A 120270-nucleotide genomic window follows, 5' to 3' on the forward strand; every position below is an offset into this window, starting at 1 on the left:
CATTGGTACGTTGCCCATGAGTGAACGTGTCAAATTCAAAATCCTTTTACTGGTATATCACTCAGTCCATGGCTATGCTCCACAGTACAACAGTGGGGAGCGTTTCATGAAAGGATTTTATACGACAAATCGTGTTTTATCGACAACTACCGTAACAGTATACCTCTCAGCCAGGGGCGGATCCAGGATTCCCCCCCCCCCTCCAAAAAAAGGGGGCGCATTTTGGGCAGGGAAAATTTGACAAGTAAAGAAAAAAATGGAAAAGAAAAGGTTTTTAACCCCCCCCCCAAAAAAAAAGGGATATTTCGTACCGAAAAAATTTGCCCCCCCCAAAATAGTCTTCACTTTCAAAAGAGGGGGCTTCTCAAGGGGGGCACAGGCCAGTTGTGCCCCCCCCCTTAGGCAAGATGCAATTAAAAAAAATAATGAGGGAAATCTTAAAATTTGTGTACAAAACATAGTGATTACCTTCTTTCTAATGATAAAAATACGCCCTCTTGGAAGGGGAAAAAATAATCATGAAATGTAAAAAGAGGATGATAAAACAAATCAAGACATTACACAGCAGTTTTTTTTAATCTTGCATATAACATATCACCTTTAATTGTTCAGCTACACAATATTCATTAAATATATGTATTTACATTTCATTGTGGCACACATTCTGTCTATACACAATTTGAAAAAATGACAACTTCAATAAAACTATACAACTATAAAGTATTACATGTACATAAACCATATATAGTACAGGCAGTGTAATATGAATTGACATAATTTCTTTGCAAAAAATGTACATGCACACTGAACAATTATGAAATTTGTATTAAAAATTTCTACATTCAAGAAAAAAAAACGCAGCTATGTTTGCAGCTTTAGAGATAGTGCAAAGTGACCTCCAGGGGCCCGTAACACAAAGCTTTCAATGATCGTAGAACGTTTTTTCTACGACTGATTCCATTGACTACAATGTACAATCAATCGTAAAAATCAAGCTTATGATTAATCGCTAACCTTAGTGTTACGGGACCCACATGTACTATTGAAAAAAAATAAAGGCATGTTCAATACCTGAGTATTGCGGGGGAGATGGAAACATCTAGTGCAAAACTTTTTAATTTGTACTTTTTTTTTAAATGCACATGCATCCTATTCCATGCTCTTATGCAGTGGACCTCCAAATAATATTAAATAACAAATCTGTCCCTTCAGAGAATTCTAAAAGGAATAAGTACTCATCCTTGCAAAGATATGCATAACTTACAAAAATTTTATTTGGTGGCAACATTAAATGAATTGTTTAACCCTAAAAAGATTGGGGGGGGGGGGCCTTTTAGGCCCCCCTGTACATAAATCGCGATAACTTTTTTGCGCATGAAGCGTTCGCGCCGCCATTTCATGACTTTTTTCTCTCGAGTTTTGCGCAACTTTTGATACCAAATTTGTATACCCCCATGCCGCGGTTACGGAGTTACGTAACATTTTCGTATCACATGTCACGTAAGAAATTGAAATTTGTATTCGTTTGTGTGTAAAGTGTATGGTATTTGAATGAATGTTATACACATTGTTTTCTAACTACATTTTTATTTGTTTCTTTCTATATTATGTCACTTGTGAATTCAAGTAGCAGTTCTAGGATATGAAAATAATGAAAAACATTGCATAAAAAAATAAAGAAATACATAAGAAATGCAAAATAAAGAAATACATAAGAAATTAAAATCAAAGAAAAACATAAGAAAAGTAGTGCAAAATACCAGAATCGCTTGCACAACTATATTTTTGGGTGCAGGAAACACTGAATAGACAAGTAATGTCACACTTTAGTTGATTATGCTATAATTGATATTGAATAAGTTATATATTACACAAACCCAAAATATATCTAGAATACTCAAGAATTTGCAAACAGGAATTTATGGACCGCAATAGGTACCAAAATATGAAAAATTCAATTTTTTGTTAAAAATTTGCATATTCGCATAATTAATTATGAATATAATTTGCATAAATTATGTGATATCTCCTATGCTTTGTTTTCACCAGCTAGTGTACATGTAACACATCACTTGTGTATCTTCCAAGATTGCTTTGTCTCATTGCAAGAGAGTGTAATGCAATGAAACATGCCAATTATTGTATTTCTCTACATAACGCATGCGGAGTACTTATTTGCATATTTAGTAATTACTAATTTGCATAAGCATATCTAATAATTCAAGCATGAAACAACACAATTCCATGATAAACAACCTCTTCTTACAGCTGAAAACCTTGAAACGGGAATTTATGGACCGCAATAGGTACCAAAGTATGAAAAATTCAATTTTTTGATAAAAATTTGCACATTCGCATAATTAATTATGCATATATTAAAAAATACAATGAATATCAGTATTTTGACTATGTTTTCTTTTAGAGGACATGACAAAGGATGTGTGTGCCAAATTTGGTTGCGATCGGACGACCAACGGCCGAGATCTTAGGGGGGGCCCAAAAGGCCCCCCAGTTTTTCTAGCCTCCAAAATAGTCTTTTTAGGGTTAAACCCACATTGATACTTTGAAATGGATACTTTGAAAACTTTTTCATTTAAACTTTTGAAAATGCACGTGTCTTATTACAATGTCTTATACAGTAGCCCTCAAAATAATAATAAACCTGTACATGTAGTTGTAAAAAATGTTAAAGAAAATATGCCATCATATAAGGGTTGCAAGTTATCATTATCCCAGTAAGACCTCAAAATAATGATAAATAATAAATCTGTACCTTTCAATAATTGTAAAATGAATAAGTCGTCACATAAATGCTGCAAATCATCATCTTTTTTATATCATCATCTTAGTAAACATAATTATGCAGAACTTACAAAAAGCTTTTTGAAACATCCATGGATTAACCTAGTTCTTTCTTTTTATGACTAGAACCTGGAGATAGATGTCAGAGAAATTCTTGAGAAATGAGATCCTCAATGGAAGTACATAATATTCAAGGTGTAAAGATCATTAACTTATCAAGGTGATTCATAATTAGCAATAGAGATCAAACCGGGGGATTTTTCACAAATAGTTAAAATGATATCACAAAAACGTCAAAATTATTATGTTTCTAATACATTTTTTAAAAAGTTTTAGAGAACATAAAAAAACATTTTTCAAAAACGTATTATGCAACATTATAAAAATGTCAGAAACTCATTATTTCGTTTTCTTAATGTTTTTTTTTCATGTCATTTTAACATCATGATTGGACATTGCCTTCATTTAATATGTAATTCTGATGTATAAACTTAAATTGTGAGCGTTTTAGGCTATGCGGGAAAAGCGCGTTATAAATGTTGAGTATTATTATTATCATTATTTTGATAACATTAAAAAAAAATGTCTTTTATTTTTTTCTTGTCTGGCCATCAAAACATATGCTTGATATAATAATAACGTTAATGTTTCATTAATGTTATGGACATATTCTTAAGAAATGTTTTTTGAAAGCATTTCCAAGAACTTTAACAATATTTAATGTCAATATGTCGTTCTGACACGATTCCTTTGAATTTTTTTTTTTGCATGTCAAATTTTCTTTGGGGAATATGTGCCACCCTTTTCGCCCCTCCTGACGTCAATACATATGTCCTCATGCCCCCAACGAGTAGCGTACCTAGGATTTTCCGCCAAAATAAATGACAAGCAAACAAAAAAAAAGTTTTCAAGCACGTCAGGAGGGGGGGGGGGGCAGGGATACGTCCTTTGCATGGGTTGTGACTCGTCGGGGGGGGGGGCAGACTGCTAGTGCCCCCAACAGACAAAAAGGTGTCTTTATTCAGTTTTAGCTTTGCTACCGATAAACATTCGCTTGCATCCCTTAAAAGCAAGTTTACATGAATACATCACAAAAACAATTGAAGTGATGAAGACGAGAAGGAAGACGGCGACGACATCGAGAAGGTAATATTGATACCAGGTTAGGTCATGAATCGGTGATCGCATGTAGCCGCCCCCGTGCTTGAGGACGTGTTCAATCCAGTGGACTGCCGTTTCAAGAGGTGTCATCGGTCGGTCATGGAATATCGCCGACAGGTTTGTAACCGTTTCTTTGTATCTGAAATTGTTCAAATGATTGAAGTTTACAATTAGTTAGTTATTATATTTGGTTAATTGACCAATTTTGCTAATATCTAGAAAAAAAACCCCTCAAACTAGACATGCCAGCAAACCAGAATTGGAACCATGATTATGAAATTTCATTTCCCCCTTAAAGAATTTACATGAAATTATTTTGTGATAAGAATGAATGAACTTATGTTTTATTTTTGGTGTTTAAAGGCTTAATCTGAAAATTTGAAATATCTGAAGATTTTTGCAACCGATAACGTGTAGGTCGGTAAACTGCCGGATCCAGGGTGGCACAGCCGGCACGTCCCCCCCCCCTTGAGAAGCAAAATTAAAATTTTAAATGTGAAAATCCTGGCTCCGCCCTTGCGTCGGCACTACCTGTTGCATGGGGGCTTAGGAGTGGCTGGAATTGTTTGAGAATACCCCTCGAAAGTTTTGAACATGACAAAAAGCTTCGGGACGGCCAAAAGAAAATGACAAAAACATTTCGAATGCACTCAGAATGCAGTCAGAATAGTTAGAATGCGCCTAAAATGTCCAAGAATGTAGCAGGAATTATCAATCTGACTCCATTGTGGTTCATTTTGACTATTCACCTGGTCAATTTACTTCAACTCTAGTTTGGTGAATTCATAAGTTCCTACAAAAATTTCCAAGATTTTTTGAATATTTTTTTCGTTCCAGCTTCTGCTTGATTCCTGCTGATTCCAAATAGTCCTTTCATTCAGGCCAATTCTGCTTGATTCGGAATAAGTGTGATGGGGGTATTAACAAGCATGACAAGGCTCATCAATTCACAATCTTGCATGTCCAGAAAGGTAGCAACAGACAATTCATTCGAGTTTGTTAATGGTAGATGCAAATGATAAAAACAACAGGTCATGTTTGTCTAATTCCAACAACATTGCATTCTAGTTTTCATTCCTTTGTTTTTATGAAGTTTACCATGAGCTCACGTTGATTCACTGTACATTGTTAATGAAAAAAAAGTAACGAGTGATGTTGGCTTTCGAGAAGTGTGATACACTTGTGGTTTGCGCTTCATTTATACTTTCTTTAAAGTTGGTGCACTAACCCCCCATCAAAAAAAACTTCATTTCGGGTGATCTTTGCCCTTCTGCAAATGCTCGCGTTTGTGACTGGATGATAGATCAGGGGCCCGTTGCAGAAAGAGTTGCAATCAATCGCAACTCTGAAAATCATACGCAACTTGATTTTCAACCAATCAACAGCGCGCATTTGGGACTTGCGATTGATTTTTTGGCTTGCGTTTAAACGCAACTCTTTCTGCAACGGCCCCCAGGGATGGTAAATGTGGGCTAACATGCTACGGCCAATGCAGAATACAGCGGAGCTGAAAACTTGAAATGGGCTGGCATGTACCACTGTTACGTAACAAGGCGCGTATTCAAAGACGCTGAAGCGAGACCAATGAAATTTTCATAGAAATTGAAAAGCATTGAAATAAGCTTTCTACTCTGTTACATTTGATTGAGGATCGATACTACCAAATCTTGTAGTTAATTCCGCCTTATGTCAGACATTTTTTTTGGGGGGGGGGGCTTGTAAAGTGAGGCATCGGAAGCATGTAATAAAACTCATTGATGGTAAAAAAAAGATCGCACTTCAAACTCTCCAAAAGAAAACTAGGAAAATGAGTGATGTCTCAAAAGATGAAAATGTAACTTGCACTAGGGATATATTAAAGAAGGCTTCAACTCAATAGCACGCAAGGTCTACTCGAAATAATAATAAAATAATCGTGAAACTGCGAAAAGGGCACATGATGAAGCCTATACAATGGCCCTTGAAAACAAAATTAAAGACAAAACTGAAAAAGTTTGAAAGTCTTTAGGTTGATAAGAAATACGCAGCAGCTTGGCGTCTCCTAGAAGATATAACAAATTTGGTCCAGTTACTATGACAAAAGGTGACACTTCTGAAAAAAAAAGAAGAGGTTATTGACTAAAGCATTGCAGAGACCTTCTCGGCTCATCAGTTCAGGCCAGTGATACAGAAGATTCTCTTTTCAACTACAACGTTTGTGATCTCCTCTAAATCAAAACAGGGCAATTTTCTAAGCCAGACATTCCTTTTGCTCTGAAAAGGGTCAAAGTGTCAAAGTCATTTGGCCCAGATAACATTCCTGCTATGATATTGAAGAGTCATTTTTTAAAGAAATTCTGTAATGCTGCTCTAATTGGTAATAAACCCAAAGCTTTCTCTTTGTCATCCATTATACTTATTCCAAAGATGGGGATTTTCATCACCATCAAACTAAAGAGGTAAAACATTGTCACCTATTGCAGCTAAGATGCATGATTCAATGCTTATTATTCGTTTGTTGAACCAATATTAAGGAGCAACCAAAATCGTTTTAGAAAGGGAAGACCCACATCAAAATTTACTTTTATTCAAATAGCCACCCCTAGAAGAATTGCGACCTCATGCTCGTAGACACATATCTGATATTATCCAAGGATTATATTTACCAATTATAAACATGATTTATACAGAAATGAATAAATGAGAGCAAGTTGAACAAAAACCAGCAAAAAAAGTCTGGTGATCAATATTTTCTAATTTTCTGCCATTTGGCGCATGAATGAAATGTATTTTTAATCGCATTTGAAAGATACGACATCAGATGATCTATTAACATCCAAATATAAACATCAAGATTTGAAACAAAATTTTGATAGACTTTTCAAAACTTTCTCATTTTTTATACGCACTGTATAGATACCGGGGCCGTTTCATAAAGCTGTTCGTATTAAGAGCGACTCTAAGAACGACTGGTGAACCTTTCTTACGCGCTAAACCATCGCCAATAATGGTGCATACCATTTACCGAAAGAAAGGATCACCAGTCGTTCTTAAAGTCGCTCTTATCTTACGAACAGCTTTATGAAACACCCATCTGGTTGTGGTAAATTAACATCGGTGTTTTTGCCTTTTGGAAATTGTCGGGAAACACAAGGTAGGTTTCGCCTCGATTATACTTACTTCTTATCATGGATAACGGCATTGAGGGCGTCGACGATCTTCTCCGATGTTATGGTCACTATATCGAGTGAGAGGCCCATGCCTCTAGTCGTCACCCTAGCTGCGATGTCGGACTGGTCAGCGAACAAGGGTATGACGACGACAGGAACGGCATGATAAAGCGCTTCGTAGAGACCGTTGTTTCCTCCTTGGTACATGAGGACACGTGTTTTATTGTGACCTGCGGTAACAATATGAAAAGGGCTATAGGCCTAATTGGAAAATTTGATATGATGCAATCATAACACAATTATAATGTTACCAAGTAAGAAACGAAGTAATTTTCCACTTTTTCTAGGTCCCCCAGCCTAAAACACTAATATGAAGTTAAACTAATTTCTACGTACTGGTAGTCAATGTTGAACTAAAGAAAAGTGGGTTTCTTTCTTAATACATGCCATCGACGAAAGACAGTTTTGGTCATTTCACCGACATTTTAGAAGCTGGCATAGAAACCGCAAGGCACGCGAACAGTCTTACCAAGCAGGTCATTCTGAGGAAGCCATTCCATGGTCTTTATGTTGGGTATCTTGTCAACTAGAGGTGGCGCTGTTCCACGGAACTGCCAGAGGACCTTCTGCGGAAGTCTGGCGAAGGCATTTGCAAATTTGACAACGAACTCTTCTTCCATGCGCATCACGTAGGTCCCGAGAGAGAAAATGATGATTCCGTCATCCCCTGAACTCTGGACGAATTCTTCCAGGTCCTAAGAGTAAAATAGATCATCAGAGCGGCTTGTGTGAGGGATCGTGACAAAGAAAGAAAAGGGAGATATTTACACAGGGGCGTTGCCCACGGGGGAGAGGGTAGCCGTCAAAATGTATTGCTGTACACATGCGTGACCAAATTATGTCCAAACACGCCCTAAACGAGTTTTTCTCTATGTGCAAAATAACCCCCTAAATAAGTTTTCGTGGGCTTAATTTACACATTTTGGCCCCTTAACAAGTTGTCGCCAGGATATGACCCCAGGGAAAAAGCTTGGGGAAAAACATACACTAAACACGTTAGACCCTGCGATTGACCATTGACCAGTCTTTCAAAACTACCCTTTTTTTAAATCGGTGTTTTTGATACCCTCAACGAGTGCACGCGCAGCCCGCGTCCCAAGCTGAAAAAACACCCCTTAACGCATTTTTTTTTGGTCACGCGTGTGTAAAGCAATAGATTTGACCCCCCCTCCCCGGGGTGAAATAAGATATATTCTGAATATCGAAATCTACCACAAATTAAATTTTCATATAACAAAGTCGACAGATTTTTTCTTTGCTAGCAACTTTTTATAAAAGTATATGATACTTTTCTATGCATCTCATCTGCTTCGTCAGAATTTGAATATATATAATCAATCATTTAAGTTAAGCTGAGAATACATTAAAGAAGTAAAGTGATCATTGATAATGTGGTAATTTTATTACAAAGAGGGCGTTACGGTTACTCCGAGTTAATATGGAAGGAGTGACTTTAGTTACCCCTCCTCTAACACCGACTAAGATACTCCTTGAGTTTTCTCAGAAGTATATCGTGGGATGCAGTTGGCTTATAGAGGGGGAGGAGGTTGGGGATCGACCTTACCGTCAAATGTCATCTTGCAGTCATGGCAACGCGCGCCTTTACTGAGATGCGTGATTTTCCTCCATATTCGTTTCCGGACTAACGAGTGAGCCTTCGATTAACGAACCCTTTTTCGTTTTCGGATTAACGGACATCGAGGTATAGGTAATTTACGTGTTTCGGAGTTACGAACCTTCGGAATTACGAAAGTGTGACCGCCCTTCCTATAATCAGCACGATCAGTGTTTTGGTTAATCATATTCATATACTTTTGTCAATCACCAATATGAAGAATAAAAATGAGATGGGCTGGGTCGAATGAATATATTTTGCCATCCCGTTTTATTATTAGGTTCGTGGCCCCCACCCTGTTAGTTTTATGGACATAGGCGTAATGCAGGGGCCGGTCCAGGATTTTCCAAGAAAGGGAGGGGGAACATTTTCCCGAGGAAATATTTGAAAAGCCAAAAAAGGGTTTTTAATAACAAAGGATAAGGGTATTTCGTCCACAAAAAAATGACAGGCAAAAGAAGGGGGGTTCAATTTCAAAAGGGGGCAAACTTCTGTTTCATTGGCAGTTTTTTATTGAAATTTTTAGTTGTGCCTCTCGGGGGGGGGGGGGGGGTGGCAAGGACCGGCCTTGCCCTCTCCCCTCTGGATCAGCCAGTGGCCTAATGTAGGCTTCCCCAGTTGGTCCATGCTGGCCTATCAAACCTGTGTATTGCTAGACTCAAAGTCTATATACACTCCTCAAAGAAAATTCCATCTCAAACAATGACTTTAGATCATATGATCTTAATTATTAAACAGATGCGGAAAAGACACAAAAAAATGTTCTCTTCAACCTCTCCATACGAAAAATCATAAGGGTTGTCACGTACCCCACCCCCCTACCCAGGGTCTCACCTGTGCAAAATGGCGCTGCTCTGCTTATAGAATACTAACCTGAGTTAGATTGCCTGCTGGTCTCGTACTAATGCCACCAATTGGTATCAGGTTCGGCATCACTGGAACCGGAAACTCGAAGGCGAAATCAACATTGGCAAGGAGCAGTTGCGACCTTTGATAGAGGTCACGGGGACGAAGCCCCGGGCAGATTCCATTGGCATCCTGGATGGCTGAAAAGACATCGGTCATTCCTTTCATCCATTCATTGATTAAAACCATTATACAGTTGATAGCCCTTTGGATCAAGGTCATCTGATTTGTGAAACCAAGGCTCATCTCTGGCATGTAGGCAGCATTTGCAGGGTTCCCATTGTATCTAGCAAGGTGTGACCACGAGGTAGCCATGATCGACACATGTCTTTTGGCAGCATACTCAGCTACAAGCAACGTGCACGGAAAATAAGGATCAACCAATGCAACGTCAAACTGAGCTTGACGAAGTCTTTGCAGAAGTTCCTTGTCGTTGAACAAAGCCTCACAATCACCAATATACTCGTTGATAGCTTCAGTCAACCTATACCAGCTCTCTTGACGCCAAGTTCCTTTGAAGACCCCTTTTGTAATAAGTTCATGCCTCCTCCACACTTCTTCAACCGGCACACTGTGCTTGAAGATCTCAAATTGCAAGTCTTTGTACTGTTCTTCCTTTGACCTATTCTCATAGGCATTGCTAATTATGACAGTGACGTTGTGGCCACGCCGCTTTAGCTCGTTTCCAATATGAGCTGCACACATAAAATGACTTCCTGCGCCATATGAAGTGTATATCAGAATATTACTCCCTCTCCCTTGTGCGATTTGTAAAAACCAAAGCAAAACGCCGAGTATTGTTCTGAAAGAACCCATCGTCAAGTACCAAACTTTACCTAACTGCGTGAATCATTTTGATGCAGAACGTAGGCGCGAAATTTCTTCATGACTAGGCAACTGTAATGAATAGAATTATAGAAAAGGCTCATTGAAGAGAGTGGGGTGTGGGCATGGCGTTTCAACTTGAGTGAGCTTCTGTTGTCAGCTTATTAAAGAGCTTCACATTAGCACTTTGCGATAGGTTTTCCAGGTCAAATGCCCACTGATTGGAACCAATCGTCCTTATAGGGAGTTCGAATCTTTGTATAGGCATACATGAGCCAATATCCGCATAAGAATAGCCTTCTGTTTAGTTTTCACCCAAAGCACATATTATTGGTTACAAACTGCCCAGAATTGGATGTAAGTTTTAAGCAATTGTTTTATGGAGAAGCTGCACATTTCCAAATTCATGCGGTACCCGTACCATAGAAACTTGTTTTGGAACCTGACATTCACTTGGACTAGCTGCAATGAGTTACTTAGAACACTGAACAATAATTGCTATAATTGCATCATTTTCATTAAATCATGTGGTATATATATATCTATTCGGATCCATTATGATGTGGAAGTAACGAATATTACTTTTATTACAGAATATTTGTTATTTTTCTCTTATCCAATCGATGCAAATGGTTCTATGTAATCTCAAACTTGTATATTTCCGTGGGTTAATGGCAGCGCATATTGGCGTTTACATTAAAAGTCGTTGGGTTTGCGTATGTGATATAAAAAAATCCCTCATATACACAAAACGTTCACTTTCGCTCATCATATTCGTCACATTCTTATAAATTTTTATACGTCGAAAGGATATCAAGATATCATGATAAATATGGGCTTGAAGGTGATAAGTTGAGAGCTCGCTTCGTTACTGATATTATGGCTAGCATTTCCCTCATCTTGACGTCGAAGACATTTCTGACGAAGAAGCTGATTCTATTTCAATTGATAACAATACGAGCTCCAAGAACTCGGAATGTCTAACAATTAACCAGCAATGCAGAAAGTGCACTGAAATGGTTGATAAACTTCTATACAACTGCATTGCAATCACTTTCTGAATCTGTAGCTGCTATTGTGTGCACAAAGATTCCCTTGATCCGCATTTATCAGATGATTGTCCAACTCTCCCACAGCCTTGTGACAACACCACTAGCCCAAAGAAGTCTGTCTATTCAAGATAAAATCAAAGCTTATAGGGATAAGCACAATAGGCTTCACGCATGTTGAATCTGCAATCTCTTCCGTCTAATAATACCGATTCAATGACAAAGGATCACGCTTCACGTAAGTCGTAATGATGTCTCCGAGACATCTTGGGCCAAGAGAGCCATAATAGCCGATGTCTTGATTATAGATTCATGTGGATCCCCGGGGGGGGGGGGGCACTTACATTGACGATTGGTTACCATGCGCGACCAAAAAAACACGTAAAAAGGATGTCTTTTTCACGATAGGACACGTTATGTACGTAACGTGATAAGGGTGTCAAAAACATAAAAATAATGAAAAAAGGGTATCTATTTCGCTGGGAAAATTACGTGTTTAGGGTCGAATTTGCGGGGATAATAAAACAAAATTTAAATGTTTTATAAAGGATGCCCTTTTTGCCTCAACAATTCGTGTTTAGAGTCCGATTTGCGCGAGGAGTAGAAGGTGGGGTCGTACTAAAACAAATAAGGTAAAGCCGACGACCGAAGGACCCGTAACAATAAACATTCCTGTACTTGTTTAGGGGTTAATTTCAGGGAATATTTGCCAAGAGTATCGTTTTGTTCTCAATACTTGTTAAGGGTAGGGTTTCACACGCCAATACTTGTTAAGGGTGCATTTTCAGAATATGGAAATTACGTGTTTAGGGTGCTTTTCGAGACCCCATGGTCGCGCATGGTATCCACTCGTGAATGGAAGTGGCCCCCCGGGATGTGGATCGAATTACCAAACTCCAAAAAAAAGAGCAGCCCGTTTGATCCTTAGATGTCACATAATTATATACCCCATCTAAAAAAATGTTTTAAAATTTAAATCGGACGGCTTTCAAGTACAGAATCATTTTTTTTCGATATATATAGTTGTTTATACTGTGTTCATGGACTCGCACCAGAATACTTCTCAAATTATTTTCAGGATCTAAACAAAACCCATTCGAAAATGCGAGGCAGTCCGTCAGACACGATCTTGTTATTCTAAGTTGTCGTTCTGATTATTGCAAACATTGCTTAGTCTTTAATACGCATGTCTAAAACTCTGAAATATCTTGCAGGTCATCATACGGGAATCGTCATCTTTAAATTCGTTTATATAATATGTATAAAAAAAACATCTCAGGTCGATTGACAATTAAGGTTTACGCAGGCTTTTACAACTTTTAAAAATTTATGTATTTGAATGTAATACCATTGAAATAATCTCTAAGTTTGCCATGTTTATTATAGATATATTTGCAATTCATCTTTTATTGCATTTCTTTGCATATTTTATGCTATTTCGAATGTTTTTATCTGTAAATATTTTCTGTTATTGCATTCCTGTGTATTGGGGCCCCATATGGGAGATCAACTGATGTTGAATGGGCTACCTCGTTCCTTATTGAATTAACAATACACAATAAAAAAAACATTGAAGCACTGTTCTACTTACGAACAGGCCAAGGTAAATTCTTTCATTACTCACTAATTGAAATAATGTTGGCAATATATTTGTTAATCATATCAACGATAAATTATAAACCTATATATAATTATGTAAAACAAGACAAATGATATGTTATTAGATAATATAGCTCATTTCATCGACAAGAGTCCGTTCAAGGTCAAAGGGCTCTCTCTCTCTCTTGTTGCTGTAGCATGTCATCTTAACCTTTGTCATGTTTAACTCCGCCATTTTTGCCCCTGCCATTTTTACCTCTGCCATTTTTACCTGGTACCGATAGTATGACTTCCCCAACATTCACGCCAGTGAAATCTAAGGATGTTTTGATTGGTTTATGATCAGTTATAACCATATTTAAAAATCATTTGTATCAAACGATTCATAGATGGATGTACGAATACTCTCGTGATGCAACGTAGCCCTTTGTCATATGGCCAAAATCTTGTAAGATTAGAATGAGCGCGCGGTGCCGAGCGGTGCCAAAGCGCGAGAAATTATGCATTTCAGGAACTGGGCAAATTTTAAGGACAAGTCCAACCCAACAAAAACTTGATTTGAATGAAAAGAGAAAAATTCAACAAGCACAACACTGAAAATTTCATCAAAATCGGATGTAAAATAAGAAAGTTATGACATTTTAAAGTTTCGCTTCATTTCACAAAACAGTTCTATGCACATCTCGGTCAGTATGCAAATGAGGGAACTGATGACATTACTCACTCACTATTTCTTTTGTATTTTATTATATGAAATATGAAATATATTTTGATTTTCTCGTCATTGTCATGTGTAATGAAGTTTCATTCCTCGGCCTGAACATGTGAAATTTCATTATTTTAAAATTTTGTGCTTCAGGCAAGGAGGTCCTAATCATCAAATTCGTAAAAATTGAAATATTGTATAATTCAAACAATAAAAAAAGAAAGAAATAGTGAATGAGTGACATCATCGACTCTCTCATTTGGATGTAACTGGCTCGTTAATATAACTATTTTGTTAAAAATAAGCGAAACTTTGAAATGTCATAACTTTATCTTATTTTACATCCGATTTTGATGAGATTTGCAGCATTGTGCTTGTCTGATTTTTCTCTATGGATTCAAATCAACATTTTTCTGAGGTGCACTTGACCTTTAAGCACTTAATTTGATTCCATTTAAAGATGAATCCACACATTAACAGTGTAGTATTTCAGGATTAAAAAATATTGTTTATGTGGCTTGAAAAGTGAAGGGGGGGGGGGTGATCGTACACCCCCCCCCCTCCGAAAAGATTGCTCCGCTGCAAATTCCTCACAAAAATGGAATGACCAACTTCTACCCTATTCTAAACCTAATGCGAAACCCAATCGCAGCATAGACCCAGACCGTACCCACGTATTGCACGACAAATCAAAGATCAGTCGGAAGCTTATAAGCTACTTAACACAGAAATGCAAGCTTTGTGCCTTTTCACTACTAACCAGCTTAGTATTTTACTTAAGAATATTATCGGGCGAAAATAAGAGTAAAGCGTCGAGCTCTAATGGCCGCCCGCGAAAAGTTATGTCCCCTCCAGAGTAAGAGCTGTCGTTGGTGCTAGAATGCTTCTGAAAGGGAAGAAAATGAGTATCCAAGAAGACTTGACACAAGTTCGCCAAATCCTCCATCAGAGGTTGAAATCGATAGAAACTTCCAAGATCCTATTTATTGGAGCACTGATGACAGAGTATTTGTGTCACTGCAAGGGGCGGAAATCTCTCCCAAAAGGTAGGGGGGACAAGGGGCTGGAAAATTTGACGAGCAAAAAAAAAAGATATCACCCCAAACTTAAGCCCATTAAGACGAAAATAAATTTGACAAGCAAAAAAAAAACAAGGAAAAGTAAAAGGTAATCACCCCAAATTTAAGCTCATTTCGACTAGAATAGATTTGACAAGCCAAAAAAGAAAAAGAAAAGGTTATCATTCCAAATTTAAGCTCATTTCGACGAAAATAAATTTGACAAGCAAAGAAAAAGTTTACCATCCCAAAAGTAAAGTCATCTCGTCCTAAAATACATGTTTTATTCCGATTTTGAAAGATGTATTTCTTACCTTTATAAAAGACAACAAAAAAATAGTAGGGGCAATTGATATTGTGCCCCCTACTACTTTGGGTAGGGGGTACACGTCCCCCCCCCCCCTGTTCCCCTGGGATTTCCGCCCATTGTCACTGCCCTCCACCGTCGGAAAGACGGGTGAAGAAACTCGTCACATGTGAACAATATCTCTGGAATATCTAGGACTGGAATGAACATGATGAACGCATTGATCTTCCATTTTGTTTAATGTCCTGAGAGTATTTCGGATATGTTTATTTTACCTACCTGTAGTGATAATCTGTCTCTTTACTGAGTAATAAATTTTCGCGATTTTTAACAGTATTTTGTGTTGCCCATGTTATACACCTACTTTATTGCAAAAATAATGTGTATGGCATAACTGATATACATGTATATATGAGCCCATCGCACACATCACTTGTCTAGATAAAGTAAGATCCAGTATCACTACATATCCACCATGTCCATCTTGCCTTGCCTCGATCTATCTTACCTTTCTACATGTTCTATGGCATTGAAAATGAACAAAAATTTGTATGAGCAGTCTCATGTTCCTCATGCTTACCAGTACAAACTCTACATTTTGAGGATCTTGAGATATTTTCTTCTCCTCTACTTGACCATGTTGACAACTCGAATTCTAATGAAGTTTTCGCGGATGACCATAGTGGTAAATACTACTCGATTGAATCTTTTAATAATAGTACATCTAACTAGAACTCTTCATCCTTTTCTATGTTCTATTGTGAATACCAAAGCTTAACCAAGGATTTCCCTATTGCATGAATTTAATACATATTTTATAACACATTTTTCAATATGGACTCACAAAAATCTGGTTCAAGAACTCTGTATCCACTTTGTATAATATTCCCCGTTACTCTTTTTTTTACACGAAGGAGAGGTGGAGGGGTTTAATATGTATCTGATCACCTTGTGTATAATACACGTGACGATCTGAATTTTATTTCTGAAAAAATAATACTTGACTTGAGTTATATAAATTTTATCATCAGGTATTACCTTGGAGCTCATTTTATTCTTTTCTCTCCTATCTTTCACTTTCCCTTTTATTTGTTTTACATCTACCTCTTCCGACTTTTCTCTCGTCTCTTTACTTTACCCCTTTTTTCAGCCTCTTGTCTTATATCTATAGCTATTTATTTTTTCCTATTCAGGCTACCTTGCCTGCTGGCCTCTACTGGCATTTTTAGGTGTGCATCACAAGCCTTTCATAATTTTAGAATACATTCTCTCCCCCCTCCCCTTTCACTGTGATGATCACTCAAAAGAGCCGGCCCAAGGAACAAAATGATACCATTCGCGGATGATCTGGGGAGGGGTGCATGGGGACATCATTGGTACGTTGCCCATGAGTGAACGTGTCAAATTCAAAATCCTTTTACTGGTATATCACTCAGTCCATGGCTATGCTCCACAGTACAACAGTGGGGAGCGTTTCATGAAAGGATTTTATACGACAAATCGTGTTTTATCGACAACTACCGTAACAGTATACCTCTCAGCCAGGGGCGGATCCAGGATTCCCCCCCCCCCCTCCAAAAAAAGGGGGCGCATTTTGGGCAGGGAAAATTTGACAAGTAAAGAAAAAAATTGAAAAGAAAAAGGTTTTTAACCCCCCCCCCAAAAGGGATATTTCGTACCGAAAAAATTTGCCCCCCCCAAAATAGTCTTCACTTTCAAAAGAGGGGGCTTCTCAAGGGGGGCACAGGCCAGTTGTGCCCCCCCCCCCTTAGGCAAGATGCAATTAAAAAAATAATGAGGGAAATCTTAAAATTTGTGTACAAAACATAGTGATTACCTTCTTTCTAATGATAAAAATACGCCCTCTTGGAAGGGGAAAAAATAATCATGAAATGTAAAAAGAGGATGATAAAACGAATCAAGACATTACACAGCAGTTTTTGCATCTTGCATATAACATATCACCTTTAATTGTTCAGCTACACAATATTCATTAAATATATGTATTTACATTTCATTGTGGCACACATTCTGTCTATACACAATTTGAAAAAATGACAACTTCAATAAAACTATACAACTATAAAGTATTACATGTACATAAACCATATATAGTACAGGCAGTGTAATATGAATTGACATAATTTCTTTGCAAAAAATGTACATGCACACTGAACAATTATGAAATTTGTATTAAAAATTTCTACATTCAAGAAAAAAAAACGCAGCTATGTTTGCAGCTTTAGAGATAGTGCAAAGTGACCTCCAGGGGCCCGTAACACAAAGCTTTCAATGATCGTAGAACGTTTTTTCTACGACTGATTCCAGTGACTACAATGTACAATCAATCGTAAAAATCAAGCTTATGATTAATCACTAACCTTTGTGTTATGGGACCTACGTGTACTATTGAAAAAAAGTAAAGGCATGTTTGATATCTGAGTATTGCAGGGGAGATGGAAACATCTAGTGCAAAACTTTTTAATTTATACTTTTTTTTTAAATGCACATGCATCCTATTCCATGCTCTTATGCAGTGGACCTCCAAATAATATTAAATAACAAATCTGTCCCTTCAGAGAATTTTAAAAGGAATAAGTACTCATCCTTGCAAAGATATGCATAACTTACAAAAATTTAATTTGGTGGCAACATTAAGTGGGTTGTTTAAACCCACACTGATACTTTGAAATGGATACTTTGAAAACTTTTCCATTTAAACTTTTGAAAATGCACATGTGTCCTATTACAATGTCTTATACAGTAGCCCTCAAAATAATAATAAACCTGTATATGTAGTTGTAAAAAATGTTAAAGAAAATATGCCATCATATAAGGGTTGCAAGTTATCATCATCCCAGTAAGACCTGAAAATAATGATAAATAATAAATCTGTACCTTTCAATAATTGTAAAATGAATAAGTCGTCACATAAATGCTGCAAATCATCATCATCTTAGGAAAGACATGCAGAACTTACAAAAAGCATTATGAAACACCCATGGATTAACCTAGTTCTTTCTTTTTAAGATTAAGACCAGGGGGTGTTTCACAAAGATTTAAGTATGACTTAAAGTCACACTTAAATGCCGACGCGTACATGATATGCAATGCACAATCTGATTGATGGATACGCGGTAGTGCGTGTCCCGTTCGCATGATCTGACCAATGTGGTGATGTCTCCTATACCGTATGCAACTGAGAGTTGAAGTGCGACTCTAATGGAGTGTTGCAACAAACTTGCGATCAATTGCAAGTCTATTTTTGGTCCCTAAATCAATCATATGTCTTGTAGTTAATTGCAAATTAGTGATTGTTAATCTGCTCCTTGAAACAAGAAGTTTAATCTGATTTGCTACAGCTAACGTTGATCTATCAATTGTAAAATTGCAACAGGATATTGCAATTGATCGCAAATATTTTCTTGCAACACCCCCTAAGTCACACTATAATCTTTGTGAAACACCCTCCTGGATATGGACACAAGAGAAATACTGAAGCAATGAGATCATCAGTGGAAGTACAAAATATTCAAGGTGTATAAGATCATCATTTTATCAAGGTGATCCATAATCAGTAATATAAAATGTTTAGAGACCAAACGGGGGGACGTTTCACAAAGAGCCGAGACTGATCATGCCTAAGTGCTAATGTGTGACCTACTACCCCAAAACCACCAATAAGTCGCCAGGAAAGGTTCTCTGTAAATAGCCATAATAGTAATTTAGTCTCCTAAAACCCAAATTATTAAAACAAAATAGCTGATCTGAAAGAGTAATTTTCTTCAAACTGTGAAAATTTGAAGGTTGGAAGTTGAATAAAAGAAAAGATACGCGAGTTTCTTGGACACTACTTTTTCAGACGGCTTGGAAGTTTCACTGAGATTACACAGTATGCACATCTCATGCTTGAGTTAACCCCCAAAACTTTAAACCTTGTTTTTCTCCTTTATTATTTAAGTTCTTGCAGAATTTCCTCTGCATTGAATCAAGTACTTGTACTGGTCAATTTTAACATATCATTTATCATTCTAAAGCTTAGGAAGTGAATTTTCAAGGTCAATTAAAATCTCAATATTCATTTTGGTCGACTTATTCTTGGTATTGGGGTGGCATGTCACATATTAACATAGTAATGTGCAATCTCAATGATTGATACACAGTAGAACGGAAAAATGCCGGTAAACAGAGTTTGAACAAATTACAATCTCTAGATCTCTGTCGAAGAAAAACACATTAATATTTCTTTGTTGAAAGTGACGAAAAACAGCTGCTTTTAAATCCTACATATACATACCCCTAACATGCCTAAAAACAACTGTCATATTTCCAATGGCACGATCACACAGACAGCAATTCAATTGGGACTCTACATAAGCTAACAATGAATTCTTGAACACAACATTGACAATATTTCAGACCAAATTAAGACACTTTAGACCTATAAATAAGGCAAGTACAACGCACGGACGGTTCATGAATTGGGTGATACACATACAGTACAACACAGAAAACCTTGCAAGACTGAAACGCCATGAGGTCAAACCGCTGCATCAATATGAAGGTTCTCAGAAGACAGTAATATCAATTAAACCAAAGGAATTCATTTCCTTTACTTAGAACTTCTTCATGAAATAAAACTGCTTCTGACAAATTCCTTTTTTTCCGTCTTCTCAGTAACTCCTTCACAAAATAGACCTACATACTTATGCAAGAAACTTGCGATCAATTGCAAGTCTATTTTCAGTCCCTAGATCAAGCATATGTCTTGCAATGGATTGAAATATGCGATTGATTGCTAATCTCTTCCTTGAAACAAGGAGTGTCATCTGCTTTGCTACAGTTAAAAGTGATCAATCAATTGTAAAATTGCAATTGACCACAAATATTTTCTTGCAACAACCCCTAAGACTTAAAGAGGAACTATTAAAGGCTGCTATCAACAGCCAAAAGGCAAACCAGACATGGCAACAAGCAGTATTCGGTTTGGCGAAACCACCATGCGATGTAAAAGGTTCAATTCACCCCAAAATATTTAGTTTTTTTGAGTATTTGCTCAAAGTATTTGCTAGTCAGATAATTCAGGTTCTCTTGTTACCTTTGCTTTCATACATTTGGAGTTTCTGTCAAATTGGACCACTTGCATCTTTTTTATTAACCAAGCATACTGCTTTTAGACCTACATGTACATAGTTAATTCTAAAACAACTAAAAATAGGTCTACATGTGTCTTTATCTAATGACCCCTGAAACATTTGACTAATGCAAGGTGAACTATCAGAACATCTTACGAAAACAATGACCAAAATTTCTTGCCAGTCACACACAGGCACAAATGATGAGGGTTTCTGTTTTGCATATAAAGATTTTTCTTCTGCCCAATACAAAAAATCCCTTGACATAAACTTAATACATATTTACAACACAATATCTATTTGTTCGAAAAATGAGAAAGAACATATTGTTGCAGATTAAATAAATAAAGCTTAGTCTGCATTTTTAAGTATTTTATATAATCGCCAAAGTCAAAGCATTTTTCCAACTGTGATATGGAAAATGTGTGTTATTTCTGTATTTTAAACTTGGTTTGTTAAAAAAAGAAAGATTTCTCTGTTCCCTAGAGATATGATGCTTCATTAGGGGTAAATTGACAATTCATCTATTGCCAACTCGTCCATTCATCACATGGTCTTCTTTCATTTTAATAGTCTAATGCCATTCTGTTCATCAACATTTCGTCTAACAACCATCTGGGGAGCATTTCATGAAAGGACTTGTCAGACATTTTATCTGACAGTTACCATAGCAACAGTGCCTCTCAGCCAATCAGAATCAAGGAAAGTTGTCATATCTGACAACTTGTCTGACAAAAATGATGATGAAACACTCCCCTAGTCCAATTATTATTTGGTCTAATTATCATTTCATCTAGTCACCAGTTCGTCTATGACCAATTTCGCTTCATAACCAGTTGGTCTAATATACATTTCATTTTCATTCATTTTGCCAAATTAATACTTAGTCCAATCTGACTAAATGGTATGTGGACTAAATGGCTATTGGACCAACTGGCTGTTAGACAAAATGGTGAGTGGACGAAATGGCAATTAGATCATGTGAATAGTGGAAGAACTGATGGTAGACTAAATGATAGACCAGTTGGTAATTGGACGAATCGGCAATAAACCAATCGCTAACACCGTATTAGGCAACTGATTAAAGAGACCTTGTGAATGAATGCAAAGAATCTCCTTACAACAACAATAATAATAGCTGGATTTATAAAGGACTTTTGACCCAAGGATACAAAGCGCTGCTATTATTACCCCTGCTTTAGTTTAAGCTGCCATCATCGGCGCTCAGTGCATTCAAGGAATTAATCCTGCCGGGTACCCATTCATCTCACCTGGGAAGAGTGCAGCCTTATGTGGATAAATTTCTTGCTGAAGGAAAACATGCCATGGCTAGGATTCGAACCCATGACCCTCTCTTTAAAAGGCGATAGTCAGAACCACTGGACCACGACGCACCCAGACAGACACTTTGAATCCTTCAGATCCCACTCGCTAGATAGAAAACAGGGCAACGTCTCACAAGAGTTACGATTTATCCGATCAACCACAACTATGGAGAGCCAGCCACATCAACATTACTCAAATTATTTTCTAGATAGGAAGTATATTCATACATTCATCGTTTTCTTTAAAACTCAGTTTGCTCCTCTTTGTTTACAAGAGGAAAATGTGCAAATTTCCAATAGGAAAAGTTATGGCATTGATGGATTTGGTTGCGCACTTGCGAGTTGCGACCCAATCAGAGAGTGAACAAGAACTTTGGTATAAATGACTATGAAAGGCTTTTCAGTTTACAAACCTGGTGGCAGTTTCATAAAGCTGTTCGTACGATAAGAGCGACTTTACGAACGACTGGTGAACCTTTCTTATGCGCTAAACCATCGCCAATGAATATACCATTTACCACGAGAAAGGAACACCAGTCGTTCTTTAAGTCGCTCTTAACTTACGAACAGCTTTGTGAATCACCCACTCGTACTATCTTTCCCCATCTTGACTGACAGTGTTCGGACTTGATCCACTATACAGGTAAACATACCTACATATGTAAATACAATAATGAAATATATACATTAAGGGCTATGAATTTCACAACTTGATCATAAGCTTGTTCAGAGTGACTACTGACCTATTGGCCCACTGACTATAGAATTCTGGGGGTCCTATAGACTGCACTCATTTGTTCCCTTTAGGGCCATTCTTGGTCGCGCATGTGACTAATATTATGACCAATCTTGACTTTGATTAGTTATAAATCTAAACATTTTAGAGATTTATAACTAATCCTTATGATTTTGAAAGTTTAATTTCATTTTGAAATTCACAGGAATTTCAAAATGAAATATAGCTGTCAAAATCATGCTGTGTGAAGTCACACACTTGACCCACTTCTTTTGACCTCTGACCTTGGACCTGCATATATATAGCAGACCTGCATATAAAGGAGCTGACTAAACATGTTTATCTTCATAACCTTTGAATTCCTAGATCTCTAAAAATTTTCGACTTATAACTAATTAAAGTCAAGATTTTTCATGACTATGGGCACACACATGACCAAAAGTGGCCATTTACCGGACTCCCTATAAATCTATCCTACGTTCTAACATATTCTCCATTAAAGTGGACTGAAACACAATTATTTCCAATAAGGAATACGAATGGATTGCCTGAATTTCCTTCAATTCTTGTTCTCGGAGCATTGATCGTCGGTTGGCAAGTCGATTTGTAAAATACAGTTCTTTCAAAAAACAAATCTAAAATGAAGCTATGTAAAAGAGAATTGTCAAAGTGAATAGGTATAATGGAATGAGGTATCAAGGTGGTGAAAAGATGATTTAAATAAAATCAATTTTAAGAAAATGGATGCGGGCACCATGTCTTAGAAAGAGTAGCGACTAATCCAATCAAAACAACTAAGAAAAGCAAGCAACGCCACTTCTAAAATGCACATCGTGGCCGGGCTTATGAAACTTTGTATCTCAAAATTTAAATACTCTGATGACGGCTCAGAACGAGCAAAATTTTAGAGCTGAAACATGGGTAGCAAGCTTATTTTGCCTCGAAAGAGTTCTAAACAGGTATCAGGAGACGTTTTCAGACAATATGATATCACCCACTGTGTACAGTTCCCGATGAATTATGACATTGATGTCAATCACAACTCTTTGTAAGACAGGGCCCAGGAAAAGCCAGAAGATTCATCTTTTGATATCTAAACTGCATATTAGAATACATACTGGAACTTAGGACTGGAACTTAGGACTGAAAACCTAAAGTAAAATGGAACTGCAGATGCATTCTTAAGTCTCTAAAATTCTAAAATTGTGACCAATCGGGATATAGAAATATTGAAGATTTGAGTTTCTGCCTGCATTAACCTCCAGGGGCCTTTATCACATTGACATATTCGGAATTCATGACAAAATGACTGGCGATCGGATCCTTTTTTTTCCTATTATGCTAAATGAAAATCCCAATTATCCCTGTTTAACAAAATGTAAGTGCATTTCTAGCCCTAATCAAATTAGGAAAGATAATGGTTTTTCCATGCAGATGCTCAATTAAACATGAGGATTTTCTTCTACAAAGATCTGATTTCAACTGGAGCTGAAGGGAAGTCAAAAATGATTTAGAATCTGATTTAGAACCCCAAAAAGGGTAAACAGTGACGCATTAAGTATTGTGTAACCCGAATACAGCTTTGTGAAAAACTCACCACACCAGATCTACATTTAGTTCTAGATTTGGTCTAATTCTTTCTCAGATAAAGTCTAAATCTATTGCTAAAAAAAAGGAATCTAGGGCAAGTGGTGCACAGGTGTGTCTGTAGGTAATTACATATAACCTCAGATTTTTGCACTGTGGTCTTGTCTCCCTAGCTGTTTGAGGGGGCCCCAAGGCCTGGTTTATTACAGGTTTTCAACATGAACAAAGGTGTTTGCACTAAGGTCCTGTTAATCCTGTTGTGTGTAGGTCTAGGACCTGCATGGAGACCATCTGTGAGTTTCACATGTTAGGACCTACCTAATGCTTTTGCACTCTTGATCCTGTCATCCTACATGTAGGTGTCTCAAGCTCAAAGAAGTGGTCTAAGCCTATCTGTTGATAGGCCCTTATTATCTACATATCCGTGACCTGGAATATCTGTAGTTTAACACATTTCCTTAATCTTTAAGATGTACATGTAAGTTCCAGTCAACCCTGTCGTCTGCAGGGCAATAACTAAATTAAGACCATCTGTAGGCTTCACATGTTACCTATGGTTCTTACGCTGTCCATCTGGTGGAAAACCTGGTCTAAGACTTCCTATAGATTTTACATATTACCTCGATGTCAGGCTAGTATACAGTATGTAGGCCCAAGACCTGGACAGGGGACATCTGTGGGTTTCGCACATTTCCTGACTCTTCCCACTCAAACCCATGTCACGTTGAGAGGCCTTTCCTTAATCTATCAAGTTCATTCTTCTCTTGTTGGTGCCTCTCTGTGAGTTCCTGAAGCCGTGCCATCTCTAAGGCAGTGTTCTCCTCGTGGCTGCTGAAGGTCTCTTCCCTCACGCTAGAGGACCTGGACCCACTCCCGCTGTTCCTGGAGTTGGCCCCGCTGCCATAGAGTCTGTCATGGAGCACCTCGGGCGGTGTTGGTGCAGGAGGCTTCGGGATATGTTTTGCGTATTCCAGGGCCTACAAAAACGATAGTGAAAAAGCAAAAGACTTGTAGCTAGTATTATCGGTGGATTGGCCTTCGCTAAATGGTTTATCTCATTCTCAATAGGCTGATAAAACCTTGTCTCTCAAAATGTTAAAATTTTTAGGACAGAGAAGAAAAAGCTATAGTTTTAAGACATTAGTTTCCCATTCCTTCCTTTAAAATGGAAAGGCTTCTTCCAGCAAGGAATCTGTAACACCTCATACAATGTAGTTGATATATATTCTTTTTGTGTTTACTTGTTTGAAAAGATTGTTGGAAACTGTATACAAATCACAGCTAAAAATAGATGATTATAATATGAAGGGGAAATCCAACATTGGACAATATGGCCATAATAAATTCAAGAATAACTATGAAAAAATATATGAATATATACGTATTAAGATAAAAATAATTTTCTAAAAGTGCATTTATTAGAAGGTCAGATTTCGCCATTAGAAAGGAAAATAGAAACTGCAAAACACAAAAGATAAATGCAAAAAAGACTCCCATTCGTGCAGTTAGTTTCCCCCAAAACACTCATACTGTATATGAAAGTGAAAATATAAAATTCAACCGTCATCCAAACCTGAAACAATTTTAATGGTACCCCCCCAAAAAAAAAACAATCCATCTCACCACTGTCCAACTTTCATTGCAAGATCTGCTCAATATGACATCACATGCCAGCATTATGCAAGTAGTTCTCCCCCCCCAAAAAAAAGTATAAGTCTGACCAAGTACACAATAATGTTACATGTACCTTTATAATTTTTTCTCTCTTTTTAAAAGTTTTAGGAGTAGTTAACCTTCCACTTTCAGGTGTTAATAAGGGTGCTTGATGTTGTAATGGTAGAATTTGGTAGAAATCTCTTCCATGGAAGGTATTGTTTCAATACATGTTATGTATATTGTACATGTAGCAACTGTACTGTATTAAATCCCTTAAATTTGTTTGGGTAGAAATCAGACTGTTCTTCAACACAAGAATTGAAATGTATTAGGTTACAATGTTGACCATCTAGTGGAAATGAAATTTAACACTTTGTTCAACCGCAATTTGGAGTACTGTATGGGCATCATCTTCCTCACAATATATTGACAGAGATTATTAACCTGTTGGAGACTGTAGAATGATTTTGGAATTACATTACACACAATTTGAATATAACACTTCCTCTCCCTTCAGGACAGAGTTATATTTTTCGCAAGGGATTATTCTTTGCCCGAAGCACGCAGCGCTGAGGGGAAAATAAAGCTTCCGAAGGGAGTTGAAATATTATTTGTTAAAAAAGATAGACCAGGCAATAGAGTCTATGTGGATCCGCCATCAGAGATTGTATTCATCATCATTGGCTCTCTGATTAACCCGAAATTCTCGCTGCAGCTCTGATTCATCTCCGCCATAATAGAAAAACTTTGGAAAATACATCAAACGCGTTCTTCATGCAAGCGACGCGTTAACGCTAGCACGTACATCGAATAAACTACCTGATTACGCAACTTGTAAGCAGCAAGTGATGTCACCTTAATGGTGAATATAACACCAACACCGCAATTGACATTACAACGCGCTTAAATTCATTGAGGTGACATCAAAACCTAGAATGATCCTCGCAGCTACATGTATGTTCACGTGATGGCGTATTGACCGATCACTGATTCAAATACACATAGCCTACATGTACATGTATGTTCCCTGTATTAAATATGTAGCTAGTCCTAAAATATACCTCTTTGAGATAATTATAATACAGAAAATTATTATTTGTGTAGACTGTTTAAAGCTAAAACATTATTGAGAGGAAGAGTCCCAGAAGCTGTTTTGCCCCTTTAATTGGTAACATAATTACTGTGGTAGTAGAGTGGTAGGAATGTATTGGGTCATGAATTAGTCAAGTGGGCCTGCAGTGTATATAACAATACTACACTGCTCAAAATGTTGCATTATGGGTAATTAACCTGGCCAGATATGAGTAATTGAGGAATGGAGGTGGTGCTATTAAAGCCTGTTGGTTTTTATAATCTTTAAAGTGAAACAGTAGAGGTTCATATCTAGGAATACGATTTGTCATTTTAAGAAGAGGATTAATTTTGATTAAACAGCAAACACACTCTGTGCATGTTAAAAGCCAGTGCATGTGCCATCCTATTAAAAAAAAATTCAACTGACCACAGATCTGGTGTCCCTGGGCGACTGATCCGGGGGGCTATTATTATTCCTTATTCTGGGAAGGGGGACCGAATCGGCATAGGCTAGCATCTGGAATGGTAGGAACAGGACCACCAATTTCAGTGAGGATTTGAAGATGATTTTGAAAGAGAATAAGGGGGGGGGGGGGAGGGTAAGAAGAGAGGGAAGATAATGCGAATAAGATGTCACAAGATACAAGATGTTTTTATGTTGCTTGCGGCCTACACTGTATAGAGAAAAATGGTCCTCCCAAAAATTGCCTGGTCAAATTTTCTTCATTAAAAAAAACAATTTTGGGTGTGTCCTCTGAGGTGGCTGAATTAAAAAAATAAATAAATAAAAATTGGTAGAGACCTATATACTCTTTCCAATGTATAGTATTATTTAAAGAATATTCTATTCTAAAATGAATCTTTTTGGGGGATCATAATTATCGCAACACAAATTTCTTGGCAAAGCGTTGGTGAGGGTTAGATGTGCAAACATGACCACGTGAGTCCAACACTTTGATATATTCTATGAAAGAATTAATCTCAAAACAAGAAGAAGAAAATGGAAAATGTTGCATGTTCTGCACTCTCACCAGTACACGTCTAAAAACTTGTCAAAATCTTGCGGCTTTGTCACCTAAATGACCCATATGGAAATGAGTTGTTCTGTACGATTACAGTTGGGGTGGGGGTAATACGGTAGGAACAAAGTCAATAGTGGTTAATGCATGCAAAACAGAAACTATAACTACAGTGTATATCATAAACAACGTGGAGAAGGTTTACAGTTCACCATGTGTAATACGAAGAAGGGAAGGAAATACGGGCAGGAAAATTAAAATGGAAAGGCGAGAAAGGATGAAAAGAGGAAATTAGAAGTATTATTTTCTTGAAAATGAGTGAAGTCCTGAAAAGGACTGTAAACCAGATGAGATGAGCTGAATATGGCTTGCATAGCGAAGGTATGAGTAGTAGCAGGATGAAGTGAAGAGAAGATACTTGACATTTTGGGAAGAATGACTGTACGTCTTCTAATTTCCTCTTTTCATCCTTTCTCGCCTTTCCATTTTAATTTCCTTCCCTTCTTCATATAACACATGGTGAATAGTAAACCTCCACATTATAAACTCCTCCATGCAAACCTACAAAGATCATCTATATCACAAATATTGAACAATTTAAGGTCAAACAATTTCAGAATATAGAAAATTAACTAATCATGACCCTAAATCCTAAACTTGGAAGAGTAAAATAACAAGATATGAATTACAAATAAAATTAGACAACCTCCAATAAAGCCAAGTGAGACAGAATATGTGTGACTGTCAGAAATGTGCAGAACAGAATTGCATTAACCCAATCTACAGTAATTTTCTCGTGTATACACGTTCGTGCATTGGGGATATTACAGGCTCAATAAGACTTTTTATTCACAGATTTCAATGAAGGACAAGGAAGTTGTGTTCAATAAAAGTGAGGAAATTATTCGTAAAATTTACAAATTGGCTTTTAGTTCATATTTTAGATTCAAAGTAGCAAAAATATTTCCTATTAAATGTTCTAACAATTTATGGTCCGATGAATGAGCCTTGCAGATTTGAGCTACGTTTCATGGAGACTTGTTATAATGACAAACGCAAGATTTTTATAACAAATTTACTATCAGCCAATCAGATCGAATGATTTCAGTGGCTTTTAACTGTTATTGTAACAAGTTTTATGAAACATTCCCTTGGTTTGATAGGGATCTTACCAGTTCTCTCTTTGAGGTTTCTGTCTGTGGGCTGCCCTTCCCTGGGGTATGACTGGCCTGGGGGGAGGCCCTTATCATCTTCTTGTTCTGTTCCATCACCTGACGAGCGTAATCCCGCTGCCGGGCCACTTTCTCATTCTGCAGGGATGAAAGACATAGAGACATGAAATAATTCCACCAACGCTTTGACTTAAAAATCACTCACAAAGACCATTGTCCATTCCCAGACATCAAATCACCTCCATAGATTGTCTACTCCTTGACATAAAAATACCCTCTCGTCACCTCAGACATCAAATGGCCAACAGATACATGTATTTTTTTTTCTTTGACTACTGTGGCATCTCTTAGCAAATCATTCAGTTGCGCCTTCGACTCTCTTACGCCAAAGGGCAACAATGGCTCGTTACTGATGCTTTGGCGTTTTACCGATGTCGTAAATTTCATAGCAAGGTCATATTGAGGTATTGTGTAATTAATGCCAGAGTAAATGAACAACCCTTAGTGGAAATTTGAATTAAACGTGTTGCAACTCTGTGGACAAGTCTTGAGTTTAAAATTATAAGATCTGGGGTTCAAATGCCACTGCACTACTCGCATCCTTTGACAAGGCATTTATCTAACTTTACCGCTCTCCATGCAGGCGTAGTAAATTGGTTTAGGAAAAGAATTCCTTGAATATTCAAAAGCCCGATAAAGATGACCATGGTGAAGCTGTGGAAATAATAGGCAGTGCTTACAAACAGAAACATTGTATTAAAAGCTATATTAATGTTGCATATCATCATCACCATCATCATTATCTTACCCTGATATTCATAGTTTCCTTGTCCGGCCCCAGACCACCAAACTTGAAATCCTTCTTTAGATTCTGGAAGTCCTTGAGGGTGTACGGTTTATACTGAGGCCCTTGCTTCTGCTTCTGGAGCTTCAGTAGGTAGCCATCAGGGTCACTGGTCCTCAATTCCTTGTCTTCTCCTGCAGGTTTGAAGAGTATAAAACAATTTATATTTTGTGCACTTTGATTATTCCCAGTTATAATATTGGTCTTGTTAACAGATAGGGTACATTTTTTGTAAATCTAGGATTAATTAATTTTTCAGTACTTACTTGATATCTTATGTTTTCCATGAATATCGAAGTATATTTTGAAGCCAGCCCTCTATAGAAGAGTGGTATGAAACTTTCGTTTACACTAGGGTTAAACCCAAGTTCAATCAGAATACCAGCCGATATGAGTCTTTTCTCAGTTCAGTTCTACTTTATTTCATTACTTCAACCTCAATTTGAATCCAAACACTGACCCTCTCGAACCACTAATTTACATGTAGGTTGAGTTGTCAGTGTATTATTCCCCATCCCACTTGAATGAAAAGTGTGACTTGCAAAGACATGTACGCCCATGACGTACATCTGTAAACTGTACAAGTTGCCAGTATAAAATATAATGCCACTTTGTACCAGAGATCAAAGGGCAACGTCATCCCAACAAATGTTGATTCAAATACAAAATTTAATATGACTAATTCCTTATTTTAGATGTGATTTTCATTTTAAGTTTAAAGTGTTATGCTAGTTTGATTTTTCACTTCCTATTCGATTAACTTGTTTTTTTTTTGTTGGAATGGACTTGCCTTTCATGATGACTTAAAATCAACCGTGAACTCACCACTTGTTCTCCCAGAGTTCTGTATGTCAGGAAGCACTTGGAAAGGACTTGTCCTGGATGGCATAGGATGGGTGTAAGCCATCCTTTGTCTTGGACTTGTCTGGGTGGCTTCATAGCTTCCTCGAGGATCCACAGAAAACGGACCTCCCATTCCAGGTTGATTTGCATTCTGCATGGCATTCATTCTTGCATAGGCGTTTGCACGATCTGCAGACCAGCTGTAGGGTTGACCATTAAGCTGGTTAAGATTGGTGTCAGGAGTGGGATAGCCACCTTGGTATGTGTTTCCACCTCCATAGTTACCAGGTAGGGACCCATTCCGCATGGGTGGTGGAGGCCCTTGTCCTTGGGGATAGATGTTTGGATCTGACATACCTCGAGCTAACATGATCATCTGCTGTTCGCGAATAACTGCCTGTGCCCATTGGTCATTTGATCGGCTGGTTGCACTTCCATGTGGTGTCCACCCAGTTGAGGACTCCTGGCCATCATCCAGAGAGCTTTCCCTGGAGATCTGTGGCAGAGGTTGCCTAGGGTTCATTGGTGACCTTAAACCCTTCTTCTGCTGGAAACCCTCTGTGTACTTTTTATTTGGAGGATCCCGTCTCAATTTGGCTGATGTTTTATTGATGTCAATGAAGTTGTGTTTAGGTTTGGGCTGTTGCCTTCTGGGACCTGGATGTTTCCTTTCTGATTGCCCAGATGTGTCTCGCTCATGTGGGTAAGGGTCTTCCATGTCTTGTACCGGAATTGGCCTACCCGGACTAGCAAATGGACCTTGCGGATTCGGTTGATATTGGTATTGCAGTCCAGAATGCGGGTGCTGAGGCATTTGTTGTTGAAACGGTCCTTGTTGCATGGGATCCTGCATTTGTGGGTGATGTTGTGGGTATTGCTGTTGGCCAGGGTAATTTGGCATCATCTGTTGAGGTATTTGCTGGTTCATTCCAGGACTCATCAATGGATCCACAAACTGTGGCTGAAGAGGGGCCGCAAACTGTTGGCCTTGGTTTGGGTAGCCAGGTTGTCCCATGACAGGTTGCCAATGTGCCTGTGGATTACCCTGGTAGTTTCCTGGGATTGGCTGAGCATATGCACCTGCAGGAAATGGCATTTGACCCTGCTGATTATATCCAGGAGGAGGTTGATGCCCTGGACCCTGCTGTTGAAAAGGAGCAACCCTCACTTGTCCAAATGGTCTTGTTTCTCCTGTATGCCTTGGGGACTGAAGCGGACTTTGGTACGGCAGTGTGTTGTAATTATTCCCTGTGATGTGTTCATCTGACGTCTGAATGGCACTTTCACTGTCCATTGTCTGAATAGAAACTTCTTGAACAGGACTCTTTAACTCAGATTCTTCAACATCTTCAGGTGTTGGTACATGTAGATCATCTAAGCCTGTTTGGAGGCAAGCAGATTTCACAGGCCTTTCTCTTGAAGACTCAACTTGTGCCACAGGTGGGAGTGTGGAATCTAAGTTTCCCTCCTGCTGGGTTTCAACTGGAGAAATTTCAATCTCATCCTCAATGGGAGAAACTTGTCTATCTACCAACTTTCTTCCAGGGATCCTGGATCCTTCTCTACCAGATTTCTGTCCTGATCCATTCCTGGTGCTGTAACCACTACCATACCTTGAAGAGTCAGCTGCAGACACTTCCCTTGTCTGCTGCTTTCCACTTGAAGATTTCTTGTTTGATTTCTGTCGAGGTGGAGAAGGCTTAATTCTATACATTATCCTTAAATCTGGCGTTTCGGGAGTTTGTGGGGCAAAGAGTGGTCTACCAAGTTGATCAATAGGACTTCCTTTCTCATCTACGAAGTGAAGATCTTCATCATCGCTGTCATCTGATATGTATTCCACCCTAACTTTTTCTCCGCTCTTTAATTTCACTTTCTCTACTTGCTCATTCCTTGGTTTGGCGGTAGGGTTAACAGTTGAAGTGTTTGAAATGGATGGATTCACAGGCTGGTTGAAGACACCAGCTTGGTGCATGTCAGACCAGAACTGCTTATTTTCCTCCATCTCTGATCGCTGCCCTGGGGTCATGAAATCTCTTGGGCTAGGTTTTTTCCCAGTAGAATCAACTTGCCCAGCAGCCTTTGCGGCATTTGGCGAAGATGCATTTTGTCGCAGAGGTCCAGGAGGGGGTTTCAAGGAAAGCGTATCATTGCTACCTGCATTGAGAGACTCCACTGTTTGCGCTTTTTCTGAGCCAGACAGTGCTCTTCTGAACTTACTTGATCCATTTCTTGCTCCATGCCCTCTGCTTGGACTGTTCCCGAGTTCTTCCTTCGAACTTTCATCATTTATATCTGAATTATTCATAGCTTTGCGCGAATATCTAGGAATGTTAATATCATTAGATCCTCTGCGACCATTCTCCCTTCTACTCTCATTGTTTCTCGAGGACTGGTCCCTGGGACCTCCTGAACCATCTCTAGACCTCAATGATCCATTCATGTTAGCTGACTGAGCTTGTGGTGAAGCAGGAGACACTCTATCATTAGGTGCCTGTCTTGATCTTCCACTGGAAGTCTGCCGAGATCTGTCATTTGATGACTGTCTTGTCCTGCTACGTTGTGACTCTTTTGACACTGATTCCCTTTCTCTAGAACTATCTCTCGATCTAACAGGAGTACGATTCCTGGAGGTTGTCCGGTGCCCTGGACTTGAAAGAACACCTGTAGGATCACGCTGCCTACTGCTGCTCCGCCTGCTATTCAAATTACCATGACCAGAATGTACTGACCCTCCAGAAGGGGGCCTCTCATGAGGCCCATTAGCATTGTTATTTGAATTGGAAAGTGAAGGCTTTGGAAGGACAGGCGATTGTTCTCTAGACTCCAGATTCCTTATATGACTAAGTACAGGTGGCTTTTCTGAATTCTGTTCATCATCATCAGGATAACTCTCTCCAAATTGATCCCCTCTTAAAGCCACTGGACTTCCTTGTCCTCCATCATCATCATCATAATCATGTTCTAGTGGAGTTGTATCACGGTCACTGACAAATGGCCTTACTCCATTCTGTGATCCACTATTATGGTTTTCACCAATGCCATCATCAGATTCACCATCATTACCATCCAATGTCCTATTTCTATTTAGAGTTTCATACTGTTGCTCTGAAGGTGGCCTTTCTGAAACAGGTCCTGCATCATCCCTAAATGTTTCCTCTTTATTTTGATTATTTAATTTATCACTTCCTTCATGGAATGGATCTGCACTTCTGTCATCAACTTCATCTTCTGGCTGCAATGGTTGTGACAAAGATGGGAACTGTTCAGCAGGTTCTCCAGGATCATTCTCATCAGGAATATTTTGGTTGACAGGTGTCGGGAAGCTATCAGATGCATCTCCATCAAACTGATCTTGATCTACCTCTCCAAGGCTGATAGGGTTGGAGTCATTGAGGTTGTCCAGCTCTGCTTCATCCCGATCTGTTTCCAAGGAATCTCTTACAAAATCATTTTCTTCTTCATCATCCTCAAAGTGAGGGTCATTACTCACTCCCACATCTGGAGCACTGTCATTATTTCCATGCTCAATGTCATCACCTTGATGAACAGGATAGTCTTCATTTTCTGCTCTGTGGTCAGATTGACCTTGATGATTAGGTGCCTCCGCTTCAAGAGAGTCTGCAAGGAAGTTTTCGTCTTCATCATCATCATTTACAGGAACCTCTGCTTCCAAATGATTTTCTTCCTCATTTCCATGATCATCATGACCATCATTAAGTTCTTCGCTAGAATCAATGTCATCCTCATTCACATCATTATCAACACTTTTCTTTTTCCTCCTGGAGTCATATTCGCCTTCCCGAATCTCCCCATATGGAAGGTCCTCCTTGATTTCAATAGAATCCCTTGGAGTGTCATCCAAGCTATCCTTTAACAACACACCCTCAGGTTCAATTCCTAGATCTGCAAAGGACTTCTTCACCCTCTCCTTGAGTTCCTCCTGGTATTTGGCTTCCTCCCTAAGATTTGCCGGTGATGCTCTTTCATCTATCGGGGAGTCATCCAACTGCCGGCTCTCAACGGAAGACGGACTGTCAGCAGTCCTGAGGTTCAAATCGTCGTCAGGCATCATTTCGCCTCTTCCGTCCCCCGAGGCATCAGCAGGATCATCCTCAAGAAGATGAAGATTGTGGGCTGTGATTTTCCCAGACGATGACGCCATCGGCATCCATTCTCATTGCGGTCCTCAGAATGTGTGTGGCACTGTTGGTAGCATACAGTATATCTGCAGGAAGAAAATAGAAGAAAAAAACATATAGCAAAATAATATAAAGCAAAAAAATGACACAAATTTGAGCTTCTTTATTTCCAAATTGACCAGTAACAAAACGCCACATTGCTACATGAATGTTAAACTATCCTAAAAACTAAAGTTTTACTGTTATCCAATTGCTAGATCTTTTAGTAGTCTTTAGTCAGGATTTAATAGCCCATTGTAAAGCAACAAGAACAATCAATGGACAGTTACTACTTTAGTAATTAAACAAATCTAAGTAATAAATATTGCATAATGTTTGACTACATGTTGTCTGAATTTCCAGATGAAAAGCCTCAATTTTTTTCTAATTAAAAAAAAATTCAACCTGTCAACAATATAGTAATAACAAGAATAATTTTAATAACAGTTGTCATATCGTTTAGGCCACTTTCTGGAATTGAAAGAAAATACATGTATCTACATGTAAAGAATTCAAAATTCTTTTCCCTACTGGCTCAGAAGATACTGTACAATAGCCAAGCTTTCTGTCCTCAAGTGTATATACATTGCTGTTATTTTTTGTATTTTGTCTCACATTTGAAATGTTCCAAATAAATAAATGATCATAGTAATAATGATGATAATAATGATGATTATGATAATGATAATAATAATAATGGTGATAATAATGATACTGATAAAATCAACAACAATAATTCAACAATAATAATAATGATAAGTTAAAAAAATAACACAAAAAAAGTAAAATAAACAATTTCGCCTGCAATGCAGCATTATTAATGATTATAAATTCATCAAATGAATTCAATAAAATCTTGAAGGAACAAGGGTACGCATCCACATTCCTGTACACCCCCTCCACGCCCTACAATAAAGCTGAAGTCAAAAAACATCAATAGATTTTCGGACAAGCCCTAAGAGGTCCAGTTTACACAATCGGCTTATAACTAGCGCGCAATCAATAAATCCTTTCATAGAAACCGATCAATATCTCCAAGGATTTCAAGACAAAACCTCTAACAGCAATTTACAAGTGCATGTAGTGCATCCAACGCAGATGTACAATCCTACATACATGTCATGTCACAGCTTTTCTGGAAGCTGCATTATCAAAATGCTGACTGGGCTAAGAACATGTATGTGGTATGTACATGTAGCTTCGTCTACATCCAGAATGTACATGTAAACCATTTTGTCTCATCACCATTTGTCTATTTTTTTAAGGCTCTGCCCATTTCTCTAATAATCAATTGGTCTGACATCCCTTTATAATGATTTACAATGTACATGTATACAGTGTAAATTAGACTCTGGGACTATTCGGCAAAAAAGATTCAATTCATTCATATGGGGGAGAACCATAAAATGCCTGAGAGTAAAAACATATTATGCAGATTTAGATACATGTGGTGACACGACATTTGTTCCTTCGACAATTACTCCGGTCTTAATATCTCAGAGGGCATTGGGTTAGTTTTATAACCCTATCTAGGCCGGGGTATTTTGGGAGTTCCTAAGATCTCGGCCATCGACCGCGCGATCGCGCCGAAAATTGGCACGCGGGTTGCCTGGGACATAATCTACAAGATTGTATAGTAATTTATTTCACGCGAATCACTATTAGGTGATTATGCCAATTTATGCATAATTAGTATGCAAAATCATACTTTTTCCTCTAACTCCCTAAATAAAGCTCCAAATGTACTAATTTTGGTATACAAAGTCTTTGTGGTGTCCTTAGCAAGTGTACATGTACAGTGTACATGAAAAAATTGTGATATCAAATCATTTTCTTATGTATTATATTGTTTTTTGCAATTTCTTATGTATTTCCCTGGTTTTTTTTACCTTTTGTTTTTCATTGTTTTTTCAATGAAATTTGTTGGGGACTCTTCTGTAATTATAAAAAGCATAAAATGAATACATTTAGACTAGCAAAACTAAAAATAATCATACATTTATGAATTTTGGTTGAAAACACAATTTGCATTGACTTTGTACACAAAATCACATTTTTGAGCAATTTTCGGTCTGACATACACTTACACAATGTTGCATAATTTCGGAACCACGTACCCGGGTGACGCAAAATTGGTCTCAAAAGTTGCGCAAGACTTGAAAGTAAAAAGTCAGTGAGCGGCGCGGTCAAAAAATTTCGCACGGCGAAAATATTGCATGATTTGTTGAGGGAGGGGGGGCCTCCCCCCCCCCCCCCCCCCCCCCCCGGCCTAGATAGGAAAGAGTTCCTATTCATTTTTATTTACTTATTCATTTATTTATTTTTATTCTATTTTTTTGCGGGCGGGTATTTGTTTTTATACTTCATTTGGTTTATAAGGAATTTCGCTATATATGCATACAATTGGAATTCGCTTGTTGTTTAGGGCTTACAATAAAACTCCAATTTATGCGATTCAATACATGTATAGCAGCAGTGCTGACTTTGAAAATGATAGAAAATAATTATCCATAAAAAACGCCATTCATGAATTATATAACAATATACTACTAAGTTCATTGACCTTATTTGACCTTGTTCATATGACCTGAAACTCACACAGGATGCTCAGTGATAAATATACTTCATTACTCATTATAAATGTCCAAGTTTTATGGACTAGATCCATAAACTTTCAAAGTTACGATGGTAATTCAACAATAACCCTACATGACCAAAGTCCATTGACCCTAAATGACCTTTGACCTTGGTGATGTGACCTGAAAATTGCACAGGATGTTCAGTGATACTTGATTATAATATTTCTAAGTTTTATGAACTAGCTTCATAAAAAATTCAGTTATGTAGGCCTAATGTACGATGGAAATTCAACAAATACCCCCAACATTCCCAAAAGTTCATTGACCCTAAATGACCTTTTACATGTACCTTTAAATAGTCATGTGACCTGAAACTCAGGCAGGATGTTCAGTAATTACTTAATCATCCTTTATGTGTAAGTTTATGTGTAAGTTCCTTGACCCTAAATGACCTTTGACCTTGGTCATCTGACCTGAAACCGTGGAAGAAGTTCAATAATACTTGATTATCCTTATGTCCGAGTTTCATGAACTACATGTACATGTAGGTCCATATGCTTTCTATGTTATTAAGTCACTTCAAAAACTTACATTTCCGCCGCCGCTGTCAGAAAAGCAGCGCCTACATGTTGTCTCACTCTGCGATGGAGACGAGACAAAAATCTTTGGTTTTTACAAGTATGTATATGGGCTAATACTCAGTTCCAGCACAGCATGGTTTCAACTGTATGGCTAGAAATAAGCACAATAGAATTGCGCCAGCATTTTTCTTGACAAACTTTAAAGCCCAGATAGGAGCATAAGCCATGATAGCCATCTGTAAAAAAAAAGTATAAATGTAGACCTAGTTCGGAAGTTCCTTTAAAAACAATAATAGGCCTAAATAAATCAACTTGGCAGCGTGAAAAATTAAGATTTAGATAATCATTTTTACAAAAATGCAAAATGATTTTAATATTAATAATATTAATTCAATATGCTATTCCCATAACAATATCTTATTTTTTTTTACCATTTCTGCCAGCAGGAAATGATTTTGGGCAAGCCCAAGAACTCGCCTGCTTTCAGCTTTACTTCATACACCCTGTACAGTAATCTTTGGTGGGATTAGAAATGCCCAAATGTTTAATTTTTCAAATTACAATTTAAGAAAACTTTGTCTGCTAAGTTTATAGGAGGTCCTTTTCTTAGACTTGCCCTTTGCCAAACCTTCTTTATGTGAAGTAGTTTTCCTGACAGAAATAGACCTATTTATCGGTCTAAATCTAAACTAGACCCTATATCTTGTTTGTGATTTGATTGGTTAATCAATTTTGTGATAATTTTTGTTTACATTGTGAAAGTGGAAGAGTGGTCTTGATGGGACTTGAAGAGCTGCAAAATGTGGGGGTAGGCCTGGACAGACCAATTCCTCATTTGACTAATCAAACCTAGACTGATTTTTTTCAAACATTTTCTAAATTTATTTTGTCCTCCTCTTACACAGACGGATGACAGCCATTGGGATCGCAATGGTGGAGCAAGCAAAATTTAGGAGTTATCGAGGACGGGTAGAGCCTCCTTCTTAACGAATCGCTTTCAGAGGGTGGTCATCAATGGTATCCCTTCTGAATGGACATCTGTCCTGAGCGGAGCCCCGCAAGGGACCGTTCTCGGCCCCCATCTTTTCTTGATGTTTATCAACGACATCCATGAAAACGTCTCCAGTACAACGCGTCTATTTGCAGATGACTGCCTTGTGTATAACACCATCAAGTCGCCTGGTGATTTTGCAAATGGACTTGAATAAGATGGTTGACTGGTCCCAAGCTTGGGGGATGAGGTTTATTCCATCAAAATGTAATACCATGAGGATCACTCGGAAGAGGAAGCCTGACCCTACAATGATGGGAAATAGACTGGAAGAAAAAGAGAACGTCCAGTACTTGGGAATCCAGCTCCAGCGCGACCTTCGCTGGAACAAACAAACACAACATGCTACGACAAAAGCAACAAGGGTACTGAACTTCATTAATAGAAATTTCTACCATTGTGCCCCCTCCATCAAAGAAAAGTTATACACTTCCCTCGTTAGACCCCACCTTGAGTACGCTGTTGCATCATGGGACCCCTACACAAAGAAGAATATACATGTAGATAGTATAGAGAGAGTCCAAAACAGAGCGGCTAGATTTGTCTCTAACACATACGGACGTGACACTAGCATCAGTGCCATTCTTAAGGACTTAGAGTGGGCCCCACTCCGTGAAAGAAGGAAGTGTCATCGCCTTACTTGCCTGTACAAAATCCTGAATGGCCAACTGGACATAGATTATGAAAACTAAATCAAGCCCCAGCCATCAAGGGGCAGAAGAGGACACACTCAACAATTCTGACAGCAGTACACAAACTCAGACTCATTTGCCAATTCCTTCTTCATCCGAGCTCAGAGATGCTAACTGATAGCTCAAAAAAATCCTGAAAACCCAGGCCGGGGGTCCAGGGGCCCGCCCAGGGCCCCTGGCGGGGTCAAGGGCGAAGCCCCCTGAAGCTGGAACGTTTTCTTATTCTTTAGAGGGCTGAAATCATTAATCTACAGTAGTACATAACAAATAATTAATGACATAATAAACTTCATATCATAGGCAAGAAAGGTGCTCAAAAAAAAAAATCATGTAACCCGTACTCATTACGGTACGGGTTAACCTGCTGCGGGTTAATATGCTGCGGCCAATGGGTGCGACTCGGGACGGGTGTATGTAGCAGCTGGGGTGCCCTTTTTCACTCACTGTACTCATCAACAAGACAATCCTATACTATTGAAAATCCATAAATCACAATTTCTATCAAAATGATGGAATCCCGCGGCAGACAACCAATCACTCACGCAGCAGCAGGCAATTGCAGCCACACCGGGCCGTGCTTCGAGCGGTTCTACCGGGCGATCGCCCGACTGGGATAGCGCTGACACCCGTATCCCTGCAGGGTATAGGGCGGCGTTTGCAACTGCTACAATGTATTGCTCGCGCGTACCGTGCAAGTACAGTACCAGCTAAACTTCATGCTGCGCACAACGCTAATAATTTTCCGTCTGCGCAAATTGGCCATCCAAAATTGAAATTGCGCTCTCCGTAGCGAACTCCGTGACAAGATTTGGAGGGGAAATTTTTACGGATTTCACTTTGACAATCGATTTTTTTTCCGGAATATTTTTCAGCAAAGGAAAAAATCCGGAATTCCGGAAAAATCCGGAAAATTAGCAACTCTGTGAGCTATCAAACAATGGAATGGCCTTCTACCAGAAACTGTTGAACAGCCATCAATAGCAACCTTCAAAAATGCTCTTACTAAAGACCCAATAATTCACAAAATCTAGACCACACTCTCCGGCACACCTCCAGTTAAAACTCTTCTTGGAGTATTTCGGAGGAACGTCATACCAAGTACCAAGTAAAAGCACATGCATAAACAAGTCCCGAATGCGGGTGCTTCTGGCTGAAAATCAAGTTGCATATTAAAGATTTTTCTTGTTTTTTAATTGCGTTTGAATTGCAACTCTTTCTTTAGACCAAAGCTTCGGTCTCTGTTTTGTTGGTTGTTCAGCTGAACTCTGTTGGCTTCACTCACCAAATACAGAGACCGAAGTTCTAGTACGATCTGTACAGGGGACTCAATGGCCATATGAAACTACTTTACATGTATGTACTAAGTTTGGATAAAACAGGGACTGAGGGAGGTGAAGTTGCACAACAGCCGAGGTAAGTCACTGTTTTTGTTCCATTTAACTTGATTTTTCCCTGTTTTTTGGCAATTAATGCCAAGAGGGAATATTAATTTGCATTTCGGTCGCGTTAATCTTCAAAAGTTTGATTCATTAAAGACAAAAATTGAAGAGCCCCGACGGGGGATTTGCATTGTAAGTCAAAAATTCAAATAACTCCTCGAAACAGATGGCTGCCAGCTGTCTACTCAGTTTTCTGAATCGCACTCACACGTATTATATATCGAGAGGATAGTAGTATTACTAATACTAACCTTGCACCATGAACCGCATTTCGCAGTGGATTTCTAACTAGTGGGTCGCACGTGCTGTGACCCCACTTCTGGTGCCCACAACACACAACTTCTTTTAAAGGTCAAGTCCACCTCAGATAAATGTAGATTTGAATCAATAGAGAAAAATTAGACGAGCACAATGCTGAAAATTTCATCAAAATCAGATGTACCCCCCAAAAAAAAAAATTAGAAACTTATGACATTTCAAAATTTCGCTTATTTTCAACAATTTTCAACAGCAATATGAGCGAGCCAGTTACATCCAAATGAGAGAGTTGATGATGTCAGTCAGTCACTCACTCACTATTTCTTTTGCTTTTTATTGTTTGAATTATACAACATTTCAATTTTTACAAATTTGACGATTAGGACCTCCTTGCCTGAAGCACAAAATGTTAAAATAATGGAATTCCACATGTTCAGGGAGGAATGAAACTTCATTTCACATGACAATGACGAGAAAATAAAAATACTTCATATTTCATATAATAAAATACACAAGAAATAGTAAGAGAGTGATGTCACCAGTTCCTCATTTACATACCAACAGAGATGTGCATATAGCCATAGGCCTAGGTGTTTTGTGAAATGAAGCGAAACTTTAAAATACGATAACTTTCTTGTACATCCAATTTTGATGAACTTTTCAGTGTTATGCTTGCTGAATTTTTCTCTTTTTATTCAAATCAAGTTTTCGTTGGGGTGGACTTGTCCTTTAAGTTCTATGGCTTAATTTTTTTTTGCGCAGCAGTATGTAATGTGCGGTGCCTGTGGTAATGAACCCTGGCCTTGAGTCGAGAGCACTCAGTCAATGAACAAGGTTATGATATAACCTTGGTCTCACTTATATCTCCATGTGTGGCAAAATAAGGGTGGCAATGTTTGGCTTATTTTCTCTTTTTCTTTGGGGCAAATGCTTGATTTTTTACACTGAAAGTTTCCAATACACCTAATATTCATACAACTTCACTGACTCTTATTAAAATTTCATTCTTTAAATTATTTTTTTCTTAATTAAAAATAGAGATCAAAAAATGAAAATTTTCTTGCCATATTACTTTGCACCAATAGAGGGCGTACAAAAAAATATGCCCAAAATTCAAGTTTTTGAGCGCTCTGTTGAATACAAAAATTATTCCCAAGTTACTAGTGGTGAACAAGTGCTTGATAGCACCCATGGGTTCAAAGCATCTCGCGTGCGAAGGAATATCAGTCGTATGCCCGCGACACACACGACACTTAAACTTTTCTGGGCTAGGCACATAAAATATTACTTAAAATTTTATATATCACATTCTGCTATGACATTTACCGAATCATTTAGATCCTTCCGTGACTTCTTGAAGTTTCTTTTAAAAAACATGTATATTTTCTTGATCTTTAGTGAAGATTTTACAGAGATGAAAACTGCTCAGCGCTGATATAAATTTTCGCCTAAAGAGGGCGCGCGATTTATATTCATATCAAAGACACGACAGGGAAAGACTAGGCACCTACACTACTTCTACATGCAAATCGACGCAAGGCATTACGCGAAGTCCGTGAAGTGTCCAATCTTTTCATTGTATAGACTTTGGGATACCGTATACGTATTATTGATATTCGTGTGTGTGTGTGTATTTGAGTTTTGACAGACGTGTATCAATCAGATATGATTATTTACGTCTGGGACCGACCTTTAACGTCACCATCCGAAAGACGTGACCAGGGCTCGAACTTCGAACCTCTGCATCAGTTTGTAACTTCCCCACAGCTTGGATTACAGGCGCACGCCACAACGCCCAGTTAAAGCTTGTACCGCTGGTTTCTTTCCAGGCACGTATATTATTTTTTTTTTTTATTAGTTATCTTTTTAAATTCATTGCAAATAAGTGTTATCATCACAAACAATAATCGTTAATTATGTTTTTGAAAGTATTTCATTTATTGGTGCCCATAATTAGTAAATTAATCATAAGGATTGCGCATTCAAAGAATTTAGATACATCATACAGTTATAAAATTACTGAGGAGCTGAATCAAGGTTGTGAAATTATTATATTAGCACCACCAACGGGCTTCCTTGTATTTCTGTGGAAGAGACAAGCGAAGTCACTTTCGAGGCCGAGGTACGGTAAGAGAAATTTGCTTTTTTTAATAATTATTATTTTCATAGGCCTATTTCTTTAATCAATTGCTACATTTGTACTTACCGGCAAGAGCCCCAGTGCATAGCGAGGAGTTTCGGCAAATATTACTTCAGCAATGAAGCGATGTTTGCCGACTACTTCGAAATCCAGGGTCAAGCACGGTCTATCGAGGTTAGTACATATACTAACCTCGTACAATGTGTGAGTGCTTGAGAGATGAGTCTGCATCGCATCGCCATCAGCCTAGCCTAGGCTAATTAAGTATCGGGGCCCGTTCCCCGCCAAATTAAAAAAAACATGGAATGGCCAGTATCTCTCTCCCAAATCAGTCACATGTGCATGTGACTGATTTGGTCTTTCACTTTTTCGTTCTCACAAAATCTTACTGACCTCCGCTCGTGCTCCTCCCTCGCCTTCGCCTTCAGTGGTGGAGCTCCTCGAGTCGAGACACCGCGGCGCGACAGCGGGAGCCCCCGTCCTCGGCGGCGGCTTTGCACTTGCAGCTGCCGCGGCGAAGCCACCGCACAGGCATAGCAGATAGCGCAGTCAACATAACTGACTACCCTCCGATTATACGCTAATTTGTCATGAAAAACAAAGACATGAATTTATATTGAAACCTTACCATCACTGCAATCCAGTACATATCTCCAAAATGCTACATCCTAATCGAAACATGACTCCTTTATGTATTATCATCCATTTTCACATCGACTTTTTCAGAGTGAAACCATTCCCATCATGCCTTACGATGTTGTTGTCACTTCATTAACATATTGTTGTTAGGCAACTTTGACCCCGCCCATTGAAACATGACAGGAAGTTTTAGGACGTAGTCGCCCTGCGATTACTCTACCCAAAAATTTATCGCCCTTGCAAATGACGGTCAAAACACTGGCGTATAGATCTATCAATAGGGTGGATTGGGGAACGCCTCTCCAAAAATAAGTTTCACAACAAACAAAGCAAAGGTAATGGATATTATTTTCCGAATATTGTGTCAAAAACTATTGAAAAAAATAATATTTGAGGTAGTTTGCTCACTCACCTCGTTCTCTCGCATCTTTTAGAACTTTTGTTCCAACTTTTGTTCCATCCGCCATATCTAACCCCTCAAAATTTTCAGCTTATAATTCCCTTAATTTTAACAATATTGTAAAAGTCTCAAAATCATTCATGAAAATCATACACAATGAGTCGCGCCAAGCATATTGCCACTCTTTTACCACTTTAAAAAATACACTCGGCCTAAATATTCTGGCAACTTTTTGCGCGGCAACGTCTTCAAATTCTCTCGGCCTATACTTGACAGCTATCTCCAACATAATTGAGACTTTAAAACGACAGACAGTGACAGTGCGTGTGTAAGCATGCGCGTGTCGCTACAATGTTTCGCCAAAATATCTCTACACTTTTTGTTTGGGTGAGTCAAACGATATTGACGAGGATAATACAAATCTAAATCAGATCATTTTCGGGAGTTCTGAATCTGAAAGGCCATGAAGTAGATATTTCTCTAAATATCTAATTGTCATCATTTTCACAACTTTCACTCCGCTGTTCGTGTTTTGATTCAGTGCCCTTATAATTATCATTCCATTCCATGTTATAGGGATTGTCTATGGCGAAAAACGATAAAAATGCCAAAATCTCTGACATCCGATTTGTTTTCCCTTGTTCCTTATAAATGTAGCCATTAGAATCGAAAGATTAATGAATAGGCCTATAAAGTATCTACATTTAGAGTTTTGCATTAAACCTATTTTGTCAATTATTTATCTATTCAAGGAAATATATACCTTTGCATTTCATTGTGTTTTCATATATTTTGTCTTAATATTATGAAGATCGTTGTTTAAAATTTGTCTTGAAAGAAACTCAGTAGCTCTCAATCAATCAATTATCGATAAATCAGTTAATGAATCACATTTTGAGGACGGGTTATACTGAAAAGGGAGTAAAACCTAAATTCCTCTGCTCACGTACCTTTATTTGGTTGGTGATCGATCGACATGCAGTGGAGTAATTATGAGCCAAAATAAAGTTGCGAGCGAGCAAGCAAAAATTTCGACATATTTTGTACAAAAATCAAAATTCTGTGATATAGATATTGACATAATACTGTTGGGAAAATTATACAACATTCCACCTTTCTCTTTCCTTAGGGTTAGGGGGGTTCTCCATCTGTAGGCCTACGCTACCGGTTGATGATATAAATTTGTACTTAAGTGTTATTCACATTTGGAGTGAGGAGATTAACGGCCTTTTCACACGTGAATCTTGAATCATCATTGTAATAATGATTGCTATTGAATCGTGACTGTGATTAGCTTTCGTGATTCTAATCATGTTCTAGTTTGGGTTCACACTTGCTTAATAGCCTTATTTACAATGGAATCATCATTCAAATTACAATTTTTTTTACCGTGTGAAAGGGAGCTAAGCGATTTTGATCTTGATGCCACGTTTTATCGGTCTTGGCCTTGCATGGCTAAAATCCGAGTCACTACTTATTGGAAAGTTCTCCGATGGCCTCGTAACACCCGGTTTCAACTCCATTCATGTCGACTGCATAAACAGCACCAATTAAATAAACAGGGAACACACATACACATCCACGGACCCCGCATGCTGATACATACCTAGCTAAAACAAAAAAAAACGCACACTAATCACCATCCTTCTATCACCCCAAACCATCATTAAAAGTTCACATCCATCACGAAGACAACCATCACCATCATCATCTTCATCATGATTATCATTATCGCAACAATGCATCATCGACCTCCCTATTATCATCATGATCATCTTTACCACCACCATATCATCATCATCATCAACATCATTATCATGATGGTAATCATCGCCATCATTATCACCATCACACTGTCAGAAAATTTATCCTTAAAATAAAAGAAGTTCCTGCAGCAGAGTCTCGAGTACACCTGTAATCTTACCAGATTGCGTAATCTTACAGAAAATTGGCATTTGGAGCATGGAATATTACACATTTCCTAACATCCTTTCCCCCTTTTAAAACCTGTTCTGTTAAATTGCATTAAAAAATCCTGTTTTATGAATTTATAGAATGATTCTGTTATTGCTTTCTGCAAAATCTTTTTTTTCTGTAAAATCACTTTATTTTTAACAATACACCATCAGAACCACCACCACAACCACCAACATCATTATCATCACTGTCATCATCACCACCATCACCAACATCATCTTCAAAGCCATCACCACAGCCTCTTTTATCTGCATCATCGTCATCTTTAATGATACATGTAATTCTGTCAATCATCTGCATGCTACATCTTGGTACACATCAAGAGATACAGATTTACTACTCCGGAAACGCTGAAAAAGATAGATTTGCTTAATCAAATTTAATAATGTAATCAAAGGAAATACTTCATACCATGACCACCATGATCAGGGTTTAAGCAATGAACAAATAGAAAATACAATAGAATAATAATATGATAATGTGATAATCACCCTTTACACGATTTCTTTTATACTTAGCTTCTTAAACCTTAATTCATCAATTCGAACAGGACAAGATAGAGATTGAAAGAGAATTTAAGGGGACGTTATCAATTGAAGCAACACACCGTCTCGAATCTATTACCAAGAACACAGTGAGTGTCACACAGTGTGTCACGCAATGTGTTTATGATGCGTTCACTGTGTGTGTGTTTTGCTCATGTGTTCAAAATGTGTTCATGGTGTGTTCATATGGTGTTCTTAGTGTGTTCAGAGTGTATCCAGAGTGAGTTCACAGTGTGTTCATAGTGTGTTCAAAGTGTGTTCATAGTGTGCTCACAGTGTGTTCATAGTGTGTTCAAAGTGTGTTCATATGGTGTTCATGGTGTGTTCAAAGTGTTAATAATGTGTTCACATTGTGTTCATATGGTGTTCTTAGTGTGTTCAGAGTGTATCCAGAGTGAGTTCACAGTGTGTTCACAGTGTGTTCATAGTGTGCTCACAGTGTGTTCATAGTGTGTTCATAGTGTGTTCAAAATATGTTCACAGTGTGTTCATATGGTGTTCATGGTGTGTTCAAAGTGTTAATAATGTGTTCACATTGTGTTCATGGCCGTTCATAAAGTGTTCATGGGCCGTTCGTCATGTGTTCATGGACATAGGCTTTCACCATGTGTTCATGGTGTGTTTATAAGTATTCATGATGTGTTCACCATGTCGTCAAGATGTGTTCATAGTGCTTTCATGGTGTGCTCAAAATGTTGTCACAGTGTGTTCATAGTGTGTTCATGGTGTTTTCAAAATGCGTTCGAATAACATTCTTAAACCCAACAGTGAAATGTCAATTTCCTCTGCTGGCTCCCATATATATATTTGTTGTATTCACAATGTCATTTACTGTAAATTTATTGTATTTAAATGTTTTTTTTACAAGAATTGGAAATATACAAATGAAATGAATAAATGAATGAAGATCATTTTATATTGTGTTCCACACTGTGGACTCTCTGTTCATTCCGAAAGGGCTAGGCTACTGATAACAAGGTTTACAATTCAAGTCATAGGGCAGCACTATTGTTTTTGGCAAGCTATTAAAACGGAAATTACAATGAAACTTGGCTTTTATCAGTCTATTAAAGATAAAGATACCAGACTAAATGAAATGATTGTCTTAAAAGCACTGTAATTGTGGTAAGTATCAAATAAAAACTGACTTTGTCCGGTAAAAAACCCCGACAGGCCTTTCATTAACACTCCCCAGTTACTTACACAATGTATATAACGTAATAGCATACGGGATATATACTTTATAAAGGCCCAGGTTGCAAAATTTAGCATTGTCAAAATTTGGATATAGTTGTACTTTGTAAAATCACCAAAGAAAATGAAAGGTATCTCATTTCCAAATACCACACTGTGTTTCGTACGGCGTGCCCACAGTGATTCATTAACTTAAAGATAAAACATACATTAAAGATAACATTCTTAAATGTATCTGATATCAAAATGGTATAAATATCAGTGAGTCTGTTTATAATTTTCAGGTTGAGGATGACGTTTGAGTACCTTGAAACATGTTATCTTCACGAATCTCCGTTTGTGGAAATGTTACGTTCTCTTCGGTATTGATGAATGATACATACTCTTTATTGTAAGCCTATTAATTGTACTTGAGCTCCATTTGAGATAGCATTTCCATTTATAAATCCTATCACTATGTTAAATACAGAAATAAAATATTTAAAGGATAGATAGTAGATTCTAGAATTACTTTTTTTCAGCTCCTTAGAGCTAAAACTGGAATTGAAAATTAAACCATGTTTTCGTGAAGAGTATTCAATCTACGATAACATGTTTATGTTCACTTCCACATCTAAATATTTCAAAAATTTAGATGAGGGGGAAATTTTCAAGCGTAATTACTATCTTAATGTTAATCATTATTCATATTTATTACGTTAATATTTATGTTACTTATATCAATCATTATGCTTTTTTTGCTTATTTCTATGAGTTCTTGAAAATGATTACACTTCTAAATACTTTTGCAATTGGAATGTGGAAATAAAATAAATAAAACCAAATCAAGAGCACTCATAATAATATCAAATGTGATACATCAAGAAATGGTCAAGATTTCTTTCTCTACTAGATGTATGCTGAATAAGAAAATGCAAAAGAATCGTTATACATATAAAGTCCAAAAAGACAAAGTTGATTATAGTAGCTCAATCAACCCACAGGTTTCAACCATTTTAAACCGATCTGAAAGAAAGTAAGTATTATGGAAAAGGGTTTTCTTCGCGAAGAAGCAGCAATCGTTCCTGTGGTCGGAATTCACAGAAGATTACTGTGCGCGCATCCGGGTTCGTTGCCCCCACAGTGATTACATCCAGAGGCGCAGTGGCGACATCAGCGAAAATGACGTCATTCCCCTCTCCCTGCAGAATAGAGAACAGCCAATCATTATCAATTTAAAATAACCAGGAGCCCGTTTCATAAAGGACTTACAACTGTTGTAACTTTGCCATAATGGCAACTACCATGGCAACATGTCTCTGCAGCCAATCAAAATCAAGGTTACCATGGTAGTTGCCAGAAAGGCAAAGTTTCAACAGTTGCAAGTTCTTTATGAAACGGGGCCCAGATCTTTAAAGATGATAGTAACAACAACGACAACAATAATGACAACAATATCAATAATGATAATAACAATAATAACAAAAACAACTGTAATAATAAAGAAGAAGAACGTTAGTAATTTCCTCATTGATCATCAGTCACATTATGAAATTAATGCCACCAAGTTTTTACAGTGTACAACTTTCAATAATCTAAGCTTCTTTTTATACGCTAGATATTGTGATGAGTTTTATCAAGGAGCTCCTTGGTTTTATTTCCATTTTGTTTTGGCTTATCTTATAAAGGGGAACAGGTGAAACAGTATTTTATTACTGGCAGGGCTACCTGTTTGAAAATAAAAAGAAATAAATGAATGAATGAATAATAATAATAATAGGCATTTATATAGCGCCATCTATCTAGAAATATTCTATTCCGAGGCGCGTTGTTATTATTATTATTACCCTGGCTTTAGCTCGAGCTACCTCTCAGCGCTCATGCATTCAAGAAATTAATCCTGCCGGGTACCCATTCACCTTACCTGGGTCGAGTGCACCACAATGTGGATAAATTTTTTGCTGAAGGAAATTACGCCATGGCTGGGATTCGAACCCACGACCCTCTGTTTCAAAGTCAGAAGTATTATCCACTGGGCCACAACGCTCCTCACAAATACAAAATACAAATGAATACCAAAATAAGAAAATAAATCATCTCTCCTTTTTTTTTTACCTCCGTCGCAGCAATATGTGCGTCACAGGACTCAAAGAACTTCTCGAATGTAAACGAGGTTGGCCCATATGTGAACACACCGCATACTGCTCCTCCCACAGGAAAGTCATTGGGTTGAATGTTTTCTCTAAGATCATCTCCGTTCACACCGGCGGACATAACCGCATTGTCGCACACGACCCGGATCTCTGTGAATTGTCAAATCGGCAACAATCAAATATGATAATGCGTTGTGGTTTCATATGAAATAACTTGAAATAAGGTTGAAAATAGGCATACCTTCTTTCAGTAAAACAAGAAGAATAAGATGATGATGATGATGATGAAGAAAAAGAAAAAAAAGAACAAGATGAAGATGATAAAAAGAAGACGAAGAAAGACATTAACACGAGGAGGAAAAAAAATATATACAGGGATAAGAAGAACGGCAACCATAGAGTAACATTTAATCCCACAAGAACAATAGAATACAACAAATCATCATCGGTGGTTGACAAACAAACAAATTAGGAAGAATTACATGACCAAATCAATACCATTTGCAACATTATAGGATTAAAGTAATTCATTCCATATCACCTCACGAGATATATTATGTTCCCCAATCTAGCAAGCACCAATCAAAACTTGGACAGAATAGGAGAAAATTGTCTTGAGATTGCTGGTTACTTACTTGAATCATTGAATAAAATTCAATTCATTTGTAATGTGCTAGCTAAACAACTGATTATAATCAAAGGCCAAAGGTGCATATACTTCGCCCACTTATGCCATAGAATAGAAGCGCTTTTCAGTCCTGGGTCCCGTTGCATAAAAGTTATTATTATGGTAACTCTGCCCTCCAAAGGTAACTACCATGGCAACAATTCTCATCAACCAATCAAAATCAAGGATTCCATTAAAGATGCCAATGGATAACACAATTAACACGATAGTAACTTTTATGCAACGGGGTCCAGAACCCCGTAGCACAAAGCTTAGGGATTACTTCCTGATTGGAAAGAGCAATTCTGATTGGTTCCTCGTCAGTCTACTGAGCAAACTATGCATGCAACGATGATCTTGATAGGCCATGTCATTTCGCGATTTATCGCTGAACATTTGTGTTCCAGGGATTAGGGGAGTGTTTCATGAAATGGCTCCTCAAACGCTTTTTATCCAACAAGTCGATTATATCCGACAGTTCCCATAGTATCAGTGCTTCTCAACCAATCAAATTCAAGGAAGCTTGTCATATATGACAAATTGTCAGATGAAAATGTTGATGAAACGCCCCCTGGCCTACAGAAATGACAATGAAAAGAGAAGGTACCCAGCACAATCCCCTTCCAAATGGAGGAACCATGACGGAAGACATGCACAGGGTAGACCAAGGTAAAACTGAGTGGAAAAGATTCACCTGTTGGAGAGCGAATGGAACACCGTCCTGTGCACCGAAGACATGGCTAATCTGGACTGATTTTTTTGTTGCTTTGAAACTACATTTGCAACGCTTATTAAATTGGTAAGTAACCTGCACTTCTAACTATGAACTAATAATTACTTTGGTCATGACGGAAATCACTTTGGCAAACGATCTACCAGTTACAAATGTTTAATCAAATTACAAGTACAACGCATATCCGTTCATTTTGCAACATTTAAGATGAGCTGGCTATGCAAGAGGAGCTTGAATCTAGTGTAAATAATCTGTTTGAAACCTTTTTACGTTTGCCCATCCTCGGTGGAATGAAATCTCTAAGATCGTTTCTAACAAATGAATAATCTATTTCATCAAGAAGTATATAGATAAACTAATAAATGGATGAAGAGACATATATATTTTTAAATAATCAGTTCATTAATAAACAAATAACACGAATATGTTTAGTTTTTGAAGCTTACCTGCTGCTGGTGGAATCTCTGCCAACGTAAAGTAAAAAAAAAAAGATATTAAGATAGCTTATTATCGCACAAGTAGTTTCATATCATTTCATTTATCTATGTAATGATTTCTACCAACTTTCAGTATTTGATTCATAACACGTTAAGTAATTATTTAAAGATAGAAACTACGCCAAGAAATACAAAAGTACTTTCATATGAAGCTGCCATCTGGCTATAATGTAAGTAAACTTTGTATGAAAAGGACGTGCTCAATTTTGGTTCACATAGTCGACAATGTGAAATTTTGATCCATATTATTGAAATACTCAAATTTACGTGTCAAGGTGATCTCACAGTGTGTTCTACTCTGTAAACACAGTGCTATTTACAGCAGGACAGGTTTACATAATAAAAAGTATATATATTTCAGGGGCAACGGAACAACCCGAAGTCACGGGGGGGCATACATAAAATCACAGTTCGATGGTGGTAATTTTCTAATTTTTGTACACGATCCCTGAAAAAAGTGCATGGGGTTGAAGCTAAAAAGTCGACGAACTGTATCAGTGGCGTTTATTCAAATGACTTTCCCCCACATTGGATCACTGGCATTAATATGGGGGGGGGGGATAAGCGGGCCACTGCCCATGGCGCCAAATGTTACTCGACCAAAAAAAAATGCAAATAGGGCATGAAGTGTGATCGAAGTGTGATATATTTTTTTTGGATGTTATGTCAAAGTCTCTCCTAAAGAAAAAAACAATTTTTGTATTTTAAAGGTCTACATTTTTGTTCCAAACGCCATATGTCTGGCCCTCACATAACAATATGCTGCTTACGCTATACTATAGGCCTATGTGATGCAAAATAAAAGTGTTTGTTTGGATTAAAGGATTAAACATTATTTACCTCCTACGCAAGCACCATCAACGCGGCTAAGTCCCCGACGGCAGTAACACCCAGGTACCCCTTGGGCATCCACAACACACTCCTCGCCGGGATGACAATAGTTATCATTGCACACGACTTCCCTAGATACACAGGAGCACGACGACGAACAGTCTACACTGGTCCAGGTCGCACCATTCTGTTTCGGATATATGAAGAGCAAAATCTTTATGTCAGCATGACGGGGTTCTCTATATTACATTTTTATGAACTGAAATCTCGTATCCGTTGATATAAATCTCATTAGATATCACAAACTTTGGATAATAAAATAAGTGTGTGATATCATAGATATCCAAGATTTTCGTCCAGCCATCGTGTAGTCCCGTTGATAAATACACCATGTATGCGGAAGCGCACATTCAGTTCCTGACCACGAGGTAAGGCTTTTATTGATATCACAAGCAGCTTTATTTTGTCAGACTTAAATCTTCGTGAAACACCCCCCTATAAAGTTATCGATGCATTTATTGCATTTTCCTAACTCTTTTCGAAGTGCCCATTTTACCGGATAGTACGATCCCTCGTAGGTACAGCCACATCGATCTGGTTCGACGCAACTATCTCCATCGAGCAACAACCCATCTGGACAACTGCATGTTTCGATGCATGTTTCCTGACAGTTTTCAGGGGCCGTCGGATTGGCGCAGGTCGCCGGGCACGGTGAGCCACATGGGTTGTACAGCTGGGGTTCCGGGCACGGGAAGGCTGCGTGAGAAAATGCAAAGAGAGACATAGACAAAAAAGACGAGAGCTTGTACTGAGAGAGATCAATGAACCTGGTAGTCACGTCAAATCAAAATAAAATCCTTAAGCCAAGTCGCACGTTAGAACCTACATGACCTATATACATGTAGGCCTATTCTCCTTACCATCATCATGATCATGATATATCACTCGTGTTATAAACACATTGAACAAGGGAATTTTGGACTGTACATTTCTCTCTAGCCAATATTTATTATCATTCCTAAAGGACAAACACATTTGGTACCAATTTGAGGAGGCTATAGCCTTGCAGTGGGCTAAACATGGCCTGATGCATATTTACACGTTGCTAAAGAATGCATGCAGGTATGGATAGAACCCCCACCGACTGAGGGCTACTGTAAACCTTTTGACTATTACCTATTTTCATTTTGAACAGGCCCTATATGTGACTTTAAATATATCTGTGGCTTTTCGTTTGGTTCAATTTTTGTTTAGAATAATGGTATTATAATGCCTTTACGACGCTTTATATATTTTGTTCCAATTCATGAACGGCAGAACGGCACCATACCGCACTGTGCGAGAGAACTCCTCCAGTCGCCGGCTGTTGGCCAAGTGCTTGGCAAGTCCCTGTGTACTGATCGTAATGGTCGCACACGGCGTCATCATCGGCACCAAGCACGCATGCGTCAAAAAGGCAAGACGTGTAAATGTCCGTCGGATCCGCAAAGTCCAAACAGTTCTGGAACGGCCCTGAGGTTTTGGAAAGTGAAAGACGATCAGAATTAGTAAAAGTAAAAAGCCATTGGGATCGGGATGTTCTCGGTCATTCAAATCTTTAGATGGTTCTAGAGGCCTATAAAGTAATGATATACAACTCATTTCTTAAAGTTCAATATAAAGGCTTATGAAATGCGAGAACTGAACAATATCCCCTCATGAATCATATAGTTTTTTTCTTTATCATTTTATTTTTTCGTCATTTGAAATATTTCTTGCCAGTAGTAAAGGTGTACGTATAGTCACATAACTAATCCCTATTGTTCTAAACAATAGAAATATGAATTATAATCCGATTATAAAAAATTAATCCGATTATAAATATGAAATATGAAAATATGGAAATATGAAAATATGAAATATGAAATATGGATTATAAATTATGGAAATATGGATTAAAATTAAAACAATAAGATTATAAATTATGGATTATAAATTATGGAAATATGGATTATAAATTAAAACAATAAAATTAAAAAAAGATGGGCGGTCAAGTGACGTCACGAAGGTGTGACGTCATAGAGTGACGAAACCTGAAAACAAATGACGTCATAGTGGATTGCACAACATCGATGACGTCATGTCCATACTCAAAAACAAGAAGAAAGTAAATGGTGACGTCATAGTGGATTGCACAACATCGATGACGTCATGCGCATACTCAAAAACAAGAAGAAAGTAAAGAAACAATAGACAAGTGTCGGACATGTCCAATCATGACCATACTCAAGAACAAGAAGAAAGTAAAGAAATTAAAAAACATGTCTTGGACATGTCCAAGGGTGACGTCAAGCAATAAAAATGACTTAACCTTGAATAAAAAAGGAAAGTAAAGAAATAAAAAAAACATGTCTTGGACATTCCAAGTGACGTAGCAAGGTTTGGTCAAACACAGAGAGAGTGAGAGAGAGAGAGGGGCTGAGAAAGAAAGAGAGAGTATGGGTTAATGATGAGAGAGGATGGGCAAATGATGACCACAAATACTAACGTTCACTAATTTGTTATGGGTGTGAAACAATAGAATTTTTAAATGGAGGGTAAATGTTTTTCACGATGCTGGGACCGTCAAGTCCAGCCTGACATGTTGACCTTTCCTCTTAGCACGATCCCATGTGGATCTATTCATGGTAGGTTCTTTCTAGTTTACCGATAGAACCGATGGAATCATTCTTTCTTTTGTCATCGGTATGAAACAATAGAATTTAAAATGGAGAGTAAACCATGGCGTCATGCATCTTGCGAAGAACCAGCACGCATATTACGTAATAGCTCTTTATTCCTATTTGAACTGTCATACATGTGAACGTGACTATCAACATATCACTCTGATCAATCAACCAAGTGGGTGGTATATTTCGACTAATCATCACCGTTTATTAATCATGCTCGTTTAACCTCACTTTTTGTTGTATTACGTTGTTCAAAATTCGTAGAATTTATCCCTATTTTTACTTTCCGCTCTTTGATGCCTATTTTGTCACCCCCTAAATTTTATATTCTTCATATTTTTCATCTTAACTTTCTTTAATTACTTTCATTCGTTAAGTTTATTCCATTTCTTCCATTTTTCCCCATTTCTTCAATTTGTACAATTTCTTTCATATCTCCATTTTGTTCATATCTTCCAATATCTTCCTATTCTCCATTTTCTTCATATTCTCCCATTTGATTTGATTTGATTTGATTTGATTTTATTGATTTCCGTTTCACAACATAAGAATGATAAATATAACATGATAAGGTCGAAAATACTGCAAAACATAATAGATATATATAACATAATCTTAGACTTAAGGAACATGATTTAACAAATAAAAAAAAAACAACCTAATATGACATTTGTATTTGAAAGTAAAACGGAGGGTCTTGCCGAAAAAAGCCAAGCTTGTACAAAAGGCAAGACCCTAAATAAACTTAGTTTCATTACACACAAAAAACACTGAGTCGTAATGATATGTAGAGCTTTTGTTTACAAATAAATACAAACAGCATTAAGGTGGAAGGGGGGGGGGGTAGGGGAAGAAGAGGGGAGGGATAGAGAAGTGCAGTGCACATGACGTAGAAAGAAAGCGGGCAGCAGGAGCAGGTACTTTGGCTAATTACGATTAGAAAGAAAAAAGCAATAACAAATTATACATGTATATGTATATAATATGAAAGCATACAATACACATATACATTGACGCCGAGAATATAAAGAAAGAAAAAAAAAACAGTTATTCAGCATGACCTGCTTGCAACGAGTATTGCAAAATTAACATTTTTTTCAGTTTGCGTTTAAAAATATGTATATTAGGGGATTCTTTAAAATCTTGAGGCAGAGAGTTCCAGTATGCAGGCCCGGAGAAGACAAATGAATTCTTTGCAAATAAAGTTCTTGTTAAAGGAAGGTGATAATATTGTCGTTGCCGTGTTGGGTAGCAGTGTACTGATGCATTTTTTTGGAACATATTTGAGAAAATAGTGGGGAGATCCTCCTTGCTTAATTTGAACATAAATTGGCTAAGTTCAAAGAGATATATGTCACTTACTTTGAGAATGTTGTTTTCAAAAAATAAGGTATCAGTATGTGATCTAAAGTGTGTTTGAAAAATTATTCTTAGAGATTTTTTCTGGAGAAGTAGTATTCTATTTAGTTGTGTTTGTATTGCACATCCCCAGGCAATTATTCCGTAATTAATATATGGTAGAATAAGGGTGTAGTATAATGTTAATAAAGTTCGAGAAGGGAGAAAAAATTTTAGTTTATTAATAATTCCAATGTTTCTGGAAATTGTTTTACATATACTATCAATATGAGGCTTCCAAGATAATTTGTTGTCAATAAGGACACCCAAGAATCTGGTAGTGGAAACATTATTAAGAACAAAATTATCGAAGAAAATACTGTCTGGTAGAGTATTAATTTTATTGCTAAAAAGCATGTAGTTTGTCTTCTGGTGATTAAGTGAAAGTTTGTTGGCCTTGATCCAATCTGTAACATTTGTTAGTTCAGAATTTATGATTCTAACGAGTTGATTAATATCATCATGGGAAAAAAAAATATTGGAGTCGTCAGCAAAAAGTATAAATGAAAGCAAATCTGATGTATTTTTAATATCATTGATATAAGTAATAAAAAGAAGTGGGCCTAGTAGGCTACCCTGGGGGACACCGCAAGTAATTGGAAGAGTAGATGAAATGCTATTATTAACTGATACAAATTGGGTCCTGTCAGTGAGGTAGCTCCTGAACCACTCCAAGGCCTTCCCTCTAACTCCATAATGACGTAGTTTATGAAGAAGAATTTCATGGTTTATAGTGTCGAAGGCCTTGGAGAAGTCCAGGAAAATACCAACAGTATGACAACTATTATCGATGGAAGTGGTGACCTTATTAATAAATGACAAAATTGCATGGGAAGTACTATGAATTTCACGGAATCCAAATTGGGAGTTTGAAAAAATGTTGTGTAATTTGAAAAAAGCACTTGTTCTGGTATGGACAAGTTTTTCGAGAATTTTAGATAATGAGGTTAGTAAGGATATCGGACGATAGTTGGAAACGAGTTGGCTATCACCCTTTTTGAACAGTGGGATGACTTTGGAGATTTTCATTTTATTTGGGACCCGTCCAGTGCTAAGAGAGGTGTTAAAGATATGTACCAATGGGTCAACGATGGCTGCAATAATTTTTTTTAGTAGAAAGTTAGGTATGCCATCGTACCCCGGACTTTTCTTATTCTGTAGATTGCGAACTATATTTATTATTTCCATTGGATTAGTAGGATTAAAAAACATAGAATTTGGGTTAGGGTCATCGAGGAAATCGGAAAATGATTTGTTAGCTCGAGGTATATTTTTAGCCAAGTTGTTGCCAACATTTGAAAAATACAAATTGAACTCTCCCGTGATTATGCTACTGTCATCTGTGATAGTATTGTTTGACTTTATTTTTGTGATTGTAGAGCTTTTTTTCTTTTTGTTCAGTACATTATTGATAATCTTCCATGTATTTTTCATATCATTCTTGTAGATGTTTAATTGAGAAGTGTAGTATTCCCTTTTGGCGATACGTAATAATGTGGTAAGGGTGTTTTTATAACAAGTGTACTTAGAACGAGAGTTTTCGCTTGGTTTAGAGATGTATTTATAATAGAGGTTATTTTTACGGTTAATAGATCGTAAGAGAGATTAAGTAATCCACGGATGTAATGGGATTTTTTTTATAATTTGATTTTCGGTTGGTAATAACAGGAACATGGGTATCTAAAGAAGACGTTAATTTGGTTATAAAAGAGTCGTAGGCTACATCAACGTCTGTGGAGTCAAAAATGGTCGACCAGTCTGTATTGTCTAAATCATTAATTAAACGGGAAATGTTATCATCGGTTATTTTACGATAGGAAGTATTATATGATTCATTCTTAAAAAGTTTATTTTTAGACAACTTCGCAAAAATTGAAAAGTGATCAGAAATATCGCTAAGGACTATACCAGCTATGGGGGCAGGGTAAGTTACATTACTAAAAATATTATCTATAATAGTTGCAGAAGTGCTAGTTACTCTCGTTGGTTTAGTAATTAGTGGTAAGAAAGAATTAGTCAAGAACATTTCAAGGAACTCTTGCGAAATATTGTTAGTGTTGCAATTCATTAAATTGATGTTGAAGTCCCCCATAAAAAAGCATTCTTTATTTTTAAGAACTGGATTGAGTAAAAACTCTTTGAGGGTTTCCAGAAAATGTTGAGTATTCGAATTTGGAGGTCGGTATAAAACTCCCAATATCAGATTTTTTCCTTTAGGGTTAATGATTTCAACAAAGAGTGATTCTAAAGCATCATTGGATAAAGTCATATTATTTATAAGATTATATTCGTATTGTTGGGGTATATAAAGTGCAACACCACCACCGGGTCTAAGAGTTCTGTTATTAACAATTAGATTAAAATCAGAGAGTGCATAAAGAGAACAAGGATTTTCCGAGAACCACGTTTCAGTTAATCCAATGACTGAGTGTTTGGGAAACTGATTATTATCAAGAAATAATTTTAACTTATCGAAATTTTTGTTGGCACTACGAATATTAAGATGGAGAAGAAAAATATCCTGTTCAAGACTGCTAGAGTTAATGAAAGATTTAAAATTTTGTTCTGTAAAATACTGTGAAGTATTAAGCTGCCCACATGGGTCGTTTGGGTCAAAGATCGAGTTAAGATCAGCAGTATTATCATTCAGGAAGTTTTTTATATAAGCATCAAAATAGGGGTTTTCTAACGTAGCGCCGTGTTGTGATGAAAGAGACAACAGGTCATCGTTGCATAACGAGCTGAATGGAAAGTCAGACAAATCAGCCGTCGGAGCTGGGAAGAATTACACTAGATACGCTAAAAGAGTAGACACGCCGCCGTGCTCCTGCTCCTGATGCAGTGCAAGAAATGGGAGACTGAGGAAATAAAAATATGCTGTGCAAGAGAAAGGACAATACACGTTTAAAGGAAGAAGAGTAAATAGAGAGAGGAGATAAGAAACCCGAACCAAACCAGATACAAAAACGAACATTACTACTTTGAGGATGTTGTAGAAGAGAGGGAAAACGAGAAACAAATGAAACATGCAAGAGAAAAAATGAATAGAAAAAGAATAAAAAATAAATGTAAAAACGGATGTGATTGAGAACGCTATACAGACAAGGCCACGTGAAGGGGAAATAAGAATACTTTGCATTTCTCCCCTTAGGAAATATAAAATCGTTGATTTTATCTTATGAAAACGAGAACAATTCAGCAGATGTTCCATGAATAGTTGTAAAAGCAGTTACTAACACGCAGGTCTCATCCGCTCCACTGCGGCCGCACGGCGAGTCGGAAACAGCCGTTCTAACATTTTTTGTACCGGGTATATGTAGGTGGTTTGAATGAAAATGAATAAAACGGCCGCCTCCGACCCGCCGCACGGCCACCGCAGAGCAAATGTGACTAAGGTATTAAACAGTGGAAACGTTCCTTACTATTTTTGCACAACGCTGTCCACCACAATAGTCCACGGTATTAACTGTTTTAGTGTATGACATCTTAAAGAACAAATATGTATATTGGTCAGCAGTAAACAACCAATGAAAAGTTCATACATCAAACATCAATCAGAACAGCGCTTTCACCGAGTGGTCATGACATGGATAAAAATAAGCCTATTTCAATGAAACAGTGGTTTATTATAAGTTAACTATGTAATAACAGGAAGTTAGGAACCCCAGTTATTGTAATTTTTGTCGGTATGCAATTAACACACAGTAAAAACGCTGTTCAAGATCCTACACAACGCTGCTCACTATATGAACCCTACTGTAGTTGTTTAACAGTTCAAACAATCATGTTTAATTTACTGAAGATTAGATATTGAAAATTAAACTTTGTTGTTTAAGATTTAAACACTTGTTTAAACCGTTTAAACAACCAATGCAAGGCTCACACAGCAAACAGCGCCGTATAAAAAATTTTAAACAGCGTCTCTACTGTGCAGTAGAGCAAGACCAAAATAAGTCGCTTTGTGGGTAGCGTTGCAAACAGTAGCAGAGGTATTGGAAGTCTGGTTTTAGCCTCCGGACCCACAAACGTACATTCGCACGTTTTGAATAGCGTGTGAATTGACAAGAAATTAAAAATAGAATGTAATATCATATATTGATAAACAATTTTGGATACGATGACTTAACCAGATTCTTCTTATTTTTTTTTTTTTTTTTGGGGGGGGGGTCTCGTCTAGTTACTAAACGCTTTCCAATCGCTTTCGTGATTTGTTATCCAGGATCGAATTCAACCTTTCCGCCGTTATGCAACTGTATCTAGTCAGAAATGAGGCCGTTGAATTCCAAATGCAGTGCATCAACCATAAAGCTGTAGCTCCATGCATCAACAGCGATTGGAAGTTAAACATGTTAAACAAGTATAGGGGCTATTACTGTCATGATAATGCAGTATGGTAATTGGAGAATGCCGCAGCTGACACAATTTATGTCAATTGTGCTTGAGAATTTGGAGCAGGGCAATTAAGGTACCCAAGAAAATTGCTATCACAGAAGAAACATAATGAATGCAATAGTAGATTCAAAAGATAATTTATCGAAGTTGTAGGCATTGTAATAACATGCAAGAAAAGCATGCAACATTGGGAGCTGCTACATTCATCCAAGAAACAATATGCACATCATGATATGCTTTAGCAGCCGTTTGTCTAAAAATAAAAAGAGCATACTGAAAGCATTCAGCTGACTCGACTGATATATAGCGAATAACATGCTCAAGTATTTGGTTTATTGTTCGAGTAATTGCATACATTAGACGGATGGATGCATGTTATCATATTAAACAGAAGGATATAAGGCCTGACAAGTTGACACTCAGAAACGGGCCATTCTTGATTAAAAAAAAAAAGAGAGAAAAAAAAGAGAACAAAATGTTTGCTGGCACCAAGTTCAGATTGTCATTGGTTATGTAATTAGATATACAAAATCTACATCTGACTCAGTGAATGTTGGGTCAATTGATCGCGTGTCGAGAACTGTTCGCTAAACATGTACAATTTGAAATACTCAGGAGATAAATTGTGTACTTCAGGAAATTATGACACGTAATAGGGGGGGGGGTATCCGCAAGAGTGCGATGCATGAGTTTGCATAACCAATATTGTAAATGTATAGATTTGGAGAATATAGAAAAAAAAAAATAGTACTAGTATGTTGTCAGGTGAAGACAAATATCATTTTCTGCTCTAATCATTGGAATTAAACCAAGCAGTTGCTAACAATTACAGCTAAAATGCCTAATAATATTGGAGGAGCATGACAGGTGGTAAAGACCTGGTATCAAATTGATAAAAATGCAAAAAAAAGAAAAAAATACAAAGAGGCAGGAGTAACATGCAGATACAACTTAGGAGTAATTCGTAAGAAGGGTTGCTAAACTTATACCATGGTCACATCTGTTCCACGGCGGCCGCACGGCGAGTCGAAAACAGCCGCTTTATCAACTTTGATTCAAACCACCCACATGTAGTTGGACAAAAAATGTCAAAACGACTGTTCTCGGCCCGCCGCACGGCCACCGTAGAACAAACGCGACCACGGCATTAATCAGCTAATATTCAACCAGTTGACCACAGGGGTATCGTCAGATTACAGTTTACGCAACCTGAGCTGAAGAGATGAATAAACTCTAGGATTTGCAAGCGATGCCCTCTTACATACTAACATTTGGCATGTCCAAAACCACGTATACAATTCTTTGAAATAGAATAGTGAGAGCTTTGGTTTCTAGATAGAATAAAAAAAAAAAAAATCAAGAATTGGAAGATTGTTGCTAATAATAAACCTAGTATATATAAAAAAATCGTATCTGCGAGCAGACTTTGCCTTAGGTTATGGCAGAGATAAAAACAACAATTTACCTCAGTAGGCAGATTACGTTATGTCAAGATTGTCAGATACACGTAATATATAGCTGTGGACATAAATCAGTACCTTCTTATAATAAGATTTTGAAAGTTTGTCAGCTTGTAAGAATCTGTATGCCTATGATATTCAACTGATCATGATTAAGTGCAAAAAGTTGGTATTAAAACGTGGTAGTTGCTACAGCAGAGGAATAGGGAAGGTAACATTTTGTTACATTCTTACCTCCTTGCAACAAGACATTTTTCTCTTTTGCTCATGCAAAACATAATTATTTGTTTGTTTGCTCTAAAAAATCTCGATACAAAAAGTATATTTAGTTCATATATTCAACCAAAAAAATGCATGTGTGAAAGAGATGGTCTGAATCATAAAAAGGTATACTTCGGTATCAAATTAGAATGCATGCTATATCTTCAACGTTTACATTGAAGTTTATATTAAAACTATTCCCAAGCATACAGCTGCAAACTGAAAAATGCTATATCTGAATAATAAAAAGTATAGTTCAGTTTCAAATAAATGCATCAAAGTATTCATGTTGCCAATCAAGCTTACTGTCAAGACTGAATAATGTGATATGTAATATGAAATTAAGCTAAGGAAGATTGAGATTTCGCCACACTGGCTGATTGATAATCCAAGGCCTAGTCAAGACACAAGTCCTTGTCATGAACTAGCGAAGGAGCAAAACTGGACTTGAGATAATCGTTAATTCAGGTACTGCTTAATCTATTTATGAATATCAAATTAAACAATATCATAATTTTGACAGAATGATGTAACGTTATTAGGAAGACTTTCTAATGAATCTAAATTCAGGTCATCTTGAGCTGATTATAAAGTAAATAGAAAGAAAAAAATAGCAACATATTTCAAGATGATTCATTTACGTTTTAGCAGCACTGACCAGGTATAACAGAATCATTTCTAGAGAAGTGAGCATAGAGGAAGCCCTATCTCCTTGATTTTCCTTTTTATAACATGATAGCATCAACTTACTCTCTCCAGACGGTCCATTCGCTATTTGATGCGTTGTTTCTTGAGGCTTTTCTGGTTTGTAGAACAACCTTAGCTCCTATCACTTTGATTCTGGTTTGCATTTGTTGAGATTTTCTCAGGTTATATGCTTGTGATGCTAACTTGCTTCGCTCTCGCTTCATACTCGGAGGGAGATCGCTCCTGATTGAAACTTTGGCGAAAGGTGACTCTACTGGAAGACGCTGACGTCCTGGATTCTCATAGGCACGTAGGATTCTGTCGCGGTCTTTCATCAGGGCGAAGCGGACGATGATTGCTTCAGGTCGCGGGGTCTTGGTCACTGGCGAAATTCTGCTAGGGAGGCGATGTGCGTTGGCGAGTGGTATCTTCGAAGCGTCTGCCGCGGGGATTCCAAGAAAGCTGGAGAAGACCTCACTTGCCTTCTGGTAGACATCTTCGTTGGGTGACTGATGAACACCATACAGGAGAAGGTTTGCCTTTCTGTCGTGGATCTCAAGAAGAAGACACTTTTCCTCCATATCTTCACGCATCTTCTGGATGTCACTCTGTACCTTGGGTAGCTGGTCTTTCTCAATCTGCGATATTCTCGATGAGGAATCTGATACACATGATTCAAGCATTTCAACTTTTTCTTTTGTTTCAGTTAGGCTTGATGTTAATCGAGTCAAATCCGTCAAAATCCGATCAAACTTACTGTTCATTTGGGTTGTCAGCGCACGAATCAAATCTTTGATTTCAGTGATCTCCGCTGCCTTGTCGGGCGCACCCGTAGCTTGCCCGAGGATCGGGGCGCTGGCGTCTAGAGACGATATATCGTTGATTTGCGCTGCGGCTGCCACGCCCAGGCTCTCCCTTGGCTTTAAAACCGAGGAATGTATGTCCTTTTCCCCACTGATTCCCTTCTTTTTCTGGCGTGTGATGACATTCATAGTAAATACTTATCAGGTTTGAACTCCAAATAGAAGATATCGAATGTTAAATCAACGAAAATATGAGTTTTGTCAGTCCAAATTCGGGAGATCTGGCGTGCGTGTGCGTCCTCTAGTACATCCGGGATCGTGAATTCTTTCTTTATTTTCCTCTATCATTTTCTTCATTTCCTCCAGTTTCTTCATTTTCTTTATTTTGTTCATTCCGTCATACCGTCATACCACCATTCCCGTCATATCACCATTCATACCATCATTTCACCTACCCCTCATTCCATAATTTCTCTCATTTTTCATCTTCCTCGATCATTTTGTTCATTTTTTCCAGTTTGTTCATTTTCTTTATTTTGTTCATTCCGTCATACCGTCACACCACCATTCCCGTCATAATACCATTTCGTCATACCAACACATCGACCATAACGTCATACCATCTTTCCGTCATCCCATAATTTATCCTATTTTTTCATTTTCCTCGATCATTTTGTTCATTTCCTCCAGTTTGTTCATTTTCTTTATTTTGTTCATTCCGTCATACCGTCACACCACCATTCCCGTTAAAATCACCACTCCCGTCATACCGCCATGTCACCAACCCGTCATTATCCAGTTTGTTCATTTTCTTTATTTTGTTCATTCCGTCATACCGTCATTTCAACCTTCCATCAACGTATTTTGGGTGAGATTTTTTTTCATTACACAGGGGATCGAGGGGCCGTGGTGTAGTGGTTCTGACTTTCGCCTTGTAAACAGAGAGTCGTGTACCACGATCTGGCGTTAATCCACACTTTGCCACTCTCGACCCAGGTGCTAATTAGGTACTGGTAGGATGTGAAAGTCATTGACGCTTGTACAGTACTGTGTGTATCTCACCAGCAACTTACTGGAATACTCCCAAGGGAGTGGATAATGTGCACACTTTGTGTGCGGGAGTGACAGATTGAATCCGATGACCAGGGTAATAACATATCTGTTAAGCGCTTAAATACGTCGTTTCAATGTATTAAACGCTTTATAATTGTGGATTATTCTTGTTATTATGATAAACGAACTCCCTTCCAGGGATTGTTGTTAGAAATATGATATACACTGGTAGAATACAATAAAACGAATACCATGGTTGATGCATTGTGATTTCAATTTATCAAATATTTTAATAGTCCAAACCAATATGTTGTCTGCGAAATACATATGTAAAGGGTTTTACTTTTTCATTATATTATTCTTTAGCTCATGAGTCGGAAATACTGTAAACTGTTGTGTATTTTGAAATATATAATTATAATTAAAACAAATTGCATTTATCACAAGGATATATGATTTATAAGTAGATCGCATACAGTAACACATTATTCGACTGTCTCTATGTCATGGTCTCAGTTATCGCTTGCTTCAGTCCCTCCCATATCTTCGTCACCATCATCATTCTCTTCAGGTTGATACTGGAACAGTCCATCGAATTTTGTCCCATGTCTGGCGAAGACTCTTTGAATTGCTTTCCGGATATTCATACCTTTCTCTACTCTTTCGTTGACATCGGATATGATTTCCTGATTGGTTTGGTCTTCTTCAAGAAAAAAGTTGTGCCTTAAGAAACTGGAGTAGCGGTCAAAAAAGATGCGTTTAATAGCCCACAGTACTTTCACGTGAGCCTTTTCTTTAGCTTCTTCATCACGCATGCCATTGGATATATATTTATCGTACTTTTCATCCCTCAGTTGTTCGGTAGCTGCCATCGCCTCCTCATACCATTCTTGATACGCCAGGTTGTCTGCTGGTTCGTCTTCGTCAGGAATCTCTGTATTTGTAGATTCCTCTTCTTCCTCTGTATCAGAATCACTTGTGTCAGTGTTTTCATCATAGCTTTCTCCAACAATGCTGGAATCTTCATTGTTATCAGTTTCAGTCACATCTCCATCATCTTCCATTTCAGGGTGTACATCTCTTTGATGCCTCTTCAAGTCGTAGTTTCGTCATACCGTCACACCACCATTCCCGTCATAATACCATTTCGTCATACCAACACATCGACCATAACGTCATACCATCTTTCCGTCATCCCATAATTTATCCTATTTTTTCATTTTCCTCGATCATTTTGTTCATTTCCTCCAGTTTGTTCATTTTCTTTATTTTGTTCATTCCGTCATACCGTCACACCACCATTCCCGTCATACCGCCATGTCACCAACCCGTCATTATCCAGTTTGTTCATTTTCTTTATTTTGTTCATTCCGTCATACCGTCATACCACCATTCCCGTCATACCGTCAAATCACCCTTCCCGTCATACCATCATTCCGTCATCCCATCATTCCCCCATCTCATCATTCCGTCATACCATCATCAAGCCATCTCATCACTCCGCCATCATGTCATACCTTGCGTCATACCATCATTCGTCATTCTGTCATCCCGCCAATCCGCCATGCCATCATTTCGTCATATCACAAATATTTTGCCATCCCGTCATTACGTCATTTCGTCATACCAACATATCGACCATCACGTCATTCCATCATTCTGTCATTTTTTCGATCCTGTCATACCGTTTAACACACTGGTCGGTTCACAATTCTGTATACGGTGTCAGCGGAGGAGTAGATGTCACGTCAACACGCGCCGTTCGATATAAAAATTGACATTTGCAGGTTGAAACGCAATAAAAGGCAAAAGTTCTGTTTCCAGCTCATCATTTGGAAGTTTGAATTCTCTGGGCCAACATGAATACTCGCGATACAGTAAAGCGATACGGTTGTTCAATGTGCGATAGGTCGTATAGTCGAAACTACGACTTGAAGAGGCATCAAAGAGATGTACACCCTGAAAGGGAAGATGATGGAGATGTGACTGAAACTGATAACAATGAAGATTCCAGCATTGTTGGAGAAAGCTATGATGAAAACACTGACACAAGTGATTCTGATACAGAGGAAGAAGAGGAATCTACAAATACAGAGATTCCTGACGAAGACGAACCAGCAGACAACCTGGCGTATCAAGAATGGTATGAGGAGGCGATGGCAGCTACCGAACAACTGAGGGATGAAAAGTACGATAAATATATATCCAATGGCATGCGTGATGAAGAAGCTAAAGAAAAGGCTCACGTGAAAGTACTGTGGGCTATTAAACGCATCTTTTTTGACCGCTACTCCAGTTTCTTAAGGCACAACTTTTTTCTTGAAGAAGACCAAACCAATCAGGAAATCATATCCGATGTCAACGAAAGAGTAGAGAAAGGTATGAATATCCGGAAAGCAATTCAAAGAGTCTTCGCCAGACATGGGACAAAATTCGATGGACTGTTCCAGTATCAACCTGAAGAGAATGATGATGGTGACGAAGATATGGGAGGGACTGAAGCAAGCGATAACTGAGACCATGACACAGAGACAGTCGAATAATGTGTTACTGTATGCGATCTACTTATAAATCATATATCCTTGTGATAAATGCAATTTGTTTTAATTATAATTATATATTTCAAAATACACAACAGTTTACAGTATTTCCGACTCATGAGCTAAAGAATAATATAATGAAAAAGTAAAACCCTTTACATATGTATTTCGCAGACAACATATTGGTTTGGACTATTAAAATATTTGATAAATTGAAATCACAATGCATCAACCATGGTATTCGTTTTATTGTATTCTACCAGTGTATATCATATTTCTAACAACAATCCCTGGAAGGGAGTTCGTTTATCATAATAACAAGAATAATCCACAATTATAAAGCGTTTAATACATTGAAACGACGTATTTAAGCGCTTAACAGATATGTTATTACCCTGGTCATCGGATTCAATCTGTCACTCCCGCACACAAAGTGTGCACATTATCCACTCCCTTGGGAGTATTCCAGTAAGTTGCTGGTGAGATACACACAGTACTGTACAAGCGTCAATGACTTTCACATCCTACCAGTACCTAATTAGCACCTGGGTCGAGAGTGGCAAAGTGTGGATTAACGCCAGATCGTGGTACACGACTCTCTGTTTACAAGGCGAAAGTCAGAACCACTACACCACGGCCCCTCGATCCCCTGTGTAATGAAAAAAAATCTCACCCAAAATACGTTGATGGAAGGTTGAAATGACGGTATGACGGAATGAACAAAATAAAGAAAATGAACAAACTGGATAATGACGGGTTGGTGACATGGCGGTATGACGGGAGTGGTGATTTTAACGGGAATGGTGGTGTGACGGTATGACGGAATGAACAAAATAAAGAAAATGAACAAACTGGAGGAAATGAACAAAATGATCGAGGAAAATGAAAAAATAGGATAAATTATGGGATGACGGAAAGATGGTATGACGTTATGGTCGATGTGTTGGTATGACGAAATGGTATTATGACGGGAATGGTGGTGTGACGGTATGACGGAATGAACAAAATAAAGAAAATGAACAAACTGGAAAAAATGAACAAAATGATCGAGGAAGATGAAAAATGAGAGAAATTATGGAATGAGGGGTAGGTGAAATGATGGTATGAATGGTGATATGACGGGAATGGTGGTATGACGGTATGACGGAATGAACAAAATAAAGAAAATGAAGAAACTGGAGGAAATGAAGAAAATGATAGAGGAAAATAAAGAAATTGGAGAATATGAAGAAAATGGAGAATAGGAAGATATTGGAAGATATGAACAAAATGGAGATATGAAAGAAATTGTACAAATTGAAGAAATGGGGAAAAATGGAAGAAATGGAATAAACTTAACGAATGAAAGTAATTAAAGAAAGTTAAGATGAAAAATATGAAGAATATAAAATTTAGGGGGTGACAAAATAGGCATCAAAGAGCGGAAAGTAAAAATAGGGATAAATTCTACGAATTTTGAACAACGTAATACAACAAAAAGTGAGGTTAAACGAGCATGATTAATAAACGGTGATGATTAGTCGAAATATACCACCCACTTGGTTGATTGATCAGAGTGATATGTTGATAGTCACGTTCACATGTATGACAGTTCAAATAGGAATAAAGAGCTATTACGTAATATGCGTGCTGGTTCTTCGCAAGATGCATGACGCCATGGTTTACTCTCCATTTTAAATTCTATTGTTTCATACCGATGACAAAAGAAAGAATGATTCCATCGGTTCTATCGGTAAACTAGAAAGAACCTACCATGAATAGATCCACATGGGATCGTGCTAAGAGGAAAGGTCAACATGTCAGGCTGGACTTGACGGTCCCAGCATCGTGAAAAACATTTACCCTCCATTTAAAAATTCTATTGTTTCACACCCATAACAAATTAGTGAACGTTAGTATTTGTGGTCATCATTTGCCCATCCTCTCTCATCATTAACCCATACTCTCTCTTTCTTTCTCAGCCCCTCTCTCTCTCTCACTCTCTCTGTGTTTGACCAAACCTTGCTACGTCACTTGGAATGTCCAAGACATGTTTTTTTTATTTCTTTACTTTCCTTTTTTATTCAAGGTTAAGTCATTTTTATTGCTTGACGTCACCCTTGGACATGTCCAAGACATGTTTTTTAATTTCTTTACTTTCTTCTTGTTCTTGAGTATGGTCATTGGACATGTCCGACACTTGTCTATTGTTTCTTTACTTTCTTCTTGTTTTTGAGTATGCGCATGACGTCATCGATGTTGTGCAATCCACTATGACGTCACCATTTACTTTCTTCTTGTTTTTGAGTATGGACATGACGTCATCGATGTTGTGCAATCCACTATGACGTCATTTGTTTTCAGGTTTCGTCACTCTATGACGTCACACCTTCGTGACGTCACTTGACCGCCCATCTTTTTTTAATCCTATTGTTTTAATTTATAATCCATATTTCCATAATTTATAATCCATAATTTATAATCTTATTGTTTTAATTTTAATCCATATTTCCATAATTTATAATCCATATTTCATATTTCATATTTTCATATTTCCATATTTCCATATTTCATATTTATAATCGGATTAATTTTTTATAATCGGATTATAATTCATATTTCTATTGTTTAGAACAATAGGGATTAGTTATGTGACTATACGTACACCTTTACTACTCTTGCCAATTTGTTTAATGTTTCCTGTTAATTTGTTAATAGTTTCCGATTTTATTACAATTGAATACTACAATGGCATACACACTATTCATTTCCTAGACACACAATTCACTTTAAGTTAATATTTTCTTCTACAATTCTACAACACAATTAGTTTCAATATAAAACTTTATCCGTGTCATTTTTTTTTGTATTATTTTTTTTTATCTATGTTACTGTTTGAATATATTTTTTTATCAATATTACCTTGTAATACATCGCAATTCGGCCTTAGCCGCGATGATGTCTTGATTTTTAATAAACCATTTATCTATCTATATTGTATTATTTCCAGACAGTTTGTAATGATTTTAGAGCTAAATCTTATTTTAGATTTAATATCTAGTTAATAGAAGTTTGCTTAACATTTAGCTACCCATACAGACTTTGGTAAGATCTTTTCTTATAATTCCCTGATAAAAGTGTCAATAATTTGTTCACACTGTGTACATACGGCAGTGGTTCCGTATTTCAATATCCAGCCAGCTAAAGGCCTGGTCCCACTGGCCGACGGACACAAAATGTATTCATTCTCTAGACAAAGGACCAAGTCGGCGAACTATGAAATCACAGAAGACGGATGCTCGATGGATAAAGAGCGTATGAAATACATATATGCAAATAGTATACAACGGATAAATAACGTTTCCAACGGATGACAAGATTCTTTTCCGTTTTACATCCTCTCTGCATCCCTAAGTGCTGTGGGACCGAGCATTTAGAGCCGATTTAATGTGATATAGAGTATCGAAATGTGACGTCAGTTGTCATGGAGTCATGGCGGGCTGGTTCTAAACAAAGTCGAAGCTGGCGATCATCTGTACACTTTTTGTATAACTTTAGCTCGTCTAAAAGTGGGTTGCAAACGATCAAAATCCGATAGAAGCCATTTTCTCTTAGGAGAAACACGTGCTTTGATACGACCAGGCCGCCATGACACCATGGCAACTGACGTCATCGCTTCAGTATTCTAGTAGATTGATGGTCTAGTAAAAGTTTGCGTCACATTGAATTTGGCTATCCTTATAGATATAACATTTGGTTAGCTCAGTAAACGAGGTTATGATGCATCACTACCATTTATATTCTGGAGGTTGTTACAAGCTCGGGCAGCTGCTGTTCTCATGTCTTGGTCAACGTCACACGGATTCTGAGGGGTATCTATGCCCTGACATTCCTCGGAACCTGTCTGCCAACTATTACCAAACTCATCAACGTTCCCTGTCTACATCAGAGAGAGAGAGGGAGAAAGAGAGGGCAGACTAAGATACATTTACGGATCTTTTGAATAAATATAGTCATCAAAGTTTTACAGATAAATATGAAAATGTATATCTCGTGTGATAACCTATCCCGGTAACCTAAACATGTTCTGTATGTTAAGAAAGTGAAATCTTCTGCATTCCAACTACATTGATTGCAATAATGGCATGATACGTTTCATAATACTACATAATTACAATAGGGAACGTATTTGGGAACACAGTAAATGTATTGAAAATGCAAGTCAACTCACAATGAACTGCTAAGAGACCTTCGTCGGAAATTGGTGAGCCTGGATAGAAGTTTCGTCTTAAGTTTCGGCGCTGAAGAAAAATTGCATAATTGTCGTATTTCCAGAGTCCAGGGGGGCGTTTCATGAAAGGACTTGTCGGACGTTTTATCCGACAAGTCCCATTTCATCCGACAGTTACCATAGGAACAGTGCCTCTCAGCCAATCAAAATCATGGAAATATGTCAGATCCGACAACTTGTCGGATGAAAATATTGATGAAACGCTCCCCAGGACGAACCTGCAGTTTTGATTCATCAATTTCCACAAAGACCTCTCGGTTGGTCTTTGCCATGAAGGGCATTTGAAAACATACTGGCATTGCGAAAGCTCCCTAATGTCGCTTCTATCAACGTACCTAGAAATGTCAATGTCAATGATATACTTCTTACCAAAGTTCCATCACTGGTTGTGAATTCGTTGGTACTGATACCATCAAAGTTACCACAAAGTCCGCAGGTATTGTTCCAAAAATCATAAGAAACAGATATTTCCGCCAAAGATCCTCCGCTGAATTGAATCCTTACTCCAAATTCCGTCTCCAGGGTCTACAAATGTATTAGTGTTAGGTTGCGAAAAAAAATTATGTTATATCTGTCAGAAAATAAACCATTAACAAACTCACAATAGATTTCACTGTCTTCAGCAGAACAATTATCATTTATCATTATTATCATTATTATTATTATCATTGTAATTATCATTATCAATGAAAAAAACAAAACCTGTTCTGACAATGTTGTAGAGAAAACAACAGGCCTTTAGCGACACGGACAATATTAGGAATAACCTACCAGATACCGAGAATCCGCCCAAGCGTGGACGGATCCATCCCGATAATCGATGTTTGACTGGGCCACGCCGTCCACAAGGAAAGCCATGCCTTGACCAAGTGTGTACGTGGTGCCGTTTAGAAGCAGAAAGACCTTCCGCAACCAGGAGACAGTGGCAGATGGGTGGGTCTTGACCGGGTCACCCCAGATGTGGAAGTCCGGGAAGAGATCAGAGGCTTGACATGGTTTTACCAGGGTATACATACAGTCGCCTTGGAAGTGGTGGTAGAACCGGTCAAAGGTCCGGTAGTGAGGGTCACCGGAGATCGTGCAGACAGCGGGAGCTGATAAGTTAATAAATATTCAAAATTAACTCAACAATGAGGCAATATGAGAAAGAACATCATCTATCACCCTCAAAAATACTTATTCACGACTACCTCCCCGCACGGCTTAAGCACGGGAAAGTACGGTAGTTCGGCGAAAGGAATTCAGTTAAAATCGTAAAGAACTAGTCAGAGTAATACCTCGTACGCATTCCCCACTCGGATTGAGAATGAAGTTATCTTGACAGTAGCATCCTCTGACTCCATTCCTCACGGCACAGACCTCATTATCCCCACAGCCTAGAGGTTCACACGTCAAGATTCCTCCTTGACAGTCGCATCTTTCTTCGCATGTGTCCGGTGTGATCCAGACTTCTCCAGACTTGAAAAGACCAAAATACACGTTCGCAATGCTTAGGTCACACGGCCACTTCCAGTAGCTTCGTACCTAGGTACCTAGTTCCTAATTGTCACGATTTACGCCATGATTGCCTTTCGTAACTGACAAAAAAACTGTTGAAACATTCAAAGATTTTCTACGATAAAAAAAATTAATAAAAAATAAAAAGGGTAGCCACTTCAGCTAGAAAACTGCTCTTCCATCGGGCTCTGCATAACATAATATGTTATTGTTACCCTTCTCCAATATAAATGCTGAGCGCCTTGCAAGAAGGCAGAAGGTCCCATTTTATAAGTCCTTGGTATGACTCGGCCAGGGATCGAACCCACGACCTCCCGTTCATTAGACGGATGCTCTACCAATGAGCCACCATGAATGAATGCGATTGCCACTAATGATCTGATAAGATCACTACGATTACTCTACGTTCAAGACCGTTGCGCAAATCGTGACAGAGGAAACTAGGTATTAGCATCCGCAGCTACTGTAATTGGCCGTACGTGTGACCTAAGCAGAAACGAACAAAATTGGGTTGTTAACAATTAAGTCGGTCGTATTATGATCGTGGAATTCGGTAGAAAATTTCCGAAATGTATGGAGAATTGTGAGCAATCGGTATGTAATAAGGACCGAAAACGGGACCTGGCTTTCAAAGCCTCATTCTTTCTGTGGATGGTAACCATGCCGTGAATGTTAAAACCGATAGAAACGAGATAAGAACTCTGATTGAGGAATAAATCAGAATGGGGTTGGCCATGTGTGGATTTAAATGAGTATAATGCAACTGAAACTCTACTCGCCATCAATTCTTCTTTTCTTTAAAGGACAAGTCCACCTTAACAAAAACTTGATTTGAATAAAAAGAGAAAAATTCAACAAGCATAACACTGAAAATGTCATCAAATTCGGATGTTAAATAAGAAAGTTATGGCATTTTAAAGTTTCGCTTATTTTCAACAAAATAGTTACATGAACGAGCCAGTTACATCCAATTGAGAGAGTTGATGACATCACTCACTCACTATTTCTTTTGTATTTTATTATATGAAATATTGAATATTGTTATTTTCTCGTCATTGTCATGTGAAATGAAGTTTCATTCCTCCCTGAACACGTGGAATTCAATTATTTTAACATTTTGTGCTTCAGGCAAGGAGGTCCTAATCGTCAAATTCGTAAAAATTGAAATATTGTAGAATTCAAACAATAAAAAACAAAAGAAATAGTGAGTGACATCATCGACTCTCTCATTTGGATGTAACTGGCTCGTTCATATGACTATTTTGTTGAAAATAAGCGAAACTTTGAAATGTCATAACTTTTTTATTTTACATCCGTTTTTGATGAAATTTTCAGCATTGTGCTTGTCTGATTTTTCTCTATTGATTCAAATCAACATTTTTCTGAGGTGGACTTGAACTTTAATTTCGATAAAAAAATACGTTTCTACAATGCCCATGTGATAATAACAACTCAGAACTTCGTTCAATATTGCTTCATAGGTAATGTCAATGTCAAGTAATGTCATGAATGTCAGGCCTCAAGGAGATATCTTTCAACTCACTGACCTCCCCCTTATCCACTACATTCCATTTCATATCCAAACCCCGCCACATCCATTAAAACAAGGAAAGTGTGGAAGAGAAAAATCTTACAGAAATGTAGACATTGTTGGGCAAGGTACATCCACAATCAGCAATTTCGACGCATTTTTCTCCATCCAACACGAGGCCATCGGGACAAAGGCAGGTCTCGTGGCAGGGGCGAGGGCAGTTGTCGGCCGCGGTGGGGTCGGCACATGTGTTCGGGCAGGCCGTTCCGCACATCCGATATCCCGTCCCTTCGGGACAATCAAAAGCTGCAAAGAAGTGAAAAGATTTTTATTCTAAAGGAATCCCTTCCCTGCTAGAAAGAACACAGTGTCACACAGTGGCCGTATTCTGAAGTCGGGTTTAACTTAAACCCTGGTTTAAAGTTGTGCTTTAAGTATGGAAAGCCAATTGCCACATAAATCACTAACAATAAAGGTATAATATTTCATCTCATTTGACTCTCAAATCATTTATAATTGTATAGGAAGTATAAATAGATGATTGCCTTCACCATCGATGAATCAGGAAAGAGCACAGTTAACATAAGAAACTTACAACTTAATAAAGATTTGACCCTTTTGTCTTCCTTAACTTAAACCCCAACATTAAACCTGAGTTTAAGTTAAACCTGACTTCAGAATACGGACCAGTGTGTTCAAAGTGGTAGGTCACCGTCACACTGTTGAAATTGAGCATATCTAACAGTGTGCATCACATTTGCGCACAGTCCCAATATGTGGACACACTGTGAACACTCCACTGTAGAGATGTCCACAGTGTGAAATTGTCTTCAATTTGAGCCTTTTTTACCGTGTGGATATCATTGCACTATCAAACTCTGAGAACACACCGTTGACACACCTTTCGACACCCCCCCCCCCCCTTCCTCCCAGCAGGGAAATATGTCAAATAAGAAAATAAAAAATAAGATGTCTTTAAATTAAGAGCTGAAAATGGGTTCAGTACGTGCATCTTAACATTGAAACATTAATTCTTTTGTGTCATATTTGCCCTTACTATCTGCGTAAAGGCCTTTTATTCGTATTCGTCTTCGAGCTGGTACAACAGGAAGCCAATGCCCCCCCCCCCCCTCTCCTTACCTAATAAAATCATACAGATTATAAAGAGTTGCCTGAATATTTTAATGGGGTCATTCAGATGACCCAAAAAAAATCTGACGTCATTTTTCTAAATTAAACAATAAAGGTATTATATATTCAAACGACCCAAATTCCGCATAATTGTTTCTTCTAACCCAACCTCATCAGTTTATTTCCAATTTGTCAAATGCTGATTCGTCCACTCACTATTTCGTTTAATAACCAGTTGGTCTAATAGCCATTTAGTCCATATACCATTTGGTTTAATTGGACTAAATGTTAATTGTGCAAAATGAATGAAAATAAAGTGGATATTAGACCAACTGGTTATGAGACGAAATGGTCACAAACAAACTGGTGATTAGACGAAATGATGATTAACCCAAATGGTTATTGGACCAATTGGCTGGTACACAAAATGATGATATACGGAAAAGTATTTGACCAAATGAAAGTAGACCAGGCGATGAGTGGACGAGTTGGCAGCAAAGGAATTGGCAATATGCCTTCTCACCTATTACTTTTTTTCGTTTTACCACTTCTTTAAATGTAATAGGGACGATTGCCACTGTATGAAACCTGGACTTACTACACTGTGGAATCCAGTTTCTCCATTCGCCAATAACAACACCAGGGTTCCTGGCCTGACAGAGTACTATGTATTCCTGCACGCTGGCACAGACGACCTTGTTCAATTCGTGTGTGTAACAGAGGTCGAATTGACACGAGGTGTAGAAATTGAAGTGATCAACGAAGTTTGAACAGTCTCCGAAAATACCTGTATTCGATAATAATAATAATGATACTAATGATAATTATGATTCTTATTTTTACAGTATAGCCACTTAAGCTCTTATGAACAGATACTGTTCTCCAAGCGGGCCCTGCGTAAGAAAATAATGTTAATTTAACCATGGACCTATTACATGATTCGACCCGTCTCTATTCTGATCATGATTCGAATACACCAAGCGCCTGGCAAGAACGCAGAAGGTCCCATCGACATGTCTGTGGTTGCAGGTAAAAGGTATACCTCGCCCGAGAATCGAACCAACGACCTTCCGTCCATCGGGCGGGCGCTCTACCACTGAGCAGCCATGTCCGATGTCTCAGGAAACCTCCCCTCCCCCTTAAATTCATGTCATTATATTTTTCATTGATTTCGAGTACCTCTGATCATTCTACAGACAGTACCACCTTCTACCATTGGTAATTATAACCATTTTTGTAGGCCCGCGCGGGCCAGAGTAGAATTTTAACTTTTAGCATACTATTTTTGTTTTACCTTCGTAGAGCCATTCTTCGCACTATTCTTTAAAATCTAGCTAGTTTGATTTTCTGGGAATTTAGCATGAATTCGGCATTGGAACAGAAAAAAGCATAAAGAACACACTCGTGGATTACTATCTCACTAGATTTAGCATAATTAGAACTCTTGATAGATATTCTGGTGGATAAGAAATAAAGAGGATATTTTCCCCCTTTCATCCTTGCTCGTTCGAATATATTGACGTGAAAAAGTCCTGCAGCTGCAAACATGACAAATGGAAGCTGAAAATGGATAGAGAATCCATTTGGTGGTTCCTGGTGTAGTACAGACTTTTGTCTTTGGCAACATTTAGGGGCGACAATAGGCTATTTTGATAGTGGCGACTGTAGTAATGTTTACCTGTTAATGCTGTTGTTTCAAATTCCCCGTTTCATATTTTCATATTTTTTCACTATTTGAAAAATCATAGGGTGCGTTCACAGCTGGCCTACCTTCGTTACGATCAGGATCAAAGATTGAACAAGTCCGTTCTATCCGGTTGGCTAGGGCAGTATCTCTCTTACACGGATCATCAGTTGGGTCAGAACTCAAGACACAGAATTCCTCGTTTGTACTCCACTTGAAACCGAACAGGTTGACGTCATCGGTCTATATAAGGGTAACCAAATGAAGTTAAATATCGTTTCACTATATTAACCCCTTATAGCCACTTTGGGACAATTTCTGTTTCTCATGCATTGAAATATCACGGTAGAATGGAAATCCTGCTCACAGTCTTGGCCGGCGACACGACATTTGCTCCTGCGACATTTCCTCCGTCGTTAATATCTTGACTTGTTATGATTGTTTTTATTTGATTTATATTTTGTTGAAAATGAAATAAATGAATGAAATGAATGAAATATCTAAGAGGGTTTGGGGTTAGAGCTAGGATTGTAAATTGGTTGGGAATAATCTAAAGATATTGTTTATTTAGTCTTGGAGGTTAGGTTTTATGTTTCGCTTAATGTGCAGATTTTCTATCGGGGCAATTGTCGCCGGAGCAAATGTCAGGGAACAACACGACGTAGGCCTGCACATTAAGAACACGCACATACGAGCACCCTCACAAACCAACGCACGTCCACACCCACACCACATGGCCCCACAGTGTAGGTCTCATACTTCATAGATATGCATTACATATGGAATGGTGCTCACATCTTCATATTCCTATATACATCACTATCCACACACTCGCTATTCCACCCTCACACACACACACACCAAACACACATTATGCAGTACGCACCAAAGATGGAGAAGGCCGATATTGGATTGTCAAGCCTTACTGTCTCCTTGTGATCGGGTTCCACTTAAAGCTTTCAAGAGGAAATAAGCCATTCATTCGAGTTTATTACGATGTATGTATATATAATTATCCATGTGTTCTTCCGATTTACTATGTACAGTCTAGACAAAGCCAATGATGTTTTCATATCTACCCCTGAAACAAAATAGCCAAGTTGACGAGGTTTATTTCCATTTCGTCTAAAGCCAATTCGTCCAATTGCCAACTCGTCAACTATCATTTCGTCCACTACCCACATGGTCTAACTGCCAATTCGTCCACTCACCATTTGGTATAATAACCAGTTGGCCCAAGAGCCATTTAGTCCATGTACCATTTAGTCTAATTGGACTTAGTGTTATTTGTGCAAAATGAATGAAAAGGGAATGGATATTAGACCAACTGGTTATGAGACGAAATGGTGATTAGGCGAAGTGATGATTGGAACAAATGGTTGTGAGACGAAATGTTGAAGGACGGATTGGCATTAGACTAAATAAAAGTAGACCATGTGGTGAGTGGATTTGTTGGCAGTAGATGAATTGGCATTTTACCGTCGACGATGATCTTCTACTATATACCTAATTATATTGGTTTCCATTGTACATGTTGCATATAGTAGAGATACATATGATATCTATATAGGTTATTTCAACCTTTTTGGACGAGGTATGTTACAACTGCTACAGGTGTGGATAAAGGGGGGGGGGTCGTTCCCCGAGAGCTTCTCCGCTTAAGCCAAGGTGGTAATGCCGCAGCATTGTAGAGCACAGAGAATTCTGATAAAGAACTTTTAAAAATATAATTGATTGATTAGATTGTATTTTCCAAAAGTTTAATCAGGTTGAGGCGCATAATATTTCTTGGCATCGTCCATGTAAACAATTCCGCACCAGAATCTACAGCAGATAAATAACAGGTTATGCATGTACTATATAAAAAAAAAAGTTTAGCAGCTGGAGCTACAGCCGGGGTAATATATAGTGCGCCACTGGCAACTAGATAGATCGGCGCCTCATAAATGCTATGTATTATTATTATTATGATGATAAAAAGAAGAAAAAACACAAAAGAGAGGACAAAGCCCTATATTGTAGACAGTGGCGGATTCAAGAGGGGGCGTATTGATTGCCCCCTCCCCCTTGAGAGCCATAATCAAAAGGTCTTATGTAGAGCAAATTATGACACAAATCACTAGCAGTATGTGATCAATTTATCAGATCATTTGGCACTCAAACCATTCTGTGTTGAAAGTTGATAATAGTTTCTTCATAATTAAAATCAAGAGAAAAGGTGACACGATACAATTTTGCCACTTTTGACTTCCCATCATTTTTGCGAAGTGAGAACCGTCGTATGTTACTCGAGTCCGAATTCCGTTTCGATGATCTGTTTATGAATTAAGATTTTCAAGATGCACATGGCCATTTAGACCATGGCCTAAGTTAAACTGGACTTCATATTGCTGATCCCCGTGAATACACCCGTTACCATGGTAGCTATGATGGCAAAGCTACCATAATAGTAACTTTTTATGCAACGGGGCCCAGGGGCCTGATTCATAAAGGACTTGCAACTGTGGTAACTTTGCCATAATGGCAAGTACCATGGTAACAGGGCTCAGCAGCCAATCAGAATCAAGGTTATCATAGTAGTTGCCATAGTGGCAAGGTTACAACAGTTGCAAGTCCTTTGTGAAACGGGCCCCTGGGCTAGAAGTGGATTGACATCTTCAGAACTCACCACTGTCCCATCTGGCAGGGTGAAGTCATTATCAGGGTTGCCGTCAAAATTTCCGCACAAGCCACACGTCTTACCGTAGAAGGACGGACTGAGGTACACCTTTGCGAAGTGAGAACCGTCGTACGTTACTCTGAGTCCGAATTCTGTTTCGATGATCTGTTTATGAATTAAGATTTTCAAGATGTTTCACATGTGTTTGAAATAAGGATGCAAAATTATAGGACGATTGGGAAAATAGTATTGACACTCTCGTTAAAGGAATGTGAAAGCTATTGGAATAACTAGTTTGATGGTCATGCACACTATTATCAAGTTCCATTTATGGAAAAATTGAACGTGGACAAATTTGTAGTCGTCATAAAAAGGCCTACAAAAATCCATATATAACACATTGGTAGACACATAAATATGATATGTTCGGGGCTTTTAAGATTAGAATCATATTGCCATGTTAATGATGGACAAGGTATGAAATACGAATCATTTATGAATGATGGCACTTGTTTGATGTATAATGTTCATGTTGGTCTTAAAGCACAACACTTCATGAAACTTTACTCTTTATGAAAACACCCAGAATTTTTCATTCTATTTTTGACCACTTACTATAAGTGGAAATGCGTAGGTAATGGACACGCCATTCTGATTTACAGGGGCCGTGACCTGGAGGCCATCAACACGAAGAGTCCGCCCCGAAGGTTGCCCGACGGAGAAGGTCGTGCCGTTGTAAGTCAGGAAAATCTGCCGCAGGATGGAGACCCTTGATGAAGGACTAGATCTCACGTTGTTCCCATAGAGATGGAAGTCAGGTAACTCGTCAGTTTCAGGAGAGCGCGGTTTCAGCAGGGTGTATTCGCAGTCGCCCTGAAAGTCGAATCGCTTCCCGTCAAAGGAAGTGTAGTGGGGGTCTCCCATGATCTCGCAGTACCCAGGTCCTTGAGGAAAAAGTAAGTGTAAATATTACGATGGTCAAACCATGGTGGGTCGAAAGTTCTGGTTTAACTCAGTTGGTTGCCAAATGTGATGCGAGCCTCAATCATCATTTGGCTCTCTGTGATATTCAAAACATCTAGGCCTATAGCAATTTTCGTCAAAATCTGGAAAAACATCTTTCAGCCATACCATGGTTCTGGCGCGATAACAATACAACAACAAAAACATATAGGACCATAAACGCATGTTATGTTTTCTGCTGCTCAACAACTGTACACAGAACACGAAATTATATGTTATGGATTCAGATGTGTATTTCAGTCTATTAAATGTTTTTACCGCTTAGCATGATTGGTGTTCTTACGCAAAGCAGGTGGGGGGGGGTTACGACAGCATATAAAACCTTAATGTTTAGTCATGTGTGTTTAAAGATCCTACCGCTGCAAATTGATAAGTTTTCATGTGAAAACAAGACAGGAGATAACAAAACCCACTGGATGATGTCGTCTTTGCAACGGATACAGATAATTATATTCTTATATGGTTTACAATTTGTTTTTGTGTGACGGAAGTGAAATAAATAAATTTGAATTTATCTACCTGCAATTGAGACATCCAGAGAAAACCCGCGTCCGTTTGGCCCTTCAGGAGAAAGATCTTCAAGAGCAATGGTGACGCCTCCAGCTTGGGAGAACAGTGTTTCCCCTGCAATACCAGCACCCGAGAAAGTACGCTCGAACGAAGGATTGTTCGAAGGCGTCGCCCCATCGGTGATCCTCACTCTCTCGTTCGTGGTCGTCGTAACGTCATTGATGTCGACCTGGACCTGAGAGCCATACGGAGCAGTAATAAACCACCAACACATTATGCTACAGTCTGAAGTTTCCGGACGATTTGGGTCGTAAGGTGAGCGGATGTTCGCTGTTGGTAAAGTTCCTTCGGCAAGAACGAGAGAGCCACCGCAACCAGGATTGGCGTTGTTACCGTCTGAGGAACAGAATATCGTTTGGATAAATGCACTTAAGTTGTTCCTAGTCTAATATCACTTTAAATATCTATCGATCATTTCAATCTACTGACACCTGGATATCATGAGACAGTTGGAGTTTGGTGGCTTTTCTATGATTGTTAGAAAAGCGACTGGCAAAAAGTATTGTTGCACCACCCCCCCCCCCCCCCCGCCTGACAAGGTTTTCATGATCAGTGATAAGTGAATGTGTCCAACTTTTATTATAATATAAGAAACATGTAAAAATAGCAACCTTAAATGATATCCTTTTGATTCCAATATATGGTTTTGCTGTTGCCTGAGGTCAAAATGGTGAAGAGATATGAAAAGGTCATGGTAGTTGGCATGGTGGTTCCTTATTGCAAGTCCATGGAGGATTTTTTTTTAGAGAGAGTGTTCCAGTATTGTTTTTTCTTTCCTTTTCTTCAATTGTGAAAGATGCCGGATCATCACAACTGTTCTAATGGAATTGTGACACCGGTGAAACCTCTTTCAGACCAACCAAATCTAATACGTCATACCATTGGTCCGTGAGTTACACCAAACGAAAGTAATTTCGTTTGACTACAAAAGGTGTATTTTGCTAATTCATTTTGGGGAGTTACGAATTTGTCAAGTAGAAACTGAGTTACCTGTTGGTTCCAGTTGAAGACTAAATCCATTTCCGATGACGAATTGGAAGGCGTCTTGCCTAAGATACACGACGATGACATTACCGATCGATGTGAAGGCAGGCATTCGCCAGTCGATCAGGCCTTGGAGTCGCGTTACCTCGTGGTCCTCAGAGAGCGTTTCATGGTCGAAGATGCCGACTCTTTCATCCAATGTATCTACTCTTGTCCACGTCGCTTCGTGTTTAGTAAGTGGAAAATTGTGATCGGTTTAAACAATATTGCATATTTATCTTTTCGCCGTTTTACATTTATTTAATACATATAATATATTCATTATATACCACGTTACTCTCAAGATACAAAAGAAACTATTCTGTTCCCTAATCACACTCGTCTCGACGTGAGACGATCTCACTCTTTATGAAGTGAAATTTGCTTCTTTTGATGCATATGTCAATGTGTCAAAATGAGCATGCAGTTCACTCCAAAGAGAGGCATAATGCACTCTACAAGGATGTGCAAGTAAATCCAAAGGAATTGATCCATAGTATCACTCCAGAGTGTGATTATAGAGACTAGATTCGCTTTAGCTTTTAAAGGTATGTTGATGGTCCTCTTACATTATCCCACACGTTTCTCTTAAATCATTCCGTTCATTATCACAATCATCACCCAATTGATCAATTCCATTATTCCAAGGATAAAACACAGTCATATCCTTTTAAACCCATGAAAATAATCAAGTGTTCTACTACAATAACGTAATTTTTAAAGAAATGGCTTATTATGCATGAATGAAATAAAATATGGACTTTCTTTTCTTCTTGCCCTATCCTACATGGATCCTACGCCCTCAGCAATAATAGACTCTTAACAAAAAAGTGAAAATTTCCTCCTAGATAATACCTCGGACCCTGCGGTCATCTGGTGCCACTACAGTCCACACGCAAGACATGTATCCTCCTCCTATGAAAGGCCTTATGTGGTTGTTGTAAGGGGCCTCGAGTACAGTGTTTCCGTTCAGTTCGATACGCCCTCCGCAACCAAGTTCGTTTCCCGAGATATCTATATGCAATGAAAGTAAATAAAGGGTTATTCATATAACCAAGGCATGAACCTAAGAAACGGGCTTGTGGCTTCAGTCCCCACCTCTAAACGTTTCTAAAAAAAAAAAAAAAAAAAATTATATAAAAAATGATCATCTGACTGATTGTGATTTTTTATTCATTTCCTCCCCGACAGCAGGGGCGGATCCAGATTTCGCCAATAGGGGGGGGGGGCTGAAAAATATTTTGATCAACATTTTTCTCGATTGGCCGCTACAATCTGGTTTTTTTTTCAGGGGTATAGTCCTAACTAAAGACTGAAGTTTTAAGTATATGTTAGTGTTTATTGCTATAAACAATATAAGGTATCTCATGTGGTCTTAATAAATAATGCGAGCGCGAAGCGCGAGCTAAAAATCTTCGATACTTTATGTCCTTAGAGCTGAAGATTCAGAGCAGTTTTTATAATCATAAACAAAGATAAGTATCCGACTAAACAATGCGAGCGCGAAGCGCGAGCCGAAATTTTATCATATAGTAACGTGAAAAGTGACTCAATTAGGACTGTTTTAGTGATTAATGAAGAGGATACAAGTATCACCAATTAAATAATGAGAGTGCGAAGCGGGAGTTCAAAATCTATGATATTCCGACCTAAAAAAAATGAACAGTCTAAGCGCGTTTCTATTTAAATAAACAAGCTGTGAGTCTCAAACAATTAAATGCGAGCGCGAAGCATGAGCTTAATTTTTTGATATACTGACATGATAAAGGAACATTTTGACAAATTTTGGTAGTAATTTCCACAGCATAGGTTTCTCACAAATCAAGCAATGCGAGCGCGCAGCGCGAGCTGAACATTTTGATACACATTTGTGTAAATCAAACAAAATACTGAAAGCTTGATGTGCGAGCTAAAAAATTGTGTGCAAATTGATATCAGAACTGGATATATTGTATATAAAAATATTGGTTATATATTAGTGTCATTTAACCATCTTGATTGGGATTCATTACACAGGCAATGCGAGCGCGAAGCGCGAGCGAAAAAATATATATAAAGTATGTTTTCCAATTCTTCCCCTCACCTTTTTTTGTATCCTTTCGGGGTCGGGCCGGTCGTTACGAGGCAGTAAATTACACATCATGGGTAAAATACCTCTTTCTTACTTTTCTTTCTGTGTTTCGTAGTTTCTATCAAGGTAAAGAGTACACTTTTTCTGCAGGTTGTCAAAAATAGGGGGGCGGGCCCGGCTCGGCCCCCTCCTGGATCCGCGCCTGCACAGCGCTTTCAGGTCACCTCCCATAGCCCTGGGAAGTGGGTGGGTGCTGGGTTAGGGTTACATCAGGTAACTTCAGAAACCCCACTACGAAATCGTTCCCAGAGCCCTGCACCACCCCCCCCCCCCACATTCTCCTCCGCACAAAAACCCCTGTTCCGCGACCCCGTGCCCTTGCAGGGTCCCCTTGTTACATAGAGGTCCAATCAATATGGACATCTCTAAAATGCACAGGTCCGATCAAAGATAAGTGTTTTTCAATATAAGTTACCATTTCCGAGTGAGTGTCATTATGATTTCTATTTAATATTCGTCATTGTTAGCATTAAGTTTATATATGATATACCATATTATTTAAGATTTAAGAAATGCGATTTTCTTGTTTTCTTTGGATCAATCCCTTTTCTTATCGTCACATGTGTCTCTTGTCGAGACCCTGCATGGCGACTGCTCCTTGTCTGTTGACTATGATCCAGAGTGAATTGAGGGATACCCTAACGAAAATCAGCGTTATGTATGGGACCAATCGTATTTTAGAAGGGGAAGAAAGATGAAGAAAATCTTCAGAAAGTTGTTTCTAGTTAATGTCATGAAGCCTTTTAATCAAAGTTCGAGTAGATATGAATGAAGCAGTAAATTACAGTAGGCGATATAAAGAAAATATTCAGAAGCATGATAGATGTTTTCTAAACGTAGATTTGAATAAAAACTCAATCTAAAATGGTGAGATGTTTATATCAGATTGAGGACAAAGTGCTACAGAATCAATCATGATCACATCGAACTCACATTTTGATGATAATTATCTTCTTGCAAGATGATAATATCGTGATGCTTGTTGACAAGTTCAGATTTGTTTCGGTACGGGCGCTAACGGTGACAAATTTGCGGATCTATTGTCAATATTTTCATGAATACTGAGCTCATCATAAAGGAACTTACGTCGAAGTCTAATTTTAGGTCACTTGCCACGTTGATGATGTAAGATTTTAAGGATATTGACAAGTTTTTGAGATAATGACCGTCCGCGAAGTTTGGACTCACTGACATAAGATCAGCCGCGAATCCTCGACATGAAGCTGCCGCTTCACCAAGGAAACCGCGACTCCAGACCAATCAAATCGTGCTATTATCAGGGGCATGCCATCGGTCGCTTTGGAGTCGTTTTGCTGGTGTGACTAGGAAATGATAAACTGGTATATAAACCTACCTGATACGAACGAGGTATGGGCGAAGAAGCGAATTCCTGGGTTTAGACTTTCTTGGTCGGCAGTGTATCGCACCGTCAACCCGGCTCCCGACGATACAATGTTCCCTGACGAGCTCCTTAAGAGGATCCCTTTGTATGAAATAAATTGCAGATAATTATCTACTTCGTCTGTCAATTCATTATTATTTTTCATTTCCTACCCATTTTATTAAGACCATACATCCCACAACCAACAATTAGTCACCCAAAATAAATTGTGAGATTTTCAATGAGATTGAAATAGCACATGCTAAGCTTTCAAATGAAATATAACTTGTCAAAAGTGATGAACAACAGAAAATAACCCTCGCGAGTTCTTTTTTGAATGCAGAAAAAATAATAATCGACGGCTTCAAAACAATAAGGAGAAAACAAGGTTTGAAGTTTGGGGTCTACTCGGGCACTGAATTTCCACAATGTGCAATCTCGGTGAAACTTCTAAAGCAGTCCGCCAAAAAATGTGTCAAAGAAACTCTTCTCTCATTCGACTTCACAACTTCATATTTGGACAGTATGAAGAAACATTACATGATTACTCTTGAAGATATGACATTTTTCCAATTTTTGCTTTTTGAAGACCAAATTGCTACTTTGGCTAATTAGAGTCTACACTACACATGTTACAGAAAACCTTCCCAGGGCTCCGTAACACAAAGGTTTGCGATGAATCGCAAATATGAAAGAACCGCCCTGATTGGTCCCTGGTCAGTATTTTAAACCTAATGTGCGCGTAACATTAATATTGATTGGTCAGTTCATTTAGCGATTGATCGCTAATCTTTGTGATGTATTTTTGGTTAGGGGATGGCAGGTCAATTATGTAGAAAAATCAATATGACGATCATGGTTTTAAAGCAGATACGAACCTTTAAAGTCCTCAACAACTCAAAACCTGCCAGGATCCTCATCCATAATGCAACATTCTTAGCAATTAAGAGCTTTTTCACACGTGAATCTTGAATCATCATTGTAATGATATTTGCAATTCGCCTTTAGAATCATCGGACCTTTCACACAGAAAATTCGTTCCGCAATTTGAGTTAAACTTAACTGGAATTCACCTCCAAGACTAGAATTTGAATTCGTGACTAGTGTTCGTGATTCTAGTCTGGTTTCACACCTGCTAATAAATCGTGATTAGTCTTATTTTTCACTGGAAATCATCACTCAAATTACGATTTTTTTTACCGTGTGAAAGGGCGGGTAGTCTTGTAATATATGCCCACTTGAATGACAACATGCTAATTCAGTAGGTCCTATACTCAATACATTCATACGGTAGTAATTATTAATCAAGAAGCAAAACAAGTGGGTTCCTTTTTAAAATAATTTACTTTCTGTATCCAAAATTTAAATTACTTTCTGTATCCAAAATTTGATTATGGGCTAATTTCATTTTCTGTATGAGTAGTAATTATCTAAAAGGTTATGGTTTTAAGAATACAACTTTTAATTGCAACAGACGGCTAATGATAAACCACACACAGTCCAAACCCAAAAACTCACCTCGAATACTAGACACAAGGTACTGGTCATCGATCGATGTCCCGTGGTCGTAGACGGCGATCTCTTCGTGTTCATCTGTCTGCATGAAGACGACATTCAGCCTGACGTGTTGCCCTGGAGGGGCGGTCACCTGCCACACACACTCCATTAGGTTTGTTGTTTGAAGAGGGACAATCAACTGGTTACCGAAACCGTTGCATTGAGGCAAAGCTGTTCGGATATCATGCACAGAGATGCGGTTAGTATGGACAACATCATGGGTAGTGTGGTCGAATGGTTAGAGTATTGGACTCAAAATCGCAAGGTTATGAGTTCGAATCCCCACTCTGCCATTGTCTTCAATGGTAATATCTGTTGTCTATAGAGTACCAAAGTGTGACGTCAGTACTGTTGCCATGTCAAGGCGGGCTGGTTCTAAACAGAGTCGCAGCTGACGATCGTCTGTACACATTTCTATTTGCAAATGACTTTGGCTCGTGTGAATAAATGGGTTGCAAGCGATCAATTTCCGATAGCAGACATTTTGTTCTATGAGAAACGTACGCTTTCATTCGGTGTGTTCGTTTGTTTAGAACCAGGCCGCCATGACACCATGGCGACTGACGTCATCGCTTCGGTACTCTGTAAGGTCAGCCACCATGACTTAATAACCTAGACGTAAAACTTTTCCTAAGTAATTGTTTATACACCAGCTTTGCGTTACCAACAAAATGGTGTCCTGTCGAGTTCCTACGGGAGTTACCATAAACAGAAATCAGAAACATAATAGAATCGGCGAGCTTACGCATCGCCACCCAGAACGAATTCTAGAACACATTAAATGTATTGAAAATTTCCGTGAAAACACAGTGAACAACTGGGAGACGGTCTTTGCCCAAAATTGGTCAAACGGAACAGTAGTTTCGTCATAAGTTTCGGATTAGACAAAAAAATCAAATGTGTCATTTGTCCAAAGTCCAGGACGAAACTGCTATTTTGATTTAACAAAATGTGAACTTTGTCCGAATTCCAGGACGAAAAAGCCATTTTGATTTACCAATTTACGACAAAGACCTCTTGGCTGCGCTTTGTCATGAATGGTATTTATAATATATATTCTATGTTCTTGAATTCGTTGTGCGCCGTGGTGCGAACACTACTTAATTATGAGGATTTTTATGACAATTGAGTACCAAAGTGTGACGTCACGATGTCATGACAACTACCCCGCTCGTTCTTAAGCGAATCGCAGCTGCATTTATCCACATTTGTATTTGCAATAAATTGTGATTTTTGACCCTGGTTGTTACCATCATTCTGAGAGTCATAACAGGTCGCCGTTAAATAAAGCTGTTCGTAAGTTAAAATCGACTTTAAGAACGACTGGTGATCTTTTCTTGTGGTAAATCGTAAAATAATATGCAATAGTTCAGCGGGTAAGAAAGGATTCCCAGTCGATCGTAACTTACGAAAAGCTTTATGCAACGGCCCCCAGGTTCATTTTGGTTAGAACCAAGTCGCCATCACCATGGCAACTAACGCCATCGCTTCGTTACTCTATGATGATGCTGATCGATGGTAGAGAAAGTGACGATGGCAAATTAAAGGAGGACATTGAGGATTTAGGGATGGTAATGATGATGATGGTAGTGAGAGTATAGTAGTTGAATGTTTTTTTCTCATCACGAAACACGAATTTTTGCTCATTTAGACCAGGAAATCGGGCAAACTTATCGAAATCATCAATGTTGGCTAGTTCCAATCACGTTAGCCAATCATTTCAGTTTGAGTTTTGATTAATAATGGTACGATAGACCACAACGTAAAGTTAATTTAAATAAAAGTCAGTATAGTCAGTCAGTATATCAAGTGTAGGCCTATTACTGAAACCGTCATTCAAATTGGATGTAACATATTTAACTTGCGCTCTAAACGCAACAGAGCTAATCACGGGCCCGTTGCAGAAAGAGTTGCAATCAATCGCAACTCTTAATATCAGGTGCAACTTGATTTTCAATCAACAGCGCGAATTTGGGACTTTTGATTGATTTATTGGTTTGCTTTCAACAGGTTAAACTCAACTCTTTCTGCAACGGACCCCTGGTCCTAATTAATCACACTCCCTTCAGAGTGGTCGAGTGACCAGTCATTTTTCAGTTTGATTCACATCTTTCGAGAGTGCATTATAGCTCCTTCTGGAGTAAAGGGTATATATTTTTGACATTTTCACTATAAAAAGGTAAAGCTACTCTCAAAATCATGTAAATCCCACTCCAAAAACGTGCTGGTCCCTCATGTCACTCTGAGAGGAGTGTGATTGGGGACCTGGGCCCCGTCTTACAAAGAGTATGATTGGTCCATTCAATTGTAACTCTATGGAAACCCATCAGTGTCATAATTTTTTTGCAATAGGAAATTTGCACATTGTCCATTTTAAACAAAGAGAAGCACAGTGAATTTTCAAGAAAACAATGAATGCATGAATATTCATCATAGTTAGAAAATATTTTGAACAAATATGAATAATACATGTTGATGTTGCTGGCCGTCCATACTTGCGATTGATCGGATTAATCGTAACTCTTTGTAAGACGGGGCCCCGGGACGGGGACCCGATTAGCTCTTTTGCATTTAGAGTGTAGTACCTCAAGGTTGTGTGGTCATACATACATTAAAATGATTAAATTTCAATATATTTAAACGAGTTAATTACTTACCATTAGCTGTTCCTTGTGCTACAACTAGAAAACTGTAATGAATGTAGTAAAGTAGAAAATTACGCAGATAATGATAGGGAATATTTTGCTAAAATTGTTCCTGACTTTTTGCTAAAAGTATTCTTGACTTTTCACACAAGTTTATGGAACACAATTTTATGGGGACCGTTTTCACAAGGGATAGACAATGATGTCGGATGTTTTATCCGATACTCTAAAAAGTATTGGGTAAAAGTGCTCCGTGAGGGTAATTATGTGTCCAGCCAAAATTGGGCTTTCTTTTGGCCTTTTTTATTCATCCAGTGTAATGAAAATTTTGCACATTCTAAAGTAGTTGCTGCTTATTTTTAACCTTATTGGACAATATGCTTCCAGCATTGGGTAAAATACTGTCCAAAATTAGTTGGACACATAATTACCCTTGTAGTAGTAAAAATTTAACCCAATAATTTTCTCTTTTTTACAGTGGACAGGTACCACTTCAATCGTGCTTCTCATTAACCAATTACATTCAAGGAAAGTTGTCTGACAACATGTCAGACAAGAAAATGTTCAAGAAACGAACTCTTTGGGGAGTAATTCATCAACTTTTTATCCGAATCTTTTTTTTCAGGTTTGACAATTCTTTGATTTGATAGGCTAAGAAGTACTAACACTATATCTGTGTATGGCAAGTATTGCCGTGTGTAACGTCAGGCACGCCCTTCATCAAATGCACTTTCCCGGTGTCTCACAATTCTCAATTTCTCGTTCATTATGACACTCATACAATGTCATAGCATCGTTTGATAAATGTAACTTATGAGTAGACCTATCAAAAGTACACTGATTGGTCTACCTTTAATGGACATGAGACATTTTTTCTAGCTTGAAAGAAATTTTGATCGAAAACAATTGCATGTGCCCAGATCCGGATGCAACCCTTTTTCACGCCTGTTTACAAAAGAAGTTGCATTTCTTTTTGCCCTTTGCGCGCTGATGTTGCAATTTTGCACATTCGTAATCATAATAATTAGTTTTCTCCCCTACCTTCAAATAAAATAAGCTAATAAAAGGCAATTATAGTTCTTGGATAACATCTATGTAATGATAATAATAAGTATCAATGGTGCAATGTGGATATCTTCAATGAAATAAAATAAGATGGAAACAATTGTCGTTATTATCCCCCAAAATTAATTCAGCGTGCAAATAGTTAAAGATGTCTATAAAAATTATACAAATTAAACCAATGAACATTATAGGAAGAAAACAAGAACTGATCGAAACTAATTGTGATCTAGATCCAGCAAAATGAAAGACTGGGGGGGGGGGGCGAAAGGCATCGATATAATGCGCTAAAGATATAGGTACAACAATTTCAATTCAATTAATTTACATTCTCAATTAAAAAAAAACATTAAAATATACATAAAATAGATAAGTAAAACCATACAAAAAAAACATATTGATGAGAATGAGAGGCTAACAAAATAGAGCAAATAGCCTTATTGAACGTCGACCCAACATCTAAGACAAAAAAAGAATACAGATAACATAAATGAAAACAAATATTAACTCGTACTTTCAAAATAGCGAAATTATACTTGTGAGCAAATTAAGACTACAAACTTAAAAGATAACGCGTGAATGAATTGAAGGTTCGGCATGTTTTAAAGAATAAGGTAAATTATTCCAAAGAATAGGTACTTGAAAAAATTAAAGCTGGCATCACGAAAATATTATAAAAAGTTATACTTCGAAGGTAGCGAAAGTAGTAAGCTAAAACATTTTCAATTCCAATGTTACCAAGATTGTGGACTCTCACCCTTTATTTCCGAAGATTAAAGATAAGAAAAGTAGATGGAGGTTGCCCGCCATGGCTTTTAGCTCTTCCCGTTTTCTTAAACTTCGAAATTGCTTTTCCTGTCGAAAATAAATCAACCCTTCTTCGTTTGAATTCCGTTGCCTGTTGCTAGCTAGTGATGAAACTTAACGATTGCTTGCCAAATGACACAAGTGACAAAAACCTCCAACGGTGTACTGATTTAAGCGAAAAGTGAAAAGTCGCTCCTCAAGAAGCCAGTTCGGATTTCCATTCTGCGCATGATCAGAAGCTCATTCATACTAAACTGACATGGCGGTTTAATATTTAATGAGATAAGCATCAACTTTGATGTCTTGATTATTCTTTTGAATTAGGTTTTTTTTAATGCGTTCATCAGCGACTGGTATTCACAGTTTACCAAGTAACCCCCTCATTATGTGCTACTTTATCGTCCTTTCACACTGTGCTGTAAGAAAATGGTAATTTGTATGATGATTCCACGGAAAAAAAAGGGCTAATGACATTTTTTTAGCACGTGTGAAACCAAGTATCACGAACGCTATAATGAATTCAAATTATACACCGGAGGTGAATTCCAGTTAAGTTACACCCAAGTTACCCCCCCCCCCCCATTTCTGGGCTTTCATCAAATGGAATGGCCTATCAAGATCATTGTTGCATTTGCATTGTGCTCACTAGATTGATTAGTAGCTAATCAGAATTGTTTTTTTAAATTAACGAGTATTCGCTCACCTGTGTGTTACGGCCAAGCAATGGTATCAGTTCCTTTTTAAGGGAGGGGGCGTGGCCCCCTAGCCCCTCCCCCTCCCATCCATAGTGCGATTTATCATGGCTTAAATTTCAATTTGTCATACATAATGATAGATAAAAGCGATTGGCACCACGATCTATCGGATGATTGATGAAACGGTACCGGGGGGGGGGGGGTTGTTTCACGAAGGTTAATTCAGTGTGATTTACGGCTCTGTCACATCGTTCCATGCAACACTTGCGTGTGACTTGCGGGTAACTACTTTTGGTAAATCTTTGTGAACCCCCCAGCCCCACTCCCAGCTGTTATGTTGGACAATGTTAAACCTGCGAGTGAAGCCATCGAAGAAATCAAGCAATCACATTTTCGTGTTAACAAGGTTTTGAACTCAAGCGGCAAGATAAATTCCTTTCATGAAAATATTCGATGAAATACAGAGATTGCAATGATGACAAGATAAGATAATACAAAAAGTGACATTACATGTCTCATGCAATATTCATGATGAGTTTTCATGGCGTTTGAACTTGAAGTTGAATTAATGAAAATAATTGTATAAAATTCTAGAAAGTTGGGCGGTGTCCAGTCTGTGCCCCATCCACGAATCAATATACCACTACAGGAGACGCGGAACTGTTTTTTAAAGTGGAGGAGGGGTTGCCGGGATGGAATTAGCCCCCCCCCCTCCCCTGTTTCCAAACCGTGTACAAATGGTTGTCAGAACTGAGTGAGATTTTTTTGTATATATGGACAGCCCACCCCTCCCCCACCGTTCCGCGCCCCTGAACTACAGTGGATTTTTTTTTCCAGAATAGGTTAAGGTCGATGTTTCAGAATAACACAGGTCCTACTCGAATGCGGATCCAAGGGCCCGTCCCCTCCTTTTGGCGGAGAAAAAAGAGGAAAGAATGAAAGAAATAAACGAGGTAAAAGAGAGGTAAAAGAGGGGAGAAGAAAGGAATAGGGGGAAGACATGTGCATAAAATAAGATGAGGGGAAGACTTGGAAAATGGAAATAATCGTTCATGCAACTATATAAAATTGTCGCTCGCATTGCCGGTTAGGTGATTTACATAACTTCTTCGAGATGCAGCTTGAATTTCAAGTTTGAAAGTCAATATACAAACCACATTTCACCTCGAAATCGAACTTTCATTATTTTGTGTGATTTTCAAATTGATTTGTTTTTAAGTGCTCTGTAAAATGTCAGTTTTATGGTCTGAATATTAGCATTTTCTGCTCGCGCTGCGCGCTCGCAAATTTTGATTTACTAGTATCATGTACATATTATTTTCGTGTATTCCATAAAGCTTTCAAAATTGATTGCCAAATCGTATCACCTAGCTCCGCACGCTTGCAATTTGATTGGCGAGTTATGCATAGGCGGCGGAAGCGGGGGACAGGGGGGACGTGTCCCCCCCTAAATTTGAGGAGGGGGGGACGGTCCCCCCCTAAATTTGTTGTTGATGACCTTTTTTTTTTTTTTTTTTTTTTTTTTTTGCTTGTCAATTTATTTTCCTACGTCCCCCCTTAAAATTTTTGGGTTGAAAACCTTTTTTTTTTTTGCTTGTCAAAATTTTTTGGGTTATCCCCTCCTAAAATTTGTGGCTTCCGCCGCCAATGGAGTTATGTATGTATCAATATTGATTTTACAACAAACTACTTAACATCTCCTTTTCATGACAGTTTATCAAATATTTTAAGCTCGCGCTTCGCACTTGCTTTTTATGATAAAAGATATATTCAGAATGCCTAGATTCTAGGTCTAAATATGAACACGTCCGCACATGTTGATTCAGATACTCAACTTGTTCCCTATTTAAATTACCATCCAGTTTCAGATCTCAATATCAGAATGTTTTGCTCGTACTTTGTGCTCGCATTATTAATGTAGGAAGATCCCCGATCATTCATCCTATTAATGATTTACAAAACATGAATAGGGTGGCCCATTTTAGGTCTTAATCTCGAATTTCGCTCGCGCTTCGCGCTCTCATCAATTGTTTAGTTCTATAGCTATTCTATTCACGATTACAAAAATTGATTAAAATCTTCTATTCTTTGGGTAGAAATTAAAAAAAAATCAGCTTCTGCTTCGCGCTCGCATTATTTGATTGTTGAAATAATTGTGTAACGTCTTGATTGCCAGCTGCAAGCAGTTCTTAACAGGTCCCTATTCGATCAGATCCAAACGTAAATTTAAAAATTCTACTCGCGCTTAGCGCTCGCAGTAATTATTAAATTGAATACACATCTTGCTGAGGATAACGAACATTGCCCTTAATGTTTAAAGCTTAGGACAAAATACGTGAAATAATTAAGCTAAGACGTGACTCTTATAGGACTGCCCCTTCAAAGAAACAAACAAAAATCAATTTCGAGCGGCCGATCGGGAAAAATATAGCTGATAAAAATTCTGCCCCACCCCCCCCCCCCCCCCCTTTGGAAAAAATGGATCTGCCCCTGCTACTAAAGTCTCAATTTATAGGACGGCGCCTTTAACGGCTCCTTGTCGCGTCACCTTCCTGAATTTCAAAAAAACACAATAAATGAACAAACACCCTTATCCCCAAACTGACGCCATAAAGAGCAACACTGATAATTATTGGAATAGTCGTGTTATACGTGTACATCCGGGTATATTTCAGGGTGATTAGGATGCAATACGATCCGCTCTTAAATGAGTCGAATGTTGATTTGAAGTGGATATCCGGCATTGAAACCGAGCAACGATCCGACTCAAGAGGGAGAAAATACAGGTACCGGGATTCATGTTTCAACTCGTTTAGTTTTTTGGGTTTATTCCCTTGTCTGGTTAACAAAAAAACTTGAATTGCTTTTAAACCAATCTTGCATGGCCGTTTATTGGCAGTGATAGGGTCATGAACTGCTGCTCTTTCCTAAGTTCAAAATATTTTTTTTTCAGTTAGGTATTTTCTTGCATTGGGCCTTTATCTTCATTGAATGCAGATTGAAATTGTTTATGTAATACTTTATTTCTTTACAGCGTGTTTTTTTGCGGCTGATTTTTTAAAGCGGAAATTAAATCCAGGAGTGGCTTCTTTCTTAAAGTGTTCAAGAATAACTATTTCCCTTTATTCATCCCGTTTTTAAGGTCATTGGCAATTCAGATGGGCCGAATACTCATTCATTTTTATAGTAAATCTAAATCATCTATCAAATTCTGATTTCTGTACTCTCTTAAAAAGAAAATGCTCCCCTCTTCCCACGGAGAAGGAGGGGGGGGGACAGCCACTCGGATCCAGCTTTCGCCAATGGGGGGCCGGGGGCCGAAAAACATTTTCATTAAAATTTTTCTCGATTGGCCGCTATAATCTGATTTTTTTGTTGGTTTTTCAGGGGGTAGTCCTATAAAAAGACTGAAGTTATAAATGTATGTTAATTGTTATTGTTATAAACAAGATAAGGTATCTCATGTGGTCTTACTAAATAATGCGAGCGCGAAGCTCGAGCTAAAATTCTTTGATATTTTATGTCCTTAGAGCTGAAGATTCTGAGCAGTTTTTATAACCATGAACAAAGATAAGTATCCAAGTAAACAATGCGAGCGCGAAGCGCGAGCCGAAATTTTATTATAGCAACGTGAAAAGTATCACCAATCAAATAATGAGTGCGAGCTCAAGATTTTTGATATTCCGACCTGAAGACTGGACAGTCTAAGCGCTTTTTTATTTAAATAAAGAACAAGCTGTGTGTCTCAAACAATTATATGCGAGCGCGAAGTACGAGCTTATTTCTTTTTCATATATACTGACATGATAAACAGAAAAAGGAGCATTTCGACAAATTTTTGAAAGATTTTCCAAAGAGGATAGGTATCTCACAAATCAATCAATGCAAGCGCGCAGCGCGAGCCTGAAAATTTTGATATAATAATTTGTGTAAATCAAACAAAATAATAAAAGCTTGATGTGCGAGCTAAAACATTGTGAGCAAATTGATATAAGAACTGAATATATTAAGTCTCATTTAACCCTCTTGAATGGGATTCATTACACAGTCAATGCGAGCGCGAGCGAATTTTTTTTAATATAAAGTCTATTTTCCGATTCTTGCCCTCACCCTTTTTTATTTCCTATCGGGGTCGGGCTGGCGTTACGAGACTGCATGTAAATTACACATCATGGTTATAATACCTCTTTCTTACTTTTCTTTCTGTTTTTCGTAGTTTCCATCAAGTTAAAGAGTACACTTTTTTCTGCAGGTTGTCAAAAAATAGGCGGGGGCCGGCTCGGCCCCCTCCTGGATCCGCGCCTGACAGCGCTGTGGGACACGAATCGTGCTGTGATAGATTTTGCTCCAACTAATAGATAATGCTAATTAAAACAACAACTAATTAAGAATTGTACTAGTAAATATAATAATGATAATAATAATAATAATCATAATTATAATCATAACAATGATTACTAGATTAGAGAATAATAATAATGATATAATGTAATAGTGTGTCATGTCGTATACATCTTACTAGAACTTAGCGCAGTTGAGCACTTATGAGAGGGGGGGGGGTGGAGTATGATTTGTTTTTCAGGAGTTTCTGCATTTATTGTAAAGTCAAAATAAATTTTACAATACATAAAACATAATCGTAATATGACATGAAATTACATTGTAAGGTGACAGATTTATAGTAGTGTCATTGCAAAATATTTAGACATGAATACATTAAGGATAAGACAAAGTAATGAAAAAAAATACAAATGTAGTGGCACACTATATAAGCAAAAAAAATGCTTGAGCAATAGCAGCCAAGGGGAAAAAGCGCTATATGGAATATTGTGGAGAGGTGTGGTCTTGGGCTCCAGCCCCCACTTTTTTAATAGGTGTGGTAAAAAAACCGTAAAGTTACCATCAGGAGAGTGCTTCATAAAGGGACTTGTTGGACGTTTTATCTGACTAGTCCCATTATGTCCGATAGTTACCATAGCTTCTCAGCTAATCAAAATAATGAAAATGGTTGTCAGATCAGATCATCTGACAACGACTTGTCGGACACTAGCTTGTTAAAGGGGAATGAAAACATTGGAACCTGCAGGCATGTGTCGAAAAATCAATGAATACGAACAAAGAAAGTTTGAGAAAAATCGGACAAATAATGAGAAAGTTATGAGCATTTGAATATTGTGATCACTAATGCTATGGGGATCCTCCCATTGGCAAAGTGACAAGGATGTGTGGTGTCACATGTGAACAACTTTCCCTTTGACGGACTATAAATTACCCTAAAGATGTATCTTTTTGCTTTTTCTTATTGTGATGCAAACTATTTATCCATGATGTACCTCTTGAAAATCTGTATTACACGCCCTCCTCGATCTAGAAAGAACACATGATCTACTGATAGATGGGATGAAATAGGCAATATAAGTGAAATATATACTAAAGTAATGGGGAGAGTTGTTCAATGAAAACAATAATCTCCATGTTGCATTCGACAAGTCCGATTGCTTTGGGGCTCGAATTTAGACTGGGTGGTGTGTGTAGTCCCCTGAGTTTAATGCGCATGCGCAATGACTCGGGACATGCCCCACGTATTGAAAATTGTGTCGGCTCCTTCATCAACTCATATCGTGGGAAGTTTTCGACATAAAAATGCCAGTTTTGCGAAATTTACTTCGTGGTTTTACCAGAGGGGCCAACAGACACAAGGAGATGACGAGTAAACGCGGAAATAAGAATTTTCATCCCAACAGTAAGCACGAAACATTATTTTTTTTCACATGAAACTGATATTGATAACTTCATTTCTTTTTTTTCTTTCACTTCAAGTTTGAGTTTGACAATGACAGACATTGATATTTTCAGTGATCATTCATTTCAATTCAACACTAGATCTAGTCTTGATCTAGACAACAGGCCAGGGTTTGACTTTGAATTAAAATTATCGAAATGTCAGGGCATGAAAATTGAAAAGTAGGCCTATTGCTCTACCTTTGAGTATCATTTATACATGTTATAAGACCTCTTTACAGAAAGGTGTTGTTCCCTGTGACTGGAAATCTGCCAATGTGAGTGCTGTTTTTAAAAAAGGTGATAGATCGCTTCCATCAAATTATAGGCCGATAAGCCTCACATGTATAGCTTGTAAACTTTTGGAATCCATTTTACGCAATGAGATCCTTGATCATATGAATTCAAATGGATTTTTTAGTGATAGGCAGTCCCTATGGGTTTTTGCCTGGTCGTTCTACTATGCTGCAGTTGCTTAATGTCGTTGATGAGTGGTCTACGTCTAAAGCTCTTGAAGAAAGGGGTACAATTGATGTAATCTATTTAGATTTTATGAAGGCCTTTGACAAGGTACCTCACCGTCGACTGCTTGAAAAGGTCCGTAGTTTTGGTATAAATGAACATGTGGTTAGTTGGATCGAGGCATTCCTTGTTGGAAGGAGACAGAGGGTGTGTGTGAATGGCGAGTTCTCAAGTTGGGGTCATGTAGAAAGCGGAATTCCGCAAGGGAGTGTCCTTGGCCCTGTGTTATTTTTGTTATACATCAATGATCTTCCAGACGTTGTTACTGAAAGTAATGTTTATCTTTTTGCTGATGATACCAAGCTATTCAAGTTTATAAGAGATCAGAATGATTGCAATTCACTCCAGAGAGATCTTGACCATCTGAAATGCTGGTCAGAAAAATGGCTGCTGAAATTCAACCCCAAGAAATGTAGTGTACTCTCTATTGGTAACACGCAAGACCAGCAGGAAGCTTTTCCATACACATTAATTAGCTATGTGCGAATACGGGGCATCGCGAGCGCTGGTTTTGGTGGCACGGTTTTCGTGCGGGTTTTGCTGCGAGTGGCATCGCCTCTGTCTGGGCGGCTCATTGAAAATGGGGTTTAATGCGCATGCGCACATAGTAGGTGCAATCTCGTGCCTTTTAACAGACAGCTGAAGCTGTACATATAAATTTCAATGTGGATACTCGCCTGTAAAGTGTGGATATCGGAGCTTGAAAGTTCATCAAATTTTTGGACGCGTAAATGTTCGAAATTTTTTTATGGTAAGTAAAACAAGAATCCGATTAGGTATACAATTTGACTGGAAATATATTTGAATTATCAAAAAATCCAAACTTACGCGATTCTGACGTTGCGCAGTCCAGATATAAGAGATGCCAGCTACCCTTGTCACAGCCGGTCTCTCGGCAGTCGAGCTGCCCGATGCGCCTGCGGTTGGCAGGGCGATGCTACCCTTGTCACAGCCGGTCTCTCGGCAGTCGAGCTGCCCGATGCGCCTGCGGTTGGCAGGGTGATGGGAGCGGTCGATAGTGAGTCGTTCATGCTGGATTGAACTAGATCGTAAATTGCTTACTTGATGATTATGTTGTGCCTTTTTTGGGAAATCTCTGTCATTATACCGTAGATAATTATTCTGATATTGATTTTAATACATACATTTGTCACAGAAAGATTTTATCATCCCAAGGTTATGTGACTCAAGTCAAGAGTCTAGGTGGTTGATTATCGTTTCATTTGGAAACTGGATTTGCTTTTGACAGTGGAATATCAATGTTGACTTTTCTAAAATTGAATTCATGGGTGGAAATCCCAGGGGGACACGTCCCCCTACCCAAAATAATAGGGGGACATGTAACAATAATACATTTTTTTTTCTTTCTTTTTTTCTTTTTTGGTCAAACTTTTTTGGGTTAAAATGACCTTACAACAGTTTGGGGATAAACTTTTTTTTTTTTAACTTGTCAGAGTTGCCAGCATCCATAGGCGGCGAAAGCTGGGGGAAGTGTACCCCCCGCCCTTAATTTGAGGTGGGGGACGATCCCCCCCCACCTCTTTTTTTTTTTTGATAACCTTTTTTTTTTCTTTTCTTTTTTTTTTTGCTTGTCAAATTTAGTTTTCTGCGTCCCCCTATAATTTTTGGTTGATAACCTTTGGTGTATTTTTTTGATTATCAAAATAATTTGGTGGTCCCCCCTAAAATTGTTGGCTTTCGCCGCCGATGCCAGCGTCCCCCTACCTTTGGGGCCAATTTCCGCCCATGATTTAAATGCAAAAAATTTGTTGTTTAATTTTTCACTCTCAGAGGAAATATTTCACTTCCACATGGCTCTATTGTCTATTTTTTTTCTATGTTATTCATTTTTTTTCTATTTTATTATAATTATTATTTTTTTTTCAAGAAGGGTGCAGGGGGGGGGGGGTTGTGTTCATAAGTTGAAATGGGGATGGGATTTGTATAAGTTTTTGTGTCACTTTTGTTCTCTTGTTTTGAGTGTTGGAGCTTTGATGCCTGTTTTTGTTGCTGTTCAGAGCTTTATTTATGTGCAGTGATTTCACGCTAGAATATGAACTTATTTTTCATTAAAAAAGGAGTGCTCGAACATGGCCTTTGTTGTAATCATACATATCTAAGAAATGCATATATTAAAGCTTAATTTTTATGTTTCCTTCTTGATACTTGAATTACATGCAATGCTACATCTTTACACCCTCAGACTCTGCTGCTCATCCTTCCTAAAAAAAATTGTAATCGAATGCCCACGGTCTCCAAAATGAAAGCTACATTATCCATCTATAAACAAATTGTTGAAACAATAAAATACATAAAGAATTGGTGAAACAATCAAATACATCAGAAAAGCACACTTGTATTTTTATACCATACAAAGTACATGTACAAAAGGAATGATATTTTTCATTTGTAAAAAAAGACCCCATACATGTATGTACACAATACTAAAGTTGAAAAAGAGCTAATTGTAATTTATATCAGAAAAACAAAGAAATACATTAGAAATTACAAAAACAATACTTTAAACAAATTCATTTAGGAAATTATCTACATGATGCTGTTTTGATGCAAACTAAATTATATACAAATTATCTCTCATCACCTTCATTTGGCAAAAAAAAAAGAGGCAAGTAATTGTAATTTGCATAATTAATTAGAATTAAAAGAAATTATTTTACACATAATAAGAAGAAAAATTACCAAGTGAAATGATTTCACATCAATTGAGTTTTCTTTCACCTTTCCATTGATACCTAAATTACTTCAAAGGGCTCAAAAACAAAGAAGTTAGAGCCCGTTGAAGACTTGGGTTCAAAATGGTCACAAAATGGTCACAAAAATCGGTTATGCACTCCATTGACTTTACATTAAGACAATGACCACAAATTTGGATAAATATGCACGACTTAAACTGGAATAACTTTATAATTTCTTGATGAAAATTTGAGTTCTTGGTATCATTTGGAAGGTCTTTTTAAGGGCTTTCAAATGATACCAAATTCATTGAGATTTGAGGATTTTCATTTTTTTTGTCACATACCTACATTAATGAATGATGCGCTTGAACATGTCACCTCCGAAAGGGACTTGGGTGTTGTAATTGATGATAAACTCAGCTTTGAAGAACACATGCAATCAAAAATAAACAAGGCCAACAGGCTTATGGGCTTGATCAGACGAACTTTTGTTTATCTTGACAAAAATAACTTTGCTCTGTTATATAAGTCGCTTGTCCGACCACAAGTTGAGTATGCCCATGCTGTGTGGAACCCTATACTGAAGAAACATATACATGCATTAGAGAACGTACAAAGAAGGGCAACAAAATTAGTCCCTGAATTAAGGAAGCTTTCCTATCCACAACGACTTAAACGGTTAAAAATCCCAACTCTGGCGTATCGAAGAGTTAGGGGTGATATGATTGAAACATATAAACACTTAAATAGTTATGATCAATGTACAAAACTTAATCTAGAAGAAAAATATAGTGAACATACCAGGGGTCACAGTAAAAAATTGTTCATACCAAGGACAAAGACCCCAAAATATAGGAATTCTTTTTATGTTAGAATACGTAAGACATGGAACAGCCTAAATAATGATGTTGTCACTGCCCCAAGTGTGCACAGTTTTGAAGCTGCCCTGGATAGATGCTGGAAAAATGAGCCAATAAAATATGACTACGAAAGCCCTGTTCCCGGAAGTGAGCCAGCCATCTTGAGGAAGAAAAACCTAGAACTGAATACAGAGGCATAACATGCCTACATTCAGAAACTTCCCTAGGTATCCCTAGGTATCCTAGGTATTGTGTCACTGATCATGCTGATGACTGTCAGTTTGATGAAAATCCACAGCACTGGCCTTTTGTAATTGTCACCACCTCTCTCTAAAAAGTTACAGAAACAGACTGAGACTGATATTTAACGATGTTAAACCATGACAATTTTTGCAGACAATAGATCTACTTTCTTAACAATATATGCTCACTAACAGTAACACAAATTGCTTAAGTCAGAAGCTAAGAGTAAGAGCAATAGTACGGGGTTAAGATCGCATGTGTAAAACGAAAGTGGGCTAAGCTTAACCCCGTACTATAGGTGGGGCTAAATGGCAATTTGGCCACACCTATAGAACGGGGTTAAGGAAATTGTAGCGTGTGTAAAAAGTGTACGAGTGAAGCACTTGTACTACGAATGATCGACAAAAACCACTAGTCCGGGGTTAGCGAGTTTCGTGTGTAAAAAGCAAGCATTCCTTATCCGGGGTTAGCAATAACAATTTGGCATGTGTGAAAAGGAAAAAAAATAGTACGGGGTTAAAGATAAATTTCAGTATTGGTAACGATCTCAAAATGACGTTTTACAGAATCTAATATAATGACCACCCAAGTGTCTGTTTTTATGAATAAAAAATATGTGCCAAAGGATTCTGGAAGAAATTGTGTAATTGCTGAGAAATAAGCAAAATAAGCGCGGATTCGGTCACTTCCGTCGGGTCTTTATTCCAGCAATAATAATACACTGTCCCACGTGTGCCTATCTGTGTTGGTGATCTTCAGTGTGAACATTTTTCAGCGTAGATTTCAAGATTTCACAAAGTTCTGTTTATGTAACTGTACCAGATCTAGATCCTCGATGATATACTGACAATTAAGCCTGGTTTTACAGACTTTCTCATGAAATCAGTGTTTACTGCAATTACTGGAATTTCTCTTTAAGGATAGTACGGGGTTAGCGATAGTCCGGGGTTAAGAAAATCCTGTGTAAAAAGGGCATTAGCTTCTTAAAGTGATTTGTGTTACTATTTTTAGCCCGGGGGGGGGCACTCAGTATATATGATGGGGTGTCCAAACTTCGCGCACTTTTCAAAGATATTCATCAGGCTTAATTTTGTCCACAAATTATTCATAATTTATACAAAACCAATTCAAGAAATAGTAACCACATTGACGGCAAGATCGTAAACTATAAAATCATGGACGAAAATATAAAGTAGGTCACGTGGTTTCGCCGGTATCGCGATCTCAAAATTCTATTCCGATCGGCGAATGCGGGCTGTGCTGGAAAACCGTTCAGAAACAGTGTGACTTAACTTCGCGCACCAAAGCTTTTGTGGAGATTTAAACAAAGACTCAAGCTCAAAAAGTGAAATATTTATATCAGATTGATGGCAAAATGCTATTGAATCGGTTAGTACCACATTTAACTCACATTTTTTTATGATTTCTGCTTGCAAAATGGTGATATCGTGATGCTTGTTGCTTTCTTCAAAACAAGCGCTAACGGTGACAAATTTGCCGATCTTTTGCCAATATTTTCATGAATACTGGACTAATCCTAAAGAAACTTTCAGCGAAGGGTAATTTTAGGTCGCTTTTCACATTGATGATGTCAGATTTTAAGGATATTGGCTAGTTTTGGAGATAATGACCGTCCGCGAAGTTTGGACACGCGCAAAGTTTGGACTCACTGCCATAATGCACAGTGGGTATGTGCCGCGGAGGGGACCCAGAGATGCCAAGTTCAAAGACCAGCTATGCGTGAGATTTTCTGTGAGTCATGAGTGAGATCACAGACATTGTGTACAATGTATATGGGGATATGGGGATATATTATAACCTTGTTCATTGAATGAGTGGGATAGGCTGTGATAGTTGTGTGAGACAGAGATTTGAGAGGATGAACAAGAGTCCAAAATGCTTGAGTCTCACGCATAATGCGTGAGACTTGGTAGCTCTGGGGACCCACATTTTTACACTCAAATTTCCGTTCCAAGGCATAGCATTTTTGTCTTATTGAAAAAAGAACAAAGAAAGCTGCTCCAACTCCAAGGCATAACATTTTCTTCTTATTGAGAAAAAAAGAAGAAAGAAATCCGCTCCAAAGCTTCCCATATTTTTCGTTACGCCATTCCGATCGCATTGATCTGCTACAATGAGCTGAAATTTTGGTGAAAAGCGGCCGCAGAGCTCACCCGGCGGAGGCCGCGCTAGCTGCATGACCGTTCCATAGGGATGCATATACACGCTCACATGCTGGCAATCCATTCCAAGGACCCCCGTTTTCACAAAATTTGTAGTTCCGAAGCCGGTTCCAAGGACCCTCCTTTTTACAATTAGCCCGCTCCGAGGTCCCCGTTTTTTGTCTCGCCTGTGGCACACCCTCACCATTTTTTTGGTTGAATTGTCAATATTTAGATTGTACTAAAATCTACTAGATTTTTAGTTGGCTAGATCTATTGCTTAAAGGCCTAGATATACCATGTGTCTCAAAAAAAACGTAACACTTTTGAAATGGTTGCCAAATTGAGCATATATTATTTCATGAAAAAATGTCAATATGTATGGAAAGCTAAAGGACCAACCTTTCATATGAAATGAAAAAATTGAAAAAAAAATCATGCTTCGATGAACAGGGTTCACTTAAGTTAGAGGTATGAAAATGGGCCTGCGCAGGATTTTTCCTTCCAATTTTGGACAGGTATAGCATACAAAATAAATTTGCTATGAGATATTCATGATCGATGGATTAAGAGTTAAAGGATGTTTTGAATACCAGTCCTTTCTGTCATTTATCAATCCCCAAACACCACACATGCCACACACACACACACACACACCAACTTCCACTCCCATCTTAATGTATCATTGATCTGGTAGATGTGAACAGGATGAAGGAAGAATTGGAAAATGTTTAATTGAAATATTCAAAATCATAATCGACATGCAACCCACTCTCCTCCCCCACAACCTTTTCCCATCCCATCACCTACCCCTTGCCTTTTCTTTATCTGTTTTCTTCCGTAAATTTGGTGGATCATCAATCACATTTTATTCAGGTTTTATGAATGACCCAAACATGATTTCATTGATCAAAATGAGTGACTGGTTAATAATTTGATTATCAATGGAAAAAAATATGATCCACCAAACTTTTAGAAGAAAAGTGATAAAAAAGGAAGGAGTAGGTGAGAGGATAGGAAGAAGGTTGTATGTGTGTGTGTGTGTGTGGGAGGGGGAGGACAGTGGGTTGCGTAATGTTAATTATGATTTGGAATATTTCAATTTAGCCAATTCCCATTCATCCTTAATCCCGTTCACATCTACCAGATCAATGATACAATAAGATGGGAGTGGAAGTGTGTGTGCGTGTGTGGGGGGGTGGGCGGTGGTGTTTCGGGATTGATAAATAACAGAGAAAAAGGAATGGTATTCAAGGTATTCAAAATATCCTGTTGATCCATCGATCATGAATATCTCATATCGACCTTATTTTGTAAGCTACAAGTAACTTACCTGTCCAAAATTGGAAGGAAAAATCCTGCGCAGGCACATTTTCATACCTCTAACTTAAGTGAACACTGTTCATCGAAGCATGATTTTTTTTCCAATTTTTCATATCATATGAAAGGTTGGTCCTTCAGCTTTCTATACATATCGACATTTCTTCATAAAATATGCTCAATTTGGCAACCATTTCAAAAGTGTTGCGTTTTTTTTGAGACACACGGTAGTATATTGGGCCTATGTCGTCATCCAACTCTAAGTCACTGGGGACAAACTTTCCCGGCCTGCAAAGCGTGCCAGAGCCCCAGGACTCGTCCATGTAATACTTGGCATACATACATGTACATGTATGCTCTCCGAAACGGGGTAGAATGGCCATGGGTTTTGTAATAGCACTCCAAATAAAAGGGGAGAAAGTAAGTTATGCACTTACTTACCTCGATTATATGGATGAAGTTCTATCAGGACACAAAATTCTGACATCAAGGCACATGCTGGACCCTCAAAAAAAGGAAAAGTTAGACCTTTGAATCGATCAGCCATTTTATTTTCAATTTTGACAGAAATCTGACTTTTCTTCTAAAAAATGCTAGACCAGTAATAAGGATATTTTTTGTTAGAACTGCATTGCTGCCCGGGGGGGCCACTTACATTGAGGAGTGGATACCATGCGCGACCAAAGAAACACGTAAAAAGGATGTCTTTTTCACGATAGGGCACGTTACGTACGTAACGTGATAAGGGTGTCAAAAACACAAAAATAATAAAAAAAGGGTATCTATTTCGCTAGGACAATTACGTGTTTAGGGTCGAATTTGCGGGGGTGATAAAACAATATTAAAATGTTTATAAAGGATGTCCTTTTTGCCCCAACACTTCGTGTTTAGAGTCCAATTTGCGCAAGGTGTAGAAGGTGGGGTCGTACTATACCAAATAAGGTAAAACCGACGACCGAAGGACCCGTAACAATAAAACATTCCTGTACTTGTTTAGGGGTTCATTTGCCAAGAGTCTCGTTTTGTTTCCAATACTTGTTAAGGGTATGGTTTCACACCCCAATACTTGTTAAGGGGTGCATATTCAGAATACGGAAATTACGTGTTTAGGGTGCTTTTTGAGACCCCATGGTCGCGCATGGTATCCACTCGTGAATGGAAGTGGCCCCCCCGGGCATTGCTGCAAGAAAATGTGCAGATGACGACTGTTTAGTATGACATGCTTCACTTTTGAGTCTTATCACGATGGAAATCAATTTTGTAACATGATCTGGTCAATCAGCCGGATCATCAAAATGCTGGATTGTCTGGCTGGCGATCAACCCAGTAATTGTGCATTTTTTCAAAACGGTTTTGGGTCATCATTCAATACAATCATATATCAGGATATGTATATATATATGCAGGAATTATCGAAAAGTCATGCTCTTATAAAGATAGCTCTAGACTCAAGTCTAGGCAAAATAAGATTTAAAATAATTGTCATTTGACTATTTAAATGTTTGAAGGTTCTGTAAATATTGTAAATATTGTAAATATTTGGCATTTTTAATTTTTTGGCGGAAAAAAATATTAAACTTTTCATTCTCCCCCATTTTCTTTCCTGCAGCCTCTCGCATACAGCCCACTGGATATGGCGTTAGAAGTAAGTAAATGAACTAAATAGCTTGAAATATTTGAAAGTGCATGAGGGTAACAGACAATTTTAATCCCAATCACATCCCAAATCACCCCTAGAAATAAAGGACACTTTAAAGGTTATGTAATAAATGGCTCTGATAGAGACATTGAGATGGAAAGCAGACCTGATGATAAAAAAAAACTTAGCAGTAAATATAATTAACTCTTTAATATGTGTGTCAGGAATTCCAAAGTTGGTGGTCTACATACTAGGCAATGGTTTAACTCTCTCTCTGCTAAAATCATTAGTACGGTAGCCAGAAACGTCAGATAGGCTACCCCGTGTATGTTGTTTGCAATGTTAACTCATATTTCTGACATGAATGTTTACTCTGTTCTTTCTCCATGTTTTAATGGATAAAAATATTAATTTCAGACTGGGGTAAGTTGAGCCAACCAACATGGGGCAAGTTGAGCCATGGTAATTCTTATGGTAATAAGAATGAAAAATTAAAAAAACTTGAAAAGCCATTGATATGCAGGCAGAAAGATGTACATTCACATGACAGTTATTTTACTTTTAGAGGATTTTAGTTTTTATAGAGAATTAGCAAGTTAAAAGACTTGAAATAAAAAAAATGACATGCTGCTTCTTCCCGCATACATTTTGTACATAGTTTTTGTGGCTCAACTTACCCTAGAAGGTGGCACAACTTACCCCACCTATGGGGCAAGTTGAGCCATTTGACATCGTTTTTTCAAAGGTCACAGTGAATTTCAACGTGGGGGTAGAAAGTTATATATAGGTGAAAAACATTTCCCAAGAATGCAATTTAAAGGCAAGGTACTTATTTCTACAATATTATTAGTCATATCAATTCTAACATGCAAAATGCAAAAAGTGTCACAGCTTACCCCGCCTTCGCCTATACTAAATGGCTATTTGACCAACTGGTTAATAGATGGAATGGCCTTCGACTAAACGGAAGTAGACCATGTGGCAAGTCGACAAACGAGACCATGTGACTAGTGGACGCACTAATGGTGGACAAAATAATAGTAGACGAGTTGTCAATTGGACAATTTGGCATAAGATGAATTGGAAATAAACCGTTCAGAATACAGGCTTATTTTCATGTTGGTTTTTTTTCTTCTTTTTTCCGTCTTAACAGCTACCTGGAGGAATGTAAAAGAAATGATTCCAGAGATTGTGGTGCCTAGTCTAGACGATTTCCCGGTAATTATAAAAAACAACTTTATTTATTGAACATCATCATCATCACTAGCATAATCCAGCATGAACTATGACAAAGAAATATATGGGCCCATGCACACACATAATAGAGTCACTATTGTCCCCTGACAATTGGGCCCATGAAATGCTTTGTAGGATCTGATGCTGGGCTATTCCACGGTTACTCACGTTACATTTGGAGACACCTTGACTCATACTTGGAGCTGTAACTCCATTATTATTGATAGGAACTAAACATCTCCTTATCACAACAAATTACACAGTCTGACTATCCTTTGTATAAAAACAAAACTTGGGAAATTCTATTATGCTCCTGGCAAATCTTTGGAATGTGTCGGTTACTCACGTTACATGATTTGGACCAACCTGTGGAATTGCCCTGCTGGTTATTATATTAATCACATTTCATAGCAAAATCAATTTTTTTTTTAAAAGAACTGTTCACCCTATGATTGAAAGATGTTGATGAGTAAAGGTGGCAAATGGCACTCTGTTAAAGTGCAGCCGAAGTTAGCCTAGGATAAAATTATACCACTGCTATTGGATTAACAACCATTACTTTTGAAAAGAAAAGTCTGTTATTAATTGAAACAGGTTTGCACAAAATTTCTACCTTTGACTATAACATAGCCAAAAATCTTGTAAGAACAAAATCATCTGGTTAAAAGTTTTACAAAATACGGGGCGTGGATGAGTGTTTCATAATACTCTATTTCACTTACCCTACGCACAACTTTCTTCAAGACGGATGGTTTTTGTAAGTCAGAATTAAAGCTTTATGTTTGAAACGTAATTTTTTTCGTATGGATGGTTATTTTTTAATGAGAAGAAGCATGGGATTAGTTATAAAACCTTTATCGTATACACATAATTTTTGGGGGTCACAGGTGTTCGTATAATTAAACATACTCTGTACTCATGTTCAAAATCCTAACTCCTAATCCTAAGTCATAAAACAATTTCAAAGTAGCTTATAAATATTGTTGAATGTGCTCTTTGCTGTTAAATATGGTATACAAACAGGAAGACTGTCTTTGTATTGATCTCACCAATAATGTTTCATGTTCATATTTATTTTAATCCTATTATTTTTTTAAACCCAAGTACAAACCATAAACCAAACACAGTGCGCTTAGAAACAACAGTAGTAAGCACTTTATAAATGTTATGTATTATTATTAAGTATTATTATTTTCCTTGCAGCTGAAGGCTTACGTGTCCTACAAGTGCCCAGACACACAGCAAGACCCTGTCACCCCCCGCGACATCTTCGACAAGTGTGTAGCCCCGAAGGTGATTGAAGATTTAGAGAGCGGTAAATACGATAGTGAAAAATTGTTGTCATCTCCGGCGAGCGAGGGCAAGTCATGACAGCCTGATAGCTGATGAAAGGACAGTATAAGTTATGCCTGGCTTGAAGTCTTGTAATGATAGAAAGTGACTGGTGCTTTCTTTAAGAAAGTTGTTATTAGAGACGTAATTACAGAGAGAAAAGAAAAGGAATTGTTGCATTTTTATAGTTTACAAATTCTCCTAGGAGGACTGGCTGATACCTAGTCTGCAGGCATAGACCCGGATTGAAACTTTGATCAACTAGTGGGTTTTCAGACAAAGACTATCGCATACAAAAATTGCTGTTTCAATTCAGGCCTTCAGTCCACGAGGCATTATTATAGTCTTGCACATTCAGACCCTTAACTTGAGTGAAAGGTTTGCACAGCAGACTGGTTGATGCACTTGCTTATACAGTTATATCCAAAGAGGATTTAACTTTTTGAATGAATATGCAATGACAGTCCCACATTTTGTTCTTCAGAATCTGTATGTGGTACATGTATTTATTCTAATTGATTTAAAATTCAAGGCGTTCTTTCCTGCTTTGAATTCCATTTAGGTGTACTTTTTAGTAAATGGCATTTATGTTAAAAATTAAATGCTTTTCTTAAAAAAAAAAGCCCCCTTTATTACACATGTATTAATATGGTATCAGAATGCTTCAAGCGGAAATACTTTACGGCCACTGGAGTTTGTTGTGGATGGACTTTGAACACAAGTTTAAAGGTTCAAACCCCACCATGACGTGTATGTCCGTTGGAAAGACAGTATACAAATAGCGAATAGGCATGAGCGCGATGGTGCGAAATTTCGCATGAGGTGAAAGAAAGATGCTCTAATCAACGAGGCATTAGCAGAGTTCAATAGAGCATTTCTTTCACCGAATGCGAAATCTTACACCATTGCACGAATAAGAATATTCGCTATTTGTGTTGTTTAACGCCTCGGAGTATAGCGAAGATATGAAAAAACAAGTTTTTACCTGCAGTAATCTGTGAAAAGGGAGCAAAAAAATTGAATGCAAAAACCAAAGTCCCACAAGCACACATTACCTTGGGCAGCATTGCGCATTTAGCCAGCAGGCTATATGCGCATTCCACCTTCATTTTTACTGAGCGCAGTGAATTAAATCGTATTGTGACGTCACCAGTGATTGACATTCAGCCTCCCATTTGCTCGCGTACAACAAGCTAAGTACGCGTTGTACAATGGTCCATAATTGATATTCCCAACCTCGGCCGAAATGGGTATCTGATGTTCTTGAGCATTTTAAACGCTAGATAATGTGGTTGATTATTCACTTGGTATACAGTTTGTCTATTTCTCAGCCTAATAACCCATTTTGTCATTGTACAACGCATACTTAGATTGTAGGTGAACAAATGGGAGGCCGAATGTCAAACATTCGTACCGTTGCACACGTACCGTCCCAGAGCTACCAAGTTTCACGCATTATGCGTGAGACTCGAGCCTTTTTTACTCTTGTTCATCCCCTCAAATCTCTGTCTCACGCAACTATCACAGCTATCCCCATATACATTGTACACAATGTCTGTGATCTCACTCAGGTTCATAGAAAATCTCACGCATATCTGGTCTTTGAACTTGGCATCTCTGCCATCCATAATGTACCAATGCATGGTCAGGAACAAGATGATGTCACTTTAAAGATTAGGATTCAATGCATTTTGTATAAATGCAGGTACAGTATGTGCAGGGCTTGTTGGCTAAATGCGCATTGCTACTGCAGATCAGATGCGTGTTGAGGGATTTTGCTTTTCGCTTTCTATAGGTGATTATTAATTACATTGATTAGCATAGGAAAAAGAATGATTATTCTTTTTTTGCTAACTTCCGAGGCGTTGTACAACACAGATTGCGAATATTCTCATGCTTGCATTGGTGTGACATTTCGCATGTGGTGAAAGAAAGAGACGCTCGATTCAACTCAGCTAATGCCTTGTTGAATAGAGCATCTGCTGAGTTGAATAGAGCATCTTTCTTTTTCCTTATGCTAAATCTTGTATCATCGCACTCATGCCTATTTGCTATTTGTATACTTTTACTTTGCACGTTGGTCTTACCCTCCTATTCTAATTTTCATTTAGTCATTGCCAAGATTGTCAAATTTCCACTCTGTTTGCTAGTACTGCATTTTGTCAAATGAAAATTTGAATCATAAGTAGTGCATCTAACCACATAAAATAATATACAAAGAATGAATGTTTATGAGTGCAATGGACAGAATACTTCATGAGGTGAAAGATGAAATGATCCATTCAACGAGGCGTAGCTGAGTTGAATGGATCATTCATTTCATCTTGCATCGAATGAAGTATTCTGTCCATTGCACAAATAAAAAGAGTATTCACTGCTTGATTTATATGACACCTACAAATGGAGCCTTTTTCATATGAAATTTATGAATTTCGATGCAAAATATGCCCATGCAGTGCGAGCTTGGCCTGTAAAAGATTGGCTTGTACGAACAACATGTGTGCTGCAAACAAAAGTAATTTTACTTGTGGTGCCTGCTGTCTCGGTGCGCGGGTGCAATAGACAAGATCGTATGGATCCAAAAATTGCACGATGAATGGGTCCAAAATTGCACCGATGATGACTTCATTGTAAAATGGGCGGAATGATCAATATCAAATAACCAATCAAATGATGATCCATCTAGGTGTCATATAGATGGTGATAGCTCAAATGGATATTAGACCAAATGGGTGTAGCCTTACTCAGTTATTGGATCTTAAACAAATTGGTTTATAGGCTAAATGACAATTTCTCCTAGTCCAGAGACAAACTAGTCGTAAACAAATTATAATAAAGCCATGTGGGATAAGATCAAATATAGATAAACAGACAAACTGAGTGTATTTCATATATAACCATTAATTCTAGTTGCTCAATGTGATGAGTTAGACAATGTCTAAGCACCATAAATGCATATCAGTTTGTATACAAGTCCTATATTGTTTGATTTTACTCGAGAGGGACAAATTAAATTCAAGAAATATGTATTTGTGTTGTTAACCTTGTATTCTTCTGTTTGTGTGATTCCCAATGCCTGTCTTGGTCTCGGGATAGATCAAAGAGGAAGCACACTTTACATGGAATCAAATAATTGTAACAAATTTTTTTTAAAGCTTTGACCTCCCCCCCCCCCCTTTTTCGTTCTTTATACTCAAGGTCTGTGCTCTTGCACTATATTTATTTGGAAATCTGGTTTCGTCCCTTGAACCTAGAATTATCGATAGGACCACTTGGTTATAGAAGACAATGGCCTAACCTGTTGACTACTGGTTACTGTACATCCTGTAGGCTTTGTACAGGGATAGCCCGGTTCAAGGAGGCAATGGGTTAGGAGACCCCTCAAACTGTCTCACCAATATTTAGAGCAAGTTGAAGCCTGGCATCCTTTCATCTCATCTATATCTAATCTCCCCCTTATTTTTCTCATTTTGGTCTTCATGTACTCCTTTCTTTGTATCCATCCCATGTGTCTTCCTTTCATTCTTCCTTGACTCAATAATAATCTTGATCGCATTTAGCCACTTTTCTCCTTTCCCCTCTTTCGTCCTTTTCCTCTTCCTCATTTTATCATCCTCTCCTGTTTTCTTTCCTCCTCTTTACTGTCCCTTTTGCTCTCTCGCTCGCTCCACCTATGCCTCTCTCTCTGTCCGTCTTTTTCTATTTCTGGGCCCCGTCTTAAAGAGTTGCGATTGATCCGATCAACCACAACTATGGAAGGCCAGCAACGTCAACATCTAAAATGGCTGTTTATTTATGTTTCTTTTCTAGATATGACGTATATATTCATAGACTCATCGTTTTCTGGACAACTATGTGTGCTTTCCTTTAATCACAAAGTACATTGTGCAATTTGTCTGAAGAAAAAAATTATGAAATGGATAGATATCCATATACTTGAGATCGATTGGAGCAATCGTAAATCTTTGCAAGACGGGGCCCAGGGGCCTGTTGCAGAAATAGTTGCAATCAATCGCAACTCTTAATCATGCGCAACTTGATTTTCAATCAATCAACAGCGCGCATTTGGGACTTGCGATTGATTTTTTGACTTGCGTTTAAAGTAACTCTGCAACGGACCCCAGATCCCCTTCTGCCCCTTTTTTATTCCCCCCACTTAACTTCCTCCTCATTCTCACATCCTAGTCCTCCATTCACCCCCCCCCTGCCCTTTCCCTCCCCCTTTCTCTTTATCAGTCTCTCCTCTCCCCTCCCCCTACCTCTTTCCCTCCCCCACCCTTTTCTCTCCCATGACCCTCTCTATCTTTATCAGTCTCTCCTCTCCCTAGTCTCACTCTCCACTTCCCCCTCCCTCTTTCCCTCCCCCTCCCCTAACACTCTCCCTCTCTCTCACCCAACCGCTTTCTCTGGTATCTTCACAATCACTCTTTCACTACTCCTCCAACAACAAATAAACCAAACTTCTACAAAAGCAACAGACAAACTTAAAATTTCACTGAAATCACAAGATTTTTAATAAAATAATGCACAGCCCTAGGTAACTTACTTCCACACATAAATAATCTTTTTTGCCTTGTTACTTGATTTTACTCTGCGCACAAAATCGTGAATTTCCAACAAATAGTTCTTAAGTTAATTCAAACCCTTCACCCCCTCCTACGAGCGGCCGGGCCTCTCTTTTTATGTACAATGCCTCCTCTAGGCAAACACGCGCAGATATCGACTCCTGCCCACAAATATTCAAAGAGAACAGAAAACTGTTTTTCAAACATCAAAATAAAAGTTTTCATCTTCTCAAAATATGTGCACCTTTTTTCCATCTCTTCAACAATTCATTAAGCTGCTTTTGTGGTTGACATTTAAATCCACTTTATTTCTTCTAACACGCTATTTCTCTGAACAATAAATATCATGTGTACAATACTTACACTCACTAACACTGAATTAAACCACTTCCCTCTGTCGGCAAGACTATATATAAATTCAGGTAGTTATTTTATTTTTCTATAACTAATCGGAGCAGAGAGTCAAAATATTAAACAATCTGCTTCAAAAATACTATTGCAGGGCTTCAAACACATCTCCAATTTCAACAAGAATATTTCACTATTCAAATAAACTAGCGATTTATTCAAGTAGTCAATTTCGACAAATACAATTCAATTTCAATTAATTTATGCTTTACTTTAAGTACATTAATGCACGATATACGACTGGAAAATAGTCAAAATTTGAGTTGCTTTTAAGCTAGCTGTTCCTACAAAAAGACACAAAACATACATGAAAATAAAAGTAATTTCAATCAAAATTCTGGCCAATAAAACGGGCAGTGATACACTGAACTCTGAATATTACTTATGGTATCTTAGAGTAACCAAATACTGTATACTACAATAATTAAATATGATTATTTTATAACCCTTCGAAAAATATAGATTGAACTTTTGTTAAATTCTCTCTCGGAGCAGACTCAATATTAATTTTTTTTTCAATAATTTGTTTCCACATAATCACATTTCTCTCTTTTTCACAGTTTTTCAACAATTTGTTAATAAAAAAAAAAGATTATGCCATGAAGACATACAATTACCGTTCCATCCTGTTATTTTTCAAGTCATTACAAAAATAGATTTCTTTTACGTCACTGCGATATCTAGAAGATTGAACTAATATGAAACCATATATGTTTTTTAGTTGATTGCCAGTTTCTTTTAGGCTCTGCAAATCAATTATAATCATAATCGGCTCATGCTTTTCCTTTCATGAGAAAAATAACAAAGTTCTGGTGACTGCCTTATTAGTTGAGTCTACTTGCATTTGGATGATAGAAATTTGTCTGATTTAGAAGAAGTTCAACTTAAAAGAGGTACAAGCCTGTTAACCTGTTATAAGTTGTGCGTAAGTTGACCTTGCCCAAGTCAAATATTCGTGGAGGCAATTTTTGAGACAAGATTATGCAAAACGTGAAATTCATGTGTCGAACGGATTTCCATGGCCCCATTGGATATACAGAGCAAGTAATTATAATCAATGAGACATACAACTCAAGGGACACAAAAACTGTCTTCTAATTACTGCAGTTAACAGTATGCTAAATGTGTAGGCATCCAGCTCAATTTTCAAATAAACTTTGTTAAATTCAATCTTAAATAAAAACAAAAATAACAGCGATCCTATGCAAAATTATGATGCGGCATATCTAACGTTTGACCTCTGAATACATAAACTCTTTGGCTCTCGATAAAGAGGTGTTATAACATAGATACCTGTCATTTCGTCAAATGTACAATCTTATATACATGGTAGTAGTGTGGCTTGCATCGATAAGTGCTTATACAACATATCTACCATCGAAATCGTCGAGACAAAACATAAATATTTTCTTTTTTCGCAGTTGACTTACTTTATCGTGTAAATCAGGCTCCCAAATCACTGCCAAAGAATATGCAGAGCACAGCGTATAGGCAACATATTTGCAGCAATGAATAGAACATTGTTGTTATTCAAAGAACAAATTCATCTTTTCATAAATACATGTAGCTTATTAGCAAGACGTATAACGAAGCGTAAAAACGACTAACCAAGCTTTCCACGTTACCGGTTTCACAATGAGATTTTTTTTTGGACGAGTACTGATCTAAGGGTGGAAACGTGGAATTTCTTGAAATCGGGGGAGGTTGCATGAAACAAATCGGTGGTTTTCACTGACTGTTGTTATAAGCTACTGCAAATCCAAGCATCTGATCGGCTGAGAGTAATTGAATTAGTGAAAATCACTGACAGTATGTACCATGAAACACTCCCCAGATCAGGCCTATTTTACCTACAACATTCCGATAAAACTGCAGCACAGAAATCAAAAACAGACTTTCCTTTTGCGCCGACCTTTTTCTAACCGATCAATAAGCTGTACCACATACTTTTACAAACAACACACAAAAATATAAACACATGATGATCATGGGGAACTCAAGTCCCCCCACCCCTCTCTCTCTCTCTCTTTCTCTCTTTTAAAAATATATCAATAAATAAATCATCGTTTTTTTTCTTGGTTACAAATAAAATGGCAACTGTTTCGAGCAAGCTATATGTCTACTCCAGCAAAATCAAAGCACCAAAATAGCCGTTATGACAAACATCAATATAATGAATCCGTTGCCTCTCGCTATGCTGTCAGTAACGACATCTTTCATCTTTGTCACAAAGTTTGGTATATAATCCCGAACGGCCGTCTATAAACTTGTGTCTAAACAACTAAAGGGGGTATCTCACTGGGCTTGAAACTAGTTCGCGACTACAAATTTTGCTAGTTGCAGAGATGTCTCCGCGACATCTCTGAGACGTCTCATGAAAATTACAGAGTCTCTGAGGAGTCGCAAGAAGATTAAACATGTTTAATATTTTTGGAGACTGTTTCTAGTCTCCGAGAAGTCTCCATTAGTTGCTGCGACGTCTCAGAGACTAATGATATCCGCGACTGCTGAGACGTCGCCGCGATGTCTCTGCGATGTCTCAGAGACGTCTCAGAGACATCGCGAAGACCTGCTGGAGACCAAAAAAAATTATAATACATTGCGGAGACGTCTCCGCGACACTTCTTCAAACCACGTGACTGAACGCGTGCTGATATCCCTCCTCCTGCTCCAAGTCAGGTGTATGATCTTTCAAACGTTCCATCGAGACGTCTCCTTGGTGAGAGCGCAAGCCATTTTTGTCTCCGAGACGTCTCCGCGACTGCAGCGACTGATAAGTTGGAGACTGTCGCGGCGACGTCTCCGTTGGTGAGATAGGGCCTTAAGGGGCTGAGATGGATGAACTATTGTCTATACTACAGTACACATCCATAGAGGTGTACTGTACGACAGAGTAGCAGGGGTCGCAGAACGAAGGGGGGGGGGGAGATAAGGCGATGGGAACCGTGTACATGAAGATGTAAATAGCTATCAAATTTGATCGACGCTTAGGTGTGATCTCAACTTTAACAAGAGGAAATTAACTAAACTTTCAGGTGATATGACTTACTATTAACACCATTAAAGATAAGTTCCAGTTGTGGTTGCGATTTCAAAATGAGTTCGCACAGAATCCAATGAAATGACCACCAAAGTGTCTGTTTGTATAAATAAAAAATATGTGCCAAAGGATTCTGGAAGAAATTGTGTAATTGCTGAGAAATTAGCAAATAAGCACGGGATTCGGGTCAAGCGTTGGGCCAACATTCAAAGCAATAATAATACACTGTCCCACGTGCACTTATCTGTGTTGGTGATCTTCAGTGTGAACATTTATCGGCGTAGATTTCAAGATTTTCACGAAGTTCAGTTTATGTAACTGTACCGGTTCTAGA

The 120270-nt window shown here is 38.0% G+C and overlaps 4 protein-coding genes across 7 annotated transcripts; 1 reads left to right on the top strand and 3 right to left on the bottom strand.

Annotated features, from left to right (window-relative positions):
• Window positions 1-2476: 2476 nt before the first annotated feature.
• On the bottom strand, window positions 2477-10613 carry LOC121419947 (UDP-glucuronosyltransferase 2C1-like). Its single transcript, XM_041614438.1, has 4 exons — window positions 9661-10613; window positions 7642-7867; window positions 7123-7342; window positions 2477-4102 (listed from the first exon to the last, which is right to left on the bottom strand). The coding sequence occupies exons 1-4, from the start codon at window positions 10507-10509 to the stop codon at window positions 3820-3822; spliced, it is 1578 nt and encodes a 525-aa protein (XP_041470372.1). The 5' UTR covers window positions 10510-10613; the 3' UTR covers window positions 2477-3819.
• A 12955-nt stretch (window positions 10614-23568) lies between these two features.
• On the bottom strand, window positions 23569-44316 carry LOC121419948 (serine/arginine repetitive matrix protein 2-like). Of its 4 annotated transcripts, XM_041614440.1 has the most exons (7): window positions 44178-44316; window positions 31911-34856; window positions 30611-31874; window positions 29750-29919; window positions 28942-29079; window positions 27178-27267; window positions 23569-24997 (listed from the first exon to the last, which is right to left on the bottom strand). In XM_041614440.1, exons 2-7 carry the CDS (start codon window positions 34797-34799, stop codon window positions 24740-24742), a joined length of 4809 nt encoding a protein of 1602 aa, XP_041470374.1. In that variant the 5' UTR covers window positions 34800-34856; window positions 44178-44316; the 3' UTR covers window positions 23569-24739. The 4 variants fall into 4 exon arrangements, with proteins under 4 accessions (XP_041470374.1, XP_041470373.1, XP_041470375.1 ...); XM_041614439.1 differs by having other exon boundaries at window positions 30611-34856; XM_041614442.1 differs by lacking the exon at window positions 27178-27267 and adding an exon at window positions 27782-27854 and having other exon boundaries at window positions 24910-24997; window positions 30611-34856.
• Window positions 44317-47917: 3601 nt separating this feature from the next.
• Window positions 47918-93444, bottom strand: LOC121420630 (zonadhesin-like). The gene is made up of 22 exons (XM_041615294.1): window positions 93388-93444; window positions 91581-91612; window positions 88885-89094; window positions 87340-87468; window positions 84710-84868; window positions 83822-84037; window positions 82781-83167; window positions 81854-82182; window positions 81248-81403; window positions 78666-78822; window positions 77494-77682; window positions 75868-76070; window positions 74014-74194; window positions 73508-73830; window positions 73106-73261; window positions 72238-72385; window positions 54500-54676; window positions 53721-53920; window positions 53174-53351; window positions 52283-52300; window positions 50399-50586; window positions 47918-49485 (listed from the first exon to the last, which is right to left on the bottom strand). The coding sequence occupies exons 1-22, from the start codon at window positions 93438-93440 to the stop codon at window positions 49327-49329; spliced, it is 3948 nt and encodes a 1315-aa protein (XP_041471228.1). The 5' UTR covers window positions 93441-93444; the 3' UTR covers window positions 47918-49326.
• Window positions 93445-99665: 6221 nt separating this feature from the next.
• On the top strand, window positions 99666-112928 carry LOC121419949 (39S ribosomal protein L41, mitochondrial-like). The gene is made up of 4 exons (XM_041614444.1): window positions 99666-99875; window positions 109326-109361; window positions 110509-110573; window positions 111795-112928. Exons 1-4 carry the CDS (start codon window positions 99776-99778, stop codon window positions 111960-111962), a joined length of 369 nt encoding a protein of 122 aa, XP_041470378.1. The 5' UTR covers window positions 99666-99775; the 3' UTR covers window positions 111963-112928.
• The last annotated feature ends 7342 nt before the right edge of the window (window positions 112929-120270 follow it).

The sequence above is a fragment of the Lytechinus variegatus genome, chromosome 8 (assembly GCF_018143015.1).
Source record: "Lytechinus variegatus isolate NC3 chromosome 8, Lvar_3.0, whole genome shotgun sequence".
NCBI classification, from domain to species: Eukaryota; Metazoa; Echinodermata; class Echinoidea; order Temnopleuroida; family Toxopneustidae; genus Lytechinus; species Lytechinus variegatus.

Excerpts from the sequence above, each read along its gene's own strand:
- LOC121420630 (XM_041615294.1), bottom strand. The coding sequence starts at position 93,440 with ATGGCGGGCAACCTCCATCTACTTTTCTTATCTTTAATCTTCGGAAAT. Across the intron at positions 91,613-93,387 it reads TTAATCTTCGGAAATAAAGG|TTTTCTAGTTGTAGCACAAG; the intron begins GTGAGAGTCCAC and ends CATTCATTACAG. Across the intron at positions 73,831-74,013 it reads GAGTGGGGAATGCGTACGAG|CTCCCGCTGTCTGCACGATC; the intron begins GTATTACTCTGA and ends TTAACTTATCAG.
- LOC121419949 (XM_041614444.1), top strand. The coding sequence starts at position 99,776 with ATGCCAGTTTTGCGAAATTTACTTCGTGGTTTTACCAGAGGGGCCAAC. Across the intron at positions 109,362-110,508 it reads CACTGGATATGGCGTTAGAA|CTACCTGGAGGAATGTAAAA; the intron begins GTAAGTAAATGA and ends CCGTCTTAACAG. Across the intron at positions 110,574-111,794 it reads CTAGTCTAGACGATTTCCCG|CTGAAGGCTTACGTGTCCTA; the intron begins GTAATTATAAAA and ends TTTTCCTTGCAG.
- LOC121419948 (XM_041614439.1), bottom strand. The coding sequence starts at position 34,799 with ATGCCGATGGCGTCATCGTCTGGGAAAATCACAGCCCACAATCTTCAT. Across the intron at positions 29,920-30,610 it reads GAACTCTGGGAGAACAAGTG|GAGAAGACAAGGAATTGAGG; the intron begins GTGAGTTCACGG and ends TCAAACCTGCAG. Across the intron at positions 29,080-29,749 it reads AGGAAACTATGAATATCAGG|AATGAGAAAGTGGCCCGGCA; the intron begins GTAAGATAATGA and ends TCATCCCTGCAG.
- LOC121419947 (XM_041614438.1), bottom strand. The coding sequence starts at position 10,509 with ATGGGTTCTTTCAGAACAATACTCGGCGTTTTGCTTTGGTTTTTACAA. Across the intron at positions 7,868-9,660 it reads CAGCAGGCAATCTAACTCAG|GACCTGGAAGAATTCGTCCA; the intron begins GTTAGTATTCTA and ends TTTTACTCTTAG. Across the intron at positions 7,343-7,641 it reads TCCTCAGAATGACCTGCTTG|GTCACAATAAAACACGTGTC; the intron begins GTAAGACTGTTC and ends TTGTTACCGCAG.